Source organism: Centropristis striata, chromosome 5 (assembly GCF_030273125.1).
Source record: "Centropristis striata isolate RG_2023a ecotype Rhode Island chromosome 5, C.striata_1.0, whole genome shotgun sequence".
Taxonomy (NCBI): Eukaryota; Metazoa; Chordata; class Actinopteri; order Perciformes; family Serranidae; genus Centropristis; species Centropristis striata.
Genome location: NC_081521.1, coordinates 40,642,326 through 40,748,036, shown reverse-complemented (window position 1 = coordinate 40,748,036; position 105,711 = coordinate 40,642,326). Strand labels below are relative to the sequence as shown.

Sequence of the window (105,711 nt, the reverse complement as noted above, 5' to 3'; positions counted from 1 at the left end):
GTCCAATCATTAGTGTTTAACCCAGAACATTTACAGCTACACAACTTCCAATTAGGTGTCAAATTATTGACTGATTTGCTGTTTACTGCCAGGGATGGCAACAAGCCACACAAATAAATCAAACTCATACAAGCATCATTAGACAGCACATGATGTTTGTGATCTTTTTGGATAGGTTGATTATATTATAGCTGTAATTACTGGAATTTGATATACCACATGGTCTACATTGAACTCTATCTTTTTTTAGCTGTCTCCTGTTTTCCTCTTAGTTTGATAATTGAGTCACCAGTGAGAATAAGTCCAGACAAAAGCTGCCTCAGAGAAAGAATGGCAGATCAGACAGGCACACGGGGCACTGGGGCTATTGATCACTTTGTTTCAGGGGTCTCCCTTGACTAATCAATGACAGAGATGAGTCAGTGGCCCCATTATTAGTTTTCTTTGTTCATTATAGTCAAATGCATGCACAGCTGCACCAGTCACACACTATGAAGATCCCCCTGATAGTCGTGAACGTCTTTGCCAATTGAATAACATGTTTTTCTCTCATCTAATTCGCAATTCATCTTAAAAATGAGTCTCCCTTGTGCACATTTGTGACTTGTGATTAGTGTATGGATCATATGAACACAGGCACAGGCTGCAGAAATGTTTGTAGAAATTACAGTAAAACACTGTCAAATTATATCAGAAATAGGGTGTGAAATTAAAAATGTAATATCACCGTAGTAGACACTTTTAATTACCGTAAATCAAAGAATAGCACAAAACTTTTACTTTTTTCTGTCATAAACTTTAGAAAACACAGTTTTGCTGTAAAAAAAATTAGATTTTTCATTTAAAATGAATGGAGAAATACCATAACGTCACAAGGACATAACTACCCTAAAAATAATAGCAGACCAAAGGACCTAACAAAGGACCTAAAATGACCAAAAGAGTCACAAAACGACCAAAAAAAAGACAGAAAACGACCAAAAGAGACACAAAACCATCAAAAAAGACACAAAATGACCAAAAGAGACACAAAACTATCTAAAAAGACACAAAATGACCAAAAAAAGACAGAAAACGACCAAAAGAGACATGAAATTATCAAAAAAAGACACAAAATGACCAAAAAAATACGTAAAATTATCAAATGAGACACAAAATTACTGGCCCCTGTAAGGGAGCAGTGAATGGGCCCAGATCTGTTTTACTCATATCAACGCGTGTGTGTGCTCTCGCTCCTACTAAACGAAACATTCACTATTATTATTATTATTATTAGCTAATAGCACGTTTCCATCAAGTTTCTCAGGTCATGTGGCTGGCTGCCTACTTTGCAACAATTTTATAGCATAAAAAATACTTTCAGAGCCGGCTTTCATAATGAAAAAGGCTACATTTTACTAAAACAACAATGAATAAAACGTTTATTTAAGTTATTTCATAATGGCGAATATTTTGCTTCTAAATACATAGAATATATAGATAGATAGATAGATAGATAGATAGATAGATAGATAGATAGATAGATAGATAGATAGATAGATAGATAGATAGATAGATAGATAGATAGATAGATAGATAGATAGATAGACTTTATTTATCCCAAGCTTGGAAATTACAGTGTAGCAGCAGCATTACACACAGAGACAATAACAACACAATTAAATAATTAAATAAAAAGAACAACCTAGGCATACTTCAAGCAATAAAATATAAAAATACAATAAAATGTAATGTAAAAATACAAATAAAGTGTCTAAAGAAGGAGTATGTATTAAGGAGTAGAATAGAATTCCAGTGCAGAATAAATATGAATATACAGTATAAAAATGTTTGTGCTATGAAACAAATAAGGTGCAATGAACAGTGTGCATAAAGACTATTGTGTCTTGCATAACTTCATACCAATAACAGCTGTATTGCTTTTTTGGTTCCATTTTAAAGGTTATCTCAGTCTGACCTGTGCCTGGAAGTCAAGCTCTGTTACACCCCTACAGGACAAGGTTATTATAGTTAACGAAAACTAACGAAAAAACGAAAACTAGAATTGAAAAAACATTTTCGTTAACTGAAATAAAAATAAAAACAAGCGTTTTTAAAAAAACGATAACTAACTGAAACTGTATTTTGTGGTTACAAAACTAACTAAAACTAACTAAAATTATAGTGAAAATGTCCTTAGTTTTCGTTTTTGTCAACTTTTTTCATTCATAATTCAGTGTTTCTATTTGAACATGCAACACATGGTGAATATGTTTACTGAGACTGGGATGTTTACACTAGAACCAAAATACAAAACAGTTAATAACCTTATTGGGGCTGAGATGATAAACCAAAGGAAACAAAGACAAAATTTATTATGACCTCTTTGAATCTGGCACCCAACACATAGCCCATTACAAAAAAACTAAAACTAACACTGAAACTAATAAAAACTAAACTAAAACTAAAGCATTTTCAAAAAATAAAAACTAAACTAAAACTAGCAAACTCACGCTAAAAACGAACTAAAACTAACTGAATTTGAAAACAAAAATTCACAACGAAATTAAAACTAAAACTAATGAAAAATCCAAAACTATTATAACCTTGCTACAGGAGACATAAGTACGATGCAGGTGCACTGAACACAAGTTCAATAAACAAACAATTGTCCGACTCATATGATCAATAATAACCTGGACACATGAGCTAAGTGGCCCTGGAGAGCTAACCTGCTGTGAAGCCTAATGCACAACAAGCTGCTGACCCTCAGCATGGCAGGTCAGTATAAACACATCATAAAAGGAATTTAAATTTTAAATTTTTTCACAGATGTTGTCCAAATTACAAAGATTACATAACACACATTACCCACAACCGCCTGCTAAAATGTGTGCTGCAATGTGCTCTACTGTTTTGCCAATTACCACTTCAGAAGTAAATTATCCCCTTCTGCCATTTCAACAACTAAAATGCTGCTTTCATTTCTGAATTTTTTACACTTTCAACAGACTTTACATAATATTAAATCATCTCTGCAATAGAAATCAGTGGTTGAACAGAAATTAATCCCTAAAATGCTTCATGCCTTGAACATTTGGGGCCCTCTGACTCCAGAGAGATGTCCTCATGTCCCAGGCAGGGACACAATGACCCGGTCCCCCCACAGTAGTTGACCTCTTCTGACTCCTCTGGGGCCAGAAACCCTCAGCTCAGTAATGGCTCTCAGCCTGCCAGATAATGTCATCTGACACGCTCTGATTTGGAAGAGGTAATTGCACCCCACACTGTTGTAATTTCTCATTCATGCATGTTTGAATGGTGACTTATGCCACTACTAATTGCCCAATCCCACTGACTGCAACCCTGCCTCACAATAATGTACCTAATGGGCACTTTCTCTGTTTCACACTACGAATATTGAATTAAAGTTTAAAGTTGAATACACTGTGTTTATTATTCGTTCCCCACGCAGAATGAAGTCATTGTTGCCTCAGTTCTTTTGACGATAGCTTAGCCTTAATATTCTTCTGGGTTTTAATTACAAGCGATGCCAGTAATTTTGTGACATCATTGTCTACTTGGGCGTCCTAATGCAGCGGGCCTTAATGTTATCTGTCTATTGTGTGATACATTGTCCTCATCTTCTGCTTTTGTTTAAACAGGTGGATGCCTGATTGTTGTAGCCTTTGCTAGGCCAGAGAGGTAGTGTGTGTGTGGGGTGGTCTAAATTGATATATCGTATACTTCAGCCCATTATCTGGTCATTTCACATTTCACAAGGGCCGAAATGTGGAATCATCATTAAACTTCATCCTATTACAGAATTAGGTAATAGTAGAAGGAGCTATGCAAGAAATCCAGCAATACACATGCAAAGTGCCAGAAGATTATTCTTAACTCATAAGAACCCAGACCTATGTATCATTGAAAGAAAAATATGGGGGATATACCACAGACCAAGTAGACCACATAGAACACATTTATGATGTTGTTTTTTTAGTTTTTTTTAAACTACCCCTATATGTTAAAGATCTATGATGTGACATACACTGTAAAAAATGTTTGTTTAAATTACAGTAAAAAACTGTCAAATTGCATCAGAAATAGGTAGTAAAATTAAACATTGTACATCACCGTAGTAGATACTTTTAATTACTGTAAATCAAAAAATAGTATAAAACTTTAAATTCTACCGCCATAAACTGTAGAAAACACACAGTTTTGCTGTAAAAATATAACATTTTCATGTAAAGTTAATGGAGAAATACCATGATGACACAATTATCCTAAAAGTAATGGGTAATATTCAGTATAAATTACAGTTTTTGCTGATATTTACATTTACATACGCTCACTGTATTTCTTATGGTGAAGTTCTGGCAACCACAGCTGCCGGTATTTTACCGTAAATTAAACAGATTTTTTTTTACAGTGTAGTGTCACATTGGGGATTTATTGTATTTATTTTTATGATATTTCTTATGTTAATATAAATACAGTTAACACCTTTTCTGCTTACAGAAACACAAATTTGACTTTTTCTCTGCATCTCCACAACATATATTAAAATTGTAACATTAATAGTGGCGTTTCACAACAAATTATTTTTCAGATTTGTTTTTAAGTAACAAAATAATAATAAAAAAACAATAATACATAAAAACAAATAAACCCTAATAGGGTTTAATGCAATAAAGGACACCCTATAAATTGATTAGAATTGTTAATGGGTTTAAACTTAGCCTCGTAACAAAAAAATAACCTTTTTAAAAATTAGCTACTTTTTTCACATTTCTGTTTCCAGTCACACCCATATTTTGGAGAAGTCACTTCTTGTTACAGTCACATGACCACCACACCAGGGTGTTGAGTATGTGTTGCTTAGGGATTTAAAGAGTTAAGGTCATGCATGAAGATGAATATGGAAGATTCTAGAAGATTTAATGCGTCCATTACAACCGTGTCACCATGGGTTCTTATGGGTTAATGTTCTAATAATAGTGGTTTGGCATGTCCATGTGATAAATGACCAAGAAATGTAAGAGTTAAAGGAACACTCCACCGTTTTTTCATATTAAAACATGTTTTTCGGTCAAGTAAGACGAGTTGATACAGACCTCTTGCGTCTCAATGCGTGCACTCAATCGTCCTGGCGCGCGGCGCCACTTGGCTAGCACTTAGCTTAGCCCAGTTCATTCATTAGGATCCAAACAGATGGACAGTTAGAAGCGACCAAACTCCACGTTTTCCCTATTTAAATACAGCTACACGAGTAGTTAAACGACCAAGTATGGCGACACAAAATAAAACGTGGCGCTTTTCGAAGCGGATAAAAAGGAGAACTATAATGTATGGCGGAATAGCACTTGGGAGCACTTCGACTCGGCGCAGTAATATCATCACTCCTGACGGAAGTGAGAGGGAGCGGAAGTGATGATATTACTGCGCCGCGCGCCAGGGCGATTGAGTGCACGCATTGAGACGCAAGAGGTCTGTATCAACTCGTCTTACTTGACCGAATAACATGTTTTAATATGAAAAAACGGTGGAGTGTTCCTTTAATGTTCTAATCATAGTGGTTTGGCGTGTCCATGTGATAAATGACCAAGAAATGTAAGTTTTTTTTCTGCTTGCGTACTCAAAAATGTTCTCCATCAACACACTCCTGCTGGCCTATGAATGAGATGGAGTGAAAAGAGGAAGTATTTAAAGTAAACCAGCAAAGACAGGCTGCTGTGGCTCTGCAGGGGGTTACACCACGGCAAATTAAGACCCCACTGTAATGTGGCGAAAGTGACTTCCCACCTGTCTTGTAAAGACTTTCCAGGCTGTAGTTAAAAGGCATGTCTGCTGTGGGATTCAGCCCCACAGTACACAGCAGCTTTTCAGCAGCTATGCAATAGCAAAATGTTTAGTTCCGCTTCACTTCTGCATTGAATATTTACCTCATTTAAATGTGGTTTGATATGGTGAAGAGGCAGTTAAAACAATCCAATGCAATAAACTGCTCTCAAGTGGGCAATTATTAATATAATTTTACTTGATGTGAATTTAAATTAGGAATAAATCTCTCTAAGTTGTGAATAAAAAGTAGTTTTGTTCACATTAAATGTGGGGGTTGTGGAAGCATTTTGGCAAGATTACACCTCCATTGTCCGTGATCATGAATGCAAGGAGCTGCAAATGCAAACCCACTCAGCTGTATCCAGCTAATGCCTACACCATGGAAATGGCAAGGGAATTTACAGCATGTAGTTAAATGGTCTGTGTAAAGGGATTTGACACTTAAAGCACAGCTCTGTAGAACTTCCCTGTTTAACTTTCAGTGGAGCAAGTTAAATTGAAAGGGAAAATGTGCATTACTTCTCAAGGGAAATGCTGATATTTAAGGACATTCTTTTTTTTCTTTCATTATATACACTACTGGTCAAATGTTTTAGAACACACCAACTTTTCCAGAATTGAATTGAAAATGATGCAGTTTAATGTCTCAGTGTACTCTGAAATGAATGCACTTTTGCAACATTTAAAATTCTTTATTGAGCATGATAGTGTTTTGAAAGTAAAAAAAAGATTCAAAATCATATTTTATGTTGGACTAAAGGACTAAAAAAAGACACAAAATGACCAAAAATAAAGACACAAAATGACCAAAAATAAAGACACAAAATGACTAAAGAAGACACAAAATGACCAAAAAGACACCAAATGACAAAAAAAAGACACCAAAAGACACAAAATGACTAAAAAAAGACACAAAATGACTAAAAAAAAACCCAAAATTATAAAAAAAGACACAAAATGACTTACAAAGACACGAAAAGAATTAAAAAATGGAAAAATACCCCAAGACTCCATAGAGTTAAGTTGTTAACCCATTTCTTGTTCCCTGAAAAAGGCCTACTTGTATAATTCTGAAATGTACATTATTTTTCAGTTTTGGTTAAGCTTACCTTTTTTTATTTACCTCTGGCAGTTCACCACTTACCTTTGTACCCTTTCAAGCTGTTCATTTGACTTGAACTGCTTGAATTTCAATAAAAAACTGGAAAAATTGGGGTGTTCTAAAACTTTTGACCGGTAGTGTATATATTTAAATCACCCAACTTGATGTTCAGCAGATTGTGGAGTTGTACTATGGTTACTTAAGCACCTTCTTGTCATTTTTTTTTGCATTTCTTGGAACACACAAGGTAGTTCCCTGGGGCAAAAGCTGATTTCACTGGATAGTAACACATTTTATTATACCTACCTCCAGCAGTTTTTACTGTGCCTCACACCTAGGGGACCTTTAAGCTGTGTACTTCCAAAACTATTTGAAGCAGTGACCCTTCTAAAGCCTATTACATTTCTGGAGAAAGCTGAGCCACCAGCTGAGAACATTGCCACTGAGTAAGAGTTTAAGCATGCCTAAGTGCCATGGCCTTCTGCACCCACTTGTTTAGACCAAGCCAAGCATGGTGGCTAAGAAAAGTTCTCAACTTCACACCAGGAAGGATGTGACTCCTGATGCATGCCAGATGAGGAGACACTAGATGGAATTTTCAAGCAGCTGCAGTCATTTGTGACATTGGAAAATATTTAATGTGCGACATATGGGTGTCGCTGAACAATTTTAGTCTAATAGCAGAAGTGAGAGGCTTTTCATGTTTCAGGTGTCAGCACCATTACCCATTATAAAAGTGTTCGGCCATCATTATGACACATTGGAACCTGAAAGGTCCCTTGTTCTTTTAATTAAGTTGATTAAATGTACTGATATCAGCAACTTTTAAAGGTTATGGCCGTTTAACTCCCTAAAAGCACACATATCACAAAGTTGGACAATTTGAAGAAAAATATTTCCAACCATTTAAGAACTTTCCCTTTTTTCTCTCAGCAGATATATAATTCATAGTTGCTGAGCTGTAACTCAGCCAGATTTGAATTAAGGAAATCCCATAAAGATCTATGCAAGGCCCCAAAACAACTTTACATGACAAGAACTTCTCCCTTTAAATGAGTTCAGTCTGGTACAGCTCTATGTGTTGTCTAGACGTGAAGTGCTAGAGTCACAGAGCGTGACATTCAGGTATTGTTTTCCATGTTCTCAGACATTACATCATTCACTCCTAACATCAGTTGTAGGAGCACTGGCCGTGGATAGAGTACAAAGATGAAAATAAATGTAGGACTGAGGCCCATACAGAGAAGTGAACATAGTGTTGTCTTCTCAGGTTTCATTTTGAACTGCCATCATTGTACTGAAGAGAGATATGTCATTTTATTTGAACCAAAAATAGCTTGAAAAACTAAGTTGGAGCAGCTGTCACATTATCTTTGTAGAGTGAATATACCATATGTGTAGATTTTTTTGCACTTGCAACTATATGGTTGTCATTAAAAACAGTCGATTGGAAAAACAGCACTAGCCAGTGATGGGCTTTGAGTTCTAATTCACTCTGACACAAACAATATGTCACCTTTGGCACGATGCAGCATTATGTAAAACGCTTCAAAACCACAGTGTACTCGCTAATCAAGCCGTGCATCTCTCTGTGAGAGGAGGAGCGTTGGTGTAATAAGTTCAAAGCGGATGAGAGGATGCATCAGAAATAATGCAGCCAATTGAACTCAGAATGCATGATTAACATTCTGTTCACAATTCGTGTTCTACCTCAGGACCAATTTCAATGCCAGAAAATGATCTCACACACAAACAAATGAAGGGAAAATTGGCTCTTGATTTTGCACAACAATACACTTTCAAACATGTTGCCAGCCATAGTCTTTTCCACCACTGTTATCTTTAATAAATCGTACATTGTTTGACGCACACTTATGCTATTTTTCTCTATTTCCTAAAATAAACTAACCCCTACTCCAGGGGTGGGCAACCTTTACTAACTAAAGAGCCACTGTTCGCCAAAAAAAGAGAGAGAAAATTGCAGAATGGAGCCACAAACCTTATATTGAGCCTAAAATGAAAATTAAACAGCCTAATAAGTCTAAATTAGCCTGCCAACATTATTAATAGTCCTATTGAGCATTTATTAATATGACTTTGAAAACTAGTCTATCTAGGGCAGGGGTCTCAAACTCAAATTACCTAGTATCAAAATGACCAAAAAAAAGACACAAAATTACAAAAAAGACACAAAATGACTGAAAAAACACAAAATGACTTAAAAAAAAAGACATAAAATGACCCACAAAGACACAAAATGACCACAAAAAGACACAAAATGACAGAAAGACACAAAATGACTGATAAAGACACAAAATGACAGAAAGACACAAAATGACTGATAAAGACACAAAATGACCAAAAAAAGACAAAACATGACCAAAAAAGACACAAAAGTACAGAAAAAGACACAAAATGACTGAAAAAACACAAAATTACTCAAAAAGACACAAAATGACAAAAAAGGCACAAAATGACCAAAAAAAAGACAAAAAATGACCAAACAAAAATTACACACAAAATTACAGAAAAAGACACAGAATTACTGAAAAAACTCTAAATTACTTAAAAAAAGACACAAATTGACCAAAAAAGACACAAAATTATTTTTAAAAAGACACAAAATTATTTTAAAAAAGACACAAAATTATTTAAAAAAAGACACAATTATTAAAAAAATATCGTCACTAGGGCTGCAATTGGCCCGCGGGCCGCGAGTTTGAGACCCATGATCTAGGGGAACTCAGAACTAAACTCAAAGTTGGCAAAACTTAAAGGTTAAGGTGCCGGGCCGGAGACTTTTATAAGCTATGAAGCACATTTTAGTTGACTTAAATGTCTAAACTTTTTTAATATCCAGTAAAAAGGCTATGCAATTTTACAATTGAAGAATACAAATAGGTCTACACCATTGATAAATTAAAATTTTAATGTAAAAATATATATGTAATTTTTTTGTCTCGCCCCTGCAGGCGGCCTAAAGAGCCACATGAGGCTCTGGAGCCACAGGTTGACCACCCCTGCCCTACTCATTGCTGTTGTACATGCTTGGGTTGAGAATAATATACAGATAGCTGTCAGTGACACCTAGGGGTGAAAAGTTGTACACTGCATGTTCTTGACTGAATGCTGAAGACCCAGACAGTTAGCCTTCTAAAGCCAAGTGTATCATATTTGATACACAAGTTTTTGAGACCTATACATCATCAGTGTGATATTTTTTTCCTGAAAAACCTGATGTATACATGTGTTGAAGAAAAAAAAACTGAGCACAAAATTGCACAAAAATACAAGATATAACAAAAATGATATGCAGATTCCACTGGTGGATCAGTCATTGCTGCGTGAAAACTTCATATCAGCAGATGTATGATGTTGTGTTATATGGAAAACAATATTTTGCATGTTTGAGGAAAATGTTAAAAGGAAGTAAAGTCTTAAAAGGTTAAAAATGTTGGGTTTTATATGTTTTTGTTAGTTCAAGAAAAACAAACTCTGAGCAACAAATTGCACAAAAAGAACTGATGTATCAAATATGATACAAATTAAAATCATATATGCCTATTGTTTTTAGATTTTTTTTAAATGATCTGTCAGCAGGTTCAATAAACACTCCAGTTTAAAAAGAAAAAAAGAATTTTCTGGCAATTATTTAATGGTTCAGGCTTTATAGGGTTAAATTCTGGGTGCATTCAAAACGATACAATGCAAGAATGAATGGTAGCAGGAGGCTAATGATGGTCGGCTTTGTCTGGTTATTTAGATTAATTCACAGTTTATTATAAATCAATCATACTGTGCACAAATTAGTCAGTTACTTGTGTCAGCCAACTTCTAAATGCCCTGCACTTCTTATTATTAATTCACCATGCAGAGCAGACACTTCTTGTCTAGTAGGGCAGGCTAATGTTTGATTTGTGTCCTAATGGCTTTCATCTATCTTAGGTGGCCAGAGACATTGGACAGGTGGATCTATTGGCTGAGTGTCAAACACTTAAAGTTATCACCAGAGCAACAATATACAAAGTTATACCATCAGTTGTAAACAATGGATCATATCGTTGTATATAAACAAAAACAATTTTGACACTGTGTCAGTGAAGTATTAAATTTATGGTCATTTTTGCCGACATTTTTCATGGTGGTGTTGTTTAATATTGCTGTTGCAAGGACACTACTACATACAGCACATGATAGGGATATTAGAAATAACTCCCAAAAGGCAACAAAATGCCAAAAAATAAGTTATTTTTAAATATATACACTACTGGTCAAAAGTTTTAGAACACACCAACTTTTCCAGAATTTAATTGAAAATGATGCAGTTTAATGTCTCAGTGTACTCTGAAATTAATGCACATTTGCAACATTTAAAATTCTTGATTGAGCATGATAGTGTTTTGAAAGTAAAAAAAAGATTCAAAATCACATTTTATGTTGGACTAAAGGACTAAAAAAAGACACAAAATGACCAAAAAAAGACACAAAATGACAAAAAAAAGACACAAAATGACCAAAAAAAGACACAAAATGACTTACAAAGACATGAAAAGAATTCAAAAATGGACAAAATAGCCCAAGACTCCATAGAGTTAAGTTGTTAACCCATTTCTTGTTCCCTGAAAAAGGCCTACTTGTATAATTCTGAAATGTACATTATTTTCCAGTTTTGGTTAAGCTTACCTTTTTTTATTTACCTCTGCCAGTTCACCACTTACCTTTGGACCCTTTCAAGCTGTTCATTTGACTTGAACTGCTTGAATTTCAATAAAAAATTGGAAAAATTGGTGTGTTCTAAAACTTTTGACCAGTAGTGTATATATATATATATATATTTGTACCAATAAGGGAAGCAATTCCAATGCAACACACTTTTTTGTCAAATTCAACCAGTCTGCTAGCTGTCCGTTCTGTGTGTGCGTGCTGAAAGAAAATCTGGTGTTCATACACAGTCCTGGCTCTGTAAACAGGAAACAAACAAAGCATCTTGGACCAAGCAACACAATCCTGTTTGTGCTCAAGCACAGGACAGGGTAAAGGATGCATAAAGAGAAAGGCAGAGGGAGTGAGAGGGATGGTAAATCTGACAAATACTGACATTCTGAAGCAGCAGTGTGTTTGTTTGGGTGTACCAACACTAAGTGACGAATGGGATAGGCTACAGATGTTGCTTGATAAGAGGACCTATCAGAAGATGACAAAATCTTACATATATCTTCATGTAAACAAAAGCAAAACCATAATAAAAATAATTGAAATATTACATTATCTTCAAAAAGACAGTCTCAAGATTAACTAACAATGCCAGAGACTGGTGGTGCATATTCACAAAGTACATTTGCAATTGATTAAAATATGACAAACCACACTATCAATAATTGGTTCTGATTTAAGGGGTCTGTGGTCTACTTTTCTGGACTATTTGGTAATCTACACTGTAAAAAATATTCTGTTTAATTTACGGTAAAATACCGGCAGCTGTGGTTGCCAGAACTTTACCGTAAAAATTACAGTGAGTGGGTTTTCTACTGTAAATTTAAATGTAAATATCAGCAAAATCTGTCATTTAGACTGAAAAATCACTTGCCATTTTATCCCTATTGTGTCTCTTTTTGGTAATTTTGTCTCATTTGATAATTTTACGTATTTCTTTGGTCATTTTGTGTCTTTTTTTGATAATTTCATGTCTCTTTTGGTCGTTTTCTGTCTTTTTTTTGGTAATTTTGTGTCTTTTTAGATAGTTTTGTGTCTCTTTTGGTCATTTTGTGTCTTTTTTGATGGTTTTGTGTCTCTTTTGGTCGTTTTCTGTCTCTTTTTTTGGTCGTTTTGTGACTCTTTTGGTCATTTTAGGTCCTTTGTTAGGTCCTTTGGTCTGCTATTATTTTTAGAGTAGTTATGTTCTTGTGATGTTATGGTATTTCTCCATTCATTTTAAATGAAAAATCTAATATTTTTTACAGCAGAACTGTGTTTTCTAAAGTTTATGACAGAAAAAAGTAAAAGTTTTGTGCTATTCTTTGATTTACGGTAATTAAAAGTGTCTACTAGGGTGATATTACATTTTTAATTTCACGCCCTATTTCTGATATAATTTGACAGTGTTTTACTGTAATTTCTACAAAAATTTTTTACAGTGTAGGTTTGTTTGTGTGGAGATTCAGTTCATTCATTATCCATCATCCTTAACAGCTTAACCCTCTGAAATCTTGGGCTGTTATGTCCTTTAAAGAAATCAGTTAAAAATCTTCACCATGCCATGTTGGTATCAGTTTTTCAGCATTACCTCACCTATATGACCTGATAATTAACTTTTAACTAAAAATGTTGAACCAAAAGAAACAACGGAAAAGATCAAATCTGATCTTGCAAATTATACTTCAGTTATACTGCAGTTTGTCCAGAACTCAGCCGCCCGACTCCTCACCTGCACTAAAACATGATCACACCACCCCGGTCCTCCATCGCTCCACTGGCTCCCCATCCGTCACCGCACTGACTATAAACTTCTTCTAACTGTCTACAAATCCTCCATGGTGTGGCCCCTACATACCTGTCTGACCTCCTGCACCACCACACCCCCTCCAGAGCTCTACGCTGCCCTACAAAGTCTAACTGCAGTAACTACGCAAAAGGTAAAACTGAGAAAAACTGATTTAAAGTTTTTTAACGTTTTTTAACTGGCCAGCCAAATGTGTTATAGGTAGATAAGTGATATGACACCTATTTCTACATGTATTGATGATGTAATTTTTATGCTAAAAAATCATGATGATATATTTGACCTTTGACCCCAAAAACGTAGTTACTGCATTGCTGTAAAATGTTCTAATAGTAATGCAGAAACAGAGTGCAGTAACAACAATGCTGTTGTCTTCTTTCAGATTTTATATTTAGTTTTCAGGAATAAACATTTACAAATTATTTTTTTTATAAACTCTATTCAAAGATTTGTGTATTTTAGACTTAATATTATAAAGGAATGTTGTATTTTAGTCTTAATATAATTTTATCTCACTTTTTAGCTTCATCACTGTCTAGATAATAATTTCCCTTTCAAATAAACATATAATTTATATTATTTTTATGTTTAAATTAGTATATATATCCAAAGCAGAACGTAGTAAGTGCAGTTACTGCTTTGGTTTTGAGTTGGATTTTGTGGTTTTTATGTCATTACTTCTCTGAAATAAAGCAAAATGTATATCTAAAACTTTGTCACAAGATAAAACAGACATCAAGGAGTTAATTTTTAGTTATAACTCAATTTTGACCAAAAATGTAGTTACTGCAGTTAGGCTTTGTAGGGCAGTACGGTCAGCTGACCAACTGCTGTTGGAGGTCCCAGGTCCAGATAAAAAACAAGAGGCCACAGGGCCTTTTCAGTAGCGGCCCCCAGACTCTGGACCTGCCTCCCCCTCCACTCCTTCTCTCACAGGCTGCTCCAGCTCCGCTGTCATAGGGACAGATACAAAAAATCTTTCCTGCCACATGCCATCACACTGTACAATAACGGATAATAGTCTGGTTCATTACATACTGTCTATGTACTTTATGTGTTTTTTATGCACACTGTTCATTGCACCTTATTTGTTTCATAGCACCAACATTTTTATACTGTATATTCATATTTATTCTGCACTGGAATTCTATTCTACTCCTTAATACATACTCCTTCTTTAGACACTTTATTTTTTATTGTATTTATTTGTACTTAATTGTGTTGTTATTGTCTCTGTGTGTAATGCTGCTGCTACACTGTAATTTCCCAGCTTGGGATAAATAAAGTCTATCTATCTATCTATCTATCTATCTATCTATCTATCTATCTATCTATCTATCTATCTATCTATCTATCTATCTATCTATCTATCTATCTATCTATCTATCTATCTATCTATCTATCTATCCATGTAGCGAAGTCCCTAAATGTTTTTAAATCTCACTTAAAAACCCAACTCTTTCAATTAAAGTTTTCCTCCGGCAAGTGCGAGGGAATAGTGTCATAGTAATCCCTCAATGCCTTTAAAATGATCCCTTCTTCTTTTAATTTATTTCTTCTTTTCATTTTTTTTTGTGTTTGTTTTTTGCACTTTTATGTGAAGCCGTCTGTAAATGCGCTATATTTGACTTTGACTTCAATACACAGCATTTTAAACGTTGCAAATATGAATACAGGTTGCAAATATAACACAACAGGTAAAATGAGGATAATCTCTAGTTCCATATTTTTTATACTAAATATATTTGATATTATCTCTGGTTTTACTTGGCCGAATATAATCCAAAAAAATCTGGCATAGAGTTTCAGGCCAGAACTTTATACGGAAGCTGATAACAAGGCTCCACTTTGCTTCATTTTTATGTCTTCACATCATGAAGAAGTAATGTGACAGTGCTTTCATGGACTAGAACAGCGTTTCCCAAACTTTTTTAGCCATGCGCCCCCTTCTATGCACGAACCGGGTTGACACCCCCCCAATCCATCCAATCAAATGATGACAGGCTCAGGATCAGAGGCAGAAAGCACATAAGTTAGGAAAATGTTATAATATTTTGAGCTGCTTTGAACAAAAATTGCAGCAAGTTTAAATGAACGTGGAGCTAAAACAACCCCGTCATTATAACACAGGTTGGAAAAATGGAAGAAGATTCTTCTACGCTTCATTTTAAGATGAAGTGCATTTTGAAATTGACCAAAAATACATGTAAAAATGACAGAAAAAGACACAAAACAACCAAAAATAGATGCAAAAATGACACAAAATTATCAAAATAGACACTAATTGACCAAAAATACATGTAAAAATGACTGAAAAAGACACAAAACAACCAAAAATAGATGCAAAAATGACCAAAAATGACACAAAATTATCAAAATAGACACTAATTGACCAAAAATACATGTAAAAATTACCAAACAACCAAAAATAGATGCAAAAATGAACAAAAAATGACACAAAATTGAATAGCCTGCATTTATTAATTAATTTATAACACGTCTTTATTGTGTGTGGGGAAAAAAAATGTAATTGTGTAATTATCAGAACGCCATTACATTTTTCATCTCACGCACCCCCTAGGAGCAGCTCATGCACCCCCAGGGGTCCACGCACCACACTTTGGGAATCCCTGGACTAGAAGGTTAACTCAGGTTGTGGTGGGCTGGAGCTAATCCCAGCTGAGATTGGGTGAGAGATGGAGTACACGCAGTGGTGGTTCTAGACCAATTTTACTGTGGGGGCCAAGCAGGGGCCAGTGTTTAATCAGAGGGGCACATTAACAAATTGTCAAAAATGATATTTAAGCATTCAAAACCTTTATTTTAGCTGAAAGTCTCATATTTGGAAGAACTACATTGATTGAATCAATGAGACTTACCAACATTAACAGTTATTTTTGTACGACAATGACATTTCTCATTTTTGTGCACAATTACTTTTTTATAATTTTGAAAGTGCAGCACAGTGAGAATGATCTTTATATTTAGCTTTTATTGCACAATTAAACTATTATACAATGTACACATTATGGGTTCCTTTTGTGTACAATGAGATATTGTTTGAACAAAAAATAGGTAAGAATTGTTCCGTCGTTCATTGTTATAAATTGATCATTTTATTATTAATTTTACACAGGGGCCACAGCAGGGGCCAAGGGCTTCTTTGCAGGGGCAGTGGCCCCTGGAGGCCCCTGTGTAGAACCGCCACTGAGTACACACTGGACAAGTCAGCAGACTATCACAGGGCAGTCACATAGACAGACACACAGGGCCGGTTATTCCTACAGGCCACCAAGGCGGCTGCCTAGGGCGCCAAATTGGCAGGGGGCGCCCCCTTGTGGCGCCCTTAAGCATACATCTTTGTTTTAACAACATTGATTAACGAAACATTTTAAAAAAAGCATGGGCAATAAAACCCTCATTGAATTAAATGAACATGCCCCAACCCATATTTCGAATGAAAATGTAATATTATATTATATAAAATATGATACGTGCATGGGTGTTGTCACTCGTCATGACGATGCAGTTGCAAGTCACAAAACACTAGAACTAGATCACGCTAACGGTCGTAGAAGGTCAACTAGCAAAATGAAAAGGACCAAACTGTCTGGTGCACAGGGTAAAGTTCCAAAGTTTCTAAAAATAAAAATGTTCTGAGACCATAACCTTGCTTGTAGTTCATGTATCAAATATTAGTGTACAGCATAATACATATAACATGGTGTACCTATATCAGAATGAATACATGGAATGGATGTGGTTCGGGGGGGGGGGGGCGCAAAATCTCAATATCGCCTAGGGCAGCCAATGGGCTAGAACCGGCCCTGCAGACACACAGTCACGCTCTCATTCACCTACAGGCAATTTTGAGTCACAAAAAAATGTCAATTAAAACGTTTTTTAAAAAAAACACACTGTCGCTTTAAGAAACAGCGTCATCCGCCACGTTGCCCCACCCCCTCTGTGACGTATACCACTCCCGGCATGCACACTGGAAGTCCAATTATTGCTAATGGCGGGTATTTCTATGAAACAAACGGATTTTGGCTTATTGTTTCCTGACTGTATGCAATAATATAAATATTGGGATTTCAAATTAATTTCCGGCGTGTGTTTCAAAGTATTCTCGATGTTTAAACAGAGCGAATGGTCTGAATCAGAGGACACTGTAAGGTTTACTGTTATCATCATGTGGCTGCTGTCTGTTAACTACTGATTCAGACTGAAACTCAGCAGGAAGAAGAAGCAGAAAGCGTGTTTAAAATAATACTCTAATACTCTAATACTACTGCACACATAGATAACTTGATGGGACGGTGGAAGTTTAGCTAGGACAGAAACTTAGCGTTCATTCATTCCGACCTTTTAGGGTCGCTGCCAATAAATCTGCACAATCTGATGAAACGGAAATGGTTTGGTTAAAGTTGTTAGTGTTGCTGTTATTAATAACCGCTATTGAAGTTAACGGCTCCTCGAAATTAAATATTCCTAAAGTGCTGCTACCGCTTGCTAGAAGTACAAGGATCAACTTCACTCTGGAGACTACTGAAGGCTGCTACAGATGGTGAGTAGGAGAAACTTTAGTGTGCCTCTCTGAACTTAAGGGGACCTGAGGGCATGCGTTATGAAGGAGTCATATGTCATAGTGCATCTGAGGCCACATGGCCAAGTACACAAAATACACCAGCCATGGTAATGTTTGTGGGTCCTTAAACAGCTAAAGCGATTATATCGTCACACTGTTAAAATATTTTTGTCAAAATAGTTTTTTTTTGCCTAAATCATCTCCTCATGACGCCGGCCACCTTTAAGATAATGGCCTATGTCAAGGGTGTGACTTAAGCGGATTTATTATGCCTAAGTCAAAATAAAATGTGACTTAGGCAATTTTTTTTAACATGCCTTTGTGACTTAACCCTATAAAGCCAAGTGTATCATATTTGATACACAAGTTTTTGAGACCTAAACATCATCAGTGTGTTATTTTTTCCTGAAAAACCTGACATGTGTTGAAAAAAACAACAACTGAGCAACAAATTGCACAAAAATACAAGATATAGCAAAAATTATATGCAGGTTCCACTGGTGGATCAGTCATTGCTGCGTGAAAACTTCATATCAGCAGATGTATGATGTTGTTTTATATGGAAAAAAATATTTTGCATGTTTGAGGAAAATGCTAAAAGGAAAGTCAAAGTTTTATTTGGTTAAAAATATTAGGTTTTATGTGATTATGTTAGTTCAAGAAAAGCAAATTGTGAGCAACAAATTGCACAAAAAGACCTGATGTATCAAATATGATACAAATTAGAATTCATATATGAAAATGTATATTGAATTTTAAAAAATGTTAGCCGGTTCAACAAACACTCTAGTTTTGAAAATTTAGAATTTTCTGGCAATTATTTCACGGTTCAGGCTTTATAGGGTTAAACAGCTAAAGCGATTATATCGTCACACTGTTAAAATAATCGCCTAAATAATTTTTGTCAAAATTGTTTTTTTTTGCCTAAATCATCTCCTCATGACGCAGGCCACCTTTAAGATACTGGCCTATGTCAAGTGTGTGACTTAACCCTATAAAGCCAAGTGTATCATATTTGTTACACAATAACTTATTTGAAAATTTGTCAGTTGTCATTTTATTGCATTTCATACATTATGCATTAAATAAAGCAACATACAGTCTTTTTCTCATTTAGGTAAACTAGGTAAAGGTTTAACTGACATAATTAGGTATATTAAGAGTAAAATTGAGATATCTCTCGAATAATTCAAAGAAATACATTTTTTTTTTGGTGTGAAAACGTCATATCAGCAAATGTATGATGTTGTGTTATATGGAAAAAAAAAATTTTTGTATGTTTGAGGAAAATGTTAAAAGGAAAGTCAAAGTTTTAATTGGTTAAAAATATTAGGTTTTATATGTTTTTGTTAGTTCAAGAAAAACAAACCGTGAGCAACAAATTGCACAAAAAGACCCAATGTGTCAAATATGATACAAATTAGAATTCATATATATGCAAATTCATATATATTATTTTTATTTGTCAGCAGGTTTTTTTTTTTTAATTTAATTTTCTGGCAATTATTTCATGGTTCAGGCTTTATAGGGTTAAGGGGATTATGAAGGAGTCATATTTCATAGTGCATCTGAGGCCACATGGCCAAGTACACAAAATACACCAGCCATGGTAACATTTGTGGGTCCTTAAACAGCTAAAGGGTTTATATCATCACACTGTTAAAATAATCGCCTAAATAATTTTTGTCAAAATAGTTTTTTTTGCCTAAATCATCTCCTCATGACGCCGGCCACCTTTAAGATAATGGCCTATGTCAAGGGTGTGACTTAAAATAATCGCCTAAATAATTTTTGTCAAAATTGTTTTTTTGTGCCTAAATCATTTCCTCATGACGCCGGCCACCTTTAAGATAATGGCCTATGTCAAGTGTGTGACTTAAGCGGATTTATTATGCCTAAGTCACAATAAAATGTGACTTAGGCAATTTTTTGAACATGCCTTTGTGACTTAAGCAAGATATGGTAACACTTTATTTTGAAGGGGTCTACATAAAATGTAAAAAAAAAAAATGTTATTTAAAACACACACACTGTAACCACTGAAACAAATTCCAATATGTTTTTTTTTTTTTTTTACATACATGGCAATAAAAGTACCTTGAACCTTGAACCTAAAAGTGACATGAGCGTGTCATAAACACGACATGGGATGTGTCATGAACTTTAACCCATAAGAACCTATGGTGACACCCACGTATCAAACACTTTAAATCTTCAAGAAATAATGGCCTATGTCAAGTGTGTGACTTAAGCGGATTTATTATGCCTAAGTCAAAGTAAAATGTGACTTAGGCAATTTTTTTTAACATGCCTTTGTTACATAAGCAAGATATGGTAACACTTTATTTTGAAGGGGTCTACATAAAATGTAAAAAAAAAAATTAATGTTATTTAAAACACACACACTGTAACTACTGAAACAAATTCCAATATGTTTTTTTTTTACATAAATGGCAATAAAAGTACCTTGAACCTTGAACCTAAAAGTGACATGAGGGTGTCATAAACACGACATGGAATGTGTCATGAACATTAACCCATAAGAACCTATGGTGACACCCACGTATCAAACACTTTAAATCTTCTAGAATCTCCCATATTCACTTTTATGCTTCACCTTAACTCATTAAATCCCTAAGAGACATAAACTGTGAGACTGGAAACAGAAATGTAAAAGTAGCTAATTTTAAAAAGCTTATTTTTTGTTACTAGGCTGAGTTTAAACGCATTTAATAATTCTAATCCGTTAATAGGGTGTGCTGTGTTGCATTTAACTTGTTCTGATCACATTTCCTGAACAAATTAAAGTCACAATTTTGATAGGCCTATATGTTGTGGAGATGCAAAAGAAAAAGGCAAATGTGTCTATTTTTTTTCTATTTTAAAATAAAAAAATATCATAAACATAAATACCATAAATGGTAACACTTTATTTTGAAGGGGTCTACATAAGAGTGACATGAGCGTGCTTAAGTCACAAAGGCATGTTAAAAAAATGAGTTAAAAGTTTAGAAGTTTGAGAAAAAAGTTTACGAGATTAAAGTGGCAGATCTATGAGAATTCATACTTAATATGCCCTAATATGCCGTCATAGTCAAGTTCTCCACGACTGTTTCTTTCAAATTTTTTTTCTACATTTTTCATTTTTACATTGGAGGTCAAGGTCAATAAAGTTAATATTATTATATTATCATCATACTGATTGGTCAGATGTGGTTCTACGACCTCACAGAGAGACATGGGGACCATTTAGATATCCACTGAAGTTACCAAATATAGTTCTTCACCTGATAAAGGGATAAAAGGTTAAACAGCTAAAGCGTTTATATTTATGTTTCAAATATTTTTATTGTGAAGCAGACAGTATATCAAAAACACATCCATCTCTGGTTTGTCCAATGCTTCATAATTTCATTATAAGTAACAAAGGTGTCCTACAAATAAGCAATAAATGAAAAACAATAAATGGGAGAAAAATATAAAAAGTATACAAAAATATGCAAACAAATGCATATATTAAAATAAATAAATAAATAATAACACCCTCCCTGACCCACCCCGTCCCGCCCACCCAGTACTACTCAATTTGTCCTACATCCTGTTTTAAGAAAGAAATAATTGGTTGCCACATCCTCTTGAAGTCTTCTAACCTACCACTAAGAGAGTAACGAATCCTTTCAAGGTGCAATGTTTCAGTCAGTGCCGTTAACCAAGCTTTGAAAGTAGGTGTCTCCGTTTTTTTCCAATGGAGGAGACCATAGGATAGAAGGCGGCGCTGTATATTCTGTAGGTTCCCAGTGCTCCCTGATGCCCCTAGTATGACCAAGAGTGGATCTGGTTGTAATGTAGTCTTAAAGACCTTTGAGAAAAATGAAAACACTGCTGTCCAGAAATTTTCTAACTTGGGGCATAGTGCGTAACTGTGCAGTAGATTTGCCTAAAGCGTTTATATTTAGGATGGATTTCTGAATTTCCAGCCTTATCTCTTGCTGTGTTCATGTTTTAATCCATTCAAGTTTACAGTAAAGCTACAACTCCAACCCTAGTATAAACATTTTTTTCCACCTCCAACCTTCCTGTTGATATTGTGAAAAATGAAAAGGTTAAATGCTATTCCACTAATGTTCTTTTTTTTCTTGACATATCCATGTAGGACTTCCACAAGACCCGAAGTAGCGAGCATCCAGGCTGTAGAGGAGGACAGCAGCAGAGGCTGCTCCCGGAAAGCTGTCCTCCAGGCTCTGTCCACCCAGCCCTCCAGACTGACCAGCATCATTCTGGCTGAAGATGTTGGTAAATAAATACATGGTTGATTTATCATTCAAGAATTTGTAGACACAGGTAGCGAATAGCCTTCATCATTGATACCGATTTACTTTTTATTCTCTGCTTTTGCACAATGTAGATAACAGTGCAAAATGTGCATTTTCTAAAGAGCAATCAGCATCAGATCTGCTGGGCAGCTTGCAAAAGTTCCCTTATTTAATCAATGTGACATGTATGTGACCCCGGGTGTGACCCAGGGGGCTATTTTGGACAGCATCTTCTCTGGAACGCAGCAGTCAGCAGTTAATTCTCAGCAACAACAACAAAAAAACAGAATATGTAAATAATCCTCATTCTGTCGAGGACAAATAATTAAGTTCAAAGTTTGTATTACAGCATTTTATTATATATATTCTGAATGATTTCGTTTTCAGTTCCGTGAATCTGACATTGCACAAGAATAACAGGTGCTAGAAGTGTGGACACGCACTAAAACAATAAATCCTAGTAATGACCTTTAATCGGCTGGTAAAAATGTGATAAAGAAAGTTTTGATACTGATCTACTTGTGCTTTGTATCTGAAGTTGCAGCCCTTTTAGTTGCAGTTTATTCTCAGCAACAGCAAAAAAAACAATATGAAAATAATTTCAAAACAAAATAATTGTCAGGATATTCCAGTTCATCTCTTTTTCTGTGTTTTTTCTTGTTGAAAGAAATCTATAATATTACAGCTGTTCTTGTTGTGTCAGTGAGCAAAGCACAATATCAATATCCTTGTGTTTGTTTCTCCACTGACTCATGTTTACCCTTTTAAAGGAATTCATAAAATGTGCATGAAAGCATGTCCTAACTTACACGTAGTAGCAATAATTGAAGTTGAAGGTACTCTGGGAGGACAGACATATAACAAGGCCAAGTGCAATATCTTGCAAATTTAACAAAAGTGAAAAATAATGTGTGTATTTGAGGTTTTTGTGCATATCCCCTCCAAAATGTAATGGGTCCAGTGGCGGTTCTACACAGGGGCCTCCAGGGGCCACTGCCCCTGTGAAGAAGCCTGAACACTGACACAACATGAACAGCTGTAATATTATAGATTTCCTTCAACAAGAAAAAACACAGAGAAAAAGAGATGCACTGGAATATCCTGACAATTATTTTGTTTTGAAATTATTTTTATTCTGTTTTTTTTTGTTGTTGCTGAGAATAAACTGCAACTAAAAGGGCTGCAACATCAGATACAAAGCACAAGTAGATCAGTATCAAAACTTTCTTTATCACATTTTTACCAGCTGATTAAAGGTCATTAACACGATTTATTGTTTTAGTGCGTGTCCACACTTCTAGCACCTGTTATTCTTGTGCAATGTCAGATTCACGGAACTGAAAACGAAATAATTCAGAATATATATAATAAAATGATGTAATACAAACTTTGAACTTAATTATTTGTCCTCGACAGAATGAGGATTATTTACATATTCTGTTTTTTTGTTGTTGCTGAGAATAAACTGCTGACTGCTGCGTTCCAGAGAAGATTCTGTCCAAAATAGCACCCTGGGTCAGGGGTGTGCCATATCGTATCGTTCACGATAATATCGGTATATTTTTTTTATGGTTAAAAAAAAAATGCATATCATGATATTGGCAACATTCCTACTTCTTGATGTAGTGGCGTAAGGTTAACATTAGCTAACAATTAAAGTTGTTTTAATCACAAAAAGCTACTTAGTTTCTGTCGCTAAACACATGCAGCTTTCAAAATAAGAGCACGGTGTGTTAACAGAATCCACCACAGAACTTACAAGAAGACTGTCAAAATAAGATGCCTTTAATAAAACATACAAGAACCTTTATTCTCCTTTACAAAATGTCACTAAAATATGCCCCCGGAACCCCTAAATGCTTATTTTTTATTATTTGCTCATACTCAAGAGTCAAGAGTAAACATTTTTGTTTTTGGCAACTGTTGAGATTTGCACTTCACACTACATTTTAGATTTTTATTTATTTATACAGACTAAAAAAACATATTTTCTATATCTTTTTAAGTATTTCGTAATATCGTGAAGAATAATTATCGCAAAAATAGCCTGAAATAGATAAAGCAAGGGAATATTAGCCACAGTATAAGTGCAGTATGAAGGGTACAACATGAGTATAGTCATTTGTGTCCGTGCTCTATTCCTTGCAGAGAAGCAAAAAACTAATGGTCATTCTGTTGCACAACATTCTTCCTTTTTTGTTATTGTGTAATGCTGTATGTCATCTGTTGCCTGTGGCACTGTTGGCCAGTCATGGGTGGCTGGCAGTTGTGAGCATTTGCTTTGGATTCAGGAAAATCCAACACATTGGCCCTCCGCATGCAACTAAAAAAACAAACAACAAGTAATTCTATCTGTTCTGAACACAATCGCTGACTGTGAATGTGGCTTAACTCGCTCCACCTGTTTTAGCTTTATCGAAACTTAATCTGAAACAATCCATCGCTCACACAACAGTCCAGTTAGCAGAAGAGCCACAACATTTGACTACATTGATAACTGAAGAGCATTGTGGGCAAAGCAGAAGGTGCTTTTGAGCAATCACTCTCCTGCTATTTCCATAGAAATGATAAGGTACATGTTTCAGTCTGGAGTGCAGTAGTGTAGTACTGTACAGCAGTAGTTTTCAACCTTTTTGACTCACGACCCCCAATTTAACATGCATGTTGTCCGCGACCCCCGCTCACTGAACACAATCTCACACGTACAGTTCAGATCATACAAAAAAGAAACAAAATGACCAAAAAAAAGGAAACAAAATGACCAAAAAAGACACAAATTGACCACAAAATGACAAAAAATGACCAAGAAGACACTAAATGACCAAAAAAAGACACAAAATGACGAAAAAAGACACAAAATGACCAAAAAAAGACACAAAATGACCAAAAAAAGACACAAAATTACCCAAAAAAGACACAAAATGACAAAAATAGACACAAAATGACCAAAAAAGGAAACAAAATGACAAAAAAAGACACAAATTGACCACAAAATGACAAAAAGGCACAAAATGATCAAAAAAGACACAAAATGACCAGAAAAGACACAAAATGACCAAGAAGACACAAAATGACCAAAAAAAGACACATAATGACGAAAGAAGACACAAAATTACCAAAAAAGACACAAAATTACCAAAAAAGACACAAAATTACTCAAAAAAGACACAAAATGACAAAAATAGACACAAAATGACCAAAAAAGACACAAATTGACCACAAAATGACAGAAAGGCACAAAATGACCAGAAAAGACACAAAATGACCAAGAAGACACTAAATGACCAAAAAAAGACACAAAATGAGGAAAAAAGACACAAAATGACGAAAAAAAGACACAAAATTACCCAAAAAAGACACAAAATGATGAAAATAGACACAAAATGATGAAAATAGACACAAAATGACCAAAAAAAGACACAAATTGACCACAAAATGACAAAAAGGCACAAAATGACCAAAAAAGACACAAAATGACCAGAAAAGACACAAAATGACCAAGAAGACCAAAAAAGACACATAATGACGAAAAAAGACACAAAATTACCCAAAAAAGACACAAAATGACAAAAATAGACACAAAATTACCAAAAAAAGACACAAATTGACCACAAAATGACCATTAAAGACACAAATTGACCAAAAAAAGACACAAATTGACCACAAAATGACCAGAAAAGACACAAAATGACCAAGAAGACACTAAATGACCAAAAAAAGACACATAATGATGAAATAAGACATAAAATGACGAAAAAAGACACAAAATTACCAAAAAAAGACACAAAATGACCAAAAAAGGAAACAAAATGATCAAAAAAAGAAACAAATTGACCACAAAATGACCAAAAAAAGACATTGTCCGTGACCAAAAAGACTAAAACACATTACCACATTAACACTTTAACACAGTGGAGACAGAGCTGACTTCCAAAATGATTTGGCGACCCCCAGAAATCATCTCGCGACCCCAACTGGGGTCCCGACCCCCAGGTTGAGAATAGCTGCTGTACAGTATGTACTGTGAGTGATGTTTTCTCCTCCTTTTTGCAGTTACAGGTCAGGTACTACGTTGTGACGCCATTGTCGACATCATCAGTGAGATCCAGATTGTGTCGACCACCAGAGAGCTCCACCTTGAGGACTCACCACTGGCGCTCAAAATTCATGCACTGGACTCTGAAGGTGATATATAGTACTGGCTATAGTATAAAGTCATTCTCATTATGAGCTGCAGGTGTTACTGAGAATTAAATATCCCTTTAAGACATGGGTCTCAAACTCAATTGCCGGCCAATTGCGGCCCTTGTGACGATATTTTGTGGCCCCCACCTTGATATGAAAGTTTAATGTGAGTTTTATATGAATGGCACTTTACCATGTTGTGTGTGGAAGGTCCCTTAATTACTTTTTTTGGTAATTTTGTGTCTTTTTTAAATAATTTTGTCTTTTTTTAGTAATTTTGTGTAATTTTTTGGTCATTTTGTGTCTTTTTTAAATCATTTTTTGTCTTTTTTAAATAATTTTCCGTCTTTTTTCGGTAATTTTGTATCTTTTTATAGTAATTTTGTGTCTTTTTGATATTTTTGTGTCTTTGTAATAATTTTGTGTCTTTTTTTAGTAATATTGTGTAATTTTTTGGTCATTTTGTGTATTTTTTGTGTAATTTTGTGTCTTTTTAAAAATAATTTTCTGTCTTTTTTCGGTAATTTTGTATCTTTTTATAGTAATTTTGGGTCTTTTTGATATTTTTGTGTCTTTGTAATAATTTTCTGTCTTTTTTTAGTAATATTGTGTAATTTTTTGGTCATTTTGTGTATTTTTTGTGTAATTTTGTGTCTTTTTAAAAATAATTTTCTGTCTTTTTTCGGTAATTTTGTATCTTTTTATAGTAATTTTGGGTCTTTTTGATATTTTTGTGTCTTTGTAATAATTTTCTGTCTTTTTTTAGTAATGTGTTATTTTTTGGTCATTTTGTGTATTTTTTTGGTCATTTTGTGTATTTTTAAAAATAATTTTGTGTCTTTTTTGGCTCATTTTGTGTATTTTTTTAGTAATTTTTTGTCTTTTTTTGCTCATTATGATACTGCCTCCTGCGGCCCCCAGGTAATTTGAGCTTGAGACCCCTGCTTTAAGACATTACAAATATTCTACTTCCATACTACCATACATACATACTAATTTTCCTCAGTTTTCCTATCGTAACAAGTCCATGCTGTATTGTTTATCTGCTGCTTTTAAAGACTTCTCGGAGTAAGACTGAGCTGGCTCTAGGCAGATTTCCTTCCCCCTCAGGCTGCTACTGTGAGGTGGCTGTGTTTGTTCTGTTTGACTGGTTCCATTTAAGGCAGACACACTTAGTTTAATGAGCTGTAGCTGCAGCCTGATTCTTTCTGATGATGGCTCCAGGGCCTGGTGTTTTGTTTTTGTTTGCCTTGGCCTAGAAGTGCATTTTAGATTCCTCAGATGGAGTAGATTAGAAACGGACGGCAAGTATCCTGTAATGAAATGCCTATCGGTTCTGTTTTAGCTAATTCGGCCGCCAGGAGCTTTCAGACGATTGTGCTCAGCATCCATTATACATTCAAGTACAGTGACCTCAGCCTTATTACACAAGTCGGAAGGCTATGCTGATATTAACTGCTCCTCAGCAAATCTCATAGCCAGGTGTTTGGTTTCAAGTGTCACTTTTTTATGTTGCAGGAAACACCTTCAGCACTCTTGCAGGTCTCGTGTTTGACTGGACCTTAGTGAAAGATGTGGATGTGAATGGATTCTCTGACTCTTACAATTCATTACGGTAAGCTTCCTTGTTTTAGTTGCACACAAACTCCACTGATCCTTTAGATTCATTATAGCAGTATGATGTTTATTCTGACTTTCTGGTTCCTCCTAAATTGACTAATTTCAGGGTTCGTACGGGTGCTTGAAATCCTTGAAAATGCTTGAATTTAAATGTTGTATTTTCAAGGTTTAAAAAGTGCTTGGATTTTGTGTGCTAGCCTGGGTATACCCAGACTGCCTTGCGCGCTCGAATTTAATTTCGAACCTCCAGACGGTCTGGCAACCAAGCCAGTTTCTTAGCCCTGTTTTAGGGATCCAATCACAGAGCGGGGAGGGACGGTGAGACGATGACGCGTACTACTCGGCACTTGGAAGCTTGTAGTTTTCTTACTGATCCAACATGGCTGCTGCAGACGCGAAACTCTCTTTAGCTGTAGATGGTGTTTTAAATAGTTTAGAGCGAAAGTTGAAAGGCGAAAGGTCTCTCGGCGGCTCCGCTGAGATCACCGGCGTTATGGTAGCGGGGCTGTTAGCGTCGCTAGCGGCTAATAGCTATTAGCGTCACTAGCGGCTAATAGCCCCGCTACCGCGGACAGCGGAGCCCCCAGAGACCCGCAGCAGCTTGTTTATTGCCCATAAAATCAGTGGATGTGTGTGGCTGAATGACATGAGGGGGAATAAAGCGTGAAAATAAATAATCTTGCAGAAAGCGAGAACTGGAGAAGCAAAGCAGCAAACAACACTCTCTCACAGACACACACACAACAAACATCCATCTCTGTTGCTCTACTACGTCATCTGGTATAACTGATCTGATTGGCTAAGAGCTACCTACAGACGCTTTGATAGACATTCTAAGCGTCCAATAAACGGCTCCGGAGGATCGTAAACCACACCTCCTCTACGGAGAAATGAACGGCTGGATTCCAGACCTAATCTCCAATGAGATTTGGGCTGGTGTTAGCCAGGCTAGTAAAGTGCTTGTAAATGCTTGAAATTCTTACTGTATTTCTCTTGCAATCTGACTATATCCATCTATAGACTATAGATAATCACATGTTCAATGTAAAAAATAATGAGTAGCCTATCTGAAATGTCCCTAATTTCCCCTAAAAGTGTAATACCATCGCTGTTGGTATGGTTAAGTGAAATCTCCCCCTTTTAGTATGTAAGTACTCATCTAAAACATGCAGTTTACAACAGGTGTAAGATACTGGAAAAGCTTGAAAGTCATTGAAAAATGCTTGAATTTGACCACTGCTAAAGTGTACGAACCCTGTAATTTGTATGGTCAGATGCACGGAGCCATCATGAGTTGAGTCTCAAATGTATTTTCTCTAATTGCACTCTTTTTCTCATCAAGGGTACTAAAATTCTCAGAGTCCACCTACACACCCCCTGGATACATATCTGAAATGGAGCGTGTTGGGAAACAAGGAGATATTATTTTGGTGTCAGGACTAAAAACAGGACATGCAAAATTGAAGGCCAAAATACAAGAGTCGTTGTATAAGGTAAGCTGTTAAAAGATGCAATTCTTTGCTGCTGACACCAGCTTAAAGTGGACATAATGTACTTTATTGTCATATACTGCAACAGCAAAGTAGAATATGTTCTAGTTAGGTTGTGGCCTCTGAGTGATAACAGTAACACTTTCTATGAAGACTACATCTATAGTGCATTATGAGCGCATTCATAGTGAATTATAATGCTCATTATAATCAATCATAATGCATTATGACTGCATTCATAAACACATATAAAGCTTCATGATGCACTGTATCAACAGTTTTAAATATAGCTTATAATGACTTATAAATCCAAGTGTCTTATGAGTGCTCTTGACTGGTTATAAACTACAGGCTGACTGATGAGGCTTATAATACATTACAACTACTCATACCCCTCTATACACACACCTCAACAATCAATTGTTATAAGGGCTCATAGGATGCCATAAGTATAAATAATGACTTATGATGCAGCATAGCTTCTTTTAAATGCATGAAAATGTGTTACACTTTACTTAACGCCAACATTGAAACATCATGATTAGCTATACTGCATTATAGATGCGTCTATATGAACCTCACTTTACTTAAAGCATACATTGATCATTTATTTATACTTATGGCATCCTATGAGTCCTTATAACAATTGATTGTTGAGGTGTGTGTATAGAGGGCTATGAGTAGTTGTAATGTATTATAAGCCTCATCAGTCAGCCTGTAGTTTATAACCAGTCAAGAGCACTCATAAGACACTTGGATTTATAAGTCATTATAAGCTATATTTATAACTGTTGATATAGTGCATCATGAAGCTTTATATGTGTTTATGAGTGCAGTCATAATGCATTATGATTGATTATAATGAGCATTATAATTCACTATGAATGCGCTTATAATGCACTATAGATGTAGTCTTCATAGAAAGTGTTACCGTGATAACTTATCTCCAGAGATGCAAACGTCCAAAATAGCAAAAGATTGTGTGCTTAATGAGTCCCTCCTGCTTTATATTTGGTATGTCACAGAAGTGGTGACATTTAGATGATGAATAATGTCGGGCTTCAGAGAATTTGCAGCCTGTATTTCCTGTCATCAAGCTAACCTTTTTCCTGATAGTATTCATGCATGCAAGATACTGTTGAAGAAAATATGTTGCTCTCGGTAATATTATGCTAAATGTTTCATTGATTTATTAATAAGGACAAAACACAGTTGGCATTTCTGTAAAATGTGCCAGTTTTTGCCAGCTAGCTCATTTTCTTCTGAAGTCCAGTGAGGTCCGGGTGTAACGGTACATTGATATTGATCGATGTATATTGATTCAATTTATTAACAATCCAAATCACAGATGGAAAGTGACAATATGGAGGCATATCATCATCTTTAAGATACATCTTTATTTTCAAAATACTGACATTGTATTTATCCTTTTTAATTATGTAATGAAACAAATAGATTTTTTGGTAACACTTTCTATGAAGACTACATCTATAGTGCATTATGAGCGCATTCATAGTGAATTATAATGCTCATTATAATCAATCATAATGCATCATGACTGCATTCATAAACACATATAAAGCTTCATGATGCACTATATCAGCAGTTATAAATATAGCTTATAATGACTTATAAATCCAAGTGTCTTATGAGTGCTCTTGACTGGTTATAAACTACAGGCTGACTGATGAGGCTTATAATACATTACAACTACTCATACCCCTCTATACACACACCTCAACAATCAATTGTTATAAGGACTCATAGGATGCCATAAGTATAAATAAATGATCAATGTATTCTTTAAGTAAAGTGAGGTTCATATAGACGCATCTATAATGCATGAAAACTTGGATTTATAAGTCATTATAAGCTATATTTATAACTGTTGATATAGTCCTGTTGATATAGTGCATCATGAAGCTTTATATGTGTTTATGAGTGCAGTCATAATGCATTATGATTGATTATAATGAGCATTATAATTCACTATGAATGCGCTCATAATGCACTATAGATGTAGTCTTCATAGAAAGTGTTACCGATTTTTTTTAAATGCCTGGAAGATCTCCTTAATGTCAGAAAATTTTAGTAATTTTGTAATTTTGTAACTATGTTAAATGGGCATATGGTATTGAACACTGCAACCAGTTTGATGTGGTTTGTTTAGGCGGGAAGCTGAAGCTGTGTTTTTCCGTAACCATGGTTTCTGTGCCACAGGATGTGGGCGCCGCAGAGGTTAGGCTGCTGATTTTAGAGAACATCCTGCTGAGTCCTGCGCACGACGTCTACTTGCTGGCGGGAACTTCCATCCGTTACAAAGTCTTGAAGATAAGACAAGGCACGATCACAGGTCTGACTCTGTTCAGTGAGGAGAAAAATCCCTCATTTTACTGTTTCTATAGCTACTGAAACTGTATTCAACAAACCCACAGTGCATCATGTTCAAGCATCACTCCTAAAATGTAAATTATAATGTGGTTTAGTCATTCATGTCACTTCTGTGACCAGATGAGTGGAGCAGCTGTGCCACTTTTTTTCCATTTCAAATCTGTCTAATCAGAAATGTTGCCAGCTTTAAAGCTAATGTGTGTTTGTGTGTTTGTCCAGAGCTCGTAATGCCTTGTGATCAGTATGAACTGCACCTTCAGAACAGTGTGGTTGGCACTAATGGGAACCCAGATGTTGCCGTGGCCAGTCTGGATCAAAGCACCTCCACAGTGACAGCGACTCAACTCGGACACATCAACGTGGTGCTGGATCATAAGAGTATCCTTCTGACAAGTCATACTTCACTCTTTAGTGTTCATTAAAAGCTCACACACTTTGGTTTGACTTCTCCAGATGCTCATATACACTCACCAGACACTTTATTAGGTGAAGTGTGAACCTGACTAAGGCTATGTTCACACGAGGACGCTCGCGGGTAAAAACGACAAAATATTTTATGTGAAGTGCCTTTCGTTTAGACGGTGACGGCGTTTTGGGGGCTTAAAGACGCAAAAATCTGAAACCACCCTCCAAAGTGTAAAAGTGTAATCCTCTCCTCCGTAGCGTGTCGTCTACACTGACAAGACACAAAACTCTGATCTGATCTGCTCACGTCACGTATGTGTTTACGTCACATACATGCTCCAGGACAGGAAATAAAGAAACGTGGGATTATTTCCATGGTGGGACCTTCAAGCTGCTCTGGCAGCTCTAATAAACTTACAGGAGTCTTTCCACCAAATGTCCAGGATATGTACAGATAGTATTAGTGAACAGAGAAGGATCTGGAATTACCTCCATCACATTCTGGATGCAGCAATTGGTGGGAGGAGCCAGACGGCTGTGAACGAGACCTGGGAGATCTAGTGATGGAGGAGAACTTTGTGGAAGGAGTCAGTAATGGACACAAAATGACAAAAAAAGATGCAAAATAGCCAAAAAAAAGACACAAAATAACAGAAAAAGACACAAAATTACAAAAAAAATACACAAAATGGCCAAAGACAAAAATTGACAACAAAAAGAAGCAAAATAAGCAAAAAAAGAGACACAAAATGAGCAAAAAAGACACTAAATGACAGAAAAAGATGCAAAATAACCAAAGAAAAGACACAAATTGACCACAAAAAGATGCAAAATGGCCAAAAACCAGTCAGACGGCTTTGGAGGAGACCTGGGAGATCTAGTGATGGAGGAGAACTTTGTGGAAGGAGTAGCTGATGAAAATGTGTGGCGTGAAAACTTCTGCATGCCCAAAGATGCTCTTATGGCTTTAAGTGATGCCGCCTGGCTGCATACAATCCAATTTCACACACTTTTGCGTCACCGTATGCAGCAGATTTCCTCCAGAAAACGCTCGTCTAAACGAGGAATAAAAAGTGAAGACGCGACGCCACTTTTGCGTCTTCTGTTCAGACCGTCCTCGTGTGAACGGGGCCTAAGTGTCCAGTGTGGCCTTTTGCTTCTGGAGCCCATCTGCTTCAAGGTTCCAACTGTTGTGTGTTCAGAGATGCTCTTCTTCATACCTTGGTTGTAACGAGTGGTTATTTGGGCTATTTTTTACCTTTCTATCATCTCAAACCACTCTGGCCATTCTCCTCTGACCTCTGGCATCAACAAGGCATTTTCAAAGCCCAGAGAACTGCAGCTCACTAGATGTTGTTTTTCTGTTTTTCGAAGCATTCTTTCTAAACCCTGGAGATGGTTTGTTAGATCAGCAGTTTGTGAAATACTCAAATACTCAAACCAGCCCGTCTGGCACCAACAAGCATGCATGTTCAAAGTCACTTAAATTTTTCTTCCATATTCTGATTCTCGGTTTGAACTTCAGCAGCTCGTCTTCACCATGTCTACATGCCTAAATGCATTAACCCTTTGGTGCACAACATATGGACACCCCTTCTAATGCACAACATGGGTCCCGCATTCATTTCCCATGTTATTTAATGCTTGCTGTGTGTTTCTGTGCTCCATCTTTTGATATCAACTTATTTTATGATTTAATATTCCAAGTATTTTTAAATATCTTGATTTTGATAACAACAGATCATTATTTCCATTTTGCCTGTCACACTTTATGAAGAAAGAAGTTTTTGTATTATTACTTAGCTAACTACTTGGCTAAGTAGCTTGCTAAGCTAACTTCTTGGCTAACTACTTGGCTAAGTAGCTTGCTAAGCTAACTACTTGCTAAGCCAAGACGTTAGCTAAGTAGTTAGCTTAGCAAGCTACTTTGCCAAGAAGTTAGCTAAGTAGTTAGCTTAGCAAGCTACTTAGCTAAATACTTAGCCAAGAAGTTAGCTAAATAGTTAGCTTAGCAAGCTACTTAGCTAAAAAATGGACATGGGTAATTTTTGACCCATGTTGTGCATTAGAAGAGTAGTGACACAAAAGGCATTTTATAAAAAAATTAATAAAGGAAAACATAAAAATTAGGATGTATGATGATCAAAAACAAACTAAATGAGGAAAACCTGGAATACTGAATGATGAAAATAATTTGTTGCAAAGATATAGAACATAAAAACTCATGTTGTGCATCAAAGGGTTAAGTTGCTGCCGTGTGATTGGCTGATTATATATTTTGTTAATGAGCAGTTTAACAGGTGTACATGATGAAGTCTGGAAATTTGATGACTGAATTAATAAATGAAGGTGTTTTTACACAGAGGGGAGTAGTGGAGTAATACTACTAGGATTAGTATTGTGCATTTGGCAAATTTTCAGCTGTCATTGTTAATTTCTGTGTTAACTTTCCTTAGTCGCATTTACTTAGGCCTTCGAATGCAAGGAGTGTCTCGCCTTCCCAACAGCACTCTGTATGTGGTTGAACCAGGCTACCTAGGTCTGTATCTTGCTCTCATCACAAGTATTTCATAGTTAAAGTGTTATTTTTTTTATGTAGCTAACCTCTGTTTTCTCTGTTTTAGGTTTTAAAATCCACCCAGGAGACAGCTGGGTTCTGGAAACAGGCAGAGTGTATGATATCCTCATCGAAGTCTTTGATAAAACTGGCAACAAAATTTACCTCTCTGATGTAAGTATGCTTCTGTAAAATCACTATAGTAACTTTTTTTAAGAATTTAATCGTGTATCTGAGTGAACGGGGTCACTATCACTAGAGAAGGTGACAGTAATTGTGAATGTCAGACGAGTATTCTTCTAAAAATATATTCGGAGCAAAACCTGTGAGCAGCATCGTGTTATAGTGTTGGTATCATCATTATGAACTTCCAGGTAATAGAACACAACCTCCACTGGAGTTATTATATAAGATAAAGTTGTTTTTTATTAGTGGTATTGCTCAGATTAACGGACCTTCACTCCAGTAATTTGAATAGGATTTTCCAAGTTCCTGTGTAATGGAAAACTAATAAAAGATTTGGTCATCTTTAATTAGATGCAGCCTGAAATTCATCTGAGAGACATTAGAGAAGAAAGATTTAGTACACTTTGCTGGCCTATGAGTTTTATTACACAATATCTCAAACCAGTGATGAGGAAAGTGTCACCATTGAAGTATGAACAAATCAAAAAGTCTCGACACACATTAAAAGATACCATCTGAGTCCGTAAAAGTGTGAAACCAGGCTTCTATCAAGAGTCATGCAAAGGCAGTGGGTTAAAAATCTGTGATTGATTTTGCAGAATGTCCGTATTGACACCGGTTTCCCCGCGGAGTACTTTGAAGTGCGGGAGTCTTCTCTGAACGGCTCATATCATCGCGTCAAAGCGCTCAAAGAAGGCCTCACTCTCATCGATGCTACCCTAAAAGCTGTCGTGGATCAAGTGAGTTTACATGCAACTTTGACCCTTTTCTTTCTCTGCTTTTTTTCTTTTTTTTATTTATTTATTTTTATTTTTTTATTTTTTATTGGTTTTTAGTGTCAAACATTTCCACATCATTCATCATAGTTTCTGTGTGTGTGCTCACCACTATGACTTGAATAGTACAAATTTGAAAAAGTCTCTCAAAAGCACACACATATCGACACAATATAGTAAAGAAGGTAACACTTTCTATGAAGACTACATCTATAGTGCATTATGAGCGCATTCTTAGTGAATTATAATGCTCATTATAATCAATCATAATGCATTATGACTGCACTCATAAACGCATATAAAGCTTCATGGTGCACTAGCTTATAATCTATAATGCAGTATAGCTAATCATGATGTTTCATGAAACATCATGATGAGCTATACTGCATTATAGATGCGTCTATATGAACCTCACTTTACTTAAAGCATACATTGATCATTTATTTATACTTATGGCATCCTATGAGCCCTTATAACAATTGATTGTTGAGGTGTGTGTATAGAGGGGTATGAGTAGTTGTAATGTATTATAAGCCTCATCAGTCAGCCTGTAGTTTATAACCAGTCAAGAGCACTCATAAGACACTTGGATTTATAAGTCATTATAAGCTATATTTATAACTGTTGATATAGTGCATCATGAAGCTTTATATGTGTTTATGAATGCAGTCATAATGCATTATGATTGATTATAATGAGCATTATAATTCACTATGAATGCGCTCATAATGCACTATAGATGTAGTCTTCATAGAAAGTGTTACCGTAAAGAAATCAAATGAAAGTAGAAAGAACAGTAAAACAGTTAGGGGGTAGTCTGTTTGTGAGATGATTAGCTATCAGTGCAAACAAAATCAGGCCTTTGGGGCATTACAAAGTGAATCCACTTTTTTAAAGTATGAAGTAAATTGCTCTGTTTTATGATTGACAAATGCTGTTATCTTTTCCATTTTGTAAATGTCCATTGTGATGTCCATCCATCCATTTAGAGTTGGGCTCTCCTGCATTAACCACTTCCTGGTTAAAGCCTTTTTAGCTGCAACCAACAGAATGTTCAATAAGTATTTGTCCTTTTTCATCCAGGTCTTAGGTACATTCCCAAAGTACATAGTTTTGGATTCTAAAGGCAGAACATCTTTGAAAATGTCTTGTAGGGCATTGTGTATCCCCTTCCAGTAGTCTTTGATGACAGGGCAGTCCCAAAAAATGTGGAAGTGGTTTGCATGCTGGTGTCGTGTAATTGCTGGTCCCAAGTTGTAGGTCAAATAGCTCATAAATCAGTCTTTAAAGGAGACCAATTGGAAAAAATTACTTCTCGGTCTTTAACAGTTATTCAAAAGCCCAGTTGGAAAACAGCTCAAAAAAACTCTCTAACAGGTCTCAAAAATCTTCAAGCAGTTTACTGCACTTTATTATCGATTAAAAAGTGGAGAGAACAAATTTAATACACACAAGGTGCAGTCCATAAGCTCTCTAAACTCGAAATGAAACTTACATGAGGTTTTATAGAGAATTTTCACACACATTGTCCACCCCATCATGAATATTCATTATGAACTTTACACCAATAAAAATTGTTGATTCTTTAGTTTTCTCCTCCTAGGGGCTGTTCCAAACGTCATTTTATTTATGATTTATTCAGTTGATATCTGCCCCCTAGGTGCAGGTGGCATTACCTCATCTCCTTGTCTTTGGAATACCTTCCTGTTCCCATTTTTGCCTAAAGTATAAAGTTGAATGTGTTTTAAGATTTGACAGCATTTTGTACGCACATGAAATTATTCTCCCATTTACATCAGAATTATACGCTTTCCTAAACATTTCTATCAAGTTTACATTTATCTCCAACACATTTTTCATCTTTATATTAACATAATGCCGCATTTGTAGATGCGGATAAAAATCCTGTTTTCCCAGAAGGTATTTCTCTTTGAGTGAATCAAAACTGAGCATTGTTCCTCCTTTCATTACCTTCCATAAAGCTGTTAATTAATAAAGTGTCCAGTCCTTAAATCTACTGTCCAGTTGGTTAGGAATGAAGTCTGAGTCATATGCAACCCATTTAACCCATTGAAGCCTGGAAAGCGGATACGTCGTTTTATAGTATTTGTATAAGCTCTCAAATACTTTTTGAATTTCATTTCTATCTGCTACAGAGGCTGAAAAATCTATTATTTAGTAGAAGAGTTCACACTTTTTTTCCCAGAATTTTTCCAGAATTTCCAGAAATTAGAGGCTTATTTTAAAATCACCCAGCGATTTTTCAGGCCTCAATGGGTTAAGAAACATAATATTGCCTTCTAATTTATATTCTTTTATGATAGTTTTCCACATTTTTAGAGTACATTTCACCCATGGATTAACTTTGACCCTTTTCAGTCTGTATTTCAGCTGGAGGCACATTGCATTTACCGTCTGCCTCTTTCTTCCACCTCAGCAGAAAGAATGTGATCATTTCCTGTGTCCTCTGCTCCGTTTCAGACTGGAAACGTCCACGCACTCGTCAACCCAGTCCACAATGAACAGGATGTAGAGATCTATAACCCTATAGTTCTAAGTCCAGCTATTCTGACATTTCCATGGCAGCCCAAGGTTGGAGCTTATCAGTACACCATAAAGGTAATTATTCATTTTCTGAATAAAAAAGCTCTGTGTCTGATCTGTCATTGGGCAGAAGCGTTGTGTATATGACAGCTTTTTGGTTTGTTTTTTTTAGTTTTTACTCGTATTCATATATATATATTTTTTTAACTTTATTGCCTTTATGCACATTTATATATTATTACACATATTTTATCTGGTTCTGTATTCCAAAAAAAAAAAAAAAATAGTAATAATAAAAAAAAAAATAATAAAAAAAAAAAATAATAATAATAATAAAAATAATAAAATAAAATAAAAAATAATAATAAAATAAAAATAATAATAATAAAAAAGTAATAAAAAGGGCTAATTTAGATAATAATAGTGTATAAGAGTCTTAAGCAATATAGTCTGTAACTGGGGTCCACCTTCTCATAAAAACAGGTACTTTTAGCTGTAATTGGTCATATATTCCATCAAGTAGACATGTTTTACTTTCTGTAACCACTGAGTGATCATGGGGGGGTCTTTCTTCATCCAATTTATAGTAATAATTTTTCTTGCAATCATCAACAAAATGTGTAATATATAACATTGTTCTGTGGTAAACAGGTGGTCAGGAAACGCATCTAATAAAAATAACAAAGAGTCCATTGGATGTTCCACTGCCAAATTTTTTTCCAGTTCTTCTTTGACATTTTTCCAAAATGTTTGTACTTTCGGGCAGTCCCAAAATATATGAGTATGGTCGCCGACCATGCCACAGTTCCTCCGTATTCATATATATATATTTTTTTAACTTTATTGCCTTTATGCACATTTACAGACAATTAACATCACAAAGGAAAACAAATCAAAACATCTTGAGATTGGGTTTCATCTGTCACACAAATAGCACTGTAAAGGGTATTACACATATTTTATCTGGTTCTGTATTCCAAAAAAAAGAAAAAAATAGTAATAATAAATAAATAAATAAATAAATAAAAAGGGCTAATTTAGATAATAATAGTGTATAAGAGTCTTAAGCAATATAGTCTGTAACTGGGGCCCACCTTCTCATAAAAACAGGTACTTTTAGCTGTAATTGGTCATATATTCCATCATGTAGACATGTTTTACTTTCTGTAACCACTGAGTGATCATAGGGGGGTCTTTCTTCATCCAATTTATAGTAATAATTTTTCTTGCAATCATCAACAAAATGTGTAATATATAACATTGTTCTGTGGTAAACAGGTGGTCAGGAAACACATCTAATAAAAATAACAAAGAGATAAAAAAAATTTCCAGTTCTTCTTTGACATTTTTCCAAAATGTTTGCACTTTCGGGCAGTCGGGCATTTTTCCATGAAAGTTTTTGTCATTTTACCACTGAGAGATTCATTCTGGGGCATGTGATGACTCCGGTTTCCTGGTGCTTTTGACAGGCGACAGGAGGGAGTGGAAACTTCAGCTGGTCTTCCTCCAACACAGCTGTGGCCACAGTGACTGTGAAGGGAGTGATGACAACAGTCAGTGACATTGGCATCAGTGTAGTTTATGCTCATGATCTACGCAACTCGCTGCATTTTGGCCAGATGAAGGTAAGTTCACTTCAGTTCAGCTTTTTTATTTCGAACATGTGCAAGTAACGCAACAAAGTAAACTGAAAAACAAACAAATCCAATGAGAATAATCAAAACAAAAATGGAAATAGTCAAAACAAAAGCTATAATGTGAACGCAACATGTCCGAAAAGGAGCAGGATGAAGCATAATATGCTTATTTAAACCTTCTCCACTACTCAATGAACATGTTTTCCCCTAAACATACACTACTGGTCAAAAGTTTTAGAACACACCAACTTTTCCAGAATTTAAATTGAAAATGATGCAGTTTAATGTCTCAGTGTACTCTGAAATTAATGCACATTTGCAACATTTAAACATTTTTTATTGAGCATGATAGTGTTTTGAAAGTAAAAAAAAGATTCAAAATCACATTTTATGTTGGACTTAAGGACTAAAAAAAGACACAAAATGATTAAAAAAAGACACAAAATGACAAAAAAGACACAAAATGAAAAAAGGGAAACAAAATGACCAAAAAAAAGACACAAAATGACAAAAATGACACAAAATGACAAAAAAAAGACACAAAATGACAAAAGACACAAAATGACCAAAAAAAGACACAAAATGACTTACAAAGACATGAAAAGAATTCAAAAATGGACAAAATAGCCCAAGACTCCATAGAGTTAAGTTGTTAACCCATTTCTTGTTCCCTGAAAAAGGCCTACTTGTATAATTCTGAAATGTACATTATTTTTCAGTTTTGGTTAAGCTTACCTTTTTTTATTTACCTCTGGCAGTTCACCACTTACCTTTGGACCCTTTCAAGCTGTTCATTTGACTTGAACTGCTTGAATTTCAATAAAAAACTGGAAAAATTGGGGTGTTCTAAAACTTTTGACCGGTAGTGTACATATTTACATAATACATATTTACAAAAAAATAGAAAATAAATAGATTAAATAAAAAAATACGTTTATGAAAACAGCCGGTTGTTAAAGCCCTGTACCTGGTGAAAACCATGTGTTTGTACTGCCCGCTGATGTTTTAAATTGAATTCACCCCTCAGATTATAACCACCAACTCTGTTAAAATAAATAATTTTTGAATATTTCCAGGAAGTTTTGAGGATTGTTTATTGCTTTGTACATGATTTGTGCTGTTTGGAAATGAACCAGGTCAGTGAATTTTAAAGTTTTTTATTTTAAGAAAAATGAATTAAGGTAACACTTTACAATAACCATCATTTATAAATGGTAAACAGATAGTTTATTAATGTTTAATCATCATTTATAAACCATATATCGGCCATTTAGAATGGTAAATACATAATTTATAAATGTTTAACTAACTAAATCATTTTTAAATGACAAATAGATGGTTTATTCATGTAAATTTATAGTTACTTTACCATTAACAAACAATTAAACTAAAATTAATAGTTAAATTATAGTTTTAGTTGCACCCATTTTAACATTTTAACACCATATTAAGTATGTTAATGATTTTGAAATTATTAATTTACCTTTAAAAAATTGGTTGAAAACATATAAAGATTAAATATGTATTGCACTTTATAAATGGTTAATAATTAGTTTATAAACCATCTATAAACATTACTTAGTTGGTTATTATAAAGTGTTACCAAAATTGATTTATCTGGTCTCTATAACCCGTATTATGAATTATTCTTATGGCTCGTTTCTGCAGTATTGATAGAGATTGTATTGTACATTTATAAGTATTACCCCAAACCTCTGTCACATTTTAAAACACTAATACTAACTAATAATACTAACATGGCAGTTATAGATTTATAGTTCTTATAGGAGATGTCTAATTTTCAGGAAACACAATTATCCAGTTTCACTTCAGCACCTTAACATACAGCATTTCCCCTTTCTTTGAGTGCTTATGTCAAAGTAGCAGTAAATTGTATAATATTTTAAATCCTAATTTACACAATCCACTAATAAATAATTAGGATTACACTTGAAGCGTGGACAGTCAAACTCTCAAAGTCATTACTATTAAAATATGTCCAAGGGATTTAAGGCGATTAAGACTTGAGTTTATTAATTTTTTGCTAAAACTATATGCTTTGATGTGCATATTGTTGCAACTTAAGCTTTTATCAGGTGTTTTTTCTTCCGTTCAAAAGCCATGAAAACTGTTTTTCTTATTCTCACAACTCTTTTAACATATGTCTGGTGTTTTACACTACCGGTCAAAAGTTTTAGAACACCCCAATTTTTCCAGTTTTTTATTGAAATTCAAGCAGTTCAAGTCAAATGAACAGCTTGAAAGGGTCCAAAGGTAAGTGGTGAACTGCCAGAGGTAAATAAAAAAAGGTAAGCTTAACCAAAACTGAAAAATAATGTACATTTCAGAATTATACAAGTAGGCCTTTTTCAGGGAACAGGAAATGGGTTAACAACTTAACTCTATGGAGTCTTGGGCTATTTTGTCCATTTTTGAATTCTTTTCATGTCTTTGTAAGTCATTTTGTGTCTTTTGGTGTCTTTTTTTGTAATTTTGTGTCTCTTTTTTGTCATTTTGTGTCTTTTTTTTGGTAATTTTGTGTCTTTTTTTAGTCATTTTGTGTCTTTTGGTCTTTTTTTTGTCATTTTGTGTCTTTTTTTTGGTCATTTGGTGTCTTTTTTTGTAATTTTGTGTCTTTTTTTTGCAATTTTGTGTCTTTTTTTGGTAATTTTGTGTCTTTTTTTAGTCATTTTGTGTCTTTTGGTCTTTTTTTTGTCATTTTGTGTCTTTTTTTTGGTCATTTGGTGTCTTTTTTTGTCATTTTGTGTCTTTTTTTGGTCATTTTGTGTCTTTTTTTAGTCCTTTAGTTCAACATAAAATGTGATTTTGAATCTTTTTTTATTTTCAAAACACTATCATGCTCAATAAAGAATTTTAAATGTTGCAAATGTGCATTAATTTCAGAGTATACTGAGACATTAAACTGCATCATTTTCAATTCAATTCTGGAAAAGTTGGTGTGTTCTAAAACTTTTGACCGGTAGTGTATATGTTGTTGTTTTTTAAGAAAAGACATAAACTATATGCTTTGATTTGCATATTGTTGCAACTTAAGCTTTTATCAGGTGTTTTTCTTCCTTTCAAAAGCCATGAAAACTGTTTTTCTTATTCTCACAGCTCTTTTAACATATGTCTGGTGTTTTTATATGTGCTCGTCTCACTAGTTTCATGCTGTCAGGGCACATATACTTACATGCACTAATGAGCAACCAGCAATCTTTACCTGTTTGTGTGATGGCATTTGTGTGATAGTCTTGTTGTCAGTCCACTGCCAATCAATGATCAAACCAGAACAGGCTTTAACTTTGATTTTGCCAAGCTTTAACCCACATTTTCAGAGTTCTTAAAAGATTTTGGCACTTAAAGTGCTCCTAATCCGTTTTGTTCCCAAAGTAGCTGCTGCTGATTACTTCAGAGTAAAGCCTTCACTCATGATGCAGATTTTTCACAAACTGTACTTACTTGTTTGGCATCATTTGGTTTTATACATACACTACCGGTCAAAAGTTTTAGAACACACCAACTTTTCCAGAATTGAATTGAAAATTATGCAGTTTAATGTCTCAGTGTACTCTGAAGTTAATGCACATTGGCAACATTTAAAATTCTTTATTGAGCATGATAGTGTTTTGAAAGTTAAAAAAAGATTCAAAATCACATTTTATGTTGGACTAAAGGACTAAAAAAAGACACAAAATGACCAAAAAAAGACACAAAATGACAAAAAAGACACCAAAAAACACAAAATGACCAAAAAAAGACACAAAATGACTAAAAAAAGACACAAAATGACTTACAAAGACATGAAAAGAATTAAAAAATGGACAAAATAGCCCAAGACTCCATAGAGTTAAGTTGTTAACCCATTTCTTGTTCCCTGAAAAAGGCCTACTTGTATAATTCTGAAATGTACATTATTTTTCAGTTTTGGTTAAGCTTACCTTTTTTTATTTACCTCTGGCAGTTCACCACTTACCTTTGGACCCTTACCCCATTTTTTTTTTATGATTCAAAATCACATTTTATATTGGAGTTAAAGATTAAAAAAAAGACACAAAATGACTAAAAAAAGAAACAAAATGACCAAAAAAAGACACAAAATGACAATAAAAGACACCAAAAGACACAAAATTACTAAAAAAAGACACAAAATGACCAAAAAAAGACACAAAATGACTAAAAAAAGAAACAAAATGACCAAAAAAGACACAAAATGACCAAAAAAGACACAAAAAGACACAAAATGACTAAAAAAAGACACAAAATGACTAAAAAAAGACACAAAATGACCAAAAAAAGACGAAATGACCAAAAAAGACACAAAAAGACACAAAATGACTAAAAAAAAGACACAAAATGACCAAAAAAAGACACAAAATGACCAAAAAAAGACATAAAATGACTTACAAAGACATGAAAATAATTCAAAAATGGACAAAATAGCCCAAGACTCCATAGAGTTCAGTTGTTAACCCATTTCTTGTTCCCTGAAAAAGGCCTACTTGTATAATTCTGAAATGTACATTATTTTCCAGTTTTGGTTAAGCTTACCTTTTTTTATTTACCTCTGGCAGTTCACCACTTACCTTTGTACCCTTTCAAGCTGTTCATTTGACTTGAACTGCTTGAATTTCAATGAAAAACTGGAAAAATTGGGGTGTTCTAAAACTTTTGACCGGTAGTGTAGGTGAAAGCAAAATCTGTTTATTCACTTTCTTTTACAGTGAAACAATTCCAGTGTTAAAATTCACAAGAGCTTAAACTGTAGACATCTTCAATAAAAATTTCAATTTTACATGTCGCTGTAAGGTTAATACCAAAGATGATTGCTCTGCTTCTATCTTTCATTTTTATGAAGGGCTGTAATTTATCAGATCTAATGGCAGTATTTAATAAACCTGAGGAGGTCATTGAAGCTAATTTAAAACACAACAGATAATAAATTATATCTGAAGTGCATTATTATTAATCATCAAAAACATAAAACATGTAATTATCTAACTTAGCTGTACGGCCGTAAAAGTACATTGCGGTCTAATAGCTTAAATCGCCCCGTTTCCATCATTCCCAGCCCTCAATCTAACACTCTTTTATGCCTTTTTTTTTTTGTGAACAACTTTTTTATTGCTTTTAAAGACAGAACAAGTACAGCAGTCCGATAAAATTAAAAGGTACACTACCGGTCAAAAGTTTTAGAACACCCCAATTTTTCCAGTTTTTTATTGAAATTCAAGCAGTTCAAGTCAAATGAACAGCTTGAAAGGGTCCAAAGGTAAGTGGTGAACTGCCAGAGGTAAATAAAAAAAGGTAAGCTTAACCAAAACTGGAAAATAATGTACATTTCAGAATTATACAAGTAGGCCTTTTTCAGGGAACAAGAAATGGGTTAACAACTTAACTCTATAGAGTCTTGGGCTATTTTGTCCATTTTTGAATTCTTTTCATGTCTTTGTAAGTCATTTTGTGTCTTTTTTTAGTCATTTTGTGTCTTTTTTTGGCCATTTTGTGTCCTTTTAGGTCATTTTGTGTCTTTTTTTGATCATTTTGTGGTCAATTTGTGTCTTTTCTGGTCATTTTGTTTCTTTTTTTGACATTTTGTGTCTTTTTTGGTCATTTTGTGTCTTTTTTGGTTAATTTGTGTCTTTTCTTTGCTCAATTTGTGTCTTTTTTTATCATTTTGTGGTCCATTCGTGTCTTTTTTGGTCATTTTGTTTCTTTTTTGGGTGATCTGAACTGTGCGTGTGAGATTGTGTTCAGTGAGCGGGGGTCACGGACAACATGCATGTTAAATTGGGGGTCGCGACTCAAAAAGGTTGAGAACTACTGCATTAGATAAAGTAGAACAAACCTCACCCCAAAAAAGCTTCACATCCTTGCATTCCCAGTATACATGTATATATGAGCCTAGAAGTCCATCTGAGCAAAGGGTGCAAATTGGAGATGACAAACGTTTCATGAGAAAGTTTCTTCTTCTTTTATGCCTTTTTAATCCCGTTTTCCTTCAGGTGTATGTTGTGGAGCCTGTGGCCATGGACTTTGCTCCTTGCCCGGTGGAGGCCAGGGTGGGCCTCCTCCTGGAGCTGCCACTCAGGATCTTCGGCCTCCTGGAGGAGGTGGAGACAGAGCGGGTCATGTTGAGCGACTGCTCCCACTTTGACCTGCAGGTTGAGGAGGAGAACCACGGCGTCTTCCAACTACTAGATGGTAAGTTTGACTCAAGGTTATTATAGGTACATAAAAACTAGCGAAATAAGGAAAACTAGAAAAAATATTTTCCTTAATGTTTAAAACTAGAGTTTAAAAAAAAACTAAGATTAATGTGAAAATGTCCTTCGCTAATAAATATATTGCACGTTGAAGATGGATAAAGCAAAGGAAATAAAGGCTAAATTTATTGTGACCTTTTTGAATCTAGCCCCCAACAAAAAACCCCATGACAGAAGAACTAAAACACTAGAAATTATTAAAAACTAAACTAAAACTGTGCATTTAAAAAAAAAAAAAAACTAACATCTAACTGAACTTGAAAACAAAAATTGACAACAAATAAAAACCAAAACTAATGAATATCCAAAACGATTAATAACCTTGGTTTGGGTCATATTGTGGTGCAACAAATTCTCAACCAAATGAACACAATATTGTGATGTGTAGCAGCTGCTCTACTGTTCTCACATATTGTGGCTGAATTCACTCATAGACTCCCATGGTAGGATTCAGTCAGTCACTAACCTTGGCGTGGGCACTGGGCGTGAGGTTACCCAGAAATTAGAAATCAATATAACCGCAGTGCTTTTATTTTGAAAAACAATAGCAAACATTATCATTAGCGCTAGAGCTAACAAGCACTTTTACTATAGTTAAGACAACAAATATAGCCACTAATATATATGACAGAAGAAAATAAACTTTAACAAACCTTGTGTCCTGTCAGTCAGCCACTATAGAAGCCTTTATTATACTTTATATCAACTTAATATGAATTACTACGCACTCGTTATTATTTACCGTTCGTTTTTTAATTTAACCGTTCCACCTGTTATTTCCTGTCACTACCTTTCAAAATTAAAGCACCCGTTTTACACTGGACGGCACCTTTTCAAAATAAAAGCATCACAACATTGTGAAACACCTTGAAAATGTACAAACATGAAAAACAAGCTATATAATACAAAAACATAAATATGAACCTTGCTAAAGGTCATTTACAGTTGTGTTTAAAATAAATGGAATAGTGATATAGTGATTGGAGTATTTACTACTTTTTACTGCTATATTTGATTTACTCCACATTAACAGTCTCATCATAACATGTATTCCTATCAGTAGCAGCTCAAAACCAGATAATTTACTGTATTTTATAAAGTGATTACATTAATATTGAGCAGAATTTAGTTCAGAGTTTTGGTCCGGCCCCTGTGACCTTCGTGGTATTGGTCATGTGGCCCCTTGGGGAAATTAATTGCCCACCCCTGCACCAACCGATGGATGCGCTTTCATAGGACACATTCAGTCTTTCTCTTGTTTAGAGTTAATCAGTGTGAGTTATGACTGATCATGACTCTCGGCCAGCAAAGGGCTGGTTGAACCAGAGATGGGCATGAAAGTGTATCGCGAGAGTTTTATTTAGCAGCGCTGGAGTGAACATGCATGTGTTTTGGACTGACATGAGCAGAGTAATTACGTTGCTCGCTTCCTTAAAATGTGCAGTCTTCTTCCTGGCTTACAGCTGTGTTCAGTCCAGTGTGTTGTGTAGGAGAGGCTCCCTTTGTATTCATTGTGGTTGTTACAGTAATAACTGCAATAAAAACTTAAATCAATCAATCGAATCAAATCAAAATTACTTTATTTATCCCCAAGGGGAAATGCAGTTAGTCTGGTAGAATCTCTGTTAGAATGAGACAGTCTGATGGCTGTAGGAGTGAAGGATCTTTTGAATCTCTCCGTCCTGCAACGGAGAGAGAGCTGCTGTTTTTTTGGCCCATAAAGGTTTTGTGTAGCGCATGATAGAGGTAGATCAAAACATCGGTCTACCGATGTATCGGGCCGATATTTGCGTTTTTTACTTGTATCAGCATCGGCCAATACGTGCGTGCATTCGCCGATCAATTAGGCCATTTCACTGAGCCAACACCAGGCAAGGCTGTGTGCAACACCTCCAGGCTCGGTGCAACACCTCCAGGCTCGGTGCAACACCTCCATTCTCTGGTGAGCTGCTGCTGATACCGAAAAAAAGAAAAACACATCAAATATGTGGATCATCTGAGGCGCCACCACCTCGAGGCCTATCACAACATGCATAAAGGAAAGGAAGATCAAGCAGAAGAATGTTTGTTTTGTTAATAAATGTTTCTTTTTTTGTTTTAATTGAGACTTGTGTAACATTTGGTATCATTCTGTAATTGTTATCATGTTAATGGAGGGAGAAAAGGCAATATCGGCTTCAAGATTCGGCCCCAAAAAACACATATCGGAGATCGGTTAAGACTGATGTCAAAATAATCGGTATCGGCATCAGCGTTAAAAAACCCGTATCGGTCGACCAGTAGCAGATGATCTGGATATTTTAGGATGGCCTTGAACATCTTGACAGGTCATCTCTCCACCACCTCCCCCAGTGTGTCCAACCTGGCTCCAACCACAGAACCAGCTCTTTAGACCAGTCTGACCAACTTATTATCCAGGTAAACACCTAGATACTTATAACTTGGCACCACCTCCATGTCCACCCCACAGGTATTCACTGGCTGAATTCGTACTGCCTTTTTAAAAATCCATTAAAGCACAAATGCAGGAAACGTTTTAATCAATTCACACCTTTTTAACTGCAGCTCCACAGTATGGAAGGAAGAATTATAGAATCATTGAATACAAAAATAACTTAAGGTAGACAAATCTGCATCAGCCACCCAAATACTGGAAACACTCCAGTTTTTATGGCTTTCAGAATGTCTTTCTCTGCAGTTTAATGTCTCAGTGTACTCTGAAATTACATTTAAAATTCTTTATTGAGCATGATAGAGTTTTGAAAGTAAAAAAAAGATTCAAAATCACATTTTATGTTGGACTAAAGGACTAAAAAAAGACACAAAATGACCAAAAAAAGACACCAAAAGACACAAAATGACCAAAAAAAGACACAAAATGACAAAAAAAGACACCAAAAGACACAAAATGACTAAAAAAAGACACAAAATGACAAAAAAGACACCAAAAGACACAAAATGACCAAAAAAAGACACAAAATGACAAAAAAGACACAAAATGACTAAAAAAAGACACTAAATGACTTACAAAGACACCAAAAGACACAAAATGACTAAAAGACACAAAATGACCAAAAAAAGACACAAAATGACAAAAAAAGACACCAAAAGACACAAAATGACTAAAAGACACAAAATGACCAAAGAAAGACACAAAATGACCAAAAAAAGACACAAAATGACTAAAAAAAGACACAAAATGACCAAAAAAAGACACAAAATGACCAAAAAAAGACACAAAATGACTTACAAAGACATGAAAATAATTCAAAAATGGACAAAACAGCCCAAGACTCCATAGAGTTAAGTTGTTAACCCATTTCTTGTTCCCTGAAAAAGGCCTACTTGTATAATTCTGAAATGTACGTTACACAAGAATTATAGAATCATTGAATACAAAAATAACTTAAGGTAGACAAATCTGCATCAGCCACCCAAATACTGGAAACACTCTGTTTTTATGGCTTTCAGAATGTCTTTCTCTGTTCTCAAGATTTACAGTTTTTCATTTTGGAATGTTGTATTATTAATCAGAAGAGAGTCTGGGACAAATAATAATAATAAGACCTTTCTGTACTCCATTGTGGTTTAAAATGGGAAGATAAATGAGTACACCTAGTGGAACAATTGTAGCTATTTGTACATTGTCATATTGCATTCTTGCTTACTCTTTGGCTTCCTCCGACCCTCATTGTCCAGGGAGGCTAGCTCCAGGCCAGGAGCACTGCAGCGGGGTGAGAGCCAAGGCCCTGGCCCCCGGCTACACCATCCTGACCGTCAGCTACACCCACGGCAACGTTCACCTCAGCGCCAAGATCACCATCGCTGCCTATCTTCCTCTCAGAGTGAGTCCAAAGTCCTTCCTGGGTTACGCTTGTCATGGATAGATAGATAGATAGATAGATAGATAGATAGATAGAGAGATAGAGATAGATAGATCACTTACTGACTTACTGACTTACTTACTGACTTACTTACTGACTTACTTACTGACTTACTTACTGACTTACTGACTTACTTACTGACTTACTTACTTACTTACTTACTGACTTACTTACTGACTTACTTACTTACTGACTTACTGACTTACTTACTGACTTACTTACTTACTTACTTACTGACTTACTTACTGACTTACTGACTTACTTACTGACTTACTTACTTACTTACTGACTGACTTACTTACTGACTTACTGACTTACTTACTGACTTACTTACTTACTGACTTACTTACTTACTTACTTACTTACTGACTTACTTACTTACTTACTTACTGACTTACTTACTGACTTACTGACTTACTTACTTACTGACTTACTTACTTACTGACTTACTTACTGACTTACTGACTTACTTACTGACTTACTTACTGACTTACTGACTTACTTACTGACTTACTTACTTACTGACTTACTTACTTACTGACTTACTTACTTACTTACTGACTTACTTACTTACTTACTGACTTACTGACTTACTTACTTACTTACTTACTGACTTACTTACTGACTTACTTACTTACTTACTGACTTACTTACTGACTTACTTACTGACTTACTTACTTACTTACTGACTTACTGACTTACTTACTGACTTACTTACTTACTTACTGACTTACTTACTGACTTACTTACTGACTTACTTACTTACTTACTTTATTCATCCCCGAAGGGAAATTCGGTTGTCACAGCAGTCCGGTATTCAAGTACAATAAAATACAATAGAATAAAATACTGAGGTAGCATAAATAAAAACAACAATAGAAAAAAACACAGAATAGAACAAGGACATTTAAGAAGTTAAAAAAGTTGGTAGCAAGGTTATAATAGTTTTGGATTTTTCATTAGTTTTAGTTTTAATTTCGTTGTCAGTTTTTGTTTTCAAATTCAGTTAGTTTTAGTTAGTTTTCAGAGTGAGTTCATTAGTTTTAATTAGTTTTTATTTTTTGAAAATGCTTGGTTTTAGTTTAGTTTTTATTAGTTTTAGTGTTAGTTTTAGGTTTTTTTTTGTAATGGGGTATTTGTTAGGTGCCAGATTCAATAAGGTCACAATATTAGTATTGTATTATAATAATAATAATAATAGTATTAGTAATAATAATAATAATATTATTATTATTAATTATATGTATATTATTATATATTATAGATATTATTATATATTATATATAGTATTATTAATTATTATTATTACTAATATTATTACTAGTAATATTATTAGTATAATAATAATAATATTATTATTATTAATAATTATATATATTATTATTATATATATAATATATAATATATATAATATATATTATTAATAATTATATATATTATTACTAATTATTATTATTACTAATAATAATAATATAGTATAATCCATGCATAATTATCCATGCATAATATAGTAATATAGTATATAGTATAATATAGTAATAATATAGTATTGTATAATATTAGTATTATAAATTTCCTTTATTTCCTCTGTCTGATCCATCTCAGCCCCAATAAATTTACTAAGTCATAAAACCAGATGGATTAAATAGATTTAATATCAACCAAAAGAATTACGTATGAAAAAAGTTGACAAAGACGAAAACAAAGGATATTTTCACTATAATTTCAGTTAGTTTTAGTTAGTTTTGTAACCACAAAATACAGTTTCAGTTAATTATCGTTTTTATTTTTATTTCAGTTAACAAAAATGTTTTTTCAATTCTAGTTTTTGTTATTCCGTTAGTTTTCATTAACTATAATAACCTTGGTCCAAAGTCCTTCTTGGGTTCCGCTTGTCATGAACTTTGAGATGTTTCCTTTCAGCCTCTTAATGGATATTTCCAAAGGCCCTCCAGAACTAATTTCCTCCTGGGTAATATTAAGTTGTTTATTTAATAGGATACTTCTTTTTGAATGCTACGAGGCATCTGCAGGGTGTAATTATCTTGAACTTTACCTGAAGTCTTTGTTGTGATTTGCTTTTTTTCTTTCAACTCTCCTCAAAGCACCAATTAGCTTTTGTCTTCGAAAGGAACAAACTCACTCATGCACACACACACACACACACGTGCACGTTCACACACACACGTGCACGTTCATACACACTGTGTCTCCTTGCAGTCAATGCAGATTTGCGATGATCAGCAAGTGTTTCAAATTTTCTCCTCCTGGGTTTCCTCTGTGCATTTTAATTATGCATTATACACTCGTTGCTCTCATTTGTTTTCTGCACCCAGGCTCTCGGACTGCACGGCAACAAAATCACTCCCAGTACTTAATTTAACAGGATGACATGTATTCTGATGAGGTGACCAAGTCTCCTATCATGAAGCATTTTGTCAGACCTGAACCACTGACAGCTTTGGTTCTTCCTGCATATTACATCCCAGTTATCAGTGGAGTAACATGCTCTTTGATGCACCACTTTTTAGGTCATGTATTTCTTTAATCGTGGGATTGAGTAGTATTCTTCAAAATATTGCAGACATTTTTGTGATGTTTCTTCACTTGTTTTGCCCTGGCAGCTAAAGGTTGACCTAATTTTGTTCCTTTGCTGTGAAATACGCTGGATTTGAGCTTAACATTTCCACAGCTTAGTTTCTCTTAACACTAGAAAGGCCCAGCTGATAGATATACTGTTCTCTGCATAAATACCTGCTTTCATTTTTCATTTGAGATATATTTCTTTTAGAAATGTCCCTCTATGATATTTTGCACACCTACTTTCTCTGTTTATTACTTAATTGTTCCCCCAAATATGTAGACATTTGTAAAAGCTTTCTGATTTTTGTCCTGCTGTAACGTTTCACGATAAAATGTTGTTGTTTTTGCAGGCGATTGACCCTGTATCTGTTGCCGTGGTGACTCTGGGATCTTCTAAAGACATGTTGTTTGAGGGCGGGCCTCGGCCTTGGGTTTTAGAGCCCTCAAAGTTCTTTTGCCACTTGAGCGCTGAGGATGAGTCCAGTGTGAGCCTCACTCTGACCAGTCCCTCATCCCACAACTACAACCAGCACTGGGTCAGAGCCTCCTGCAGGGCCCTGGGAGAGCAGGTGGGACCTATCTGCTGAAATGTTTCACTATTTACACTTCAAGAATTGTATGCTTACATTGCACAACTTGTTTCTTGTACCTTGAGAATAATGGCTTGAAATCGTACCTTTTAAGGTGCCAGAGTGTGTGTGTGTGTGTGTGTGTGTGTATATATATACACTACTGGTCAAAAGTTTTAGAACACTCCAACTTTTCCAGAATTTAATTGAAAATTATGCAGTTTACTGTCTCAGTGTACTCTGAAATTAATGCACATTTGCAACATTTAAAATTCTTTATTGAGCATGATAGTGTTTTGAAAGTAAAAAAAGATTCAAAATCACATTTTATGTTGGACTTAAGGATTAAAAAAAAGACACAAAATGACAAAAAAAGATATGAAAAGAATTAAAAAATGGACAAAATAGCCCAAGACTCCATAGAGTTAAGTTGTTAACCCATTTTTTGTTCCCTGAAAAAGGCCTACTTGTATAATTCTGAAATGTACATTATTTTCCAGTTTTGGTTAAGCTTACCTTTTTTTATTTACCTCTGGCAGTTCACCACTTACCTTTGTACCCTTTCAAGCTGTTCATTTGACTTGAACTGCTTGAATTTCAATAAAAAACTGGAAAAATTGGGGTGTTCTAAAACTTTTGACCGGTAGTGTATATCCTTTATTTAACCAGGTAAAAGTCTTGTTGAGATTTAAAAAAAATCTCTTCCAAAAGAGACCTGGCCAAGAAAGCAGCGTAAAAAGTGACAAGTTACAACATTTAAACACAGTTAACATAAACAATTAAATACAAATACAGCCATCACAACAACACTTGCGACCACAATTTTGAGCTAGCATTGATACGCTAATGGCTACTCTTGTAGCTGTAACAAGCAGCGCCGCTAGCATCAGTTAGCCGCTAGCATCAGTTAGCCGCTAGCTTTCGCTAATGACCGAATTTCACCCCTTTCCTGCATTTCCCAACAAAGAAATAAGAGTTATCAGAACTATTGTCCCTTGTTGTGAACCCCAACTTAAAGATATAAGTAACAACAACTCACCAACTTGTTTTTGAGCAGACAACTGGCTTCCTTTGTTGTGCTAACTTACATTATTGCCCTAAATGTCAATAATTTATATTTCCAAGTTTTACCAACTTCAATCACTGTTTTAGGCCAAAAAAATACAAGTTGGCTTTTTTTGCAGTGTATTCATATCTCACTATTGTTCAGGTGTTGGAGGTGATGGTGGGAAACAAAGCCACTGTAACTAATCCATTCCCTGCTGTGGAGCCGGCAGTTGTCAAGTTTGTATGTGCCCCTCCGTCCCGCCTCACACTGGCCCCGGTCTACACCAGCCCCCAGCTGGACCTGACCTGCCCACTGCTGCAGCAGAACAAACAAGTGGTATGTATGCATTTACTGTTTAAATCCTGGGATTTGTTTTGCATTGAGAGCTCTAAAATCAAATCTCTTTTATGCCATTTTTCTTTGAAAACATACACTTTTTTCAGGTGCATCTTAATAAATTAAAAATATCATGGAAAAGTCCATTTCCAGCCCCAACCAAGTATTGAGTCATATAGATGGAAATACGTTTCAGAGGCCAACATTTCCATATTAAACATACTTTTTATAATTGGTCTTTTGAAATATTCAATTTTTTTGAGACACTGGATTTTAGGTCTTCATTAAATGAAAGCTATAATCATTATAATTAGAAGAAATTAAGTAAATTAAGACATGGAATGTTTCACTCCGTTTGTGAACCTATATAGTGTGTTATTTCCACTTTTTTAATTGAATTACTGACATAAATAAACTTTCTATGATATTCTAATTTGTTGAGATGCACCTGTAGTTACACTAAAACCCTCGTCCTCCCTCACCGATTGCATCTCTGAAATAAGAACCTGGTTCACCTTAAACTTCCTTAAATTAAACAGTAATAAAACAGAGGTTCTCCTCATTGGCACCAAATCCACTATATCCAAAACCGACAGCTTTTCCCTCAATATTGACAACTCCTCCCCCAGGTTAAGAGTCTGGCTGTCATCCTTGGCAGTACTTTCAATCCCATATCAATAACATTACATTAACATTATCAATAACATTATCTGCTCTGCCAACTTCCACCTACCAAACATCAATCGCCTCCGCTCTTGGATTTTGGATTAAGTGCTTGTAAATGCTTGAAATTCTTACTGTATTTCTCTTTCAATCTGACTATAGATAACCGAATTCTAAATGCAAAAATATATATAAACTGAATAGCCTATAGCCCAGCTGTTCTCAACCTTGGGGTCGGGACCCCAATTGGGGTCGCGAGATGATTTCTGGGGGTCGCCAAATCATTTTGGAAGTCAGCTGTCTCCACTGTGTTAAAGTGTTCATGTGTTTTAGTGTTTTTGGTCACTTAATGTCTTTTTTTGGTCATTTTGTGTCCTTTTTTGATCATTTTGTGTCTTTTTTCGATCATTTTGTGGTCAATTTGTGTCTTTTTTTGGTCATTTTGTGTCTTTTTTTGATCATTTTGTGGTCAATTTGTGCCTTTTTTGGTCATTTTGTGTCTTTTTTAGTCATTTTGTGTCTTTTTCGATCATTTTGTGGTCAATTTGTGTCTTTTTTTGGTCATTTTGTGTCTTTTTCGATCAATTTGTGGTCAATTTGTGCCTTTTTTGGTCATTTTGTGTCTTTTTTTAGTCATTTTGTGTTTTTTTTTTGGTAATTTTGTTTCTTTTTTGGTAATTTTGTGTCTTTTTTTGGTCATTTTGTGTCTTTTTTTATCATTTTGTAGTCAATTTGTGTCTTTTTTGTTTGAGATTGTGTTCAGTGAGCGGGGGTCGCGGACAACATGCATGTTAAAATCGGGGTCGCGACTCAAAAAGGTTGAGAACTACTGCTATAGCCTATCTGAAATGAAGACCGCTCCGCCTGCGTCTTCTTGTTTTTGAGATGTTTCTTTGCCGGTTGATGATTTTTTTTTAGCTTACTTTTGCTCCTAGCCCCTAGATTCCAATACCAGTATGTTTTATGAGATTAGCAAACAACTTTTAGTTGTTAAAAGTGTAATACCATTGCTGGTGGTATGGTTAAGTAAAATTACCCCTTTTAGTATCAAAGTACTCATCTAAAACATGCCATTCACAACCGTTGAAAGGTCCTGGAAAAGCTTGAAAATGGACCTTGAAAGTCCTTAAAAAGTGCTTGAATTTGACCATTGAAAATGTGTACAAACCCTGTCATTACCACCCCAACTCGGAAATATTGACTCACTCCCCCATTTCAAATTACAACTCAAAACACATCTGTTTAAAACTGCCTATTCCCTGTGATGACAATTGCCCATTGTATTGTTCTTAATTTAGTGTATTTTATTGTTGTTTCTTTTCTATTTTGTACGGTGTCCTTGAGTGCCAAGAAAGGCGCCTTCCAAATAAAATGTATTATTATTTTATTATTATTAGTAATAAAAAGAGGCATCTGGCTACCTTTTTTCCAGGTCCCTGTTTCAAATTACCGAAATCCCATTTTGGACTTGGCTGCTTTTGATCAACAAGGAAGGAAGTTCGACAACTTCAGCTCTCTGAGCATCTTGTGGGAGTCGACCATGGAGAGTCTGGCCAGCATTGAGCCCACATGGCCCATGGAGCTCCAGCTGTTCCAGGATGGCAACAAACAAATGAAACTTCACGGTAAGGCCCCATTCACACGGGTGAAAACGACAAAATATTTTATGTGAAGTGCCTTTCGTTTAGACGGTGACGGCGTTTTGGGGGCTTAAAGACGCAAAAATCTGAAACCACCCTCCAAAGTGTAAAAGTTAGATCCTCTCCTCCGTAGCGTGTCGTCTACACTGACAAGACACAAAACTCTGATCTGATCTGCTCACGTCACGTATGTGTTTACGTCACATACATGCTCCAGGACAGGAAATAAAGAAACGTGGGATTATTTCCATGGTGGGACCTTCAAGCTGCTCTGGCAGCTCTAATAAACTTACAGGAGTCTTTCCACCAAATGTCCAGGATATGTACAGATAGTATTAGTGAACAGAGAAGGATCTGGAATTACCTCCATCACATTCTGGATGCAGCGATTGGTGGGAGGAGCCAGACGGCTGTGAACGAGACCTGGGAGATCTAGTGATGGTGGAGAACTTTGTGGAAGGAGTCAGTAATGGACACAAAATGACAAAAAAAAGACACAAATTGACCACAAACAGACACAAATGGACAAAAAAAAATGCAAAATAGCCCAAAAAAAGACACAAAATAACGGAAAAAGACACAAAATGACCAAAAAAATACACAAAATGGCCAAAGACAAAAATTGACCACAAAGGTCGCAAAATAAGCAAAAAAAGAGACACAAAATGAGCAAAAAAGACACTAAATGACCGAAAAAGATGCAAAATAACCAAAGAAAAGACACAAATTGACCACAAAAAGATGCAAAATGGCCAAAAACCAGTCAGACGGCTTTGGAGGAGACCTGGGAGATCTAGTGATGGTGGAGAACTTCGTGAAAGGAGTAGCTGATGAAAATGTGTGGCGTGAAAACTTCTGCATGCCCAAAGATGCTCTTATGGCTTTAAGTGATGCCGCCTGGCTGCATACAATCACATTTCACACACTTTTGCGTCACCGTATGCAGCAGATTTCCTCCTGAAAACGCTCGTCTGAACGAGGAATAAAAAGTGAAGACGAGACGCCACTTTAGTGTCTTCTGTTCAGACCGTCATCATGTGAACGGGGCCTCAAGCATTGTGACTTGCCTTAAAATGTCCCTAGTTGTTTTCAAGAAGGAGTGGGTTGTCGGCTTAACTTAAACTCTTTTGTTTAGACATTTGGAAAGTAATGAGGCAAAGGCAGGAGAGAAAGCTCTGGCAGCTTTTAATTCTGAGGCAGTGGAGGCAGACAGGAAATTACTGGGAATACATTTTTGTTGTGTCTTTGCAGTCTGTTTCTATAGATTAGTAATGGGAAATACTTTGGAGTATTGTTTGTGTAATTACTGTGTTTTTTTTTTGTCCGGGGCAGGACGACAGACCGTTCTTGTCCATCATCAAACAGGCATTGCTTCCATCACGGCGACAGCTCTGGGTTACCAGGTTTTACATCTCGCAGCAGCTAAAGTTCCCAGTCCAGTAAGTGACGCAACCACTGAAACATGTCAAAAACAGTTTTTAACTTCCTCTAGAAAGCAGAAGCAGGAGAATGCAATTCAAATTCAAATAACTGTAGAAATGTTTTTCCCGTTCTTCTGTGAAAGTTTGTCTCCCAGTGAGATCTTTTTTGAATGAATGAATGCTTTGAATGCTTTATTTCGGTTACAAAAAACAACAAAAACAAACAAAACAAAGACAGCAAAATAAAATCATGTTTTTTACAAAAGAATTCATCAGACAGCAACCGAAAAAGGACCAGGCTGAAGCCCCACTAAAGGCTTATTTTTGCCTCTCCTGTACTATCTACATGCTTATACATTACATTATATACATTACATTAACTGAGTAATTCACATTGTTACAAAACACATGATACCTTAAACTGAAAAATCAAATTCAATCAAATTTCATTGTAACCCTTCATCATTTTAGATTTTAAAGTCTTCTATTTAGTCTTCTTTTTAACAAAATACTGATCTGATTGCGGTGGAATTGTTTTGCATTGAAATAAATTTGCTGTTTGGAGTCAGAAGGCAGATTTCAGTGATGCTGTTTTCCAATAAACATGCACCTACACATGATAATTAAGCTTTTAGTCTTGATCTGTTGTTCTGTTCCTGCAACTTACCAAGGTTATTATAGTTAACGAAAATTAACAAAATTACAAAAACTAGAATTGAAAAAACATTTTCGTTAACTGAAATAAAAATAAAAACAAGAGTTTTTAAAAAAACGATAACTAACTGAAACTGTATTTTGTGGTTACAAAACTAACTAAAACTAACTGAAATTATAGTGAAAATGTTCTTAGTTTTTGTCTTTGTCAACTTTTTTCATACGTAATTCTTTTGGTTGATATTAAATCTATATAATCCATCTGGTTTTATGACTTAATAAACTTATTGGAGCTGAGATGGATCAGACAAAGGAAACAAAGGAAACATTTATTGTGACCTTATTGAATCTGGACCCAACAAATACCCCATTACAAAAAAAACTAAAACTAACACTAAAACTAATAAAAACTAAACTAAAACTAAGCATTTTCCAAAAAATAAAAACGAATTAAAACTAATGAACTCACTCTTAAAACTAACTAAAACTAACTGAATTTGAAAACAAAAATTGACAACGAAATTAAAACTAAAACTAATGAAAAATCCAAAACTATTATAACCTTGCAACTTACCTCCTTTTTCCTTTACAATCACCCATTACCAGCATATTGTATTCTATGTCGGTATAGTGGTCACATTTGTTACATTAACACTAATTATTTTCTTCTCCTGCACAGTATGACCCTTTGACCCCAGTCTCAGCCACTCTGGAGCTGCTGTTGGTTGAAGATGTGAAGGTTTCTCCTGACACAGTTACCATTTACAACCACCCAGATGTGCGGGTAAGTGACATCACCGGATTATCTCTTTACCCCTGCAAGTATAAACACTGATGGACACACAGGCAGTTTGGTCGAATGCCACTGGAGACATGTTAAATAAATTACAATGTATACAGAATAGAGCTGCCCGCACAATACTAAAGTGTGACTACAGGACAAATATTATCTCTATGCACAAGGAACTTAATTGGTTATTGGTCAAAGACAGACTATTGTACTCACTGCTAATTGTTATTAGAAATATATCTGTCCTAAAAGCACCTTTTATTTTGTTGAAAAACCTTGCTTTTAGTGCAGAGAGTGATAAATATATCAGCAGACATGCAGCTGTAGGAAACTTTACATTACCTAAAGCAAGATCTAACGCCATCAAGCGCACGTTTCTGTATAGAGGTATGAAAGAGTGGAATTCACTGCCTAAAAATATCAAACTCACCACTAACATAAAGCAATTCAAAATATTAATAAAACAGTATTTATCAAAATAAGAAAACATGGTATATTTATATGTATGCAGTATATTTCTATAGATATGTGTTATTATAATGTATATGCTGTAGAACGAAGGTGTATATACAACATATGTATTGTGTTAGTAGATTTTGTAATGATGTATACATATATGTAGAAATGTGTGTAATATGGATTAATATGTGAGTAATTTTTGTTTTGTTTTATTTATTTTTATTATGTTTTGTGTTTTAACTGTATATTTGATACTGTTGGACCCCAGGAAGAATAGCTGTGGCTTTGCTGCAGCTAATGGGGATCTTAATAATAAACTAAACTAAACAGGCTTTCCATGGCTTATTTTATGGAAAGTAAAATTGTATTTAATATTTTGTTATAATAATAATCTTATTATACAGTTGACCAATCCAAGGTGTATTTCTGGGAAATGCCAGTCCTATATGTAGAAACACTGGTATTTGTGTGTTTTATAGGAAGTGTATAAGCACTGTTTTTTATAGACAGATAGATAGATAGATATACTTTATTTATCCCAAGCTGGGAAATTACAGTGTAGCAGCAGCATTACACACAGAGACAATGACAACACAATTAAATAAAAAGAACAACCTAGGCATACTTCAAGCAATAAAATATAAGAATACAATAAAATTCAATAAAATGTAATGTAAAAATAAAAATAAAGTGTCTAAAGAAGGAGTATGTATTTAGGAGTAGAATTCCAGTGCAGAATAAATATGAATATGCAGTATAAAATGTTGGTGCTATTATTTATTAGATGCTTTTTGGTTGAATTTGCATAAGCACTTTTTTTTTAATATTAGGTGATATAACGCCTTTTTCACTGTTTGTTTTATGTACTATATGTGATTGTATATCTTTTTGGATGTTGGAGTCTGAAAAGTTTTGATTGATTGATAAAATGCTGTGGTGGAATAACACATTCAAAGTGAAAATGTATAACTGTCCACGATGAAAAACCGCTAGGATTTTAAACCAGGCATATTATCTGATAGCATGTTACTTCAGTTTATAGCAAATTATCTGAAGGGTTAATTACACAAGTTGCTAACATGACAAAATAAAGCTACACTAAGTCAGTAAATGCCCTTAAGGCAGTACACTTCCACTGCAATGGATATTATTTAGGCTTTTAATCAAGCAGAACAAAGAATGGAAATTAATTTAATCACTGGTAACTGAATGAATTGAAACGTTAATAATCATCGCTCTGGGACAGTGAAGTATTATAGCTCTCTTCCCTCAGCGGGCCTCCCTCTCCTAATCCTGTGCAGTGATATAGAAGAGGTGTTTGGCAGGCGTGGGGGTTAAATAACATCTAGTGACCTGTGTAAGAGGATTGTAAAGAGAAAGTGTGGTCAGAGGTCCTCTTTCATGTCTCGTACACGGCCGAGCCGACTGTCAGAAAGAAATTACAGCGAGTTGGGATGTTTTTTTCTGAATCCTCATGCAATGTGTAATCATTTCAGTCACATAATCATTTTCATTTCTGTCGCCAAGCATTAACTGTGTTTTGTTTTGCAGACTAACTTGGCCCTGCGAGAAGGTTCAGGGCACTTTTTCGTCAATACCAGCGTTAAAGGGATAGCAGACGTTGTATTCCAGGAGGCTCAAGGAACGGCTCAGGTGAGAATCGGAGTTGGTACGGGTATAAAAGTATAAAAAGTGCTTTGATTTTGGATAAAGTGCTTGTAAATGCTTGAAATTCTTACTGTATTTCTCTTGCAATCTGACTATATCCATCTATAGACTATAAATAATCACATGTTCAATGTAAAAAATAATGAGTAGCCTATCTGAAATGAAGACCGTTCCTCCTAGAAGTGTAACACCATCGCTGCTGGTATGGTTCAGTGAAATCTCCCACTTTTAGTACGTAAGTACTCATCTAAAACAGCTATTCTCAACCTTGGGGTCGGGACCCGCATTGGGGTCGCGAGATGATTTCTGGGGGTCGCCAAATCATTTTGGAAGTCAGCTCTGTCTCCACTGTGTTAAAGTGTTCATGTGTTAATGTGTTTTAGTCTTTTTGGTCACTTAATGTCTTTTTTTTTTTGTCATTTTGCGTTTTTTTTTTTGTCATTTTGTGTCTTTTCTGGTCATTTTGTGACCTTTTTTGGAAATGTTGTGGTCAATTTGTGTCTTTTTTGGTCATTTTGTTTCCTTTTTTTGGTCATTTTGACTTTTTTAGTCATTTTGTGCCTTTTTGGGTAATTTTGTTTCTTTTTTGGGTAATTTTGTGTCTTTTTCTAGTCAATTTGTGTCTTTTTTGGTCATTTTGTGTGTTTTTTTGGTCATTTTGTGTGTTTTTTGATTATTTTGTGTCTTTTCTGGTCATTTTGTGTCTTTTTTTGGTCAATTTGTGTCTTTTTTCGTCATTTTGTTTCTTTTTTGGGTGATCTGAACTGTGCGTGTGAGATTGTGTTCAGTGAGCGGGGGTCGTGGACAACATGCATGTTAAATCGGGGGTCGTGACTCAAAAAGGTTGAGAACTACTGGTCTAAAACATGCAATTTACAACAGGTGTAAGATACTGGAAAAGCTTGAAAATTGACCTTAAAAGTCCTTGAAAAATGCTTGAATTTGACCACTGCTAACGTGTACGAAGCTTCTGGACTGTGATGGGATTAGTTCATACACAATTTTGATACACCCACACTGTGGATTTCCAGGAATTCCACACCTGGATTATGGATTAAAGTACAACACTACTCAAAATTGCCCCATTGAATGTGGATAATCGAGATTCTGCCGGTTATATATCATCGCTGTGATTTGCTGTCTGTGCTCAGGTCTCCCCCGTCTACCCAGGAGAGGTGAAGGTGATGGTTCACGACCTTTGTCTGGCGTTTCCAGCACCTGCCAAGGCCACAGTCCATGTTTCTGACATCCTGGAGGTTTATGTGAGAGTTGTTGACAAGGTGAGTCCCAGCCCCCCTAATCCATCATTTCGAAAGGGTCCAGACACGGCTTGACTCGCTGATCCCTATTATCAGTACCCAACATTCCTGGGATGCCTCAATGACGTCTGCCCACTAAATATGGTCTTCTTTTTTTTGTTTTTGAACTTCTTTCGGTAACACTTTACAATAACCATCTAAGTGATGTTTATAGATGGTTTATAAACCAATTATTATTAACCATTTACAAAATTCTATTCATATTTAATCTTTAAATGTTTTCAAGCAATTTCTTAAAGGTATACGAATCATTTTGAAATCATTTACATATTTAATATGGTGTAAAAAATGTTATAATGAGTGTAAAGCTATTAATAAACTAATAATTATGTTTGTTTATGGTAAAGTAATCTATTTGGCATTTATAAATTATAGTTCAACATTATTACATTTTCTATTCACCATTCTAAATGGTCTATATATGGTTTATAAATGATGATTAAACATTAATAAACTACCTGTTTACCATTTATAAATGGTCTATTTACCATCTATAAATGATGGTTATTGTAAAGTGTTACCCTTCTTTCTATTTCCTTTTCTCCAGGTGCAGTCATACATTAACAAATTCAAAGAAACAGAGTCTGGCATCCCAACAATATCCAGACAGAGTCCGTATTTGAAAGTGGGCAGTGGCGCTCATTAAGCGAGAAAATTAATATACAGTGTACAAACATTCATTATTCATATTTGAATGGCGAGGGAGGAAAAAATAAAATAGTTAAAGAATAATAAATAAATCAAACAAAAGCAAAACACACACATATAGAACACATCAATCAGATCAAAAGTCATATCCGTTAACAAAATGTGAAGTAATTGGGGACCATTTAGTCAGGAATACATCAGTTTTCAAGTGTAACCTTGCAGAATATGGTCTTCTTCTAGCACTTAGCAGAACAATTTTCATGAAAGTCAGCCCGTCTTGAATGGGCATCATTAGGTCTGCCCTGCCTGGGAACCAAAATGGTGATTTCCCTAATGATTGATATCATTCATCTGTATTGCAGGTGGAGATTGGCAAGTCTGTCAGAGCTTATGTCAGAGTTTTGGATGATAATAAGAAGCCCTTCCCAGTCAGCTATTTCCATTTCATGAATCTTAAACTCAAGGCAGCTTCTGCAATCGTCTCTCTAAAGTAAGTAATGTGAAACTCGGTGTTTAGATTGAGGATGTAGGTGTTGCAAGGCTTAGTGTAAATTTCAAAATGTCTTTTTTTTAATATTTTTTTTGCAGACCATTAGCGGAGTCTGCAGAACACGACACAGCCGTATTCGTGGTGAAAGGTGTTTCTATTGGTCAGACCACGCTGTCAGCTGTTGTTGTGGATAAACATGGGAAGAAAATTGCATCTGCACCTCAGCAATTTGAGGTATAATTTTGTGTGAATTTCTAAAATGTCAGTTTTGGATTTTGACCCTTGCATATTTAACCTTTTTTTTTCCTTTTCACTTCTAGGTATTCCCACCATTCAAACTCATACCACGGAAAATGACTCTGTTAATTGGAGCAATGATGCAGGTATGTATAATGTTGATGCTTCAGCTTTGTCTGGAAACATCTGGCCTCATTTTATCTTGCCAAAAGAGTTCATCTGGTCCTCAGTTTATCTTCCAAGAGAGTCTCTGCCAGGACTCTTCTGGAAGATGACGTTACCCTAATTACTCTTGGTTTAAAAATCCAACTCGCCTTTCATTCGCCTCAACTCGTGCTTTAATTAGAAAGCGTTTACCATCCAGCCAAGAGATTTCCTAATTGCTGAACATTAAACTCTGCAATACGCATGACTGCACATTATTTGTGTTGGATATCCATTTTTCTAACCCGGAGTTCTTTAATACACAGAGGATAATGTCTTTCAGCAAATTATTATCAGACACTGCATTGATGAAAACTAGTGACTAAACTGTCAGTGTTGTCAGGATCACTCATAGAAGAGTGATGATAATTCCTTCTCTCGTTTCTCTCGTTTCTAACTCTCCCTCCCCTTTTCAATCCCTGTCATTCATAGATCACATCTGAGGGTGGCCCTCAGCCTCAGTCCAATATCCTTTTCTCTATTTCCAACGAGGAAATAGCTTCTGTTAACGGCATCGGCCATGTCAGGGGTGTTACCATCGGTAATGTCACTGTGACAGGACTGGTCCAAGCTGTTGATGCCGAGACTGGGAAGCTTGTTGTTGTGTCTCAGGTAAATATATATATATATATAGATGATAATGTGGGCCAGTATATCTCTTAGATTTCACAGTGAAAAGTTATCCCTTGCACAATCTAGTGTGTAAACAAAAGAGTGTTTTCTGCAAAAAGGACAGCTTTAAGAATACTTTTTTACCTCCTGCAATTGCACTTTATAGCTACTCCCCTTTTAGTAAGGACAGAAGAATATTTATTTAAACTTTAGCTTAAGCTGCTTATACTGTATGTATACATCAAACTGTATGTTTGCACCTGTATATTTGCACACCTGTTTATTTACACACCTGTATATTTGCACACTTGCTGTAACTGTTATCTATGAGTAACTACTACTGCTACTAATGCACATGGACCATCCATTCCACTGTTTCTATACTAGGCTATGTATTGTGGACTCATGTTTTGTATAGGTGGAATATGTATATATACAGTACAGGCCAAAAGTTTGGACACACCTTCTCATTCAATGCGTTTTTCTTTATTTTCATGACTATTTACATTGTAGATTCTCACTGAAGGCATCAAAACTATGAATGAACACATGTGGAATTATGTACTTAACAAAAAAGTGTGAAATAACTGAAAACATGTCTTGTATTTTAGATTCCTCAAAGTAACCACCCTTTGCTTACTAGAATATAAGACATGTTTTCAGTTATTTCACACTTTTTTTGTTAAGTACATAATTCCACATGTGTTCATTAATAGTTTTGATGAATCTACAATGTAAATAGTCATGAAAATAAAGGAAACGCATTGAATGAGAAGGCGTGTCAAAACTTTTGGCCTGTACTGTACATGTGTTGTGTGTATGTTGGCTGCTGGAACACCTACATTTCTCTGCTGGGATGAATAAAGTATATCTTATTATCTTATTATTATTATTATCTCTTGTGTCCACAGGATCAAGTTGAAGTTGAGGTTGTGCAGTTGGTGGCCATACGAATCAGAGCTCCTATCACAAGAATGAAGACAAAAGCACAGGTATGAATATTTGAGAGAATTACAATATACAGAGTTCGTACGGGTGCTTGAAATCCTTGAAAATGCTTAAATTTAAACGATGTATTTTCAAGGTTTAAAGTGCTTCAAGGATTTTGGATAAAGTGCTTGTAAATGCTTAAAATTCTTCCTGTATTTCTCTTGCAATCTGACTATATCCATCTATAGACTATAGATAATCACATGTTCAATGTAAAAAATAATGAGTAGCCTATCTGAAATGAAGACCGTTCCTCCTAAAAGTGTAATACCATCGCTGTTGGTATGGTTCAGTAAAATCTCCCCCTTTTAGTATGCAAGCACCCATCTAAAACATGCAACTTACAACAGGTGTAAGATACTGGAAAAGCTTGAAAATTTACCTTAAAAGTACTTGAAAAATGCTTGAATTTGACCACTGCTAAAGTGTACGAACCCTGAATATAGAAATGACCTCAAATCTAGATATTACTGCTTACTGTAACCTTAATCAACCCTTTTTCCTCTCTGACGTTTCTCATTTTGAGTTTATTGATTAATTGAAAGTTTAATCACTAGAACAACTTGACACGGTGCTGAGCTGCATTTCAAATTTATCCTCAGGTTCCCTTTCAGATTAATACCACTTGAAGAACTCCTGTCGCCACTAAAAAAGACAATAATTGGCTCCATGTGTGTCTCCAAGGGTTAACAGTAGGGATGGGAATAATTAATCGATGATAGATTAATGGTCATTAAGAACCTCATGGAATTTTTAATCAACCTGTGTATTTTTTCATTTTAATTTTCTCTCCGACTGTGTGAAACACGGCCGAGCGTTCAATTCTGCGGCTGTAAGTGAATAAACCAATGAGCTGAGAATTAAGTTAGATAAGGCTAAAGTTTGCAAACTGAAAGTCGCAATAACAATTATAAAACACACAGAAATACAAGATTATTAATTTGAGTAAAACTAGTTTAATGTATCAAACCTTTCTAGCATGAATTACTAGGTTTAAATTGATCCAAAACTTATTTAAACACACTTAAATATGCAAGATTACTGTGAAAATAATAATAATCTTAGTTTTACTATTATCTACTATTTTACTATATCTTTTCATCCTTTCAAAATAAGAGTGTCCATTATCAAAACAGGCTTTTGCATAGTACTATATATATATATACAGTACAGGCCAAAAGTTTGGACACACCTTCTCATTCAATGTGTTTCCTTTATTTTCATGACTATTTACATTGTAGATTCATCAAAACTATTAATGAACACATGTGGAATTATGTACTTAACAAAAAAGTGTGAAATAACTGAAAACATGTCTTATATTCTAGTAAGCAAAGGGTGGCTACTTTGAGGAATCTAAAATACAAGACATGTTTTCAGTTATTTCACACTTTTTTGTTAAGTACATAATTCCATGTGTTCATTCATAGTTTTGATGCCTTCAGTGAGAATCTACAATGTAAATAGTCATGAAAATAAAGAAAAACGCATTGAATGAGAAGGTGTGTGTCCAAACTTTTGGCCTGTACTGTATATATATATATATATTTATTTTTTAAAATTATTATTATTATTATTATTATTATTATTATTTTTTATTTTTTTTTCTTATTTGCCCATGTATGCCTGTTTTTATACATACTGCAGTATGTATAAAAACATATCGATTATCGATAAATTAATGTTCTAGAGCAGCTATTCTCAACCTTGGGGTCAGGACCCCAATTGGGGTCGCGAGATGATTTCTGGGGGTCGCCAAATCATTTTGGAAGTCAGCTCTGTCTCCACTGTGTTAAAGTGTTCATGTGTTCATGTGTTTTTGTCTTTTTGGTCATTTTGTGTCTTTTTTTTTCAATTTTTTGGTAATTTTGTGTCTTTTTTGGTCATTTTGTGTCTTTTTTTTTTATCATTTTCTGTCATTTTGTGTCTTTTTTGGTCATTTTGTGTCTTTTATTGGTCAATTTTTTGGTCATTTTGTGTCTTTTTTTGGTCCTTTTGTGTCTTTTTTGGTCATTTTGTGTCTTTTTTTAGTCATTTTGTGTCTTTTATTGGTCAATTTGTTTCTCTTTTGGGCCATTTTGTGTCTTTTCTGACAAATTCCTGAGTTTGTATGATCTGAACTGTGCGTTTGAGATTCTGTTCAGTGAGCGGGGGTCGCGGACAACATGCATGTTAAATTGGCGGTCACGACTCAAAAAGGTTGAGAACTACTGCTCTAGAGAATGGAGTTGGCACTTTTAGTTAACAGGTGATTTCAGTGCTGTCTGTTGGTGATATTGTACTCACTGATCGTCTTCTTTCATCTCCTCTCCTTCTCTAGATGCCTGTATATGTGATGGGTCTGACCAATAGTCAAACACCCTTCTCTTTTGGCAACGCTGTCCCAGGCCTCACCTTCACCTGGTCCACCACCAAGAGAGACATTCTGGACGTGCAGCCCAGACACATGGAGGTACGCTGCACTCAGGATCTCTGCAGTTGCATTTGATCTCCCTGCCAGCTTCTGCCAGTGAACCATTCCTATTTTTGGCTCCTGTTGTCCCTTCGATTCTTTTATCAGATTGATTCGAGATGTGCTGTCCCTGCGTTACATTATGATTAAAAAAAAAACCCCCAGCATCTGCCTTGTCTCTGCCTCCTTGTCAGCCTCTGCCTTGTTTCCCTGCTTCCTCATCACTGTTGCCATTTGATTTGATTTGCTGCTGCTATTTTTGCCGTTCTCATAATGGTGCCTGTCTCTTTTGCAGGCTAACGTGGAGCTCCAGTCGGAGCACAACTTTGGCATGAGTGTGACTGGACGAACGAGAGGGCGGACGGGGCTGAAGGTGGTGCTCAGAGTCACTGACCCCGGGGCCGGGCAGCTAGCAAGGAACCTGCAGGAGCTCACAGATGAGATCCAGATCCAGGTACAGCACTGTGGCTGCAAAGACACCTGAGTCTGTCTGTGTGTCCTGAGCACCAGCATGATTAATAGTGTATATGCAGATATTTTATAAAGACCCCTTTATGGACTACTTTGCTTATCACAATCTTGTACCCCTGCTGCTTCTCTATAATAGAGAAAGCTGACATTTAAGGCAGCGGAGCGCTGAAGTTGCTGAGCTTCGGAATATCTGAAATTGTTAACTTTGTGAAGTGATAAGACTGCAGATTAGTTTGAGCTGAATGCATCCAGCTTCAAACTGCATTAAACTATGACATGTCACTTGTCCCCGAAACATCAAAGAATGATTAAAGCCCTCTAATAATTACAGTTTGAACATTTTGCTTTGATCAAGGTCTATGACAAGCTACACATGCTTAATCCCGAAGTAGAGGCCGGGCAGTTACTGATGGCTCCCAACTCAGCCCTCAAACTTCAGACGAGCAGGTGAGTTACAAATGCCTGCGCACTCGTTTCTATCTACTCCAAAAGTATAGACAAATGTGTGGATTTCATTTAGAGAACTTGGATGAACTTGATCTTACTGTGTGGTTCTGTGTCTAATAGGGATGGTGTAGGTGCGCTCACTTACCGGATGCTGGATTGCCCCGACCAGGTTGTTATCGCTCAAGTGGATGATAAGGGCTTCCTCGTCTCCGGCTCTCTTACTGGCAGCTCCTCTCTGCTCATCACCTCGCAGGAGACCTTTGGTGTCAATCAAACTCTCATCCTTGCATTGAAGGTCAGTTTGAGAGCCAGTGTTTCAGATTTCTGGTTTAAAAAGCACCCTATCCTTAGCCTGGGTATACCCAGACTGCCTTGCGCGCTCGAATTTAATTTCGAACCTCCATCCAGTCTGGCAACCAGGAAGGATTCCCAGCCCTGTTTTAGGGATCCAATCACAGAGCGGGGAGGGACGACAAGACGATGACGCGTACTACTCGCACTTGGAAGCTTGTAGTTTTCTTACGGATCCAACATGGCTGCTGCAGACGCGAAACTCTCTTTAGCTGTAGATGGTGTTTTAAATAGTTTAGAGCCAAAGTTGAAAGGCGAAAGGTCTCTCGGCGGCTCCACTGAGATCACCGGCGTTATGGTAGCGGCGCTATTAGCGTCGCTAGCGGCTAATAGCTAATAGCCGCTAGCGGCTAATAGCCCCGCTACCGTGGACAGCGGAGCCCCCAGAGGCCCGCAGCAGCTTGTTTGTTGCCCATAAAATCAGTGGATGTGTGTGGCTGAATGACATGAGGGGGAATAAAGCGTGAAAATAAATAATCTTGCAGAAAGCGAGAACTGGAGAAGCAAAGCAGCAGCAACACTCTCTCACAGACACACACACAACAAACATCCATCTCTGTTGCTCTACTACGTCATCTGGTATAACTGATCTGATTGGCTAAGAGCTACCTACAGACGCTTTGATAGACATTGTAAGCGTCCAATAAACGGCTCTGGAGGATCGTAAACCACACCTCCTCTACGGAGAAATGAACGGCTGGATTCCAGACCTAATCTCCAATGAGATTTGGTCTGGTGTTAGCCAGGCTATTGAAATCCTTGAAAATGCTTGAATTTAAATGTTGTATTTTCAAGGTTTAAAAAGTGCTTGGATTTTGGATAAAGTGCTTGTAAATGCTTGAAATTGTTACTGTATTTCTCTTGCAATCTGACTATATCCATCTATAGACTATAGATAATCACATGTGCATGTGCATGAAAAAGTGCATGAAACCTGAATTATTTTAAGATAATAAATAATTATTTTGAGAGTTTCTTATAATGTTTTGTTTCATCACAAGGCAAAGTTTTCATCTTATTTCTTTTACTGGTGAAAATTGGCTCTCATAGAAATTATCTTCCATTGTCTGTTCCTATTTTTTTATTTTACATATCTTAAGCAGTGGTTAAATATGAAACCAGCCTTTTTCCATATGACCCTAGCAAGAAAACATAAGGGAGATTCTGATGCCATTGCTTTTTATGTATCATTTCCTGAGCTATGAGCTGCCTGCGTTGTTACATTACTGTTCCATCTGCTGCAGGCTGATTCTCAGCGGGCCACACACACTGTGATCATAACAGCTGTAGTACTGGTCCTTGAAATGACAGTTGACATTGTCCCTGCGGTTACTGATTGCAACACTGGTTCTTCCCTTCATTTCTCAGGTGGTACCTGTGTCCTATGTGCGCTTCAGTACTAGTCCCGTGCTCTACACGGACACCAAAGAGAGCCTGAAAGCCTTCCCCCTGGGCATAGTGCTCACCTTCACTGTCCACTTCCATGCCAGCACTGGAGAGACCCTACACAGCTCCAACTCCCAGCTGACCTTCTCCACAAACAGGTCTGTTAACACACACACACACACACACACACACACACACACACACAGGGTTCGTACCATTGCTTTAAATCAGACCTGGGCATTGGGCGGCCCGCGGGCCACATCCGGCCCGTTGGCTGTCCTTGTCCGGCCCGCGTGAGGTTACCAAGAAATTAGAAATCAATATAACCGCGGTGCTTTTATTTTGAAAAATAGCAAACATTAGCATTAGCACTAGAGCTAACAAGCACTTTTACTATAGTTAAGACAACAAATATAGCCACTAATATATATGACAGAAGAAAATAAACTTTAACAAACCTTGTTTCCTGTCAGCCACTATAGAAGCCTTTAGATTCTTTATATCAGGGGTCTCAAACTCAAATTACCTGGGGGCCGCTGGAGGCAGTATCAAAATGACCAAAAAATACACAGAATTACCAAAAAAGACACAAAATTATTTTTTTTTGAAGACACAAAATGACAGAAAAAAACTAAATGACTTAAAAACAAAACAAAATGACCAAAAAAGGCACAGAATTAGCAAAAAAGACACAGAACTATTAAAAAAAGACACAAAATTATTTAAAAAAAAGACACAAAATGATCAAAAAAAGACACAAAATTACCAAAAAAAGTAATCAAAGGGACCTTCCACACACAACACGGTAAAGTGCCATTCATATAACACTCACATTAAACTTTCATATCAAGGTGGGGGCCACAAAATATCATCACGAGGGCCGCAATTGGCCCGCGGGCCGCGAGTTTGAGACCCCTGCTTTATATCAACTTTATATGAATTACAACGCAGTCATTATTTACAGTTCGTTTTTTTCTTTTAACCGTTCTACCGGTTATTTCCTGTCACTACCTTTCAAAATTAAAGCACCTGTTTCACACTGGATGGCACCTTTTCAAAATAAAAGCATCACAACATTGTAAAACACTAAAAGTCATTTACAGTTGTGTTTAAAATAAATAGAATAGTGATATAGTGATTGGAGTATTTACTACTTTTTACTGCTATACTTGATTTACTCCACATTAACAGTCTCATCATAACATGTGTTCCTATCAGTAGCAGCTCAAAACCAGATAATTTACTGTATTTTATAAAGCGATAACATTAATATTGAGCAGAATTTAGTTCAGAGTTTTGGTCCGGCCCCTGCAACCTTCGTGGTATTGGTCATGTGGCCCCTTGGGGACATTAATTGCCCACCTCTGCTTTAAATACTTGAAAATGCTTGAATTTTAATGTTGAATTTCAAGGTTTGAAAAGTGCTTGGATTTTGGATTAAGTGCTTGTAAATGTTTTAAATTCTTACTGTATTTCTCTTGCAGTCTGACTATAGATAACTGCATTTTCAATGGAAAAAAAATACATAAACTGAACAGCCTATAGCCTATAATCTGAAATGAAGGCCGCTCCACCTGTGTCGTCTTGTTTCTGAGATGTTTCTTGTTGCTCTACCCTGTATCTTCTTACTGAAGGGAGTTTTTCTAATTCCTAGTGGATGTGAGGGTCCTGCAGTAGCCTATTTGTGGGTCTTTCCTCCTAGTTTGGCTCGTGTTTAGTTCCACCAGCTGCCTGTTGATGATTTTTGTGAGCTTACTTTTGCTCCTAGCCCCTAGATTCCCAAACCAGTATGTTTTATGATATTAGCAAACAACTTTTAGTTGTTAAAAGTGTAATACCATTGCTGGTGGTATGGTTAAGTGAAATTACCCTTTTTAGTATCAAAGTACTCATATAAAACATGACATTTACAACCATTGAAAGGTACTGGAAAAGCTTGAAAATGGACCTCGAAAGTCTTTGAAAAGTGCTTCAATCTGACCACTGAAAAAGTGTACGAACCCTGCACACACAAGACTTTACACATTCATCAACGGTGTGACCCAGTCGCTGTTTTCTCATATGAACTCATTGTTCGGACTTGCCATGCCAAGATTGTTCATGTCAGACTTGTTCTCACTTACTCAAATATTGAGTTGTTTTAGGTGAGGAGTGGAGCGTTAGCAGAGTGTGCAGGAGGCAGGACGTAACATAATACTCCATGATGATTTCATCTCCTGCTGTTCCCTGAAATTTGAGACAAATTCAAGGAACAGCAAAAGTTTTTGAATCTCGTCATCTCCCCAGTTAGACACCTTGTAAAAATGAAGCTTTTTTCTTTATCCCAAGGCAGGGGTCTCAAACTCAAATTACCTGGGGGCCGCTGGAGGCAGTATCAAAATGACCAAAAAAAGACACAAAATTACTTAAAAAAAAAAAAAAAAAGACACAAAATTACCAAAAAAGCCCACAAAATGACAAAAAAAGACACAAAATGACTGAAAAAGACATAAAATTACTTACAAAAGACACAAAATGACAAAAAAAGACACAAAATGACTGAAAATACATAAAATTACTTACAAAAGAGACACAAAATGACAGAAAAATAACTAAATTACTTAAAAAAGAAACAAACTGACCAAAAAAGGACACAAAATTATTGTAAAGACACAAAATGACACAAAAAAAGACACAAAATGACACAAAAAATGACACAAAAAAATACACAAAATGACCAAAAGACACAAAATTACTAAAAAAAAAGACACAAAATTACCCAAAAAATGCACATAATTAGCAAAAAAGACACACAATTATTTTTAAAAAAGACACAAAATGACCAAAAGAGACACAAAATGACAGAAAAATAACTAAATTACTTAAAAAAGAAACAAACTGACCAAAAAAGGACACAAAATTATTGTAAAAAGACACAAAATGACACAAAAAAAGACACAAAATGACACAAAAAAACACACAAAATGACCAAAAGACACAAAATTACTAAAAAAAAGACACAAAATTACCAAAAAAAGAGACACAATTATTAAAAGACACACAATTATTTAAAAAAGACACAAAATTACCGAAAAAAGACAGAAAATTATTACAAAAAGACACAAAAATATCAAAAAGACACAAAATTACTATAAAAAAGATACAAAATTACTACTCGCTAGCTAGCTAGCTAGCTGTGAGTTCTCCTGAGAATGACCCGCTCTATTCACACATGGGCTCAAACGGACATTACATGGATTTGTACTGGTGAGCTGTCAGGCTAAAGTCTATTTAATGTGCGCTCCGGGTAACGTCCCGATGCGTTCAGGGTTGCAGTGCCTGTGTGAATAGCCAATGAGTGAAACATGGCTTCTAGACAAGCAGAGGAGGGAGGAGGATATGTTTTGCAGTTTGCTCAGTGCCCCAAAGTTGAAAAGCTATTATCCTGCTGCTGTGGGCTATTTATAGAAAGCGAGAACCAAGGCCTGTCTTTGAGTGGTCCGTTCCTTCAACCTCTCACAGCCTCGCGTGACCTAATGTCTCTCCGGATTTCACATTCTGGCAGACAAGCCACGTCAACCCGCATACTACTCACCCTCTACCAGCTGAACAGAACATTTTTTATTTTGAGTTTGTTTATCCATCATTGCGCTCCATATTATTTATTTTTTTTTATTGGTGAAATGACGTAACAAACAGGTGACATGAGAGACAAATACACTTACACCATGTGGACCACAAGTAGAGACGGTAGACATACAGCGCCAACAACAACAAAGAAAGACATGAATGATAAACGATTTGCACAGAGGCATCACAGGTGTATGTGTGCGCGTGTGTGTGTGTTTGTCTTCATATAGTTGTGAGGACCAACCCATGGCAGAATACCAACATTGTGAGGACATTTGTAGTTGTGAGGACATTTTTTCCAGTCCTCACAAAGAAAATGCTAGGATAGCCTCTAAAGGCCTTAATTAATCATCTGTATGAATTTCAGGGAAGGTCCTAACAGAGATGGTAAACCCTGAAATGTGTGTGTTGGGCTAGGGGAAGTGGTGGTCCTCATAACTATTAAAGACATGTATGTGTGTGTGTGTGTGTGTGTGTGTGTGTGTGTGTGTGTTTGTCTTCATATAGTTGTGAGGACCAACCCATGGCAGAATACCAACATTGTGAGGACATTTGTAGTTGTGAGGACATTTTTTCAAGTCCTCACAAAGAAAATGCTAGGATAGCCTCTAAAGGCCTTAATTAATCATCTGTATGAATTTCAGGGAAGGTCCTAACAGAGATGGTAAACCCTGAAATGTGTGTGTTGGGCTAGGGGAAGTGGTGGTCCTCACAACTATTAAAGACATGTATTTGTGTGTGTGTGTGTGTGTGTGTGTGTGTGTGTGTGTGTGTGTGTGTGTGTGTGTGTGGATGAGGGGCAGATGCTACGACATATGTATAAAAATATATAACATGGCTCATTTATATGTATCACACAATGAAAATAAATAGGCAAACAAAGCAAGAAGTGCTAACGATAGAAAACAAATAAACAAGAATAAATAAAATAACTAATTAAATAAATTAAAAAAACAATAATAATAATAATAATAACGAACAAAATAGTAATATTGAAAATAATAATAATTATATAATAATTATATATATATATATATATATATATATATACCCATATTATAAAAAATAAAATAAACAACATATAATATAATATATAATATAATAACACAGGGGGATGGAAGACATCTTACACATTTACAACAACATTGCGCTCCATACAATAATAATAATAATAATAACAAACAAAATAGTAATATTGAAAATAATAATAATTATATAATAATTATATATATATATACCCACATACATACGTATATAAAAATATAAAAAAAATAAATAAATAAAATAAACAACATATAATATAATATATAATATAATAACACAGGGGGATGGAAGACATCTTACACATTTACAACAACATTGCGCTCCATACAATAATAATAATAATAATAATAATAACGAACAAAATAGTAATATTGAAAATAATAATAATTATATAATAATTATATATATATATATATATATATATATATATATATATATATATACCCATATTATAAAAAATAAAATAAACAACATATAATATAATATATAATATAATAACACAGGGGGATGGAAGACATCTTACACATTTACAACAACATTGCGCTCCATATTGTTGCAATGCATTTAAATGTGTTTTTTCCACAATATCTTCTGTATTAGCCAGTGCTGTGATTCATCATACTGTTGGTCTTTGGTTCAGACTGTGAGCATTAATACCTGTAATGCAGAAGTGGAGGAGTTGAGGTCATGCTACGCCGCGCTAGGAGTTCACAACATAAATTTACTGGGCTGTTCCTTCAACCTCATTTCAGATGGAGTTGTTTCCACCTGAGCGAGTGAGCTAAATTAACGGGAGGAGTGTTGTGCAGGGACCTCCTGATGAGGGACTCCCTCATCTGTCTGCACAATAAATTGATTCTATTACCTTGTTCTCCAGGTGCTGACAGACAATTTTAGGGGAAACGTATAAAAATCAGAGTCATAAAGGTCCAGTAGTCTTGGGAGTACAAGGGCTGGCCTGTGATTAGATCCGACTGAGTCTCCGAGGAGCCAATTGGATTTTACTGCTGTCTGAGGTGGGAGCAGTTTGGCCCTATTTGTTCAGAACAGATGCTTTGGAGAGGAAAGCAAGACTTCTTTCCAGGGGAAAAATAAGATAAATGTAATTGGACGTAGAACTTTTGTAGCTGTAAAAAGAAAACGGTTTGCATTACTAGTTTTGTTGTTTTTTTTCCCTTTTTTTTTTAAATGGCTTGTTTTTTTAAAGCACCTTGAATGTATAGGGTTTGGAGGCTTATTCAATTGGAATTAGATAGACCACTTCCCCTTTTTGTGTGTGTTTTTAGTATGTATGTGGCTTCAAACACTATTGCTGCTCTTATCTTTATCTTGGAAAAGACATTTTTAATCTCATTGAAGCTTAACTGGTTAAATAAAAGTTTGGTAATAATGCACTGGAATTCTACTCCTTCTTTAGACACTTCATATTTTATTGTATTTTTATTGTATTTTTATATTTTATTGCTTGAAGTATGCCTAGGTTGTTTTTCTTATTTAATTGTGTTGTTATTGTCTCTGTGTGTAATGCTGCACTACTACACTGCAATTTCCCAGCTTGGGATAAATGTATAAAAAAGTATAAAAGTCTGTCTATCTATCTATCTATCTATCTATCTATCTATCTATCTATCTATCTATCTATCTATCTATCTATCTATCTATCTATCTATCTATCTATCTATCTATCTATCTATCTATCTATCTATCTATCTATCTATCTATCTATCTATCTATCTATCTATCTATCTATCTATCTATCTATCTATCTATCTATCTATCTATCTATCTATCTATCTATCTATCTATCTATCTATCTATCTATCTGTTTACCAATTTCTGTACTAACAATGATAACGCCACTTATGTTTGCAAATTCATTGGAATGATCGATAAAAGGTGGGGAGGTAAATTAGGGTTTGGATGAAATAATTTGAGCAGATGTGGGTGAATGGAGGCTCAGATGGGATCAATGAGGTACCGAGAAAGTAACCAGATTGTGAAGTGTAGTTTTTGTTCCTAAGACCCCGTTCACACGAGGACGGTCTGAACAGAAGACGCAAAAGTGGCGTCGCGTCTTCACTTTTTATTCCTCGTTTAGACGAGCGTTTTCGGGAGGAAATCTGCTGCATACGGTGACGCAAAAGTGTGTGAAATTGGATTGTATGCAGCCAGGCGGCATCACTTAAAGCCATAAGAGCATCTTTGGGCATGCAGAAGTTTTCACGCCACACATTTTCATCAGCTACTCCTTCCACAAAGTTCTCCACCATCACTAGATCTCCCAGGTCTCGTTCACAGCCGTCTGGCTCCTCCCACCAATCGCTGCATCCAGAATGTGATGGAGGTAATTCCAGATCCTTCTCTGTTCACTAATACTATCTGTACATATCCTGGACATTTGGTGGAAAGACTCCTGTAAGTTTATTAGAGCTGCCAGAGCAGCTTGAAGGTCCCACCATGGAAATAATCCCACGTTTCTTTATTTCCTGTACTGGAGCATGTATGTGACGTAAACACATACGTGACGTGAGCAGATCAGATCAGAGTTTTGTGTCTTGTCAGTGTAGACGACACGCTACGGAGGAGAGGATTACACTTTTCCACTTTGGAGGGTGGTTTCAGATTTTTGCGTCTTTAAGCCCCAAAACGCCGTCACCGTCTAAACGAAAGGCACTTCACATAAAATACTTTGTCGTTTTCACCCGCGAGCGTCCTCGTGTGAACGGGGCCTAAACCTACAGTAACTTCATTTTACCATATTTGATTTCTGTTTAATGAACAATTGTATTAGTTATAAATACAAACTAAACTGTACCACTGTTCCGTCCTGCAGAGATGACTTGGTGCAGGTGGGGATGGGTCCTAGTAACCACACTCTGACAGTGAGGACGGTCAATGTGGGCCTCACTCTCCTCGCAGTGTGGATCAGTGAGAACACGGCTGTGGCGGACTACGTTCCACTTCCTGTCGGGCACGCCATCCACCCAGACGAGGCCCACAGACTGGTGGCGGGGGATGTGGTCTGCTTCTCCGCCCAGATTACCAGCCCTGATGGTGAGACATGTACACTACTGGTCAAAAGTTTTAGAACACACCAACTTTTCCAGAATTTAATTGAAAATGATGCAGTTTAATGTCTCAGTGTACTCTGAAATGAATGCACATTTGCAACATTTAAAATTCTTGATTGAGCATGATAGTGTTTTGAAAGTAAAAAAAAAGATTCAAAATCACATTTTATGTTGGACTAAAGGACTAAAAAAAGACACAAAATGACCAAAAAAAGACACAAAATGACTAAAAAAGACACAAAATGACCAAAAAAAGACACAAAATGACCAAAAAAAGACACAAAATGACTAAAAAAAGACACAAAATGACAAAAGACACCAAAAGACACAAAATGACTAAAAGAAGACACAAAATGACCAAAAAAAAACACAAAATGACCAAAAAAAAACACAAAATGACCAAAAAAAGACACAAAATGACAAAAAAAAACCACAAAATGACAAAAAAAGACACCAAAAGACACAAAATGGCCAAAAAAAGACACAAAATAACCAAAAAAAGATACAAAGACTTACAAAAACATGAAAAGAATTAAAAAATGGACAAAATAGCCCAAGACTCCATAGAGTTAATTTGTTAACCCATTTCTTGTTCCCTGAAAAAGGCCTACTTGTATAATTCTGAAATGTACATTATTTTTCAGTTTTGGTTAAGCTTACCTTTTTTTATTTACCTCTGGCAGTTCACCACTTACCTTTGGACCCTTTCAAGCTGTTCATTTGACTTGAACTGCTTGAATTTCAAGAAAAAACTGGAAAAATTGGGGTGTTCTAAAACTTTTGACCGGTAGTGTATGTTGCAATAATCTGCTAATCCTTTGTGAAAATATGCAGTTGAAACAATCAAAGACAGAGTGATAAAAATGTTTTAGTAAATATACACTGAATTCTGAATTTGATACATTCTGTTTTTATTTATTTTTTTATTTTTTATTTTACACAGCTGACCAACTAAAATCAGGGCTGTACATGTGGAAGAGATGGAAAACATTTGGAAAGTTAATAGTTATTTATATTTTATTTGGCACTCCAGTGATTATAGTGCATTTATATGCGTTTTTCCACAAACCTTAATAAAATGTAATTTAATTTGTCTCTTTATTGTTCTCTTAAGTGGAATATTTCGGGCGCTTTATTTTATTTAATAATGAAGAACCTTTTATCTCGGGTCCTTTTTATATACAGTACTTCTTTTGGCCGAGAAGATCCTTATTTTTTTTTTTTTACCTTGCATGTTATAAGTTTTGTTTTAATGAAATGGACTACAAACAATAATAGCTAGACATTATCCTCTGCCTCACTACCTCTGTTGCACTGAAAGTAAACAGGTATTTAAAAAGAAAGTTAAATTTTATTTTATACAAGCTGTACATTTTAAAATGTTGTTCTTACCTTTCTTGTTCTTACCCTTTTTAGGTTTATTGTGATTGACCTTACCTGTAAATGTTTGATAAATTGAGAATATGTTTTTTTCTGTATATTCTGTGCTGTTCCTGTGGACCCCAGGAAGACTAGCTGGTTACTAAGGTACCAGCTAATGGGGATCCTTAATATTATACATATTACATATTAAAACATGTTATTCGGTCAAGTAAGACGAGTTGATACAGACCTCTTGCGTCTCAATGCGTGCACTCAATCGCCCTGGCGCGCGGCGCCACTTGGCTAGCACTTAGCTTAGCCCAGTTCATTCATTAGGATCCAAACAGATGGACAGTTAGAAGCGACCAAACTCCTCCACGTTTTCCCTATTTAAATACAGTTACACGAGTAGTTAAACGACCAAGTATGGCGACACAAAATAAAACGTGGCGCTTTTCTAAGCGGATAAAAAGGAGAACTATAATGTATGCAGTGGTGGAATGTAACTAAGTACATTTACTCAAGTACTGTACTTAAGTGAAATTTTGAGGTACTTGTACTTTACTTGAGTATTTCCATTTTATGTAACTTTATACTTCTACTCCACTACATTTAGAGGAAAATGTTGTACTTTTTACTCCACTATATTTAGCTGACAGCTTTAATTACTTTTCAGATCGGGATTTAACATGAAAAACATGATCGGTTTAAAGTTTAAAGTGACATTTTCTAAATTAGACCTCATAAAAGCATATTAAATAGTTAAAATGAGCCCTACCTTGAGAAAATAAAATGCTGCTTATATAAATGCATCAATAATAATTATCAAATAATATATTGAGAATATATTTAACAATCTGAGTGGGGTCATTCTGCAAAACAAGTACTTTTACTTTTGATACTTTAAGTACATTTTGATGCTGATACTTTTGTACTTTTACTGAAGTAAGTTTTGAATGCAGGACTTTTACTGTAGTGGAGTAATTTCACAGTGTGGTATTGGTACTTTTACTTAAGTAAGGAATCTGAATACTTCTTCCACCACTGAATGTATGGCGGAATAGCACTTGGGAGCACTTCGACTCGGCGCAGTAATATCATCACTCCTGAAAAATCTTCTCCCCTCAGGAGTGATGATATTACTGCGCCGAGTCGAAGTGCTCCCAAGTGCTATTCCGCCATACATTATAGTTCTCCTTTTCATCCGCTTAGAAAAGCGCCACGTTTTATTTTGTGTCGCCATACTTGGTCGTTTAACTACTCGTGTAGCTGTATTTAAATAGGGAAAACGTGGAGGAGTTTGGTCGCTTCTAACTGTCCATCTGTTTGGATCCTAATGAATGAACTGGGCTAAGCTAAGTGCTAGCCAAGTGGCGCCGCACGCCAGGGCGATTGAGTGCACGCATTGAGACGCAAGAGGTCTGTATCAACTCGTCTTACTTGACCGAATAACATGTTTTAATATGAAAAAAACGGTGGAGTGTTCCTTTAATAAATAAACAAATAAATAAATTATCCTCCCTTCTCTGCAGGTGCTCGTGGTACTTGGAGCTCCTCAGCCAATGGGATTCTTCAGGTGGATCCTAAAAGTGGTGCAGCAGTAGCCAGAGACTCGGGGACCGTTACTGTGTACTATGAGATACCTGGTGTCTTAAAAACGTACAGAGAGGTGAGTTAACTGTGGCTGCAATGCTTCACTGACAGTGTTTCCCTTTTAAGTCGTGACTGTGATGAATGAGCTACAAGAAACCGCTTCTAATTATGCAAACGGCACACTTCTCTGGTTTCTTTATTTCTACTTTGGACGCCTCTATTCTCCAGAGATTCTGATCCTCTCCACCAGTGCATCACACCGTCTCAATCCTTCAGCAATACATCATAACAAGAATAAAAAAAGTAGTACAGCAGACATATAGTATATCCATCATCACCTTTCAGTAACACATTGTTTCTGCCTAATGTGTGTGCCCGACACTAAGATTCTCATATGTGATGGAGTGTGGAAAAGGATTAATTGTCTCTCTCTGAGTGTCACCCTGCTCCTCCCTGCTCGTGAGCTGAATGTAACCTTCTGTTTTATATGAATATTTCCTATTACCAGAACAAGAATTGATGAGATTTGGTGCGAGGTATTTTATCTTAAAAGAGAAAGGTGCTCACAAGCATTATAACGAAATGGACAGAATGGAGATGTGTTCTTTTATCAGTGTGAGAGGAGACGGTGATAGAGGTAGCAATGATGTTATATTAAACTCGCAGCTGTGTTTTAATTAGTTTGGTTTCAGTGTGTGGTGTGATTGATGCAAACAATTAGTTTTGCATGTAAATTATAATGTGATTATTCCAAACATGTCTGAATCTTTCTCTGTTTGGTGGTGTAGGTGGTGGTAGAAGCAGCTACGAGGACGGCTGTTATGGCGCAGGCTACTTCTGTCAGGATCGGCAAGGAAACAAAAGTCATACTCACCACCAGAGGGAGAGGAACCAACCTCATTGGTACTGACTCACTTTTTTTTTTTTTTTTTTAACTCTTTTTATTGGATTTTTCTTTTCAAACCATAAAACAAGACATACATTCAACAAACAACAGACACTTCAATCAGAAAGGAGAACAAAAAAAAACAAACATACAGACAGACAGGCAGTTCAGGCCTTTTTTTTTTTCCCCATAATGATGGGCTATAATGGCTTAAATAAATAACAGTGATCACTTATTGCAAGTTTGGTCTGGAGATACATACAGGAAAGTGGAAAGGTTAAATCTTGGTTTCAATGTAATCCATAAATGGTTTCCAGGTATTCTCAAAGTTATCTGGGGAGCCTCGTAACATAAATCTCAATTTCTCCAATTGAGGAGGATCAATCTCCGTGCTAACAGGGTGACAAATTTGGTTATTCTAAGTTTATTTCCAGAAAGATTCTTGTTCATCCCTCCCGCTATACCAAAAATAGCTATCAGAGGATCTGGCTGAACTACCGTTTTGAAGACCTCTGATAGCGTTGTAAAGATTGAACTCCAATAGGCGTGCAGGTTGGGACAAAGCCAGAATGAATGTGCCAGGGAGGCAGGAAAGGCCTTACACCTGTTACTGACTCACTTTTTAGTGAAAAATAAGCTAAAAGGATAGTTCAGCTTCTGGGGAAATACCCTTAACCCATTTAGGCCTAAAACGGCTGGAAAAAATGGCTTTAAAACCTCTGGGCGATTTTAAAATCAGCCCCTAAAACCTGAAGTTTTTCTGGAAATTCAACAGAAGTGTCAACGCTTCCTACTAAATTATCGATTTTTCAGCCTCTGTAGCAGATAGAACTGAAATTCAAAAAGTATTTGAGAGCTTATAGCTGTTATATCTGAGCTCCCTCCGCTATAGTCGTCTTCCTCCATGATTTATAAGTTCTGGAAAAGTCCCATGATGCATTGTGACACTCCCACATGTATTCTGATGCATTTTGTTGGCCAAGAGACCGGAAATTGGTGGAAAAAACTACAAATACTACAAAATGACTTATCCACTTTCCCGGCTTTAATGGTAGAATAACTCAAGAGCGCTCTCGGTTTTAATGGTAGAAATGCGGTAGTGCTTTCCCGGCTTAAATGGGTTAATTAGCTTTCTTACTGAGAGTTAGGTGAGAAGATTGATACCACCCTTAGGTCTGTATGAAGCTACAGCCCATCAGCCTGTTAGCTTAGCTTAGCTTAGCTTAGCACAAGGACCTGAATAAATAAAGAACGAGCTAGCCTGGCTCTGTTCAACAGAAACACAAACACAAAATCTGCCCCCCAGCCCCTCTAAAGCGTCATACTTAACATTTTATATCTTGTTTGGTTTTATACAGGTAAAAAAATCTGTAAAGTGACAATTTGCTGTTATGGGCTAGACTATTTATCATCAGCGACTTGCAACTTTGGAGTGTCCGCTGGCAACTGGCAACTGCCCAGAGCCAGTAAACCATCTGGCACGCATACAAAACAACAACTTGTTGTTTTATGGATGGATGAGTCAAACAAACAAGATGAACAGTTAATATGTGAACTTTAGATGTGTTGTTTTTATCTTTGTACAGAGCCAGGCTAGCTTTTTCCATCTGTTTCCAGCCTTTTGCTAAGCTAAGTTAAGTGACTGGCTGCAGCCTCATTTATGACAGTGGTATCAGTCTTTTCATCTAACCCCCCCAAAACATTTTCACATCACATTTTTTAAGTCTGTTCTCTCATTTGTAACTGCCCTGTTGAAAAACTAAAGACTTAGAAATAAATCATAGTCACAAATATTGACAGAATTGTTTTGAAAGTGTGAATTTGAGCACAAAGGTCATGTATCTAAGTAGTTCTCAACCTTTTTGAGTCGCGACCCCCACTTTAACATGCATGTTGTCCGTGACCCCCACTCACTGAACACAATCTCACACGCACAGTTCAGATCACCCAAAAAAGAAACAAAATGACCAAATAAAGGAAACAAAATGACCAAAAAAGACACGAATGGACCACAAAATGATCAAAAAAGACACAAATTGAGCAAAAAAGACACAAAATGACCAGAAAAGACACAAAATGACAAAAAAAGACACAAATTGACCAAAAAAGACACAAAATGACCAAAGAAAAGACACAAATTGACCAAAAAAGACACAAAATGTAAAAAAAAAAGAAACAAAATGGCCAAAAAAGACCAAAAAAGACACAAAATGTAAAAAAAAAAAAAAAGACACAAAATGACCTAAAAGGACACAAAATGGCCAAAAAAAGACACAAAATGACCAAAAAAACCCCACAAAATGACCAAAAAAAAAACACAAAATGACCAAAAAAGACACGAAATGACCAAAAAAAGGCATTAAGTGACCAAAAAGACTAAAACACATTAACACTTAATTAACACAGTGGAGACAGAGCTGACTTCCAAAATGATTTGGCGACCCCCAGAAATCATCTCGCGACCCCAATTGGGGTCCCGACCCCAAGGTTGAGAATAGCTGCTGTATCTATCTAACGCCAGTGTGTTCTCCCATGCAGGAACCTGTTCCTCTGCCCAGACTCAAGCTATCTCTCAGCTGCAGCCAGAAACCTCCGTCAGCTGCCATCTCAGCTTTAGCAGCGATGCTGTTGACTTCTCTGCTAATGACGTCTTCAAAACACACACCAGCTTTGACTCCAGCATTGGTAAGGCCGATCTGAATTCAGACCAGGGATCTTGTTAATGGTTGAAGAAGCAATGAGTCTGTTATATCTGTATTAACCCATTAAGTCCTAAAGTGCCTGGGAAAAAAATGCCTGTAAAACCTCTGGGCGATTGTCAAATGACCCCCTAAAACCTGAAGTTTTTCTGGAAATTCAACACCTACTAAATAATAGATTTTTCAGCCTCTGTAGCAGATAAAAATGAAATTCAAAAAGTATTTGAGAGCTTATATCCATGGCTTTCATACGAAGTTGAGTTTATTTGTCCAAACCTTCAATAAAGTTTTTTTTAAAAATCAACAAACTCAGCAAATGTTACATTTGACTGAATAAAAAATCCTATGCATAATACTAATACATGCCCATTAGCAAGATGCTAACATGATATGACCACTGGAAGAACACGACATAGTTCTCATTAGCCTACTGTAATAAAAAATAATAATTATCATAATAATAATAATAATAAATAATAATACATTTTCTATATTGCACTTTTCAGGGTACTCAACGACGCATAATGTAATATAAGACATAAACAGTCATGATTTCTTATATCATCATCACAATCAATTATTATTAATATTAATATATTATTAATAATATTATTATTATCTCCAGATGGCCACAAATCTGTCTGTTCTTCTGTGAAAATATGTCATCTAAAAACATATTCCTCATCCATAAATCCCGGTCGATTGGTTTCGAGGGTTCAAAGTCCAGATCAGCAATAAAATAATCGGCACTGTTTTCATCAGATCTCTTCCGTCTCTTACTGCTGAGCTCCTCCGCTATAGTCGTCTTCCTCCATGATTTAAAGTTCTGGAAAAGTCAGATGTTGCATTGTGACACTCCCGCATGTATTCTGATCATGATTCTGATGCATTTCATTGGCCAAGAGACCGATAATGCGGTAATGCTTTCCCGGCGTCAATGGGTTAAGGCTGTAAGCCTTTGACAGTTTTGAATCTCGGTGTCCTTCGTTTTAAATGTAGATCATGAATTGCATTGGTTGAAAAGTACCTCTTAGCATCTCTTAACTGTCCATACTTATATATTTTTTTTTTACATAATTTTCTACCTTTTCAGAAAATAAATATATATTATAAATTAAAGAAAATAATTCCTTTAAATCTAACCCTGGCACACTGTTTATCCGTATGCTCTGCCCCTTGTGTAATCTGTATCTGTGTTGCCCATGGAATGAGTTTGCAGGACTATAAAAGGTGTCCAGATGATGTATTGAACTAAGGAGACTCCGTGTTGGTAGAAAGCTCGGGTCTAATTGTGTTTGGGCTTTGGGACCCCAGTTGCTGGCTTGTGTCTGAGGGGGTCCACTGTGTGTACGAGGCTGTAACCACTCGGCCGAATCCCACCGTGGTCCTAAAGGGAGCATGTGATTGTGAAATGACCCTCCATGACAAATTCAGTTATTAGAACCGAGTGGGAATATTGCTTTTACATATCTTGCACCTTTTGAGACCACGCTGGCACTAGGGATCACACGCTGTGAGGTGTACAGATCAATAATTAATCTTGAACCGTCACTTTCACCTCTGTGTATTCTCGCCGCAGGCTCCTACACTTGTTCCATAACCTTGCAGCCAATGACTGACCAGCAGACCCGTGTGCTCAGCATGTCCATGACCAGCCTGCTGGTGAGCGCCGGCCTGGGGGGCGGAGCATCCTCTGGGGAACGAGTCAGCGCCAGGCTGCCCATCGAGCCGGGCCTCTACTCCGACCAGACCGAGCTGCTGCTTTCCAGCCTGCACCCGTCGGCTGAACTCACCGTGTACGGCCCCGCTGCTGCCCTGTCCAACATGGAGGTCAGGCAAACACTGCTTGGTGTAGAATCCCTAATCAAAATGTCCCACAGTTACTTTTTTTTTGCAGTTTGTAAGTCCCTCGGTAGAATAAACTTTTTTTTTTTTTTTTTTTAAACATAGGATTTTGTCGTGTTAACATATAACATGGCAAGTCATATATTGAACATCCTATTTTTTGTTTTACCCTGCCCCCCCTCCCATTCCCTCCCCCCATTTCCCTTTACTGGTACACATAGTTATAAAGATATGCATATACATATATGTTCATATATACATACATACATCTACATACATATACACACATACAGTTAAAAACAAAACAAAAAAAAAACAGCAAGACAATCAAATCTTCAAAAGCAAATGGATAAATAAAATAAAATACAATAAAATAAATAAATAAACCTATATAAAAATGGAAATTAACTCAAGGTATATAAAAATCCAAAGGTAAAGTCTCGAATGAAAAAAAAAAAATATATATATATATATATATATATATATAAATATATATAAATAATAATAATAGTTACCTTTTGCTCATCAGCAACTATGTCTTATTTTGGTTTCACTCTTTAATTATCTATGTCTGCTGTATTCAAATGCTCAATCAGATTACCACATACTCCTTCAAATTTGTCCGGTCTTTGTTTTAGATTATACATTATTTTCTCACTGGGGATGCAGGAGGTTAATTCAATAAGCCAAAGAGAGGGTAGGGGCGCCTCCTTGCTTTTCCATTTGAAACCTATGCATTTATTGGCTATGGTCAAAGCTATTCTTATGAACCTAGCAGTCCCCTAGCAGGGCTAACCTTGGTTCGGATGGTATATTCATTTTTGTTACTTTGGATATAGTTTTAAGAATAAACTTATTTTACAGGAACTGTTGCCAGGCTTTCTCTGGCAGCTGTTTTGATAACTTGGCAACTATTTCTTGGCCTTTGGTTGGTATCAGTAGCAACCACATTGTAAAATATAAAAAAAAAAATAGATAGTAAAACATGCACCAGGAAGAAAAAGTAAGGGTTGTGCATTACTGATGTTTAAAATACCAGAAAACAAGACACATGCCTGGTAAAATCTGTTAAGCCCTGTTTCAAGAACAAAATATATATGTACACTACCGGTCAAAAGTTTTAGAACACCCCGATTTTTCCAGAATTTAATTGAAAATGATGCAGTTTAATGTCTCAGTGTACTCTGAAATGAATGCACATTTGCAACATTTAAAATTCTTGATTGAGCATGATAGTGTTTTGAAAGTAAAAAAAAAGATTCAAAATCACATTTTATGTTGGACTAAAGGACTAAAAAAAGACACAAAATGACTAAAAAAAGACACAAAATTACCAAAAAAGACACAAAATGACTAAAAAAAGACACAAAATGACCAAAAAAAACTCAAAATGACAAAAAAAGACACCAAAAGACACAAAATGACAAAAAAAGACTCAAAATGACAAAAAAAGACACAAAATGACCAAAAAAAGACAATAAATTACCAAAAAAGACACAAAATGACTAAAAAAAGACACAAAATGACAAAAAAAGACTCAAAATGACAAAAAAAGACACCAAAAGACACAAAATGACAAAAAAAGACTCAAAATGACAAAAAAAGACACAAAATGACCAAAAAAAGACAATAAATTACCAAAAAAGACACAAAATGACTAAAAAAAGACACAAAATGACAAAAAAAGACTCAAAATGACAAAAAAAGACACAAAATGACCAAAAAAAGACAATAAATTACCAAAAAAGACACAAAATGACTAAAAAAAGACACAAAATGACCAAAAAAAGACTCAAAATGACACAAAATGACCAAAAAAAGACTCAAAATGACAAAAAAAGACACGAAAAGACACAAAATTGACCAAAAAAAGACACAAAATGACTTACAAAGACATGAAAATAATTTAAAAAAGGACAAAATAGCCCAAGACTCCATAGAGTTAAGTTGTTAATCCATTTCTTGTTCCCTGAAAAAGGCCTACTTGTATAATTCTGAAATGTACATTATTTTTCAGTTTTGGTTAAGCTTACCTTTTTTTATTTACCTCTGGCAGTTCACCACTTACCTTTGGACCCTTTCAAGCTGTTCATTTGACTTGAACTGCTTGAATTTCAATAAAAAATGGAAAAATTGGGGTGTTCTAAAACTTTTGACCAGTAGTGTGTATAACATCTTCCTATACCTTGTTTAGGTGGTGTCTACTTCTCCCAGCATTGCTGTCCAGGAGACTGAGGTCCACCGTGGCTTCCCCAGTTTCTCCAAGTACACCATCAGGGCTGTGGACCCCCAGGCAGCCGTCTCTGCTTCCATTTCCATAAGCAGCTCCTCCGGCGGCCAGAGTATCGTCATCCCAGTCACTTTGACTCACGTGGCTGATCCCAACGCTGCCAAACTAGGTCAGATATCCTCTCAGAGCAGATGACAAGGCACAAGGTCATGTTGCTTTCAGCGTAATTTATGTGTAAGGTCACACGAAAGGCAGTAAGGCTATCACGCTTTTCAAAAGAAATCCAGATTGAACAAACATAATCACTTCAAGGTAATTTCATCTCCATCCACATGATTCCTTTTTTTGTGTATTTATTAGGGCCCGAGCAGGCAACGACCTGCGAGGTCCCTATTGTATTTCGAATGATTTTTCTTTTTTTTCTTTTTATTATTCTTCTTCCCAAATGATCGCATATTTCACTGCCTGAACATACCCCAAAACTCATGAAACTTTTAACATAAGTCACACCTGGCGAAATTTTTTTTAATCTATTGTCATCCTGAATTTTCACCACTAGGTGGCGCTATAATAAAGGAAAGTGCGTTTAGGCTAATAACTTCCACATACTTTATCGCACATTCAAAAAACTTATATCCACGCGTTCACTGGGTTGTGCTGAATCTCATGATATAAGCCACTCCCATTTTCGCCTACCGTTTTTATTTCGCAAATTCGCGAAATGTCGCAAACCTACTTTTTCGAACTCCTCCTAGGCAATTTCAACGTTTTGCACCAAACTTTGCACACAGCATCTATGGACCCTCATGACATAAAGTTATTAAAAGAATTTTGATAACCCAAAGAATACTCAAGTTATTAAATAACAACTTCCTGCAGGTGGCGCTATTATCAAGACAAAACACAAAGTGTTGCATATCTTTTTATTGTTTTCATAACAGAAAAATATATACAAATTATGTATACAAATTAGAGATAAATGGTGGAGCTATAACAATATGTTTTGGTTTTTTTGACAGAGTTTTTGACATTAGACAAACAAAACAAGGGTATAACATAAATGGCACAGCAACAGAATAACACTAATTCAGTTTTTAGACATTAAATCAAGAAAAGGTTGCCATATTTTAAAGAAGATATCCTCTTTAGTAGATATGATGTACCTGATTTTCTCCAAGTGTCATACATTTCCCAGCTCTCTCAACCACATTTCAAACGTAGGAGCCCTTTCAGATTTCCAAAACTGTAGAATTAACTTTCCATCCACATGATCAAATACTTCCGTCCATTTATTCCTGCTGCTGTAACTATGAGGCAGTTGCATTTGATCCACAATTTTTCCATCGTTATCTTCCTGTTGGTACAGTAGTTTGAACTCAGGAGCAGTGAAATATAAAAAAAAAAAGGGAAAATGTGTTTTGATGGCGTCACAATGTACAGTACAGGCCAAAAGTTTGGACACACCTTCTCATTCAATGTGTTTCCTTTATTTTCATGACTATTTACATTGTAAATCCATCAAAACTATTAATGAACACATGTGGAATTATGTACTTAACAAAAAAGTGTGAAATAACTGAAAACATGTCTTATATTCTAGTAAGCAAAGGGTGGTTACTTTGAGGAATCTAAAATACAAGACATGTTTTCAGTTATTTCACACTTTTTTTGTTAAGTACATAATTCCATATGTGTTCATTCATAGTTTTGATGCCTTCAGTGAGAATCTACAATGTAAATAGTCATGAAAATAAAGAAAAACGCATTGAATGAGAAGGTGTGTCCAAACTTTTGGCCTGCACTGTAGCTATTTTCACTGTTTTATTGCTTTTAGAACAAGTAAAACTGTTTAGTTGGACAGCATTTCAGTCATCTGTTGGGCATAATAAGCACACGAATGAGGCAGATTTTCAGCAGCCATCATTTAATCCAGATTTCAAATTTCACGACCACCGTTACGAGCATCATTATCCCTCGCAGCCGCAGCTAATATTTGTTAGAGTTTCATATGTTCTCGGCACTTTGAAGAGGTTTTGACAGCCTGTTATCTCATCCACCACACTCTCACAGCAGCTGCTCCTCCAGTTGTTCCCGTCGAGGGGGGCCACTCCCTGCACAGCTTCATAAACTCCTACCAGATGATGTTCTTCACCCTGTTCGCTCTGCTGGCCGGCACAGCCATCATCATCATCGGTGGGTCACCATTACTGTGGAAAATGCTTTTTCTTGTAAAACGGAGCTAGCTGGAGGCTCTGTAATACATGCAATGTTTGAATACCTAGATTATTATGTATGATAATGTGAGTGTTTAACCCATTTAGGCCTAAAACGCCTGGAAAAAATGGCTGTAAAGCCTCTGGGTGATTTTTCAGCCTCTGCAGCAGATAGAAATGAAATTCAAAAAGTATTTGAGAGCTTATAGCTGTTATTTCTGAGCTCCCTCCGCCATGATTTCAGTTCTGGAAAAGTCCCATGATGCATTGTGACACTCCCACATGTATTCTGATGCATTTTATTGGCCAAGAGACCGAAAATAGGTGGAAAAAACTACAAAACGACATATCCGTTTTCCCGACTTTAATGGTAGAATAACGCAGGAGTGCCCCTGGTTTTAAGTGCATTTTTTTTATTTTTGAGGATCTACTTGGTTTTTGGTTACTGGTATAGTTTATGCTTTAAATTTGCTTTTCTGCTTTCCTGGCAGTGGCTGTTCTAGACCAGTTTTACTGTGGGGGCCAGTGTTTTATATATATTTAAAAACTGCAAAAGATGATATTTAAGCATTTAAAACCTTTATTTTACCTTATTTAAAAAATCTCATTTAAGTATATTTGGAAGATACAAATACATTGATTGAAAAAATGACTGACCAACAACAACAGTAATTTTTGTACAACAATGATATTTCTAATTTTTGTGCACAATTACTTTTTTTTTCGTTTTGAAAGTGCAGTATAGTGAGAATGATCTTTTTTTTAAGATACACAAGCTTTTATTGCTTTTATTTAACTACACAATGTACACATTTTGGGTTCCTTTTGTGTACAATGCAATATTGTTTGAAGAAAAACTAGGTAAAAATTGTTCCATCATTCATCGTTATGAATTGATCATTTTATTATTAATTTGACCCAGGGGCCGCAAAACGACATAAAAAAACGACATATCCGTTTTCCCGACTTTAATGGTAGAATAACGCAAGAGTGCCCCCGGTTTTAAGTGCATTTTTTTATTTTTGAGGATCTACTTGGTTTTTGGTTACTGGTGTAGGGGTAAAAGCTAATTTAGGTCAATTTTGCTATCGGAAATTGACTAAATTAATATTTAAAACTTTAAATGAATTAAAGTTACTCAGTCTCGGGGCACCATAATAATGTAGGGGTATCTGGTTTGGATACACATTGCCTCCAGCAGGGGTACCAAAATATTTAGAGGTAAAGCTAATTTAGTCAATTTCTGATAGCAAAATTGATCTAAATTAGCTTTACCTCTAAATATTTTGGTACCCCTGCTGGAGGCAATGTGTATCTAAACCAGATACCCCTACACTGGTATAGTTTATGCTTTAAATTTGCTTTTCTGCTTTCCTGGTATTGCTGTATTTGTATTTTATTCTATTTAGTGGGTTTTCACCTGACAGGCCTTAGTCACTTAAGCGCAAATTGGCCTGTTATAAGGCTTTGTTTTCTAGTTTCTGGGGTTTCTGGGGTCTTGTGCCTTTTATAACTATAGTTTAAACTGTAAATCTCTAGTGCATTTTTGATTTTTGAGGATCTACTTGGCTTCTGGTTTCTGGTATAGTTTATGCTTCAAAATTGCTTTTCTGCTTGCTCTGGTATTGCTGTATTTGTATTTTATTCTATTTAGTAAAAAAAATGCTCTTCTTTTCTCTTCTTCTCTTCTTTAACATATAGCTCTCCTGTAGCGATTACAGTTAGCTCTTAAAGTTCTGTACTTACTTGATTCCTGTGGTCTAAGTCTAGTACCTTCAGGTTGAATGCACTTATTGTAAGTCGCTTTGGACAAAAGCGTCAGCTAAATCAGCTGTTCTCAACCTTGGGGTTGGGACCCCAATTGGGGTCGCGAGATGATTTCTGGGGGTCGCCAAATCATTTTGGAAGTCAGCTCTGTCTCCACTGTGTTAAAGCGTTCATGTGTTAATGTGTTTTAGTCTTTTTGGTCATTTCATGTCTTTTTTTAGTCATTTCATGGGGTTTTTTTTGGTCATTTTGTGTCCTTTTTTTGGGTAATTTTGTGTCTTTTATGTCATTCTGTGTCTTTTTCTAGTCATTTTGTCTTTTTTTTTGTCATTTTGTTTCTTTTCTGTGTCATTTTGTGTCTTTTTTTGGGGGTCATTTTGTGTCTTTTGTCATTTTGTGTCTTTTTCTAGTCATTTTGTCTTTTTTTTGGTCATTGTGTTTATTTCTGTGTCATTTTGTGTCTTTTTTGGTAATTTTGTGTCTTTTTTTGGTCATCTTGTATCTTTTTTGGTCATTTCATGTCTTTTTTTAGTCATTTCATGGGGTTTTTTTTGGGTCATTTTGTGTCTTTTTCTAGTCATTTTGTCTTTTTTTGGTCATTTTGTTTCTTTTCTGTGTCATTTTGTGTCTTTTTTTGGTCATTTTGTCTTTTTTTGGTCATCTTGTGTCTTTTTTGGTCATTTTGTGTCTTTTTTGGTCATTTTGTTTCCTTTTTTGGTCATGCGTGTGAGATTGTGTTCAGTGAGCGGGGGTCGCGGACAACATGCATGTTAAATTGGGGGTCGCGACTCAAAAAAGGTTGAGAACTACTGAGCTAAATGACATGTAATGTAATGTAATGGTAGAAATGCGGTAATGCTTTCCCGGCTTAAATGGGTTAATATGAATTTTTTTGAGTTTCATCTTATTCTTTAATGAAGTTTGGCTTGTGTGAATAATGGCAGCTGAAACGAGTAATTTCTTTTATATATATATTTGAAAATGAACGCCTTCAACATTCTAAGGCACTGCGGGGTCAGCTTGTCTTTCATAACAAAAGGAATTTAACAAGTCCCCTCACGGCTGAAGCATTGTCATAACATGACAAATCTGTGTTCAGCAGTGGCACTCACAATTTGAAGTTGCGAAGAAATTGTGTGATTCCCTGGAGGGTTTCTGATACTGAGCTCTTTAAACACTGTGATGATGTGTTTTAAATGTGTTTTTATTCCCTGCAGTCCTCCACACTGTGTTCAGCCAGAGGGAACAAGCGTATCACCCTGCTTTCATCCAGAGGACACCGCCACCCACTTCAGGTAGGACACACGTCCCCACTACGCTTATTAAACAAATAAAGACTGAAGCATTTAAAGGGTTATACCACTTAATGTCATCTCGCTTTAGTACAGAAGCCCAGAGAGAGTCAAGGGATGGAAACACTGATTAGGGCTGTGCCATATCGTATCGTTCACGATAATATCGGTATATTTTTTTTATGGTTATAAAAAAAATGCATATCATGATATTGGCAACATTCCTACTTCTTGATGTAGTGGCGTAAGGTTGACATTAGCTAACAATTAAAGTTGTTTTAATCACAAAAAGCTCCTTACTCTCTGTCGTTAAACACATGCATTTTTCAAAATAAGAGCACAGTGTGATAACAGAATCCACCACAGAACTTACAAGAAGACTGTCAAAATAAGATGCCTTTAATAAAACATACAAGAACCTTTATTCTCCTTTATAAAATGTCATGAAAATATGAAAACCCCTAAATGGTTATTTTTATTATTTGCTCATACTCAAGAGTCAAGAGTATTTTTTTTTTATTTGGCAACTGTTGAGATTTGCACTTCACACTACATTTTAGATTTTTATTTATTTATACAGACTGAAAAATCATATTTTCTGTATCTTTTTAAGTATTTTGTAATAAAGTCAAGAACATCGTTATCGCAAAAATAGCCTGAAATATCGTGATATTCTTTTTAGGGCCATATCGCCCACCCCTAACACTGATACATTTTCTAAGTCAGATTTAAAATCGTTTGTGTTTATGACTCAAGAACAGGTGGAAAATTTGGTTTTGCCAGAGTAATCTTTACTTTGTTTCTATCTGTGAAACAGGTGGAGGAAATAGTGTTGCCGGGCAAATTTTTGATTGCTTTCTTTTTTTTAAATCTTTTTTTTCCATCAGTGAAAATTCAGGATAGTACGATTCTTTATCTTTTATTTTCTTCGAAATGGGGCCCTTATTTGAACTATTAACATGAAATTGTCTTGAAGATTTTTTACTAGCAAATGAGACCATAGTGTTGTCCTAAAAAACAATTTCTGAGGTAATAAATCAAGTGAGAAGTTTTCTCATTTTGCACTGAAATGGATGGAGAGAATTTTTTTGCAGCCAAACTTGGCGCCCCCTGCTGGAATTTTCAGTAGAATGCAGCTTAAGGCACTTCCTGGTTTGCCTCCCAGCTCAGACCCTCTTGTGGCTGAAATTAGTATTACAAAAACAAACTCATAGAAAATAGGATTTAAGAAGATTTTTTTTTCTTTTTTAATAGTCACCAGTGGAAAAAGAGTAACTTTGAAAAATGAACCTGAAAAACTTTTTTTTGCACCCAGCAGGATTTTTCCCCCATCTGCTTCACAGGCAAAAATACAGAAGGAAATTAGAAACAATTTAGATTAGATTTAAAAGGCATTTTAGTCTTGAACCTCTCACCAATTGGGCTTGGACCAAAATGCCTCCTGATAGACCTACAACCAATTACAGCAATGAAACATCTCATGTAGTGCTGAGCGACACATTCAAGTTGTGTTTAGTTTGATTTTGTCTGTGGTTTGACCGTTTTATCTTATTTTCATGAGTTACGTGACAATCTGTCTGTATGGTAGAGGTACCAAATGCAATTAAAACAACAAAAAACAAATCCAACATGAGCTTGGCAGGTGAGTCTGGTGTCCCAGGTTTGGAGAATATTTTTCTCACTTGCCTCTCAAGGCTTCTGCAATTGGATCCGTAAAGAGAAGTTTGTTCAACCCCTAAATCTGTGTTGTCACTGGGCTGTGCGGCTCCACTGAGAATTAATTAGAAAACATAGAAGAGGTGTCTGACAGCAGACAGGACAATTTTCTGGCAGTAAGAATAGATTTTTTGATGAAATGCTCACCTCGCCCATTGTAAATAAAACCTCATTTAGATGTAAAAAACCAAGCAAAAAAAAGTATTGTTTCAGTCCCCAAGTCTCCAATTTATTGTGAATGACTTTGCTGCAGGCGGTGTTTGATTTGACAATTTATAGCCTTTGCTCCGGCTGCTACAGTGTGTTTGAGAGAGATGTGTACACGTTACCAATATAAATGAGGCTGTACATTTGTGATTTGTTCAGCCAAGTGATATTTCATTTTAAATTCTGTCATATCTGATTAAGCTTAACTAGTAGCAACTGATTTGCTTTACATATTACTTGTTTGTAATATTTTCCCTTCATAGAGTGTAGGGATGGGTACCGAATTCGGTACTTTTAAAGGTACCGACCGAATTCCGTCGGTACTACCGAGTATCGATTCATGTAAAATCAAACGGTACCATGTTTCGGTACCTAAACGGCGTTAACTTTAAACTGATCATTGATTTCAACCTGTTTTCATTTGACGTCTTTGATTAACAAGCGTACTGACGATCGCACTATTTTTTTATTTACCTCCTCGTCTGGTCCTGTCTGCTCACCGCGGCCACTAGCTGCTGCCCTCTTCCACCCCGGCGCAGAGACGAACAGCCGGCTCTAGGCCTGCTCGCCGCCAGCTGCTAGCCGCTAGCCGCCAGCTGCTATCTCTCCAATGTCTCTACCCGGGCTTGGCCTTCGTCTGCCTCCAGATTGGACCTTCCTTACTCCGTTTGGTCTCTCCATTCTTCTGTAGACCAGTCATTAACAGCTAGCAGCTAGCAGCTAGCTCTGGTCCTCCGCTAATACTCCGCTCTTCAACTCAGGAATATTACCTGCCACTTTACCCCAAACTGCCTCGCTGAAATTAAATCCCTCAGACTCCTGCGTCATCCTCAATATGTGCACAGAGCAGCCCGACTCAACTTTGTTTACTCCAACCATGCCACGCCCACAATACTGTCTGACCGGTGCTGCGCCGCACCGCTACGACGTCATCACAACAAATCACACGTGCAACCTTTTTTTTTTTTTTTTCTCCGTGCACTTGCCACCTGAGAGCGCTCCTCTGCATTCTTTGATAACACTGCAACCTTCATGTTACAATAAAACAATAAAGCACTGCTCATCCTGGATTTTATATTGTTTTGATATATTTCTTAAAGTTTATATTTTGAGAAATAAATATGTTAAATTGAAAAAAATAGATTTTATTATTAAACAAATTAGATTAGAATTGTAGATGCAGTTTTAACAGCATTATTTAGGTAAACTGAAATCGATTGCAGCAGCAGGTAATGGGAGGGAAGTCCACTATGTAAATCATGGGTCTCAAACTTGTGGCCCGCGGGCCAATTACGGCCCTCGTGACAATATTTTGTGGCCCCCTCTCATATGAAAGTTTAATGTGAGTTTTATATGATTGTCCCTTTACCGTGTTGTGTGTGGAAGGTCACTTTATTGCTCCAGCTGGAGCTTTGTTTCACTTGTTTCTATGGCGACTTTAACAAAAAGAAAGGTAGCTGCTACCGGACCGTTATGTTGCCGTGTCTTTTTGTGTCTTTTTTTTTTATTTTGTATCTTTTTATTAATAATTTTGTGTCTTTTTTTGGTAATTTTGTCTTTTTTTTGGTAATTGTGTATTTTTTTTGGTAATTTTGTGTCTTTTTCTAATAATTTTGTATTTTTTTCTAATTTTGTCTTTTTTTGGGTTCATTTGTAATTTTGTGTCTTTTAGTAATTGTCTTTTTTGTCATTGTGTGTCTTTTTTAAGTAATTTAGCTTTTTTCTGTCATTTTGGTTTTTTTTTTGTAATTTTGTATCTTTTTATAAATAATTTTGTCTTTTTTTGTAATTTTGTCTTTTTTTTGGTAATTTTGTCTTTTTTTTGTAATTTTGTGTCTTTCTAATAATTTAGTCTTTTTTTGTTATTGTGTATTTTTGGGTTCATTGTGTCTTTTAGTAATTTTGTGTCTTTTTTGTCATTGTGTGTCTTTTTTAACTAACATTTATTGCCACATAAACAAGCGCAAAAGTACCGAAAATTGGTACCGTTGAGTACCGGTACCGATTCCCAGGTACCGGGTATCGGTACCGTATCGGTTCAAATGTGAACGGTACCCATCCCTTATAGAGTGACTGGTCTATTCTGCTGCTTTATGTACTCAGTGCTATATTTGGCTTTTTTTCAGGTTTAGACTGTTCTGCAGCGAATTCCTTCAACCGTACGATACCGAGGATGGACCCAAACAGCAGCCCCAGGTCACGCCTCTACTCTCCAGACTACAAGTCCTGATGAAGCTCTCTGTCTGGTCTCTATTCTTCAAAAGTAGAACACCACAGGCCATTAATGCATATTGAATGTGCCTCTGTCTCTCAGTGAGAATGCTGTGGGCCGTGACTGCAAAATCTCAGTTTCACTCAGTTGTATTCACATGTTGGTACAGATGCTTCAAAGAAACCTATTTTTCAGATTTAGCCGATAAGTTAACTCATAAGAACCCATGGTGACACCCTCGTAACAAACACTTTAAATCGTCTAGAATCTCAGATTAAACCCATTTAACAAGTCTAACCCATTAATAGTGTGTCCTGTATTGCATTTAACTTGTTCTGACCATATTTCCTGTCACAATTTTGATATATGTTAAGGAGATGCAAACAAAAATGTTATTTGTTATTTGTTTTTTTATTTATTATTAATTTGTTGCTTAAAAACAAATCTGAAAATTTGCAATAATTTGTTGTTAAACAGCATTATTAATGCCTCAATTTTAATATATGTTGTGGAGATGCAAAGAAAAAGTCAAATTTGTGTTTCTGTAAGCAGAAAATGTCTAGTTAATTTATTTTAAAACAAGAAATATTATGAACACAAACACCATCAACGCCCAATGTAACGTTTATGTCACATCACAGATCTTTGACATTTAGGTGTAGTATTTTTTTTTTTTTAAACATCATAAATGTGTATATATATCCCCCATTATTTTCCTTTAAAGATTACTTGGTCTGGGTTCTTATGGGTTAAGAGCTGCGACACAATAACAGGGCTATTTTTCTTTGTGTGTACGTTTTTGTGTGTGAAAACAGATTTATATGCGTGTCTTTTTTTGTGGTTTGCCATGGCAATAGCTTTTATACAAAAATGCCCTGTTATTAACAACATCTTTTTGAGAAGTTCTTAAAAAAACCAAACCACTAGTTTGTGCTTAAACAGGGCTGCTTTTTCTGTTTGTTCGCCCATGACTTAATATATTTAACATGTGACATTTAGTAACTCAGGAGGAACCTCTTTCTTTGTATGACAGAAAGCAAACATTCACTTGAAAATTTTTTATTTTTATCATCAGAAAACGTCCTTTGTTTTGTTCCTGCTAATACATTTTGTGAAAATGCCGTCCACTGAAACCTCCTCAAAGGTGAAGAACCCTTCAAATGTGCATAATCCAAACTGACAACAGGTTGGTTTATTTCTGTTCTGGGCATTTAAACTTCATTATTTAACATGACTGAGTTTTTTGAGCCATATCGCATGCAGCTCTTGTAATTCATTAATGTGAAACTGTTAAAGAATGTGAACCATCATTCAGTTTTATTTCAGTGTTGCTTCAGCGTAGGAGCAATCACATATAAACTGAATCTGTAACGTTTCTGTTCCAGTTTGTTTTTACCCGACAACATTTCCGGGAGATTGATGTAGCACTGTCGAATTGCTGAGACGTAAGAGTGTGACTTTGTTTTAAATAAGATATTTTTGTATTTGAGGAAAAAAAATGTTGGAAGGAATCGTATTTATGTTAGCTAGTGAAATTCTGTTTTACTGTAAGAGGAGTATATGTGATAATCAGACGGCTTCAGTGCTGTTTTTGTGTTAGTTTGCCTTACAATCATATCCGAACAGCTTTCAGCACATAATACAAAGACATGTTTGTTTGTTTGCTTGTGTGAATATGCTCTTGCCTTTTGCTAATTAAAGTTTGTACTTTTCACATTTCTTGGAATTATTTCTTATATAACTTTGGTAACGCTTTATAATAATAATAATAATAATAATAATAATAATAATAATGCATTTTATTTATAGGCGCCTTTCAGGACTCTCAAGGTCACCTTACAATAAACAATTAAAACAAAACAATAATAAAACAGCAATGGCAGTAATAATAAACAACAATGAAACAATTACAAATTAGAACAATAAAGACAACAATGACAGTAATAATAAACAATAAACAACACTGAAACAATACAGAGAAAAATTGTAATTTAAAAATGATGAATATTTTAGGGATATTTATATTAAGGTCCTTGTAATAACCATTAATTAACAAGTAATAAGGCGCTTGTAAGTCCTTACAAGATGCTTATTAACATTATTGTGTGTTTATAAGCTTATATAAGTGTTAATAATGGCATTACAAACACCCATGACCCACCCATTATGTCTTTGCCATGCCTTTATTAATCTTATTTTGTTTGCTTATTGATATTAAAATATACTTTATTGCTCCTCTATTATAAGTTAACTATGCTTTTTGCAACTACCGGATTTAAAGCGAGAACAATGCCTTATTACTTGTTAATTAATGGTTATTAAGGACCTTATTATAAAGCGATCTTGCACTAAAAAGTTTACAAAATAACATTGACAATTGAAAAAAACATCTTGTCTGAATACGTAGAAGATGTAGACCAGTCTGAAGTAAATACTGATTTTCTTTTTTTTTCCCCTCGACTTGCAACACTGATTCTGTCACTCACACCCACTCAGCCAGTGATTTCCTACACCAACATCCTGTGAATTAATTTTCTGCATCAGCGCCGTTTCATTTATCTGCTCTTTTAGACACTTTGTTCTCCTCCTCGTTACATTTGTTGAAATCTAATCTATAATCTTATCCTATTCACTAACAACTAGTAACTGCTCTGTAGATGCAGTTTCAACAGCATTATTTAGGTAAACTGAAATCGATTACAGCAGCAGGTAATGGGAGGGAAGTCCACTATGTAAATCAGGGGTCTCAAACTTGTGGCCCGCGGGCCAATTAAGGCCCTCGTGACAATATTTTGTGGCCCCCTCTGATATGAAAGTTTAATGTGAGTTTTATATGATTGGCCCTTTACCGTGTTGTGTGTGGAAGGTCCCTTTGAGCTTTGTTTCACTTGTTTCTATGACGACGTTAACAAAAAGAAAGGCAGCTGCTACCGGACCATTATGTTGCCGTGTCTTTTTTTTTTAATTTTGTGTCTTTTTTTTTATTTTGTATCTTTTTATAAATAATTTTGTGTCTTTTTTTTGTAATTTTGTCTTTTTTTTGGTAATTTTGTGTCTTTTTCTAATACTTTTGTATTTTTTTGTAATTTTGTCTTTTTTTGGGTTCATTTGTAATTTTGTGTCTTTTAGTAATTGTCTTTTTTGTCATTGTGTGTCTTTAAGTAATTTAGCTTTTTCTGTCATTTTGTCTTTTTTTTGTAATTTTGTGTATTTTTTTGTAATTTTGTGTCTAATAATTTAGTCTTTTTTTGTAATTGTGTATTTTTGGGTTCATTGTGTCTTTTAGTAATTTTGTGTCTTTTTTGTCATTGTGTGTCTTTTTTAAGTAATTTAGCTTTTTCTGTCATTTTGTCTTTTTTTGTAAATTTGTATCTTTTTATAAATAATTTTGTGTTTTTTTTTGTAATTTTGTCTTTTTTTTTGTAATTTTGTGTATTTTTTTGTAACTTTGTGTCTTTCTAATAATTTTGTCTTTTTTGTAATTGTGTATTTTTGGGTTCATTGTGTCTTTTTGTAAGTTTGTGTCTTTTTTGTCATTGTGTGTCTTTTTTAAGTAATTTAGCTTTTTTTTGGTTATTTTGATACTGCCTCCAGCGACCCCCAGGTAATTTGTGTTTGTGACCCCTTAATGTAAATGTAAATTCCTCGTTATAAGAATCAAATGTTTCTGTGTATAATTCCACTTCATGCCGAAGCCTGTAAACCCACCACAGTCTGATGTCCTACACACAAACTGAGGGGATTAGGAGAATGTGTGTGTCTCTCAGCTCCCTGAGGATGTGTAAAGGTCTGCGACATCTGATCAAATATCTCCCATCTGTCTGTGACGCTGCTCTGGACTGCTGTGGTGGCTCCCAGTCACCTCGCTCATTTGTATGCCCTCAGCAGCCGCCTGCAGGTCACCGAACGCTACACAAGCTTAAATAGCTGAGCAGACAAGACTGCAAAGTTGTGCTACACGTCAGGGCTGCAACCATCTGACTAAACCCAGCCAGCAGACAAGAACACAACAATCAGAAAATTAAACTAAGTCAAAGGTGATATGAACAATGATGATTTATTTTACAATAACCAAAGACACACTAAGGTGCACTGTAAAAAATGTTTGTAGAAATCACAGTAAAACACTGTCAAATTGCATCAGGAATGGGGCGTAAAATTAAAAATTGTGTATCACCGTAGTAGACACTTTTAATTACCTTAAATCAAGGAATAGCACAATTTTTACTTTTACTGTCATGAACTGTAGGAAACGCACAGTTTTGCTGTAAAAATATAACATTTTCATATAAAGTTAATGGAGATTTGCCATGATGTGTGAATGAATGACACAATTACCTTAAAAATAACTAGAATATTCAGTCTAAATTAGTTTTTGCTGATTTTTAAATTTACAGTAGAAAACCCCCTCACTGTATTTTTTACGGTGAAGTTCTGGCAACCACAGCTGCCGGTAATTTACCGTAAATTTAACAGATTCTTCTTTTACAGTGTGGGGGAGGATGGGACAAGTGATTGTGCCAAAAGAAAGGTGAAACAAATATAACAAAACGAGGCCGATCTAAACTAGCTGTGAAGAAGAAAAACAAACAAAAGGCCTAACTAACTTATCTACAAAAAAGGCTTTCAGAACAAAACAGGGGTGGCACAACCAATAAACTAATGGAGTAACAGAGAATAACCTACGTGATGCGAAAATGTACAGGGTACCCCCAACTTACCTAGTCCCAACCAAGGTTATTATAGTTAACGAAAACTAACGAAATAAGGAAAACTAGAATTGAAAAAACATTTTCGTTAACTGAAATAAAAATAAAAACTAGAGTTTTTAAAAAAAAACGATAACTGAAACTGTATTTTGTGGTTACAAAACTAACTAAAATTACAGTGAAAATGTCCTTAGTTTTCGTTTTTGTCAACTTTTTTCATTCATAATTCAGTGTTTCTATTTGAACATGCAACACATGGTGAATATGTTTACTGAGACTGGGATCAAAACACCCAGAACTGTAAGAGTTAATAACCTTATTGGGGCTGAGATAATAAACCAAAGGAAATAAAGGAAACATTTATTATGACCTTTTTGAATCACGCACCCAACACATAGCCCATTACAAAAAAACTAAAACTAACACTAAAACTAATAAAAACTAAACTAAAACTAAGCATTTTCAAAAAATAAAAACTAAACTAAAACTAGAAAACTCACTCTAAAAACTAACTAAAACTAACTGAATTTGAAAACAAAAATTCACAACGAAATTAAAACTAAAGCTAATGAAAAATCCAAAACTATTATAACCTTGGTCCCAACCTCACCACCACACAAACCAATTTTCTTTACCAAAGTCAGCAAATGCATCGAAAAACAAAGAGAGAATGAAGGCCCAAGATGTCCTCCATTTAAAAGGGTCTCTTCCGTTGTGATTGTCCAGCTGGGGATGCAGGGAGCCAATAGGAGCACTGCCTGGCTACACAGGTAGCAGCTCATCAGTAATCACCTGCAGGTTATCATCCCAATCACTGACAGTCTGTGCAGGAATCACCTGAAAACACATTTTTTTCCTTTTTAGTAATTTTTATTATTTCAAATGGCTTGAAAAATAGTGCCTATACCTGCAGAATCAATTTTGTAGTCTTTGAAAAAATGTTGTTATTCCCACAACAATTTTCTTGCTGCCCAAGATGATGAGTTAAAATGCTTGTTTTGTTCGACCAGGAGTCTAAAACCTGTAGATATTCAATCCACAATGATATATTGCAAGCAAAAGTAGAAATGCTGCATATGTAAGAAGCTAAAGCTAGAAAGTATCTGGAATTTTTGCTTGAAAAATTACAGTAACAATCATCAGAAGTGTGTTAGTGTTAGATAATCAGTCGTTACTACTCGAGGCTAATGGCAGGATATTATGTTTACAGACACATAAAATCCACAAACGTGCTGCTTCATATGAAAAAATAATCCTGAGTGGGACACAGTAGCAGCAGCTATACCCTTTGCCAGAGGTGGAAAGTAACTAAGTACATTTACTCAAGTACTGTACTTAAGTACAATTTTAAGGTACTTGTACTTTACTGGAGTATTTCCATTTTATGTAACTTTATACTTCTACTTCACTACATTTTGAGGCAAATATTGTACTTTTTACTCCGCTACATTTAGCCGACAGCTTTAGTTACTTTTCACGTCCAGATTTAACATAAAAAAATATGATCAATTTAAAGTGATAAGACTTTTTACAAATCAAATATTATAAC

The 105,711-nt window shown here is 35.6% G+C and overlaps 1 protein-coding gene across 2 annotated transcripts; it reads left to right on the top strand.

Annotated features, from left to right (window-relative positions):
* Positions 1-17,422: 17,422 nt before the first annotated feature.
* On the top strand, positions 17,423-101,169 carry nup210 (nucleoporin 210). Of its 2 annotated transcripts, none has more exons than XM_059333875.1 (40): positions 17,423-17,994; positions 22,169-22,308; positions 26,382-26,513; positions 28,032-28,128; positions 29,476-29,626; positions 31,844-31,976; positions 32,234-32,392; positions 34,890-34,958; positions 35,044-35,150; positions 35,762-35,902; positions 38,420-38,557; positions 39,952-40,107; positions 46,125-46,323; positions 50,085-50,230; positions 53,203-53,421; positions 54,632-54,805; positions 56,901-57,093; positions 58,441-58,547; positions 59,863-59,967; positions 61,984-62,085; positions 63,252-63,380; positions 64,430-64,557; positions 64,656-64,791; positions 64,878-64,940; positions 65,431-65,610; positions 66,522-66,602; positions 68,921-69,052; positions 69,348-69,506; positions 69,879-69,970; positions 70,091-70,265; positions 71,690-71,865; positions 79,194-79,414; positions 82,326-82,462; positions 83,175-83,289; positions 85,811-85,957; positions 87,551-87,801; positions 90,011-90,215; positions 92,120-92,239; positions 95,244-95,321; positions 99,368-101,169. In XM_059333875.1, exons 1-40 carry the CDS (start codon positions 17,840-17,842, stop codon positions 99,469-99,471), a joined length of 5,652 nt encoding a protein of 1,883 aa, XP_059189858.1. In that variant the 5' UTR covers positions 17,423-17,839; the 3' UTR covers positions 99,472-101,169. The 2 variants fall into 2 exon arrangements, with proteins under 2 accessions (XP_059189858.1, XP_059189857.1); XM_059333874.1 differs by having other exon boundaries at positions 92,117-92,239.
* Positions 101,170-105,711: the final 4,542 nt, after the last annotated feature.

Bases quoted from the DNA above. Each gene is read 5' to 3' on its own strand.
- nup210 (XM_059333874.1), top strand. From the start codon at position 17,840: ATGGTTTGGTTAAAGTTGTTAGTGTTGCTGTTATTAATAACCGCTATT. The intron at 58,548-59,862 runs GTAAGTGACGCA...TCTCCTGCACAG, and splicing joins CAGCTAAAGTTCCCAGTCCA to TATGACCCTTTGACCCCAGT. The intron at 63,381-64,429 runs GTGAGTCCCAGC...TCTGTATTGCAG, and splicing joins ATGTGAGAGTTGTTGACAAG to GTGGAGATTGGCAAGTCTGT.